The following is a 121,896-nucleotide window of genomic DNA, read 5'->3' on the forward strand; positions in this document are numbered from 1 at the left end:
TCTGAAACTAGAAATATGAAATATAACACTGAGGTCCTATTGTAATTATGCAAAGTGTGGGCCATTAATGGTGGTTTGGAGTCTTGATGGCTCCCATTAACCAGGACAATTGACTGTGGATGGCTCTGTTTGCAGGTAGGCCTTCCTGTGAGTCAGGCTGGGACGAATGAAGGCTTGGGGTCTCACAGGACATGTGACCGTGTCACCTGATACTGGAATCCATCTTAAACCTGGTGCTTTTCCATTGAGAAGGGGGGAGGGGACCCAGAAAGACAAAAGATTCTCACCTTGTGCCAAAGCCATATAAGGGGGTGGAACAGAACAAAGGGGGCCGCCATCATGAGAAATCCCCTAGCTACCACTTGAGCTGGAACAAGGGCTGTACCAGGGGAAAAGATTGTGCCCAGACAAGGAAGGTGTCCAGTCTGTAAAAGAAATGTATTGAAACATCTCTGAGGGTGAGATTTTCTCTGTATTCAGTTTTATTACTGTACGAGACTTAGACTTGCGTGTTTTATTTTATTTTGCTTGGTAATTCACTTTGTTCTGTCTGTTACTAATTGGAACCACTTAAATCCTACTTTCTGTATTTCATACAATCACTTTTTACTTATTAATTAACCCATAGTATGTATTAATACCTGGGGGCGGGGGGGCGCAAATAGCAGTACATATCTCTCGAGCAGATCGAGGGACGTGATCATCCCCCTCTATTCGACATTGGTGAGGCCTCATCTGGAGTACTGTGTCCAGTTTTGGGCCCCACACTACAAGAAGGATGTGGATAAATTGGAGAGAGTCCAGCGAAGGGCAACAAAAATTATTAGGGGTCTGGAACACATGACTTATGAGGAGAGGCTGAGGGAACTCGGATTGTTTAGTCTGCAGAAGAGAAGAATGAGGGGGGATTTGATAGCTGCTTTCAACTACCTGAGAGGTGGTTCCAGAGAGGATGGTTCTAGACTATTCTCAGTGGTAGAAGAGGACAGGACAAGGAGTAATGGTCTCAAGTTGCAGTGGGGGAGGTTTAGGTTGGATATTAGGAAAAACTTTTTCACTAGGAGGGTGGTGAAACAATGGAATGCGTTACCTAGGGAGGTGGTAGAATCTCCTTCCTTAGAAGTTTTTAAGGTCAGGCTTGACAAAGCCCTGGCTGGGATGATTTAATTGGGGATTGGTCCTGCTTTGAGCAGGGGGTTGGACTAGATGACCTCCTCAGGTCCCTTCCAACCCTGATGTTCTATGATTCTATGATCTCTCTATCAGTGTTATGGAAAGCAAACAATTTATGAGTTTACCCTGTATAAGCTTTATACAGGGTAAAACGGATTTATTTGGGGTTTGGACCCCATTGGAAGTTCGGCATCTGAGTGTTAAAGAAGAAACACTTCTTAAATTGTTTTCACTTAAATCTGCAGCTTTGGGGCATGTGGTTCAGACCCTGGGTCTATGTTGGAGCAGACGGGCGTGTCTGGCTCAACAAGACAGGGTGCTGGAGTCTGAAGCTGGCAGGGAAAGCAGAGGCAGAAGTAGTCTTGACCCATCAGTTGGCAACCCCAAGGGGGTTTCTGTGATCCAACTTGTCACGAGATGTTTATAACTCATTAGGAATTGCTAGTTGCCACACATGTTCTTAATAATAATGACTGGATTAGAAATCCTTATCAGTCATGTGAACTGTGATACCATAAAAAAAGTTCCATAAGTATTACATAAACTGAGATATAAAAACAACACATAGTGGGATCAACTGTGGGAAAGTAGATTCTCTTCTTCACAAAGGAATATCTTTGTCCCATACCCTATAAAAGGGAAAAGATAGCTATGCTGAAAGTGGACACGTTGCTATTGCTCCACCAGTTACAGAGGATTTGGTAAACTATGCTTTTTTTCTGAATCCCGTATCGTGCCAATCTACCACATCATACTAATAATCTTTCATTAAATAATTCCAATTGACCCTATCTGACATCTTGTGTTACTAATATTATTGTCATTAAATTAATACACACAGCATGCTGATTATGATTGCTTCTTTCCCATGGGTGCCAGTTATGTGTTGGGTTGACAAGCCAAGTGTTGAGTGTCGTCAGAGTTTGGCTCCATGCATGTGTTCTTTCTGTGGGCTGCACTGGCTCTGGCCAGTTAACCCATACAGCAGGCTCCAATCAAACTGCCCAATGAGACCACAAGTAGCGAAGGAACTCAGTTTTAGTAGCGAAGGAACTCAGTCAGGTTTATTGCCAACGAAGCACGGTCCTAGGTCCCTGGATCAATATCTACAGTTATACCAGTGGGGGCTGCGGAAGTGGTGCAGGCCAAGGGACGTGCTGGCCACTGTTTCCTGCAGTCCCCATTGGCCTGAAGCGGCGAACTGTGGCCAGTGGGAGCCGTGATTGGCCAAACCTGCGGATGCAGCAGGTAAACAAACCGGCCTGGCCCGCCAGCAGCGTTCCCTGAACAAGTGGCTCCCCTATTTGGGAACCACTACACTAGCACATGTATGCCCGTGACAATGGACACAGCTCAGTCAGTGGAGGGAGTTTCCACTGTGCCCAGGCTGGATGAAAGGTTAAGGCGAGGTATCCCAACATTTATTGACTCAGACAAACAATCTGGGATAAATAACTTACATATCACCTTATGTGTTTCATGACATGTTTGTTACCTCCCCTTGTAGTGCCTGATGTTTAATCCTGAGGGAACTTGCGCCACTGCGCAATGCAGAATTTTGCAGAAACTAACATTGTGCACGCAGAATATCCTTTCCCCCACAGAAATGGGCTGCTGTGCTGCTGGCTGTCCCGAGGGGCCACTAGATCCAGCAAAGCCCAGCTCACACATAGAAGACGCTGCCAGGGGGAGGGGGAGGGAGCTAGAGCATTCCTGGCAGCTGCAGTTCCCAGCATGCCCTACGTGCAAGCTGGGATCCAGCATCAGGCTGTTTCTCCCTCTGGATCCCTGGGCTCTGGGGAAGGAGTGAGACTGGTGTCTGGGCAAGGGGGGGGCCCCCGCGGCTGGGCTCGGGGGAGGAAGGGGTTTGGGTGTATTGTCTGTGGTGGGGCACCACAGCAGGGCTAAGTGAGGGAGAGGTTGTAGGTGTCTGGCCCCTCGGCTGGGCTTGTGCGGGGGCAGAAGGTGGCAGAGAAACAGGAATTGGGTTGTCATGGGTTTCTTTAATTCTCTACTCCTGGAGGAATTTTTGTGTGTGCATATTTGCTGACAGGTATTTTGAAATAAATTATCAAAATAATTGAAACTGGCATGATTATCTCGTATCATTTTGACAAATTTGCATAATTTTAAAATTTTATGTGCAGAATTTTTAATTTTTTGGTGCAGAATGCCCCCAGGAGTAATGTTTCAGACAAAATATCCCTATTCACCACCTGTCTTTATACTTTTACTCCTGATGTTTCAGACAAAATATCACTATTCATCATTTTTATCTAACCATTTTATCGTGTGCTAGGATGTTCTTAAGTGGCCAGCTGGAGTGTGTTTACATATTCAGTGTGTTATAGCAATGCTACATGCTGGTGCCGAGTTCATGTACCAGACATTGACTTGCAGGCAAGCTGTTGCTTTTGCTAGGGCCTGACTGTTGCTCAGAGCATAACTTTTGCTGACTTTGGTTCAGGCCTGAGGCCTTGCACCAGACCCATGCTTCAGGTCTCTCTTTCTACTACATTCCTGAACTTTTTGTCTTTTTATGGGGAGGATGTTTACCCATCGTCCCAGAAAAGCATAATGCATGGACTGAAGATGACCCAGTGGGCTGAACACTGTTATATGGACACCTTATTTTATCATTCATCCATTCATGCCCCATCTGTCGCTTGGTCTGCACATTTCCTCGTACGACTGATGGACACATTTTATTTTTTAATTGTGTTTAGTTTTTTATGGTGGGCCTGTTAGGAATGTTAGGCCTGGGACTTTTATTGAGGAAAGTAGTTTTATAATTGAGCCGCGGGGGCACATAAACTAAATGTGTAGTTTATATGGGTGACATATGACAGATCCAGTTGTTTCTTATAGATGCTGTCTTCCAGATAATCTACTGGATGGACAGCAACCTATTTATCAAATATTGCTGTGTTAGGATTTAGTATTAGTAACCAGACACTGAACAAGATGTTTTTGAATTACATGTGCCCCAGTTAGGATGCAGTGCCGCTGACCCCATATTGTGACTATAACTCACCGGGAATTTGTTTACCCAATTTGTAGTTACTATGTAATTTAATTTCTTTACCAATTTGTTGTTTTTTTTTCTTGCCTTCATTTTGTTTCCTGGCATCCATTTTTTGATTTTTTTCTGTGTTTTGGTTAAATAGTTTAGCAATGTTGTGCACATTGTAAATGTACAGCAAAAATACAACAATACAGCAATAATACAGTAATACAGCTATAGTACAGGTGCTTCTATACGGTAGCCAAATTCAAATTAAATGACAGTTTAACCTGGTCCAGCTAGTGGTTTCTAGCTGATTGCCAACTTATTTGTCCATATATGGTAGACTGAGGTGTAGCTGACCAGTGTCTCATTTATAAAACACTTCATTTTGCTTTTCTTGATGCTTGGGGGTTCCTTCACTGTATATTGATATCTTCTGGTGTCTTTGTGGTGTGATATTTTCTGGTGGCTTTGATCTGTTGGATGCAACCTTAAACATCTTAAGTTAGTTAACATAATACAGTTTTTGCTTGTTTGTTTACATTTTTTTTGTTTTCAGTAACCCAAAATACACAGACTAATTTAGTTTGTTTACAATGTAATAGGGACCAAGTCTTTTATAACACAAGCTATACTTTTGAAATTGTTGTATAGACATTTATTTTCACTTGATGTGCATTACTAATATTTTATACTAAATATAATACTTAACTGCTAAAATAGATGCTCAACCTTTTATGAGAAGGTGTATTGCTTTCCCCTCTGAGCACCCTGTTTTAACAAAAAAGTTAGTAACAGAATTTTTACCCAAGCTTTTCAGAGTTAATTTGCTTGTGATACCAATTCCACTTTTGTTAACTGTTTAGAAGCACAAACTTTAACAACCACTACTTCCCTTTAACATAACGTAAAAGAAAAGCTTATACAAAATTAAACCAAAATGAATTTTAAATGCAAGTTTCTGCAAACACTTTGAGGGTATTACATTTTTGTGACACTTTGTTGTGTTTGGGAGCCAAAGGTGGGATAACCACACATAGCAAAATTGTTATATTTTTAACATTTTTGCTATAACATTCTTATAACTATATGTATAAAATACTTGATAAAGGTGCAAACAAGTTTATAAAACCCAAATAGAAGATTGGCATTTTGTTAATATTACCTTTGCCTTAATGTTGAGGTTATGTGTTGGGTTGACAAGCCAAGTTTTGCCAAATAGCAATGGAACATAAACACCTAGGGGCCATATCCTCAAAGGTATTTGGATTCCTAATTCTCATTGAAATCAGTGGCGTTTAGGAGCCCCAATACCTTTGAGAATCTCGGTCCATCAGCTTTATTGAATACATCCAGCCTGATCTGAGGGTGGCATAAAAATAACTAAACTCCCATCAAATGTTCTGTCCCATTATGCACTCAGTAAAAGGTGGGATAAATTCTATACAGGTTGTGCATAACGCGCTGATACTAACTTCTGGTAAGGATCTTAATGCCCCAAATTTATCTCTGACGTAAATCAGTTAACTTCAATGGAATTACGCCAGGGATAAATTTGGCCCAATATCTCTAGGACATTATACCCAATATTTATTTCTGTCATCTGCCAAATCTTAATTAACTGATGTTTTGCAAATCAGTCTGAAGGCGTACAGTGCTATAACTGCTAAATGTCATTCATTAGTATCTTTTAAATACATGCAATATATTTGTAATTGTAAATCAATATAACACCATGTACTCATTAATAAATCATTAATCTTTTGTCAACATCATCATTTAGTAATAATCATCTTGCAATCATTAAAACTAAGACAAAATTATGTAACTCCTTCATTATTGATACTTATATAACTATAGAGGCAGGCACTAAATAAACAATAAACCATGACGCTTAAAGAGCTCTTCCCTTTCCGGCAAAAATACTCTATGGGCCTTATAGAAAGATCATATCGATGTTGTCAAAACCATGTAGAATAAATTAAGCTTTATTTTATTTATTTATTTTTGTTATCAGCAGGAAGTACCATTATTTCTTTAACTTGCGTTTTTTTGTTTGTTCAAATACCCTTTCTTCGCTAGCTATCTTTACTCACACAGGTTACTTCAGAACAGATCGAATAGTATGTGCTCTCTCTATGCTAATACTCTCACTGTTGGAGCACCGGTGGAACCACACCCGTGCTAGAGCAATGGTGGGAGAATATTTTAAAATGTTTATGCAGACAAGAGCTTGCAGGGTACTCATACACTTCTGCAACCTGTGTGCTCTTACATTTGCCATGCAGCATTTGATATTTTTACAGGGAACGTGTAATCACTGTCAGCTATAGTACATGTAAAAACTCTATGCAGGAAACAAACTTGTTTTATCAACACCCACCACAAAAGCTAAAGGGGACATACTGAGACACAACACAGCTCAAGAACCACTACTGCTTATCTACCTGCATCACTAAGGGAGAGAAATAGAAAGATAAATAGTAATTAGATTAATAATAATAGATGATAAATAAAAAGCAATGTATGTATCTCGTTGGTGAGTTTGTTGTAAATCATAACATTAAAAAAATCTTACAAGTTCATCCTGTTTGAATGCTGGATAAGCAACATTTACAAGTCATGAAATTCTGATGAGTTGCATTGTGGTTTTGTACTACAAACTCTGTGCCAATGTTTGAGAACTGAAGTCATCGTCTGCATATCAATTTGCAGCTTGGCTAAAATCCTTTCTCAAAAGCAAAAATTACTAAAAAAACCCACAAATTGTGGCAGAAATAGCAAAGATATAAAAATTTAAGGTATAAAAGTTAGTAATTGAGGTGAAGATTCATCTTTGTAAATGGAAACTAAACCATTACAGAGCCATTGGAAATAACCTCATATTAAAGAAGATATATGAAAGAGATAGGAAGTATTATTTCGTCTGAGAGAACGAGGCTTGTCAGCTCGTGAACCAATAACTCTAGTCTATACTAATATTAACACTCAGCACTTTACATCTCCAACACACTACATGCCCACTGATTGATCCTCACAATATCTCTATAAGGCCAATGTTATTATTCCCATTTTTAAAAAAGAGGAAACTTCAATTCATAGATTAATAGAAACATAGGTTCAATGACTTGTCTCATGTTACCCTCTCTATCCCGAATTCTGCAAACATTTATGCAGATGCTTAACTTCAGACACATAGCTAGTCCCACTGAAGTACTTGAGGAGCGACTGGTCTAGTAAAGGAATCTGGACAGGCACCAACCGAGCATGGACTGAAGGGAAGTATTGTGTTTGGGTTGGAGTTGCACACAAAGCCTTTCAAGCTATGAGAGGAACCTCTGAAAACTTAGTTATATGGAGAAGAATCTGAGCTCTGCTGGGAAAAGGGCCAAATCCTGAAGTCCTTGAGACTCTTGTCTGAATAAGGACTTCAGAATTTGGCCTGTAGAGAACTGTACATTAAGACATTGGTGAGAAAAGTCATGGATATGAGTCCACTTTGCAAGCTTGAATTTTGCTGTTTTTTCAATTAATTCCCACTTTTGTTCAAAAGTCTGGGAACTGTGCATTTGTAAATAAAAATGGATTAGGATAATTTAATACTCCAGTGTCTTCTGACCACTAATTTTCTATCCTAAAAGGAATAACCCACCTTTGGGAACTTAGTGCGTTAAGGCCTAGATCCAAAAATGGACTTATCTGTCTACGCTCCAAATTTAGGTGCATAAATCCCAGTTTTAGGCTCCACTGGGATACCACAAACCCCTGCTCAGTTGCCACCTTCCCTGTCTCCCACACCTCTCAGGTGAGTTCTTTAACTATTTTCTCCCCATTCAGGAAGAAGGGGCAATTGAACCTATGTCTCCCTCATCCCAAGTGTGTGCTCTAACTAATGGGCTAAAAGTTATAAAGTGGGAACCATCACCACCACCTCCTCCTTCTCCTTACCTCCCCCATCTCCATTTTGTGTGGAATTAGGCAGACATCCGTGTGACGTTGCACTCCATATGTTTTATGGAAATATGTTTATAAGTGTGAATATAATGTACTCGGAACATGCTTTATGCTAAAGGTTTCTTGTAAGGTATCATTACAAAGCTTATAATTTACTGAGAGTGTGATCCTATCTGTATGTATGTATCATTCTTGTATCTAAAGCTAGAAATATGAAGTATTACTCTGAAGTCCTTTTGTAATTATGCAAAGTTTGGGCCATTAATGGTGGTTTAGAATCTTGATGGCTCCCATTAACCAGGACAATTGGTTGTAAATGGCTCTGTTTACTTGTAAGCCTTCCTGTGTTCATGTGAGTCAGGCCGGAAAGAATGGAGGCTTGGGGCCTCACAGGATATGTGACCAGGTTACCTCATACTGGAATCCATCTTAAACCTGGTGCTTTTCCATTTAGAAGGAAGGGTGGAAACCCAGAGAGAGACAAAGGATTCCCACCTTGTGCCAAAGCTATAAAAGGGGGTGAAACAGAACAAAGGGGGCTGCCAGTCATGAGAAATCCCATAGAAATCCACCTGAGCTGGAACTAACAAGAACTGTACCGGGGAAAAGATAGGACCCAGACTAAGAAGGAGTCTAGTCTGTGAAAGAAGCTTATTGGAACATCTCTGAGGGTGAGATTTACCTGTATTCAGTTTCTTAATGTATTAGGCTTAGACGTGCATGTTTTTGCTTTATTTTTCTTGGTCACTTACTTTGTTCTGTCTGTTGTTACTTGAAACCACTTAAATCCTACTTTTTATTCTTAATAAAATCACTTTTGTTTATTATTGAACCCAGAGTAAGGAATTAATACCTGGGGGAGCAAACAGCTGTGCATATCTCTCTATCAGTGTTATAGAGGGCAGACAATTTATGAGTTTACCCTGTATAAGCTTTATACAGAGTAAAACGGATTTATTTGGGGTCTCTGTGACCGAACCCATCATAACCCACCTATCTCATTCTTGCAAGAAAATACTTAGGCGCTGAAGCTGCCTGGTTCAGTAGTTGATCACAAGCAGAGAAAGGCATCTCCCTGCAGCCCAGACTTAGGTGCCTATCTCCATGAAAGGGGCAGGGCTTAGGAAACACCTCTCTTGTTGACATCACCCATTGGGTGCTTAGGCAGCTTCTCACTTAGCATGCTGGCTTTTGTGAATGTCATTCTTAAGTACTTAGCGCCCCCTCAGCATTCATTGTATAGGAAGCTAGGTGCCTAACTCAGGCCTTGCGAATCCAATTGTTGTTCCAGTGGTTTTTTAGGCACCTAGAAGTTGGGTGCTGCGACACTGAGCATCACAATGCCTAAGTCCCTTTGTGGATCTGGGCCTAACTAATTAATGACTATGCCACTATCTTAGTCCTGTTTCCTTTTCCACTTAATGCAGCTTTGCCAGAAGCTGGGAACGGGCAACAGAGGATGGATCACTCGATGATTACCTGTTCTGTTCATTCCCTCTGGGGCATCTGGCATTGGCCACTGTCGGAAGACAGGATGCTGGGCTAGATGGACCTTTGGTCTGATCCAGTATGGCCATTCTTATGTTCAACATATAGACTATAGTTTTTTTCTTAGGGAGATGAAGTATAACTTGAGACTCCATTTTGCTTCTTCTCCCCTTCTCCTTGAGGCCTTCCGCTGCAGTGACTTTGCTTCCAGTTCAGAGAGACTGACTTTTCTAGAGCACAACATTAATATAACTCTGAACGCTGCCAAAGGGAAAGGGCCTGTGAGGCTAAGAAGAAAGAAAAAACACTTATTAGGGGCTGAGGGTGCTGCCTCTGTGGCACTCTTAGCCCTGCTAGTCAGAGTGAAAGTTTGAATGGTGCTGCTACTAGACTACAATAGTGGTGCAGAATACAAGCACTTCTGTTTAGTCTTGCTACACTTGCTGCATTGTATTTTGTACTCCTTGCTCACTAACTGATTGTATTCATAAGAACATAAGAAGAGCCATATTGGGTCAGACCAAAGGTCCATCTAGCCCAGTATCCTGTCTTCCGACAGTGGCCAATGCCAGGAGCCCCAGAGGGAATGAACAGAACAGGAATCATCAAGTGATCCATCCCCTGTCACCCATTCCCAGCTTCTGGCAAACAGAGGCTAGGGACACAATCCCTGCCCATCCTGGCTAACAGCCATTGATGGACCTATCCTCCATGAATTTATCTAGTTCTTTTTTGAACCCTGTTATAGTCTTGGCCTTCACAACATCCCCTGGCAAGGAGTTCCACAAGTTGACTGTGCATTGTGTGAAAAAATATTTCCTTTTGTTTGTTTTAAACGTGCTGCGTATTGATTCCTTTAACTTCCCGCAGCTTTCTTTAATCTATCTTCTCTTGGAAAATAACTGTAGTGACAAATTGTGCTTCCCCCACTCCACCCTTGGAGGCAGCTGTGACACTGCATGTCATGTTCTTCACAGATATATTATTATGATATGATTATGATATAATCATTATGTATTTTGTGCAAGGTAAGTGATGTGAGATAGCATTGAAAAGGTTATGATTTACTGAATATGTTTATCCTATTTGTATGCATGTATCATTTTTGTATCTGAAGTTAGGAATATTGACTATGTATCTGTATTACTAATGTGTTTAACCTGGGGAACACCCACTAGGCAAAAGGCTCTCAGTCTAGATGGCTGGCTGGGAAGGGCCCATTCAGGAGCCATTAGGAGAAAACAATAGGCCTTAGAAGAAGTTTATCTCCCACCCGGGGGCCTTCCTGAGGATGCTACAAACAGCCTCCAAGTTATGGCTGCTGTGACACTACAGGGACATGTGACCAGGTCACCCGTTGCTGGACTCCATCTTGGGATATTGGTGTTTTTCCACTGACTGGTGTGGGAACCAAGCTTTGAAACAAAGGGTTCCTCTCATATGTAAAAGCTATTTAAGGCAAGGGAGTGACATCATCATAGTTCTTCACTGACTCCCCCCCAGAGAGACTCCTGAAAACACCTGAGGAACAAAAACTGAACTGGGGGTAGTGCTGGATCCAGGCTAACAGGATTTTTAGCATGTGAATGGAACACCTGGGGATTCCAAGCTGTATGCCAGTGCAGTTTGCCTCTTACGAATCTGCAGCCTGCTTGTATCATCACTTAGAGTGAGGATTTGCTATTCATATCTGATGTATGTAGTATATTAAGCTTAATCTGAGTGTTCAGTTTATTTGCTAGGTAATCTGCTTTTATCTGTTTGCTAGCCCTTATAATCACTTAAAATCTATCTTTTGTAGTTAATAAACTTGTTTTTGTTTTGTCTAAAACCACTATGTGGGAGTCATAACTCAGGGCAGAAAGCTGTTGTATATTCCTCTCCTCATTGAGGAGAATTTAATGAGCTTATGCTTAACAGTTCCCTGTGCAGCGAAGACGGTATAATTTTGGGTTTACTCTTCAGATGGGGGTGCATGCCTGTGTAGCTGGGAAGTTCCTTAGCTGGAGCCTTCCCATGCAGAGCTCATTACAGCATCTGCATGTAACTGCAGCTGGGTGTGTCCCTACCTGCATGTGTGCTGGTGAAAGTGCAGGCCGGTCACAGCAGTATAGTGTAAAGGGAGCCCAGGCTGGTGGGTCAGGGGTGTTCAGTGGTACCCCAGTTCCAGGTGGCACTCCAGGGGAAACCTGTTACAGCATCAAGGACATTTGCAAGACAGCTAGGGAAAGGGCTAGGCTCATGGACCGACAGCTTGAGAAATGACAAAAGGAAGTACTTTGTCATCCAATGTGTAATTAGACTATGGAAATCATTGCCACACAGAGTCATTGAGGCCAAGAATGTAACAAGATTCAGAAAGGGATGGGACATTTATATGGATAACAAGAATACCCATTTATCATAATTAATAGCAACAAATTTTGTAAGGGATATTATATCTTGTGCTTTAGGGTTTAAACCAGTTCTAATTTAGAGACCAAGATGGAAGCAGATTATCCCACTTTTGCCTACTGCGCTGTTTTTAATACCTCCCTCTGAAGCATGATGCCGGCCACTGTCACAGACTGGATAAGACACTACACGGATCTTGGTTTGGGTCTGATCCAAATTGCAATGGTAATTGCTATGTTCCTACATTAAATCTGCCCAGACGAGAAGATTTTATTTAGCACAGTATCTACTTTATTTCTTGTTTTAATTCATGAGTTGAGAGAAAATGGACAGATATGGGCACAAACAGAAGCTGTGTCATTGTAAAAATTGCTTTGCACTCATATTTTATTGTAAAATGAATGTGTTTAGGTACTGGCTCACCATGTTTACAGTTTGACGTGACTAGATCACAGGCGCTTTGGTCTTGTGTAAGTCAATAATTTTTAATCAGAATCAAAAAATGCCTGAAGATTCACTCCCCTCCTCTATAAAGTACTCAGACAATAAGGATTTTGCCCCCATCGGGTCTGTTGTATGTTACAATATAATTTCATACAAAAAGAAAATGTTTAAGGTTAAAATTCAAGCATTCAAAAGTTAGGAAAGTTAGGAGAGAGTGTTCACTGAATGGGTAGCCATTCAATATTTCTTTTTATACTTATCATTTAAGTGTGGCCCTAGATCTTATTTACTGAATATTTTCCATACCTAGCACTGAATACACAATTATTTCCTCATGGGTTTTTCAATGGCACAATCACCGTAGTATCTCAGTGCTTTACAAACATAAATTTATCTTTACAGCACACCTGTGAGGTAAGAGGGTGTTATTGTCTCCATTTTACAGATGGGGAACTGAGCCATGGCCTAAACTGTCAAAAGTGTCTACTGAGTCTGGGTCCCCAACTTGAGATGCCTAAGGCCTGATTTTTCAGAATACTTATAAAGTTCAGTAAAAAAAATGCTGTGGTCAATGCACGGCTCCCATTTAGTTGCAGTTGTGACTGCTCAGGACTTCTGCAAATGAGGCAATTGGCATTTTAATATGAGCACCCAGAGATGACCCACACAGTTATTGACCACCTGTGAAAAATTTGGTTTGAACAACTTGCCCCAACAAAGGCAGAGATAGAGTCCTGTCCTCCGGGGCTGCATTCAACTTTCTGAACTGCAAAACTATCATTTCACTTCCTGTCAGCTCCTGCTTTACACCCCTTCCAGCTTCTGCAATTAAGCAGGTAGGAATCTACAGATAGAGTACCATTCATCTTGTGCACTGAATGCGGGAGAAAATAAGGATCGTATCATACAATGCTTACACACAAAGGGGCTGAATTAAAGTTGTACAGTCAATTTTAATTCCAGAATTTCTGAACCTTTGAATAAAGCAGGTTGACATTTTTTCATCAGAATAGTTTTTTGACACAAAAAGACCTATTGCCCAAAATTAAAATGTTCATAATAGTTTCATTTTACTTATAATTTTCAAGTTTTTCAACCAAAACCCCCACAGAAGCTAATAAATCTTTGGTGAAATATTTGATTTGTTTAAAAAAAACCACCATTTTTTCCCCCAAATAATTACCTGAATCCAATTTTTTTGTTTTTGTTTTTGAAAGCCCGTTTTGGTAGAATTCCTTACCTTTGGCTTACAAAAAATAAAAAAGCAGAACAAATTTACCAAACCTCCCATTTTTTCCTGGAAACTGAACATTTTTACTACATATTTTACTCCATAAAGTTAATGTTAGGATATAGATATTCATGCCTGTCTGTAAAGGCCTATACTCTAAGAATTTAGGTGTATTCTTATCACTTGGCTAATTATAGAGGTATAAAAGAATCAAAATCACTATCTGCTGGTGTAAGGGCCTTCTCTTACTGTGACAGTCTGAGGCCCTGTTCTTAGGCTAAGGCCTTTGGCTAAGCAGCAGAGGCAGCCATAAGCTGGGAAGCGAACGGTCACATCCTCACATTCCAACCTAGTCACATTGAAATAAGGTGCTATTGGGCTGTTAGGCACTATCAGGACAGGATTGTATTCCTATCACCTCCAGAGAAAGGGAAGTGCCTAGAAAATGTAAAAGGAAACTTAGTTTGATAGCATCCTGTCTGGCAAGAACTCACTTATCAATAGCTGGGATGTGAAATCCTCACTTCTGTGTTGTCTTGTCATTGTAGTTCCCACTTTGCTATTGTTTGTCTGTATAATCTCTGTCTGGTTCTGTGATTGTTCCTGTCTGCTGTATAATTAATTTTGCTGGGTGTAAACTAATTAAGGTGGTGGGATATAATTGGTTACATAATCATGTTACAATATGTTAGGATTGGTTAGTTAAATTTCAGGAAAATGATTGGTTAAGGTATAGCTAAGCAGAACTCAAGTTTTACTATATAAACTGTAGTCAATGAGGAAGGGGGTGGGTGGACGGGTGTGGACATGTGGATGAGGATAAGGGAGATGGGAACAGGGAATGGGGGTAAGAAAATTGGAATCATGTTTTACTAAAGGGGGAAATGGGAACAGGGAATGGGAGTAAGGAAGTTGGAATCATGTTTTGCTAAGGGTAGGAATGGGAACAGGGACACAGGTGTAAGGCTCTGTGGTGTCAGAGCTGGGAAGGAGGATACTAAGGAAGAAAACTGGAATCATGCTTGCTGGAAGTTCACCCCAATAAACATCGAATTGTTTGCACCTTTGGACTTCGGGTATTGTTGCTCTCTGTTCATGCGAGAAGGACCAGGGAAGTAAGTGGGTGAAGGAATAAGCCCCCTAACAGTTAAGCGCATACATAATTGTTTAAGAGGCCTGGAAATGCCTTGGGGTACGGATTCTGTTAACTGTTCAGCATAGTTACCACATTGTACAGCTTCACATACACTTGCTGTACACCTACAACTACATCACAATATTAGCAATGCCAAGTGTTCAAAAATCATGACCCCTTGGGAGGCTGGGCTGCAGGGGCCTGGGGTCTCTCTGGGGGAGGTGGAGGGAGCTGGGCAGGGCTGCAGGGAGCTGGGGTCTCCGGGCTGAGCTCAAGAAGGCTGGGGTCTTCCAGGGGCAGATAGGGGGGCTAGGCTGCAGAGGGCAGAGGTCTCCTGGGGGGTTGGAGGCAGGGCAGTAGGGGTCTCCCAGGGATAAATGGGGGTGCAGGGCTGCAGGGGACTGAGGTCTCCCAAGGCAGATGAGGGTGGGCTGCAGGGAGAGGGGGGGTCTTCCAGGGGTAGGGGTCAGGGGTGCTGGAACAATTTGTATAGTGGGGGTGCTGAGAGCCATTCAACCAAACTATAAACCTTGTATAGGATGGAAACCACTTCAAGCTAGGGGGTGCAGCAGCACCCCTAGTTCCAGCACCTATCAATGGGGTGGGGGCTGGTGTCAGAGAGCAGGGGTCTCCCGGGCGTAGATGGGGGTGGGTGGGCCGAGGGTGCAGGGGTCTCCCGGGAGTAGATGGGGTGGTCTGCAGAGGACCAGGGTCTGCCGGGGGTGGATAAGGAGGGGGTGGGCCAAGGAGGCGGGGGTGTCCTGAGGGGCTGGCCTGTAGGGGTCTGGGGTGTCCCGGGGGTTGATGGGGCTCAGGGGTCTGCCGGGGTCGACGGGAGTCAGGGGAACCGCCCGGCCGGCAGAGGGCGCTGCAGCTGGAGCCTCCTGCCCCTGCCTCTCCCCTTGGCGGCGGAGCCGGCTCCTCGGCGCCGCATCATGCGGGCCGGGCCAGCCCTTGCACGGAGCCGCGGCCGCGGCCGAGTGTCTCCTGGGTGGGCGCCGCCATGAGGCGCTGAGCGGCGGCTGCGTGGGGAGGATCGAGCCGGCCGCAGCCCCGAGTCTCCGCCCGGCCTTGTCCCGAGCGAAGCCCCGTCCGCTGCGGCGGCGGGTCCGGCCGGCGGGAGCGCGGGGCCATGTGAAGCGGAGCGGCCGGGAGCCCGCGCCCGGAGCGAGGAGCCGCCGCCGGCCCGGAGGGGCCCCCGCGGGGGGAACATGGCGACGTCTAATCTCTTGAAGGTGCGACCCAGGCCCGCTGCCCGGGCAGGGCCTGGTGGGAGGACGCGGGCGACCCGAGTCCCGTCTGCCGGTGGCGGCGGGGCCTGCGGGCTGCTCCTGGCGGCTCCCAGGGCCCGTCGCTGCGGGGCGGGGGAGGTGGGTGAGCGCGGCGGCCGGGCAGGGGAAATGTGGGGGAGCGAGGGGGCAGCCTGGCGTGGGGGAGGGGGTGTAAGGAGAAAGGGGGGAGCAGAGGAGAAGGGGGGCAGTGCTGAGGGCGGGAGGGACGGCGGCTGTGCGGAGACAGGGACATGAAGGGCTTGTTTCTCAAGTTGTGGTATCCAGTATGTTGTAATATTCTGAGGGGGAGGGTTTATAACAAACCTTCATTTTACACTGTGCTGGTGGCTGTCTGGGCTCGAGAGACACGGGTCTCTCTCCTCTTCCCCACTCCCTCCAGTACTAAAACTTCACACAGTCTAACCTGTCTCCAAATATCACACGCCTCCCCACCCACACCGATCAAATAAGCGTGGGGAAAGTATATGGTAACATATTTTAGACAGCAAAAAGAAAAGGAGGACTTGTGGCACCTTAGAGACTAACAAATTTATTTGAGCATAGCTCACGAAAGCTTATGCTCAAATAAATTGGTTAGTCTCTAAGGTGCCACAAGTCCTCGTTTTCTTTTTGCGGATACAGACTAACACAGCTGCTACTCTGAACCCCGTATTTTAGACAGGACACGGTTTCATCCGTTTCTGCATTAACAGAGAAACTAGAAACACAATGATTTTTAGGATAAACAGAGTTTTAAATGATTGTACAGTGAATAAATATTGTTTGCATTACCACCATGTTCAAAATCTGATGGGTGCAATTTACCCGGAAGGAAAAAAACACTGAACATGTACCACTTATTTAAGCAGCTTTTTTTACATAATCTAGTGTTTCCATAAATTTTTGGTATATGATGATAAACATCTGAACATTGACATATTACTCCGGAGGGCATTCTGTGCACAATATTTTAAAATTCTGCAAGTTTTATTAATAAATATATGCAGGGGCTCCAGCACGGCAGTGGGGAGCACAGGCCAGTGGCTGCATGAAGGTGGGAGATGACCCTGCAGCCCCCAGGGTCACAGACTCAGTGGGGAGGCTGCACCTGACCTTGACATAGCACAAGTCCTGGGCCTGCCCAAAAATACCCTGGGGCCTTGCCCCTCTGTGCCAGGTGCACCAGGTGTGGGGCAGGCAGGCTCAATGAGGCAGGATCTAAGTTTGGGGGGATCCAGGTGTGGGGTGAGAGGATTCTGTGTGGGACAATTTGGGTGTAGGCAGCTCAGTGGGGGGTCTTGGTGTGGGGGGATTGGGATGCACAGAGGCTTGTTGGGGGGTGGTTCTGCGTGAAGAGGCAAGCCCCTCTGCTGGGGCTTCCAGGTGAAGGTGGTTGGGGCTCAGTGGAGGGGTCTGGGTGTGGGGGTCTCAGCAGGGGGCCTGGGTGCTAGGGGAGTGGGGCTTGATGGAGTGGGGGTCTGGGAGCAGCTAGTGGGGTCAGTGGCATGGGGGTTTGGATGTGGGGGCTTGGGCTTATCAGGGTGGGGGTTTGAATACAGGGAGCTCAGTGGGGGGTGGTCTGGGTGCAGGGGTGGGGGGAAAAATAGGAGGTCTGGGTGCAGGGGGCTCCAGATGTAGGGTTGAGCTTCAGTGTGGTGGGGTTTAGGTATGGAGGACTAAGGGGGTTCTGGGTGTACGGGGTGAGACTTGGCGGGGGTGTCTGAGTATGGGAGGTCTGGTATGGGTAGGGGGTTGGGCAAATGGGACAGCAGCTCCCAGCAGCTGAGGAGCGATGGGGGCAGGAAGCAGGAGAGGATGCTGAGCTTCCTGCAGCTGGGGGAGGTTTCTGGGAGTGGGTCTAACACAGCCCCAGCCACTCCTAGCAGGGGAAGAGGAAGTCCAGTTCTCTCCTGTCTCCAGCCCAGCCAGGACTAGCAGCTGATCCTGGCTCAGGGTACGAGCCACTGGCTGCAGTGATTGACCTCTCCACCAGCTGTTCCAGATACCCTAAACAATGTACCTGTGCTGCTAGAGAGTGGTGCGTGACTGCTGTTGCAGCTTCCCTGTCAGAGAGTCATTTTTCTGTGGGGAAGCAAAGAAATCTGCGGGAGACAAGAATTTGTGTGTGCAGAATTCCCCAAGGAGCAATAGCCCTGATCAGTTAAAATTGCAGAGTTCCAAAACCAGTATGTGTTGCTACGAAACAAAATGCCCAAGAGGGGGAAATGGGGATGCAGTATGGTTATTTGAAGGAATCCTATTTCAGAATGCTAGGTCCAAACAGCCTATCTATTTGGCCATGTTTTACTCCATCACTGTGTGTGTTGTGTTGTTACTTATAGTATGTTTAGGGATTTTGGATAGATTGACATTTGCTTTGGGAAAACATTAATTACATGGTTTTATAAACAGATGTAAGAAAGTTTAGCATCTCAGAGTTGATAATATTTCACTTTAAATCTTCTAGAAAATAATTCCTACAGTTGTGGGAGAGTGCAGTATAAGGCCCTGATTTTGTTACTTGCAGAATGGTGATATCTGCAAAACTGGTTTTGAAAAAGTGTTTATAATCACATGTTAAATATACAAAGGTGTAGGCTCACCACAGATAATATAGATATAGATGCCTGGTAGATAACTTGGTGATGTCTATAAAGCTTTTAGATAATTAAGTTAGTAGTAATTGAATGCTAGTTTGCCTTTTTCATCAGAACATCTCAAAGCGCTGTACAAAGACAAATAAATATGAACCCTTTTTACTAAAGGAGAAACTATGATAGAGATCGACTTTCAGGAAACCATACAGCAGTCCAGTGAGAGCTGGGAATAGAAACACTCTTGACTCCCAGTTCTTGAGGCTTAAAAAACTACTACACTTAAAGCATATTAACTCAAAATTCAGGATGACTGGCAGTGTCTCATATCCTTTCAGAATATAAAATGTACCTATACTTCAACCATCTGAAAACTCTACAATACAGAGTTAAACTTAGGCCGGGTCTACACTAGCGAAATTACTCCGGCACAGCTGTACCAATAGAAGATTGCTTATGTAGCCACTCTATGCCAATGGGAGATGTAATAAAATCATCACGATCGGTGGTAGCTATGTTGGTGGGAGAGCGTCTCCTGCTGACCTAGTGCTGTCCAGACCAGCGCTTCTCTTGGTGTTTTTTTTTTCCACAACCCTGAGCTACCTAAGTTATACTGACAAAAGTGCTAATGTAGACATAGCTTAATATTTCACGCCCTTTCTTTTTGGGTGGGGCAGAGGGTTGTGGTATGCGGGAATTGCAGAAGCGCTAGCTTCGTTATCACTCACCTCCACATCCTGGCATTCCACTAGGCGTGTCCAGAAAACACGGGAATACGAGTTTCACCAGATTCTAACACTCTTGTATATTCTTAATTCTCAGTAGAACCCCGTATCCGAACTCGTGTTCATGCATTGTTGTGTATCCTTTCTGTCCTCTCTGCTGCATTGAGGTTTTGGGAAGTTCTGACCATTTGGTGGCCCACATCCGATACTACTGCTATACAAATAAGTAATAACTGAAGGTGTTGTCCCATAGGTAATATTTAGGATTAAAAAGAAAAGGTGTTAACATCTGGCTAGTCTACTTAGAGGAGGGAGAAGGCCAAGTGGTTGAGTGTAGGTCAGATTTAGGTAGCTTCTGTTCACTAAACTGTACCTTTATCCTAGTAAATGCAAGGCCTATGAGTTTCCCTCTCATTCCTTGTGCACTTTCCCCATGGTTCTCTATTTGCTTGGGAAGTGAAGTGAAATGAAATATGACTTCCCCACGGGGGCAGTGGATGCCTTGACAGTTGCTGAGTTGAAACCTGACTGGATGATATCAGTTTGGAATGGATCAGTACAATAATTTGAGCCTCAGATATGCACCTTCATTCCCCCCAAAAATGAAGAATAGTAACATTTTGATATCACATACATTTTTTTTTAAAGGGATGTTGTGTTTTGAAAACAGTTTGCTCAAACAACCTCAACTTTGGTCAACTAGTCCTCCCCTGGACCGTGATGAGGCACCGCAAATTTCACGGCAATCTCAATATGCGTGTGGATTTTAACAAACTGATTTTGATAAGTGCTCTAAACAGTAAGGGCTTGTCTACATTATGTGCTGGATCGATGGGCAGCGATTGATCCAGCGGGGGTTAATTTATCGTGTCTAGTCTAGACGTGATAAATCGACCGGCAAGCACTCTCCCGTCGACTCCGGTACTCCACTAGGACGAGAGGCGCAGGTGGAGTCAATGAGAGAGCGTCAGCTGTCGACTTACCTCAGTGAAGCCACCGCGGTAGGTAGATCTAAGTACGTTGACTTCAGTTACGTTATTCACGTAGCTGAAGTTGCATAACTTAGATCAGTTCCTTCCTCCCCCCGGTATAGGCCAGGCCTAAGATGGTCTCTGCCTTAACTGTAGTAGTGCTACACTCCTCTATAATAGACCTCAGGTTGCAGGGGACAGTTCCTTGTGTCTGTATTTAAATATTTCTAGAGCTCATCGCATAAATCTGGAGCTGTTATGAGACTTACATGAATTATGTGGTTATTTCAGAAGTATATTTGCTACTCTGTAAATGACTGCATTACAGAAGTTAGAAAAGATGCTCAAACTAGTGCAGGGATCTCATACTTGCTTTCTGGAACTCTGAAGTAGAGAGAGGCTTAATACATAACAGGATTTTGATCTCCCAAAGTTCAGGGATTTTAAAATCCATGGTTTTCATTCAGATATCTATATCTATCTATCTATCAATACTGTGGTCTCCTCAGAGCTCTTGGTGGCACTGGGAGCAAGAAAATATGGTCCCTGATTATGCAATTGGATCCATGTGGACAGAACCTTGTATCTATGTAGAGTCTCATTGGAGTGAACGGGGCTGCATGTAGGTGCAAGTAAACCCTTGCAGATTTCGTTAGGGATTGGGGCATAAGCTTAGTCCGGCTTCTGTAGGAAACCTACTCCTTTTTTCCCCCCTTCCCCTGTTTACATCCTGTATCTTATCCCATTTACCTTTTATTTCAACCATTCTTCTCCAACCTCCCATCCCTGGCAACCTGCAATATACCAGCTAGTTTTGATCTCTATAACTCACAGTAAATATTTCCAGCTGCATACTTTGGGTGTCTCGTCTTGGCTATTTCGTAATAGGACTTCCTTAAAATGTCAGCAAGGCATATATGCCAATTGCAGTTGTATAGTGGAGGCCTTCTTGTCGTTAACATTGCCTAATCCTCAATACCCGTTGATAAAGCCCCATTCTTTGGCTTGTCCATAGTTGCTCAATATTCAGTAGTAACTGCATTGCAATCACAGCACCAATTGTGAGAGCTGCCAGACAGTAGAAGTTGGTCAAATTGCATGCTAAATTTGAAGTTGATGTGAGAGTTGGATTTAATCACCCTTTAGGCCACATATTTGACATCCAGGAGCTAGTATATAAGATCAGCACAGTAACATACATGTTAAAGTTAGAGACAAGGCGGGTGAGGTAATATCTTTTATTGGACCAACCTCAGTTGGTGGAAGGAACAAGCTTTTGAGCCTCACACAGCTCTTCCTCAGGTCTGCAGAAGGAAGGAAACTAGAGTGTCCAAGCTAAATACAAGGTGGGATAGATTGTTAAGCAAAAAGGGTTCACACATGTTGTAGGCCAGTGGTTCTCAACCTTTTTTTACCCAAGGACCCCTAAACTTAAATAGACGAATCTGCGGACCCACAATCAGAGGCGATGCATAGAGGCGTCACATGCCCCGCAGATTTCTGCCTTCCATTTGGCCCTGATCCCTGAAGTGCTGATGTAGCAGGGCAGAGCTGTGGTGTGTCTCCTTGGCTAGCTGCTGCCTGCTTGTGGAGTCAGTGGCTGTGAGGCAATCCCTTCTGATGGCTGGGGGAGATCTCTCTTCTGCCGTGATCCTTCAATTTTTGGTTGCACCCCTCTAAACCCAGACAGGCTGGGTGACCTGCTGAAGTGAGTCGGGGTGGAGGTGGCGCTCCCTTCTTCAGTTCCACTGCCTGGGGTTGATACTTGGTTTATTTTGTCAGACCCCCTAAAACCTGCTTGTGGACAACCCCCCCCCCCCCCCCCCAGGTGAGAACCAGTACTGTGCAAGACCACTTAAAATGAATTTGGCAGCTAACACCCCTACAGTTCTAGAACAATGGAAGATTAGTAGATAGCAGGGATGTAGTAAGTAGGGCTGTCAGTTAATCACAGTTAACTCACACGATTAACTAAAAAAAAACTAATTGCGATTAACAATAGAATATCAATTGAAATGTATTAAATATTTTTGGATGTTTTTCTACATTTTCAATATTGATTTCAATTACAACACAGAATACAAAGTGCACAGTGCTCACTTGATATTTATTTTTGATTACAAATATTTGCACTGTAAAAATGATAAAAGAAATAGTATTTTTTAATTCACCTCATACAAGTTCTGAAGTGCAAATTTTTTATCGTGAAAATGCAACTTACAAATGTAGATTTTTATTTTTTTTGGTTACATAACTGCACTCAAAACCAAAACAGTGTAAAACTTTTAGAGCCTACAAGTCCACTCAGTCCTCCTTCTACCAATTACTCAGACAAACAAGTAAACATACGTTGATGGGAGATATTGCTCCCTGCTTCTTACTTACAGTGTCACCTGAAAGTGAGAACAGGCATTCGCATCACACTTTTGTAGTCGGTGTTGCATGGTATTTACATGCCAGATATGCTAAACATTCATATGCTCCTTCCATGCTTTGGCCACCATTCCAGGGGACAAGCTTCCATGCTGATGATGCTTATTAAAAAAAAAAAGCGTCCATTAATTTTGTGACTGTACTCCTTGGGAGGAGAATTGTAAGTCTCCTGCTCTGTTTTATCCACATTCTGCATATATTTCATGTTATAGCAGTCTCAGATGGTGACCCAGCACATGTTCATTTTAAGATCATTTTCACAGCAGATTTGACAAAACGCAAAGAAGGTACCAATATGAGATTTCTAAAAATACTACAGCACTTGACCCAAGGTTTAAGAATCTGAAGTGCCGTCCAAAATCTGAGAGAGATGAGGTATGGAGCATGCTTTCAGAAGTCTTAAAAGAGCAACACTCTGATGTGGAAACTACAGAACCCAAACCACCAAAAAAGAAAATCTCAACCCTCTGCTGGTGGCATCTGACTCAGATGATGAAAATAACATGCGTCAGTCTGCACTGCTTTGGATCGTTATCAAGCAGAACCCATCATCAGCATGGTAGCATGTCCTCTGGCATGGTGGTTGAAGCATGAATCTTTGAATGAATCTTTAAAGCATCTGGAACGTAAATATCTTGCAATGCCAGCTACAACAGTGCCATGCAAATGGCTGTTCTCGCTTTCAGGTGACATTGTAAACAAGCAGCATTATCTCCTGCAAATTGTAACCACCCTTGTTTGTCTGAGTGATTGGCTGACCAAGAAGTAGGACTGAGTGGACTTGTAGGCTCTAAAGTTTTACATTGTTTTATTTTTGAATGCAGTTTTATTTGTAAGTTCAACTTTCATGATAAAGAGCTTGCACTACAGTACTTGTATGAGGTGAATTGAAGAATACAATTATTTTCTTTTTTACAGTGAAAATATTGGTAATCAAAAATAAATATAAAATGATCACTGTACACTTTGTATTCTGTGTTGTAAGTGAAATCAATATATTAGAAAATGTAGGAAACATCCCCAAAAAATAAAAAAAAAATGGTGTTCTATTGTTGTTTAACAGTGTGATTAATCACAATTTTTTTAATTGCTTGACAGCCCTAGTAGTAAGTTGTCCTAATGGGCCATGAAATCAGTCTCTCTTTTAAATCCATGGTTTTTGGTGTTCAGTAGTTACAAATATGTTTCCTTGTCTCTCTCATATCCTGGGACCAACATGGCTACAACAACACTGCATGCAACATTAAAGTTAAGGAAAATGAAGTAAGAAGTGTGAGGGAAAGGTAGTACTAGCTACAAAAATAATTGAGATGCGTGGGTATGCTCTCAGTATAAAGTGTCTCATTTTCTTTTATTGTATTACAGTAGTGCCTAAACCCCAGTTGAGATCAAGGCCCCATTGTGCTAGACGTTCTACAACAAGCAGTAAGAGACAGCCTTGCCCCAAAGAGCCTACTATTCAGTGTAAAACAAAACAAAACAAAAAAACTCACTACATTAAGGAAGAGTTACAGTTGCTTGGTAGTGTGTCGTCCTGTTGCAGAATGTTAAGTTGGGGGAAAACTCAGACTTCCGAGAAGCGGGAAATGCAAGTGAAAGTTGCCTGTGCAAACATTCCTTTTTGTCTTTTAATAGTGTTAGATGGAATCCAATGGGTGAGAGCGAATGGGTTGTAAAAGGAAGTGAAGTATATTTCAGGAACTGTGGGGTTGGCAGAGTAAAGGTATGTCGTCCTTCCTCCCCCCCCAAGATGCATGACAGTTTTATTTTCCATTGGGTCTTCTCATACAAATCACTGTTTTTGTGATTCAGAAATGTAGCTTGTTTGATTAACAACATTGGTTAGTTTACAGTGTTTGTAATAATAATAATGCAAAGATATGCATGGTACTTTATAGACAAACAAGAATGACAGGCCTCCGTTCCAAGGAGCCCAATCTTTCACACGTCTCTTGAGTGATCTTTACTCATGTGAGCAGTCCAGTTAAGTTCAAGACTTGTAGAAATGGGCCCTAAATTATGGAAATTTGTATTTGCAAAGGTGTAACTAGAGCTCTGAAAACACTTAGTCATACATTTTTGTTTGTGTTAACAATGTGTACTGGGGCATTGCTGAAAGAGAGCAGAGTTAAGGTTGCATGGGCAACCTTAACTGCATATCTTGGCCAGATTGAAAAGGGCTAGGATGGAATTGGAGGAGAGGAACTCCACACAGTGAATGTAGACAGCACACTCTGAGCTTAGAGATGGAAGGGAGATGGGGGAGTAGCTGGAGAGGCATGTGGGTTCAAGGGTGTGTGTTTTGTTTTTTAGGGTGGCAGAGACTAGAGCAGGGAAAGCAGACGAGTAAAGGAGAGCATGAGAGTGGGCACAAAGGAATCAGATCACTTGATGTGCTGGGGTCAGTAGGGCAAGTTGGATGAGGTTAGAGGTGGAGAGCAAAGGAGAAAATTGTGTCTGTGATGGTAGAAGGAGATGAGAGTTGTAGGAAGGGAAGGAAAGACAAGCTGAAAAGAGGGTGAAGGTCATATAGTATTTTTGTCAACTTTCTCTTGGGGGAAAAAAAGTGGTGAAAACCTGTGCAGAGAGGGAAGTGAATATATGGTGGAGTCAGAATCCCCATCCTAGAGCAGAATATATTTTTGAAGAAATAGAGGTTATTTTGGTAGATAACTACAACTGTAAGGATTGTTCAGACATTATCTGTATGTATTTAGTACAAAATATAATTTTATGTGTTATACATAGACTTGACAGAGTTTGATTTTTTTTTATAATGTCAAAGGATAATTTTAAGCTATTAATATTTATATAAATTATGGGAGGTGGGGGGGTTAGACAATAATTATTTAATGACCGTAGATACTGAGTATATTCTGCACTATGAAATTAGGTCAAAGTTATAGAAGTCGGTTTTTTAGAAATCGTTTTTAATAGTCGATTGTGTGTGTCCCCACACACAATGTACTGAGTGCATTAACTCGGTGGAGTGCTTCCACAGTACCGAGACTAGCGTCAACTTCCGGAGCGTTGCACTGTGGGTAGCTATCCCACAGTTCCCGCAGTCTCCACCGCCCATTGGAATTCTGGGTTGAGATCCCAATGCCTAATGGGGCAAAAATATTGTCACGGGTGGTTCTGGGTACATGTCGTCAGGCCCTCCCTCCCTCCCTCTGTGAAAGCAATGGCAGACAGTCGTTTCATGCCTTTTTTCCTGAGTTACGTATGCAGACGCCATACCACAGCAAGCATGGAGCCTGCTCAGCTCACTGTCACCGTACGTCTCCTGGGTGCTGGCAGACGCGGTACTACATTGCTACACAGCAGCAGCCCATTGCCTTGTGGCAGCAGATGGTGCAATAGGCCTGATAACCGTTGTCATCATGTCTGAGGTGCTCCTGGCCACCTCGGTAAGGTCGGTCAGGAGCGCCTGGGCAGACATGGGCGCAAGGACGAAAATAGGAGTGACTTGACTAGGTCGTTCTCTTTAGTCCTGCTGGCAGTCCTATTGCACTGTCTTCTGGCGAGCAGCCGGGAGATGAGGATGGCTAGCAGTCCTACTGCACCGTCTGCTGCCTGCCAAAGATGTAAAAGATATAGACCAGATTTGTTTTGTATTCATTTGCTCCCCTTTCCCTCCCTCCCTCCCTCTGTGAAATCAACGTCCGACAGTCATTTTGGTGAGGTCTGTCAGGGACACCTTGAAAAGTTTAATGGAAATTCAGTCCTGCCTGAAATACCAGGGGGAGGGATAGGTCAGTGGGTTGAGCATTGGCCTGCTAAACCCAGGGTTTTGAGTTCAATCCTTGAGGGGGCCATTCTGTGTGACAGTTGTTTTTGTTTCTCCTTGATGTAAAGCCACCCCCTTTGTTGATTTTAATTCCCTGTAAGCCAACCCTGTAAGCCATGTCGTCAGTCGCCCCTCCCTCTGTCAGAGCAATGGCAGACAATCGTTCCGCGCCTTTTTTCTGTGCAGACGCCATACCATGGCAAGCATGGAGCCTGCTCAGATTACTTTGGCAATTAGGAGCACATTAAACACCACGCACGTTATCCAGCAGTATGTGCGGCACCAGAACCTGGCAAACCGAAACCAGGTGAGTAGGCGACGTCAGCGCGGTGACGAAAGTGATGAGGACATGGACACGGACTTCTCTCAAAGCATGGGCCCTGGCAATGTGGGCATCATAGTGCTAATGGGGCAGGTTCATGCAGTGGAACGCCGATTCTGGGCTTGGGAAACAAGCATAGACTGGTGGGACCGCATAGTGTTGCAGGTCTGGGATGATTCTCAGTGGCTGCGAAACTTTTGCATGCGTAAGGGCACTTTCATGGAACTTTGTGACTTGCTTTCCCCTGCCCTGAAGCGCATGAATACCAAGATGAGAGCAGCCCTCACAGTTGAGAAGCGAGTGGCAATAGCCCTGTGGAAGCTTGCAACGCCAGATAGCTACCGGTCAGTCGGGAATCAATTTGGAGTGGGCAAATCTACTGTGGGGGCTGCTGTGATGCAAGTAGCCAACGCAATCAAAGATCTGCTGATATCAAGGGTAGTGACCCTGGAAAATGTGCAGGTCACAATGGATGTCTTTGCTGCAATGGGATTCCCGAACTTGTGGTGGGGCCATAGACGGAACCCATATCCCTATCTTGGCACCGGAGCACCAGGCCGGCGAGTACATAAACCGCAAGGGGTATTTTCCAATAGTGCTGCAAGCACTGGTGGATCACAAGGGACGTTTCACCAACATCAACGTGGGATGGCCGGGAAAGGTACATGACGCTCGTGTCTTCAGGAACTCTGCTCTGTTTAAACAGCTGCAGGTAGGGATTTACTTCCCAGATCAGAAGATAACTGTTGGGAATGTTGAAATGCCTTTTGTTATCCTTGGGGACTCAGCCTACCCCTTAATGCCATGGCTCATGAAGCCATACACAGGCAGCCTGGATAGTAGTCAGGAGCTGTTCAACTAGAGGCTGAGCAAGTGCAGAATGGTGGTAGAATGTGCATTTGGACATTTAAAAGCGTGCTGGCGCAGTTTACTGACTTTGTTAGACCTCAGCGAAAGCAACATTCCCACTGTTATTACTGCTTGCTGTGCACTCCACAATATCTGTGAGAGTAAGGGGGAGACGTTTATGGCGGGGTGGGAGGTTGAGGCAAATAGCCTGGCCGCTGGTTATGTGCAGCCAGACACCAGGGCAGTTAGAAGAGCACAGGAGGGCACGGTGCACATCAGAGAAGCTTTGAAAACCAGTTTCGTGACTGACCAGGCTACGGTGTGAAAGTTCTGTTTGTTTCTCCTTGATGAAACCCCCTGCCCCTTGGTTCACTCTACTTCCTTATAAGCTAACCACCCTCCCATCCTCTCTTCGATCACTGCTTGCAGAGGCAATAAAGTCATTGTTGCTTCACATTCGTGCATTCTTTATTAATTCATCACACAAATAGGTGGATACCTGCCAAGGTAGCCCAGGAGGGGTGGTGGAGGAGGGAAGGACAAGGCCACACAGCACTTTAAAAGTTTACAACTTTAAAACTTATTGAATGCCAGCCTTCTGTTGCTTGGGCAATCCTCTGGGGTGGAGTGGCTGGGTGGCCGGAGGCCGCCCCACTGCGTTCTTGGGCGTTCTGGGTGAGGAGGCTATGGAACTTGGGGAGGAGGGCGGTTGGTTACACAGGGGCTGAAGCAGCGGTCTGTGCTCCTGCTGCCTTTCCTGCAGCTCAACCATACGTTGGAGAATATTAGTTTGATCCTTCAGCAGCCTCAGCATTGAATCCTGCCTCCTCTCATCATGCTGCCACCACCTATCAGCTTCAGCCCTCTCTTCAGCCCACCACCTCTCCTCCTGGTCATTTTGTGCTTTCCTGCACCCTGATATTGTCTGCCTCCACGCGTTCGTCTGTGCTCTGTCAGTGTGGGAGGGCAGCAGGAGGTCAGAGAACATTTCATCACGAGTGCGGTTTTTTGCCTTCTAATCTTCGCTAGCCTCTGGGAAGGAGAAGATCCTGTGATCCTTGAAACACATGCAGCTGGTGGAGAAAAAAAAAGGGACAGTGGTATTTAAAAAGACACATTTTATAGAACAATGGGTACACTCTTTCACGGTAAACCTTGCTGTTAACAATACATACATAGCATATGTGCTTTCATTACAAGGTCGCATTTTGCTTCCCCTTCACCACATGGCTAACCCTTCCCCCTTTCCCCCTGGCTAACAGCGGGGAACATTTCTGTTCAACCACAGGCAAACAGCCCAGCAGGAACGGGCACCTATGAATGTCCCCTTAAGAAAAACACCCTGTTTCAACCAGCTGACCATGAATGATATCATTCTCCTGAGGATAACACAGCGAGATAAAGAACGGATGTTGTTTGAACACCAGCAAACATACACTGCCAATGCTTTGTTCTGCAGTGATTCCCGACTATGTGCTACTGGCCTGGTGTGGTAAAGTGTCCTACCGTGGTGGACGGAATAAGGCTGCCCTCCCCAGAAACCTTTTGCAAAGGCTTTGGGAGTACATCTAGGAGAGCTTTATGGAGGTGTCCCTGGAGGATTTCCGCTCCATCCCCAGACACGTTAACAGACTTTTCCAGTAGCTGTACTGGCGGCGAATGCCAGGGCAAGTTAATCATTAAACACGCTTGCTTTTAAACCATGTATTCTATTTAAAAAGGTACACTCACCAGAGGTCCCTTTTCTGCCTGGCGGGTCTGGGAGGCAGCCGTGGATGGGTTCGGGGGGTACTGGCTCCAGGTCCAGGGTGAGAAACAGTTCCTGGCTGTCAGGAAAACTGGTTTCTCCGCTTCCTTGCTGCGAGCTATCTACAACCTCATCATCTTCCTCGTCCCCAAAACCTGCTTCCATGTTGCTTCCATCTCCATTGAAGGAGTCAAACAACACGGTTGGGGTAGTGGTGGCCGAACCCCCTAAAATGGCATGCAGCTCATCATAGAAGCGACATGTTTGGGGCTCTGACCTGGAGCGGCCGTTTGCCCCTCTGGTCTTCTGTTAGGCTTGCCTCAGCTCCTTAAGTTTCACGTGGCACTGCTTCTGGTCCTTGTTATGACCTCTGTCCTTCATGCCCTGGGAGATTTTGACAAATGTTTTGGCATTTCAAAAACTGGAACGGAGTTCTGATAGCATGGATTCCTCTCCCCATACAGCGATCAAATCCCGTACCTCCCGTTCGGTCCATGCTGGAGCTCTTTTGCGATTCTGGGACTCCATCATGGTCACCTCTGCTGATGAGCTCTGCATTCAACCTGCAGTTTGCCACGCTGACCAAACAGGAAATGAAATTCAAAAGTTCGCGGGCCTTTTCCTGTCTACCTGGCCCGTGCATCTGAGTTGAGAGTGCTGTCCAGAACAGTCACAATAGAGCACTCTGGGATATCTCCTGGAGGCCAATACCGTCTATTTGGGTCCAGAGTACCCCAAATTTGACCCAGCAAGAACGATTTCAGCACTAATCCCCTTGTCAGGGGTGGAGTAAAGAAATCAATTTTAAGAGCCTTTTAAGTAAAAAAAAAAAAAAAAAAAAAAAAAAGGCTTCATCGTGTGGACAGGTGCAGGGTTAAATCGATTTAACACTGCTAAATTCGACCTCAACTCCTAGCGTAGACCAGGGGTGAGATTCAAAAACTTAAAGCTTTAGAACTGTTCAAACACAAGTTGTCAGCATCAAATATCAAAATATAGAAAGTAAATATCTTTATATCAAACTCTAATAGGATCTCAAGTAGCATTTTTCTAACCTTATCTATTTGTAAATTTCATTTATCGATGGAAATATTTCAGATCGATTTGTGTACAGTGAAATAGATTACTCACAGTTATTGATAAAAATGTAATCCTTCCAAGCCTAGTTATACAAATGTTTGTTCTACGGTTATATTTTGTTTGTAAAGTTAGTCAGCTTTGTTACTCTGACAAAAAGCAAGTATGTATTCTCATTCTCATGATGTGTGAACCTTGTCTACCACTGCACTATAGTTTAACTTACCCTGGAAGAATACTTCTCCTTGCATCAGTCTCTACTCATTTATTCTTTTCTGTTATAACCATTTACAGGGCATAGGATTTCGTTAAGAAAAAGGAAACTTATTCATAGAGCATTGTGTAGGAAATATGTAGTGAAGAGAGAGAGTCTAAAATTGGTACATGTTGTGCCTGGTATTCAGTGCCTCTTCAGACAGCGGATATTGGTATTGTTGAAATGCAATTATTGTGTTTTAATGTAGTATGTGAATGCTGGGAGGAAAGGAAAGTCAAAATTTCATTAGCAAGATTCCTTAAATGTATCACAGTGAAAGATTCTTACTTATTTTTTAAATTTACCTTTTTTCTCTGTCTTGTGGATAAGATCACCTGGATTTGTCTCAGATGGATGCTTTCTGTGGTAGCACAATCGCCAGGTGGGAAAAGAATGACAAATACATAGGGCCCTTCGTTTTCAGTTTTTATTTTATTTAACTTTTTCCTAAGAATTTATCAGTGTTTATTACCACAGCAACAAAAACAGATGAAAATCAGTGCAAAAATGTTAATAATTTTTCTGGGTAAATATCGCGGTCTATTTTGGTGGACAATGGGAAAAATTAGTAGATTAACACTTTGAATTCAGTTTATCAATGTAGTTTGCTGCAGAACTAAAACAGAACTCAAAACATGCCACTTCTAAGTTTAAGAGAAAAATATATCTCTGATCCCCAGATAAATCTTTATTTGAATAAACAGTTTACTGTTGTAGACTTAGAACTATTAGCCTGTAAATATTTACATTTAATAATTGGGCCACACTGTTTGCAGCACATACATTCAATTTTAGCTTTTTCTCCTGTTTTTGTTTTTTAAAACTTTCGAATACTTCCTTGTGTTCTGAAATGTATTCTGATACAGACTTTTGTTTTCTTTCCATTTTAGTGTGTCAAATCGTTAAACCATTGTCTGTTAGAAACTTGAGATGTGTACTTGGTGGGCGAGAGATTTATCAGTACGTTCAGATGCGGACATACTTAGAGCTTGCATGCGTGCCTGTTTATTGCAGTATGTTCTAGACCGGGTTCCCAAACTTGGTTTGTGGCTTGTTCAGGGTAAGTCCCTGGTGGGCCGTGAGACACTCTGTTTACCTGAGCGTTCGCAGGTATGGCCACTCGCAGCTTCCAGTGGCTGCGGTTCGCTGTTCCTGCCCAATGGGAGCTGTGAGTGGCCATACCTGAAAACGCTTAAGTAAACAAAGCGTCTCACAGCCCGCCAAGGGCTTACCCTGAACAAGCCACGAACCAAGTATGAGAACCCCTGGTCTAGACTAATACATAGCCTTACTTCAACAGGCAGTTTTGCATGTACACACAGACTTAATATATTACTGTAATATATATATAGCTCATGCAATGTATTGTATTTTCCTAATAAAACAAGTTATTTTTTATATATTTGAATGATACACAAGTAGGGTGAAAATGGGAAAAAACTGAATAATACTTTTTGTAAAACCCAGGAATTTTTCAGTAAAAATCGGTTTAACTGAAAATGAAGGAGCTTACAAATAAGTCCTCTCTGTGGTCTGGCCAGTCCAGGGGGGAGTTGATTTAAATCACCAGTCAGGAAGACTCAATTTAATCATGGATTTCTACATAAAAATGGAGCATGAGCTTTCATGAGCTACAGCTCACTTCATCGGATGCATACTGTGGAAAATACAGAAGATGTTCTTATACATACAAACCATGAAAAAATGGATGTTTATCACTACAAAAGGTTTTCTCTCCCCCCACCCCATTCTCCTGCTGGTAATAGCTTATCTAAAGTGATCACTCTCCTTACAATGTGTATGATAATCAAGTTGGGCCATTTCCAGCACAAATCCAGGGTTTAACAAAAACGTCTGAGGAACGGCGGGAGGGGGGGTAGGAAAAAACAAGGGGAAATAGGTTACCTTGCATAATGACTTAGCCACTCCCAGTCTCTATTCAAGCCTAAGTTAATTAAAGCCTACTCCAATTTGCAAATGAATTCCAATTCAACAGTCTCTCGCTGGAGTCTGGTTTTGAAGTTTTTCTGTTGTAATATCGCAACTTTCATGTCTGTAATCGCGTGACCAGAGAGATTGAAGTGTTCTCTGACTGGTTTATGAATGTTGTAATTCTTGACATCTGATTTGTGTCCATTTATTCTTTTATGTAGAGACTATCCAGTTTGACCAGTGTACGTGGCAGAGGGGCATTGCTGGCACATGATGGCATATATCGCATTGGTAGATGTGCAGGTGAACAAGCCTCTGATAGTGTGGCTGATGTTATTAGGCCCTATGATGGTGTCCCCTGAATAGATATGTGGGCACAGTTGGCAACGGGCTTTGTTGCAAGGATAGGTCCTGGGTTAGTGGTTCTTTTGTGTGGTATGTGGTTGCTGGTGAGTATTTGCTTCAGATTGGGGGGCTGTCTGTAGGCAAGGACTGGCCTGTCTCCCAAGATTTGTGAGAGTGTTGGGTCATCCTTCAGGATAGGTTGTAGATCCTTAATAATACATTGGAGGGGTTTTAGTTGGGGGCTGAAGGTGACGGCTAGTGGCTGCCGGCAGAGACAGCATGTGGAATTAGGGGAGTTGAGGGAGAGGAGCCCCTGCCCCGGTAAGCAGCGGCCCTGAGTGCACCGCCCACCTCTCCCCACCCCCCACACCCAAACTCCTGCTGCTGGGTGGCTGCCCAAGCTGCTGAGGTGGCTCCTGGGCCAGCTGCATGGGGCTGCTGCAGAAGTCACGGAGGGCACAGAATGTCATGGAATCTGTGACAAACACAGAGCCTTAAGGATGAGGACTGAGGTCAGATAAAGAATGATGGCTTTAGTGAAAAGCTTTCACCCACAGGTGATGCAGTGTTTTTGTTACTCTTTTTTTTTGTATGAGTTCATCCAAGAGCATAGTGATTGTCTTGTTTCACTCATGTAGTTGTTGTTGGGGCATTTAATGTGTTGGATGACGTACACCACATTTTGTGATAGGCATGTATAGGACAGATATGCAGATATATCACTGGGTTCTGCTTTGAGTTGCTGGGAAGCTTGCTTCTGATGATGAACTTGTAGAGGTTGGGGAGTTGTCTATAGGCCAGAAGAGGTGATTCAGGAAGGATTTCTTTGCGGATGTGGTCCTCATTGAGTTTGGGTTGTAATTGTAATTGTTCGATGATGCCCCATATGGGTTCCATTGTGGGGTTGTAAGTGACAATTCATGGGTCCTACACATACCAAATCCTGGTAGATTGAACACAGGTTTACTTACTACCCATGTTTCTTGCACAAACTTTACATTAGGCTTTTTTCCCCAATTCAAATATGGGTTTCTTAACTGCATTATTAAATTATGTACATTCCAGCTAAGGATCGTTAAGACCATGTTATTTAAGATGTATTATTGCTTTCATTTGAAATCATGTGAATGTGATCTATTGAGAGGTTGTCTATTTTTAGATATGTTTCTGCTGATTTTGCTATGATTTTAATTGTTTCAGGTTTTTTCCCATCTGCAAGATTCAGTTAATTATTTCTATAATGAACACTATAAACTGCTCTTTATTTACAAGCAGTACATCATCTCCCATTCCTCTCATATTCTCCTCCCTGACCAGAGATGTGTTCTGCTGCCCATCTCTTCCTTGAGTATTTTTCTTCCTATTTTCTGCAGTGTGTACCTTTTGGTAACCTCTGCTTACGACACACAAAAAAATAATTCTAAATGTATTTCTCTAGCTTGTTCTGCTACTGCACATCCTTTATATTCTGCACTATGCTTTCCCCTCATGATTGCTGCATTTAGGTTCTGTCCCTTCTACACAGTTCTCATAGGAATGATTTCCTCCACATTTATTACACTTTATTGTTCCCTTACAAGTGGCTGCCCAATGTCCAAAACTTTGACAATTATAGCAACTTATTGGGGGAGAGGGTATTAATATATGGTCACTTTGGGAAGGCAAAGTGAGCATCTCTCAAATAAAAACAACGAGGAGTCCTTGTGGCACCTTAGAGACTAACAAATTTATTTGTGCACAAGCTTTTGTGGGCTAGAACCCACTTCATCGGATGCATGGAGTGAAAATACAGGAGCAGGTGTAAATACATGAAAGGATAGGGGGTTGCTTTACCGAGTGTGAGGTCAGTCTAACGAGTTAAATCAATTAACAGCAGGATTCCAAGGAAGGAAAAATCTCTTCTGAAGTGGTAAGAGAGTGGCCCATTACAGACAGTTGACAAGAAGGTGTGAGTAACAATAGGGAGAAATTCGTATTGGGGAAATTAAGCTTAGGTTTTGTAATGACCCAGCCACTCCCTGTCTCTATTCAGGTCTAATCTGATCGTATCCAGTTTGCAAATTAATTCCAGTTCTGCAGCTTCACGTTGGAGTCTGTTTTTGAAGGTTTTTTGTTGGAGAATTGCCACTTCTAGGTCTGTTATTGAGTGACCAGAGAGATTGAAGTGTTCTCCTACTGGTTTTTGAATGTTATGATTCCTGATGTCAGATTTGTGTTCATTTATTCTTTTGCATAGAGACTGTCTGTTTTGGCCAATGTACATGGCAGAGGGGCATTGCTGACACATGATGTCAAATATCACATTGGTAGATGTGCAGGTGAACAAGCCTGTGACGGTGTGACTGATGTGGTTAGGTCCTATGATGATGTCCCCTGAATAGATATGTGGACAGAGTTGGCACTGGGGTTTGTAGCAGGATTGGGTTCCTGGGTTGGTGTTTTTGTTGTGTGGTGTGTAGTTGCTGGTGAGTATTTGCTTCAGGTTGGGGGGCTGTCTGTAAGCAAGAACTGGCCTGTCTCCCAAGGTCGGTGAGAGTGAGGGATCGTCCTTCAGGATAGTTGTAGATCGGGGTGGGCAAACTACGGCCCATGGGCCAGATCCGGCCACTCAGGGCTTTGGATCCGTCCTGCAGGATTGTCCCTGCTGCGGGCTCCGCACCGCTTCAGGAAGTGGCCACACCATGTCTCTACAGCCCCTGGGAGTGGTGGTGGTGGGGCAGAGAGCTCCGCATGCTACTCTTGCCTGTGGGTACCTCCCCCAAAGCTTCCATTGGTCAGGAACGGGGTACCGCGGCCAATGGGAGCTTCGGGGGAGGTACCCACAGGCGAGGGAAACTCGCTGAGCCCTCTGCGCCTCCCCCACTCCCAGGGGCCATGCAGAGGCGTGGTGCCGGCCGCTTCCCGGAGCGGTGCGGGACTGGGGCAGGCAGGCAGGGAGGGAGACTGCCCTGGCCTCGGTGCATGCCGCTGCCACCCCGGAGCCGCTCTAGGTAACCGGCGCTGGTCTGGAGCCTGAACCCCTTCTGCACCCTGCCCCCCAACTCCCTGCCCTAAGCCCCCTGCCTGCACCTTGCACCCCTCCTGCACATCAACCCCCGACTTGAGCCCCCTCATACATCCCGCACCCCTCTTCTGCCCCAACCCCTTGCCCTGGGCCCCTTCCTGCACGCTGCCCCCCCCCACACACACACACCCCGCACTCCGCCCCCAACCCCTTGCCCCGGCCATGCAAGCAACTTCCCCACCCAGATGTGGCCCTCAGGCCAAAAAGTTTGCCCACCCCTGTTGTAGATCCTTGATGATGCGCTAGGGAGGTTTTAGTGGGGGCTGTAGGTGATGGTTAGTGGCTTTGTGTTACTTTCTTTTTTTGGGCCTGTCTTGTAGTAGGTGACTTCTTGGTACCCTTCTGGCTCTGTCAATCTGTTTCTTCTTCACCAAGTGGGTATTGTAGTTTTAGGAATGCTTGATAGAGATTCTGTAGGTGTTTGCTCTGACTGAGGGATCAAAGCAAATGCCGTTGTATCTTAGAGCTTCGCTGTAGACAATGGATCGTGTGATGTGGTCTGGATGAAAGCTGCATGCATGTAGGTAAGTATAGCAGTCAGTAGGTTTCCGGTATAGGGTGGTGTTTGTGACCATCACTTATTAGCACTGTAGTGTCTAGGAAGTGGACCTCTTGTGTGGACTGGTCAAGGCTGAGGTTGATGGTAGGGTGGAAATCGTTGAAATCTTGGTGGAATTCCTCAAGGGCCTCCTTCCCATGGGTCCAGATGATGAAGATGTCATCAGTGTAGCGCAAGTAGAGTAGGGGTGTGAGGGGACGAGAGCTGAGGAAGTGTTGTTCTAAGTCAGCCATAAAGATGTTGGCATACTGTGGGGTCATGCGGGTACCCATAGCAGTCCCGCTGACTTGAAAGTATAAATTGTCCCCAAATCTGAAATAGTTTTGTGTGAGGACAAAGTCACAAAGTTCAGCCACCAGGTTTGCCATGATGGTATCGAGGATGCTATTCCTGATGGCTTGTAGTCCATCTTCGTGTGGAATGTTTGTGTAGAGAGCTTCTACATCCATAGTGGCTAGGATGGTTTTTTCTGGAAGATCACTGATGGATTGTAGTTTCCTCAGGAAGTCAGTGGTGTCTCGAAGGTAGCTGTGAGTGCTGGTAGCGTAGGGCCTGAGGAGAGAGTCTACATAGCCAGATAATCCTGCTGTCAGGGTGTCAGTGCCTGAGATGATGGGACGTCCAGAATTCCCAGGTTTATGGATTTTGGGTAGCAGGTAGAATACCTCTATCCTTTCATGTATTTATATCTGCTGCTGTATTTTCACTCCATGCGTCTGGTGAAGAGGGTTCTAGCCCACGAAAGCTTATGCCCAAATAAATTTGTTAGTCTCTAAGTTGCCACAAGGACTCCTCATTGTTTTTGCTGATACAGACTAACATGGCTACCACTCTGAAATCTCTCAAATAAATAATTATTTGGCCCTTACACAAGAAATAATCTCTCAGTGCTAACAGTTTTGCCCTGTCTCTAATGTTTCTGGGGGGCTGGAAAGTGGGGAAGATTACTGAGGAGATTGTGACAGTGCCACTCTGGCACATGTGAACTTTTTTTTAACCCCCTTCAGTCTTAGCCCTAGGTATGGTATGGAGACTCTGCTGGGCTTGTTGGTCTATCATTTCCTTCTGGTGATGAACAGAGATCAAATGTCTCTGTTAACTTAGGTCCATCACTTGCTTTTGATCCTGTCATCGACCATAGTTGATTGTGTTAACTGTAGAATCTGCCAGGGATAGCCAGAGTAGCACTTGAGTGGCTTGGTTCTTTTCTTTTTGAGAAGAACCAGAGGATAGTATTGTGTGATGGATCATCTGTTTGGAGAACTCTGTCATGGGTGGACTTGTAGGCTTTTATTTTGTCATCTTTCCTTGTTTTGTGTCAAGCTGCTGAGGTGATGTCAGTTTAGGCTGCATTTTCATGAGCATGCTGGATGCTCAGCTCTGTCTTCATCTCATTGGACCTGCATAGTAATGTCATTAGCCATTCCTCATAATATGATCTGAAATCAAATAAAATTCGTCTGCAGATACTTACATGTTAGATGGAAGTAAAGCTGTTTAAGTGAGGAAACAACCAGAATTAACTTCTCCAGTCACGTCTACACCTAAAATTTAGGTCAACTTAGGTCAGGGGTGTAAAAAAATTCACACCTGTGAGAGACGTTAAGCTGACCGAAGTTCCAGTATAGACACTACTAGGCCGAAGGAAGAATTCTTCCATTGACCTAGCTACTGCCTCAGGTGACAGTGGGTTAACTAAGGTTATGGAAAAACCGTTTCCATATGTGTAGCATCTACACTATATTGCACAGCTGTAGCACCATAGCTGTGCCATTGTAGAGTCTGTAGTGTACACAAACTCTCCTTCTTTGAAAGGGTGTATTCGTCTGTGAATATGACTCCCAAATCCCAGAATTCCAGTTGGTTCTGGTAGGAATTCCACAATGCAGTGCAAGAAAAAACCCAGAATGCATAGGCTAGTGGTGGAACATTGCACCATGGGAAAATCTGCTCAGAATGCTGTGCGGTTATTTTGAAAAAGCACAGAGCTGTCTGGACACTAATTAACATGGGAAGCAGTCTAAGCGGGCATCAACAAAGTGGCGTGGGTGCATATTTTGGTATAGTTATATTGGAAAAACATATACTGAAGAAACTTTCCTGTATAGACAAGACCAGACTTTTTGGGTTGGTGAATTCTTCTCAGGTAGCCCAGCACTTGTCTCGGCTGCTGTTCAGAGCTTGCCCAAGCAGTATTTAGAGTAAATTTGAAATAATTATTCGTTTCACAGCTGTATATTCTTCTGGATAGCAAGAGTAAAAATAGCCAGCCTTGACATTTTCACTTTGCTAATGCTTGTGAAATCTGGGATCTGCAGTAAAGGCATTGGAACTGTCAGTCTGCTGATTCAGGTAGCCTGTACTGGATGGATTCAGAACTGGAAGATTATTTTAGCAACTGTGAAGGCTAGAAACTTTATATAAATATAAGCTTACATCTGTCAGAAATTGTTGGCTTAGTGACCTGATCACCAAGGAACATACTGTGCTTACCATTGGTAAGTGGCTTTTCCAGGGCTTATTCTGCGGGAGGCTGGGAGCAGACTCACCGTTTCAGTCTTCCATTGCTGGGGGCAGGAAAGAGGGAGCAGAGGGGAGTGTCTGCTTCTGTACCCATACACTCTCCGCAGCAAAGAACAGTGTTATATTGATAGTGTCTTTCCTCAGAGCCATCAGTGAAAATTACAAAGCTCTCTTCTGTTTTACTAGTACTCGGAATCATAGGCCTAATACTGTATTCCTCAGGCAAAACCCTTAATTCTCTCCAGTTGTAGTTCTGTCGTCATGTGGAGTACAGAATTGGGCTCTTAAATGGCAATGAAACTCAACACATTTTTGTAAACATCATTCTTTTGCTCTGGAAATTTGTGGCTAGTGAAGATATGGAAGACACAGGGGAAGAAGATCAAAAATAGGCTGGTGAAGAGGAAGAGTGAGAAGGCCTCCCTACCTTTTTGCAGCAGGCAGGAAATGGTAGTAGGGGAGGGGAAGGTTTTTCCGTCTCCTTCTCAGTATCATTGTGGTGTGTGTATGGGAGGACATGAAATGGATCAGATACCGAAAGGTAAAGGGCCATGCCAGCCAGATGTACTCTGGAGCAGAATGAATCTAAGGCTTCAGCAAGGTCCTGGCATTCTGTACCACTTGGGTAATTGGAAGTTCTGCAGTAGCTGTCTGTAAATTAAAAAAAAAAAAAATTGAAGAATATATATGTGACAACAAATGATACAATCAATGTAATAGCCACCCCTTACATTTAAATAAATTTCTTTATAATTTGTATTGTTCACACTTTCTTTTGCAGACTTCAGTATTAACACTTTAGCTGCATTGTAGAAATAATCTGGCTATTTCTCCTGAAATTAACATTAGAGACATAATTTTTTTAAAAAAGTTGTTGTTACATTATTATTTTCCACTTCAGTGAATGAATATGAGGTAGTTCTTAACTCTTAGAGCTTCTGTTTCAGGCTGTCTGTAGATTCAGGCAGATAATACTGCAGTCTTCAGGTCACACTTTCATGATTTTCACAACACTGAGAACTGGAAATACTTATTTTAAATGAAAGGCTGGAGTACCATTCTGCCATTTCTGGAGTTCCATTCTTCATCAAAGAGTACAGGGAGCCCTGGTTAAGGGCTATGAGACTCAAGTACTCAAAAGCAGGGTCCAGAGCCATTGCTTTGGTGGGAAGCCCAGTGCTTCTCCTTGTCTCCTGCCCTACTTTCTAGCGGTTGGGAAAGGAAGACAATGCTAGGCTTCTCTGTAAGGTACTGTACTGTGCTTCCAGGTAGAGGGAGTCTCTTTCCTATTGGATTGCAACTGCAGCTGTTTCTCTGTAGTGTGCTTTACATGGATCTGTGCTTGACAACCACTTGAAAAGTTCAGCTGCTACTTATCATTTGCGTACTTAGCCTAGGCAATATATTCCTTATGTTTAAAACCACGGTGTACACACTACAGCTTACCTCGGTATAAATCGTGTTGCTTGGGTGTGAATAAACTACCCTCCCCCCCCGCGAGTGATGTCAATTATACCAGTCTAAGCGCCGGTGTGGATAGCGCTTCTCCCACTGACATAGCTACTGCCTCTCCCGGGGGCTGGAGTAATTAAGTCGATGGGAGAGCGCTCTGCCATCGACGTAGAGCGTCTGCACTGGCGGTGCTGCAGCAGCACGCCTGCATCAGTGGAACTGCACAGCTGTTGCCATGTCTCTAGAAAGCAGGATTCTCGTTTTTGCTCTAGGTTTGGTGTTGATTTAATCTCCTTTCCTATGGACCAGCATGGCAGTTAAGATCTATTTTGGCCTTTATGCTAACTTGCCCTAGAGGTGACAGCTGAGGATTGGTGACAGGGAGGTTGTGGAGGACCATTGTATCTGGAATTGCCTCACCTTGTTGTGCCAGGTTTTGAGGACATGGTTCAAGGTTGATTTTATTCATTCAGGTGTTTTCTGGAGGGGGAGTGTAGGGAGATGTTTTGGGCAGAAAGCCCTTTTTGTTGATGAGTTAATTCTAATTGTATGTTACATTTAAAACTGCATTTCATTTTATATATGCTTAAAACTTACAAGATAATCGTAAATCAGATAAATAAATGTAACATGTTTAAATCGTAGTTATATTTCACCATACTTAGCAAAAGAGACTATTCTTATTTATACAGCAAGGTGCAAAGCAGCTGCATTTGTTTATTTTCAAACAAGTCTGAACAGTTGTATTTTCCTGCTTTAAAAAACGAAGTGTATTCCTATCCCTCTCAATTCTTAATGGCTGAACAGGGTTGTCTCCACTTACAAAAAAAACACCTTTGGACTAATATCAAACTTGTGAAGTTTCAGCCCAAAACTAAATCTTTTCAGGAAGTTCTAAGTGCAAGCACAAGTTTATGATGTCTGGCATGGAAAATCCTACTCTATTAAACAATTGGTCTGTCAAATCTGTTATCTTGCTGTGAGAGCAGTAGATCAGGACCAGAAATGCTAACAGAAGTTGAAATCTTGCCATAGGAACAAGAAGATATTAAGCAGGCTACCTGTGATTGCCCAACAGACTTAAGAAAACTGATCCGAAGTAGGGAGAACCAGGCAGTTCATGATTTTCAAAGATACTATGTGGTATTCAAGAAGAGTGTTATCCCTACTTCAGACTAGGATGAGGCATTTGATCATTCCAAAAATAATTGGACAATTGATCTGTCAAGCATGGGTCAAATTATTGTCAGATGTCAAAAACGGTGAAATATTTTGAAGTGCTAATTTATTAGAACAGTAACAAAAAGGTCTCCAATGGCCTTAGTCGCAGACAGATACTTATGCGTAATTACAAGAATAACTAGTTAAGTAACTTGTTTTAACTCAGAAAAATGTGAAACAATGAATTTCTAAAAGATGAAAGAAAAAATGAACTGTTACAAAATAAAAGAAATTAAATTAAACAGAAATGGAATAATACATAGCAACAATAAAAGAAAAGTAATTTTAAAATGCACTTATGCTAAGTAGGCAACAGGCCAACTCATTATGCATCTTACTTTTCATTATATTTTTCTTTTTTGATTTCAGCTGCTTCATCTATATCATTGTTGTCATCAAATTCATCCATACCTCCTCCTTCCTTTTCATAAGATCAATATTGATTCATCTGCCATTTTCTTTTCTAATCTTAAATTGTGATACACAGTCACTAGCTTCTCAGCACTAGAGGTCTTCCGTCCATTTCTGGATTTTGAATGGATGATTCCCCAAATTGAACAACGTTCTTCCATACATGAAGTAGTACAGATAGTGTTAAAAGAATTTCTGCCACTAGAGCTAGAGTGCAAAATGGACCCCAGCCTTTCAATCATGATGAAGTAGCAAGCTGTCTTGATTCAGCTGCTGGGATTGTACTCCATATTGTTCTACGACTGAACGAGCTGCTTCTCATTTTATAATTTGCTACTTCCATCAGAATTTTGTTTGCTTGGAGATCTTTTAAAATTTGCATCAGTCACTACAAAGTCACAAACTGAATCAAATTCATCAACAGAAAGGTCTTGGTCCTGGGAGCGTGGGTCAAGAAGGTAGGCAACATTACATGGAGGTATTTTTTCAGTGCTATTATTTTGGTATTATCTTTTTCTCTTACACTTTTGTAAGTGGACTGTTCAGTATTCTCACAAATGTTTCTTAACCTTTAGGATCTTATTCTCGGCATCAGACAATGTAGAACGATCATTTTTCTATATTCTGAATGGGTTGAGTTTCGCATCCAAAAGATATCATCATCAAGAATGTCCGTGCGGTTTACTCAGGAGCAACACCCAGCCACCCCTTTTGGAACAGCAGCTGGTTGCAAGAAGGCTGTTAGTATCTGAAGATTTTTGACACATTTAGTAGATGCCCCTTAAATATGACAGGGCTTACTTAGTGTAGATGAATTGAGTGCTGTACTAAATAATGCTAAAAAATGACTGCTGGTACTTTGGCTTTTTAAAAAAAAAGTCAAGAGAGAAAAAACACTGACTTGATGAGAAAGTTGTCAGATATTGAACATAGCTAATGGAAAGCTGCATCACGTGGGTTGCACGTCTGTAACATAAAAGATGTGGTTACTCATTATCAGTAAAACCCAAGCAGCTTTCATATTAGCATTATTGTCAGTCACAACCAAAATAACCTTCCATGGACCCAATTTGTTGTTTTTAAACTGGTCAGCAATATATTGGGCTGTGTGGTGGTGCTCAGTTGTGCATTGGAATGGGTAAAATACTGATTGTGACATTATTATGAAGTTGAAAACACCCTCATTGCGTATAGTGCTCCAGCCATCAGACATCATGGATGTGAGGAGCTTGACCAATAAGAATGCCAAATTTTTTTTTTTTTGGTCCACTTTGGCATTCAGAAAACATTCTGCAAGCCATACTTTGTAAACTGTGTGCAGCTTGTGAAAAAATTCTAGAATATAAGGATTTTAATCTATATGAAATGGTGGGTGTATTGCTGGCATAAATACCAGTGGTCAAGTTTATGTTTCTGGTCACGGGACATTCCATGCAAAAATCTCTTGATCCCAATTTGATGGATATCTGAAGGCTTTTCAGGAGTAAGGCGTTTTCAGTGCTGAAGCAGATGGAGTAGTAAAATTCTTATTAGAAGAAATGGAATTAGCTTCACTTTCATTGTCGTTCATATCACTGTCTTCAGCAAAAGACTCCATGCTTCACGCTGCTGCTGCCAAAGATGAAATTAGAGAAGAATGCAAAGAAGAAAACAAATTTTGATCCAGACTGGTTTTCCCGTTCTTTCTGTTTGAGTGCAATAATCTAGTTTTGACAATAGGTCGACAAACATCACAAAAATGCAACAAGTGTTTCTCCATTCTGTCTGTGTCACGCTTTCAGAAGAACAGAACTTGCACTTGACTTGAACAGTTTTGCCGTACAAATTATTTTGGCTTTCCTTGACTTTATAATTTATTATGTCACTGTTAATGTCTCACTACTTCTGGAATGCTCTCTAGATTATGAAGTGTATCTCATATTTCAATTATCAGTATCCACTCATATTGATTTCTAACTTCTGGTATTCCAGAAAATTCCAGCGCATCAAAATGTTTTTTGGGCATGTTGCCCCCCTCTGCAGGACCTTTACAGACTCCCAGATCACATGGAGGGAGAGGTAGACAGGCGACTCGCTTTCTGCAGCAAATTCAGTAGATTCTTAAGCAGCCTCAGGGGGAGGAACAGAGCAGAAAAGGAGGAGCCTTTATATTCAATGCAAAGCACAGAAGAAAAATAAGGCATACATGGAATCACAAAAATATTTCCAAAATTCGCACACTTGTCACCGCATTGATGGCCTAGTACAAATATTGTATGTATATCTTTATTTGTATACTAGAAGATTGCAGCCAATCAAGATGCTCAACTTTCAGTTGATTCTCCTTTTGTCCGAAAGGTGACATTAGTATATAAGAGAGACAAGATGGGTCAGGTAATATTTTTTCATTGAACCACCCACTTTGTCTCGCTAACGTCCTGGGACCAGCACGGCTACAACACCACTGCATACATTCACATATAGTAAAGTGAATGATCAAGATATTTAAGTAGATATGCTAACAGATGGTACCACCATGCTGTCATAAAGTAGGCTGCTGCCTACATCAGGGCATTCTTGCTGGAATACTTGACAATATTTGATCATGGTCAAATAGGCAGTCAGTTGATATTATTTGACTGGTCAATTGGATCAGCTTACTAAGCCTACTTCAGACTTTCCAAAAGAGTTAAAATTTTATTAGTGGAATTTTGTAGGTTATATTTAAATAAGTTGTAAATGATTGTATCTAATTATGATTATAGACTAAGAAATAGGTTGATAGCACCGGTCATTATTTAAGTGAGTATTTTGGGACATCGGAGAGTTCAACCAAGACTCCATGTCTTCAGCAATTTCCAGGCCACAGAATTTGCTACAGAAGCCAAGTTTGTATTCTTAAAAGAATGTTTTCTATCCCATAAAATTATTTTTTCTGGAAAAAGTGGGGGGCTCTGCTCAGGCAAGATTACAACATGTACAGTAAATATCCTTTATTGTTTTTTATATCCTTATCATTTATCCCTCTCCCCCCGTCTGTATTTTTGCTAGGGTTCAGTGCATATATAGGAGTTGGATTTTTAAAAGCACCTGAGGTGGTGTAAGAGTTCAGGGTCCCACTGACTTTCAGTGGGACTTATGCTCCTAAATCCCTTAGATGCTTTTGAAAATCCAGATCCTCCAGCATAATGTGGTCATTTGGACTGGACTGCTCACAGATTCTGGCTGCCATGTTGATATGCCTGCCCCTGGAGAATAACCCTGATGGAAGGAGGTTCCTTTGGTATAGAGGCTCCTCCACTTCCTTGTTCTCTCCCCCTTTCCTTGCTGCCAGCGTAGTGTGTAGTCTTAAGGTAGTCTTAAGCAAACAAATACCATAAGAAGCTTGCTGCCTGGACAGCTTCGTTTAAGAGTGAGCTTGTAGAAGCCTAAAGGACAATAACTGGTTAAATGTGAGGGTAGGAAACCATCCTATGGGAACAAAATGTTCCTTTTTTCAAATGAGATTGCAGTGCAGCAAGGACACCCAATCTAAGGAGAAGCGTTCATTACAATATCTGGAAAGATTAAATGTTTTATGAAAGGATAAATGTGCTTGGACAAGCAGAATGGTAAATAGTCAATCTTAATCTTTGCTAAAGAATTTTTGAGCTGGAAGCTCAAAAGAACGGTCATTTCCACTAAATGTTTTAATCTTGGGAATAGTCTGATTCTGAGGTTCTCAAACTTCATTGCACCGCAACCCTCTTCTGACAAGAAAAATTGCTACATGACCCCAGGAAGTGGGACCGAAGCCTGAGCCCTGCCCGAGGCAGGGGGGCCAAAGTCTGAGGGCTTTAGCACTGGCCAGGGGGCCTGTAACCTGAGCTTTGCCACCCAGGGCTGAAGCCGAAGCTTGAGCCCCGCTGCCCAGGGCTCAAGCCCTGGGGCTTCAGCACTGGATGGTGGGGCTTGGGCTTTGCCCACTTTGGGGTCCCAACCCACAGTTTGAGAACTGCTGGTCTGGTTCTTAGAGAAAATGCCATTCTGCATTTTAGCCTTGGTATATGTACTTCATGATAAACAAAGAGATGGCTTTGCAAATAGTATCATGTGCAGCTTATCAGGAAATCTAGATTTCTCTGGCTACTTGGGTCTCTAAGGAACATAGGGGTGATTGCCAGTCTATGAAAATACAATGTATACGAATTTTTGACAGTGAAAGTGATGTAAGCTCCTTAGGGCTGGGGCTGTCTCTGTATGTGTTCATATAGGGCCCCGCACAATGGAGTTCCAATTCTGACGGGGGCCTCTGGACACTACTACAATAACATTAGACAAAATTTAGTTAAATCTAGAGTTAGTTACAACTATTTTTCACAGACTCCCTAACGTGTGCCTTACAAGAACTTTAGACTTTTTTTAAAAAGTTAGAAAATTGGGGAACTTCAGAATTAAAGTTGCATTTCATGAAGAAGTGCTTCCCTGCATTTATTCACTGGGGAAGCAAGGGTTCGTATGCACATGGATGGTCTGAATGTGTATTTCCTCTAAAGAGTGTTGAAATTAAAAACGAACATTAGGAAACAATACAGGGCTTTTAGAGTTCAGGTTGTACTTCTTAAATAAGACAGTTTGATGTATAGCTTTTTCTAAAAATCATGTATTACATTTTATAGAACATTCTGGGATCACAGCATAATAAACTAGCAGCCATATCTCAAGTGACATATAGAACAAAGTTTATAGTTCAGAATAATTAAAATAAATATGAAACATTCACAACTGGCCATTCTAATATACTAGAATGCATGACCATCATGTGCTCCAAAGACAGTACAGAATCTGTAGGTGTACATGGCATTTTACAAAAAAAAGTCAATCGCTGCCTTGAAAAACTTAGTTAAACTTGAATATTGTAGATATGACCATTCAAATGGAAGGAAATGTGAAAAATCTGTGATGAGATCATAATATTTATTGCACTATAATCCATTGAGGACTGTAATTCTTAGAAGTAATTTTAAATCACAAAATTAAGTTTCTTTTAGGGATTAAACATATGTATTAAGTGTAAATTACTATTTGTAAAAATCTTAAATAGGAAACCTACAGATTTGGAAAATTTTATAACTGTTCTTTTACATCTATTCTGTGAAGTAGGTCATACCTCACAACTCTTAGAATTAAACAAATTTTTGTTTGTTAATTTTACTCAATATTGAGTCTTAATTTGTCTATTTAGCTTCTGGATTTAGTAATCCTTAAATTGAAGTAAAAAGAAATACTAGAAAATGTGGAAGCTCTCAAACTGTCCTAATTGACTTAGAGGTTCATTTTTACTTGATCTGCATTTAAATTATGCTTTTTGTTTCTTCTTTAAAGAATAAAGGTTCACTTCAGTTTGAAGACAAATGGGATTTCATGCGCCCCATTGTTCTGAAGCTGTTACGCCAGGAATCTGTCACAAAACAGCAGTGGTTTGATCTGTTTTCGTAAGTGGTTTGTTTTTTTTTATTAAACTTCCAGTTCTTGGGTAACAGAATGGAAATAAAACTATAATATTGCTTATAACGTAGAAGTCAGATATAGGAGGGCCATGTAGAAATGGATGCATTCACAAGATAAAAGAGAGAACAAAAAATACTAGTTAATTCCATTTCATTAAATAGTAACACTGACGTGTCTGCTTCTCTTGAGTACGGTTTTGTAGAGTTGGTGTTTTACTGAGACACAGGCCTCCACAGATAGAATACAGAAAACAGCACAGCTTTCTTACTGTTTTTACAATTTTGTTCTACCTCAGCTGAAGATGATAGGCGTATTTTGTAACCTCTCGCAAACCTTTCACTCTAATTGGAAATGGGGACTAGATATTTTGTAGTGCTTTGACAGTAAAGTCTGCATATGTGATCAATCACTTCATACAGTATTACTCTGACAATAAATGCATATGACTTACAAGTGGTTTAGCTTGAAGCTGATTGTTGCGTGCCCTTCAAAAATAAAATTATAATGCAATTTTAGTGATATGATTGGAGTAATTGTGTGCTTTTAAACATAACCTTTATGATTTTTTTCCTGACACTGATTGCAGAATTATACTTTTAGCTCTTTTTTTTTATTCCAGTTTTACTACAGTACAAGGAGTAGATAGTAAACCTTTCATTGTATAAATCAGGCCATCTCTGCTCTGTCAGCTGAAGTTAAAAATGACTTACGATAGATCAAAAATTAAGATTGAGCTTGGGGAGGCCCTGTTTTAATTGCAAAGTTCTAAAAGTTGTTGGTTCCAGCACGGATATCTTACACCAGCTCCTGTAATGGAACATAGGCATCTTCTGACATTCCAGCTACTGGTTCCTTTCTGACCCTGATCAGAGAACAGTGTGGTCTCATATGGATGAGGAGTATTCAGAGATCTAGCCCTTGTCTGCATGGGAAAGTTGCACTGGTTTAACTTTAATATGCTTTTAAGCTGATATAGTTAAACCATGCTTAGACATTCTTAAGCTGAAAAACATCACTTCTCTAAAGAAATGAGTGTGTTTACAGAAGAGTTTGCATCAGTATCACTATATTGATGTAAATCCACTCCTTAGATTATGCAATACAACTTTCCCATGTAGACAAGGCCGTAGTATCCCAAAAGGTAGTAATGAATCAAAGTGATGCTTGACACAGCATGTTTTAGGTGACCCATGATGATGAAACTGAAGGCATAATTTACCTGCAGTATCTTTATTATTAGTGATGAGAGGGAAGGAGCCCAGCTTGACTCTTAACGGCCAGGTTGTTTTCTGGACTGGCAGTGTGTGTGGCGAGGGAATTATGTTCATGTGGATGGAATTAGTGATGCAATAGTGCCATTTTTGGTTCCTTTTCCTGAGGAGAGCCACACTTTTAAAAGCCACCCATATCATGGAACGTTTCTTGACTAAACTGACAAAAGTGCCTCTTGAGGTCCCTGATTTACCTGTAAGCTCAAGTTTCTTACAAGGAAGGTCAATTTCCAGGCAGTAGTGATTCAGCTTACTGAACAAGTAAGCTTCAAGCTGTAGTGCAGTGATTCAGAAATTTTTTACAGTTGGGACCACATCTTAACAGAGTGTTTCATGTAAAGCTCTCATCTTGCTTAGGATTGGTCAGTGTCAGTGTGGCAATGACAGCAATTGCTTCTAGGTAAAAGTAAAGTTAGAAAAGTATTTAGATGTTTTTAATTTAGTAAGTGTTCCTGGCCCTTTTGAAAGAAAATAAGCCTCCATTTGTTCTTCATTTTACTCTCCCTTTCCTCCCATCTGTTCTTTTCCCCTTATCTCCTACCAGGTGCCTGGACATGCTTCTGTAACCTGGTCCTTTTCTCTCTTACTGTCTGGTTCTTTTCTCCCATTATGTGTTTCCCTACCCCCAGTTCTGTTCTCCCATAATCCTTGCATGTGTTAATGATCTCCCTGCTACCCCCAGTTCCATCCAACTCACAGCTGTCCTTTCCCTGATTCCTTGAATGTATTGCTTGGCTACTTGTTTACCTTCTCCTTTGCTTCCCTGGATGTTCTCTTTCTAAAGAGAGGAGGCACGAGTCTTATTGGCAGCTCTTGGGTTCAAGTGGTGGCTGTAATCCCTAAGCATATTCTCCTCATATACAGGATGGCTTCTAGTGGAGGCTTGCTCCTTTTCTGTTTCCAGCTGCTTCTGTAGATGTCAAGGCTCTTTGCAATAACTGGAACTGAGGCTCTTTGCTCACTGGAAATGAGGCCCCAGCACCCTGATTGGTCAGCAGTAACGTGAGCCACAGTTTTGAGAACTGTTGATTTAGAGAGAGATCCATTTTGTACCATTTCTAGACTCCTTCAGAAGGTGATGATAATCCCACCTTAATCAGTCAGTCACTCTGCTGATGTTTTCCCATGTCTGCATGCCACTCCTGTTAGTCCTCCTTCAGATGTTTCATGTTAAAAAACCAACTAAAACTTCCTTAAAAGCGATCCAGCTGTTTATTTTGGTACTAAGTGAGTATGTTTTGCTGTTTCCAAAAGAATCATATTTAAAATGTCTGAGTCAATCTGTTAGACTGCAGCATATTGGTGCTTTAAAGCTTGTAACGACTACTTCTCGTCAAGTCTGCTACATTAGCAAGCTTCTAATCTGTGGCCATCGAGGAGATTTGCAAGATAGTCATACGGAGTTCTTTGAACGCATTCACTAAATGGTATGGTATTGCTTAGATTTGGCCTCTAGATATGAATTAAGACTTGACCTGTCAGTGTTATAAAGCCCCTTCCCAAGAGAGGTTTGACCAAACATTTCTTAAAATATTTCCCAAATAAAATGAAACTACATCCTCTTCCTGTTTTGAGAGGTATCCTATTTCTCTCTACATAAAATCTCTTGGTTAGAGCCCCAAAATTGCCTATAGAGCCCAAAAATTGCCTATTTTCCAATTCAGTGACAAGATTGCTTTTTGCTCTCTGCAGTGCCTACCACAGTGGGTCATGAATCCTGATTGGGGCCTTTAGGACTAAAGTAATACAAATAATTAGTACTAGCTTATGATTCTGCTTGTTGGGACTAGTAGCTTTAGAACAAATTAGCAGTTTTAGAAGTTGGTGTTCCCACCTTGGTTTGCAAAGGAACAGACTCAAGTATCAAGAGTGTTGATACTTACGTGGTGAATATCTTCAGAAAGTAATAAGTGAATGAGTAAATCTTTTTCTTGTCTGAGTACAGTAGAACTTCAGAGTTATGAACACCTCGGGAATGGAGGTTATTCGTAATTCTAAAATTGTAACTCTGAACACAACGTTGTGATCGTTCTTTCAAAAGTTTTCAGCTGAATGTTGATTTAATACAACTTTGAAACTTTACTATGCAGAGGGAAAATGCTGCTTTTAACCATCTTAATTTAAATGAAACAAGCACAGAAACAGTTTCCTTACCTTGTTGATTTTTTTAAAACTTCCCTTTATTTATTTAGTAGTTTAATACATATTGTACAGTAGAGTATTTGCTTTATTCGTCTCTGCTGCCTGATTGCGTACTTCCAGTTCCAAATGAGGTGTGTGGTTGTCTGGTCAGTTCGTAACCCTGGTGTTCGTAACTCTGAGGATCTACTGTACCATTTTATTTATTTTTTTTTCATTAAAACAACTGAAATGGTGGAAATTTGAAAGTTCATGTATAGCGTGGATTAGTTCTGCCTTTAAATGTTTAGTTTTGATAACTTAAGTAGGAACATTTTGGAGAAGGCACTGTAGGAAAATATATCAAGTTCAAAATGCATATTGAATCTTGCAACCAGCTCCACACAGGTGGATGATGGAATCCCATTAAAGGCACTGGGTTTCCATGTAGGCATACGTGTCTGCCCTTGTTGATCCAATTGCAGGACTAGGACCTTAGTGTTCATAATGGTGCAGCTGTTTATCTGTGCATACCAAATGATAGTTTTTCACTATGTCAAGACGCTGTGGAGACCATCTTACTTGTTGGGAGTGGCAGACAACCTTTTAGTTGAGGACAGAGGGTCAGGAGATGTAGGCTCATTTCCTGGATCTGCCACAGAGTTACAGCATGATCTTGGCCAAGTCATTTAAACCTGCTGGGTCTCCACTTTCATCCGTCACTTTTATCCGTAAGTGGGGCTATTTCACTACCTCAGAGTGATGCTTTATGAACATGAGTGATGCCTCTATGGTATATCCACATGGAAGGTGAAGGACAAAGTAGTACTGCAGTTCCTGACTTTATACTGCTTGACTGCCAAATTTCAGTGTTACATCTAATATTATTAAGGCATCATTTTGGGTTTATGAATTTCATTTTTCAGGGTTTATTTTTAGAAATTTTTGCATTTTATGTAGATGTCAATAATTGGGAAGGTTGGGTGCTTTCTCTTTTTATATGCTGTAATGAATAATATATATTAAAAACATTACTCATCATATACAGTAATGAGTAATCTCTCTGTATTGTTTCCTAGTGCACTTTAGCATACTACTGTTTCAAAAGTGCTATGTTAAAGCATACTAGGGAATCTTTAGTGCTTACCAGAAAGCCTACACTAACCAGTAAGCATACAACACTGTTAGTGCTTCAGAAATCACGCCTCCATAGACTGAATTACTGCTCCGTGTAGAAAAGCCCTCAAATACAAGTACCCATTTCTGGTGTGCTTTGGATCAACACCTATTATTTATTTGTTTGTTGTTTTATTTTTTTTTATTAGGGGTATTTATCAGATAAACCTAAAATTACATGTCAAAATAGTTTATGAATGGCTTTCTAGAAAAGAGGAGGGCATGTGCCCTCATTCATAAACAGTCACTGTATTGGTGGGATTTCCTATTTAGTGTGTGGAATGTACACACGCTTCCTTTGGGGAACTACTTCAGTATAACTGTTTAGACTTTGTACATTTCTGCATTAAATTGTAAGTGTAGTTCTTACTGAAAGATGTACACACTGTTTTCTAGGGATGTGCATGCAGTTTGCCTGTGGGATGACAAAGGTCCAGCAAAAATCCATCAAGCTTTGAAAGAAGACATCCTTGATTTTATTAAACAAGCACAGGCAGTAAGTTCTCAACCTTCAACAATTTACACTGTCCTTTAAAAAATAAAATTATAACTGTAAACCTCTTTGGATCCCAAACATGACTTGTTCCAGTAATTTCTAACACAATGGAAAATTGCCTTTTAGGCATTGGTGGACCTTGTTTTGAATGTCACAACTGTACTAAAAACTTTTTAATAACTGATTCATTTTATTCTGAGTGTTTACTTTGGCCAGAAAGATTAAGTACTTCTCAGTCTGTTCTTGAGAATAAAGAGGTAATGGTTGTTATATACTGTGAAGGAGATTTGGCCATTATTGGATGAACAAAAATATTTATCAGGGAGTCTCCTTGGAAGTATTCCTTCACTCGCTTGCCTCTTTGACTTATAAATAAAAGCACTTACTGCTGAAACTTTGACTTGAGGCAAAGTTAAGCATCGAAGTGGTCTCTTTTTTGTATGATTAGAGAAAGAGCTGGAAAAGGAACAATAAACCCCCTTTTCTAGTTCCACTTTTTATTGCCTAGAAAATTCATTTCTGGGGATGTGATCTGCAAGCTGTCTAGCTTGCTACAGAAATAGCTAGAATATTCTAAATTTAGCCATCAGTAAAGAGACCTTTAATCTGATCTCTGATCTTTTTTGATAGGCATTAAAGATACTTTAAATATTTTTCAAAAATTACTAATATTTGTTTGACTGTTAGCTGTCAGATTGATAAAGCCAGAATTTGTGTTATATAAGAAAATGTCTGGAAATAAAGATTAACTCTTAAAAGCAAGGAAGTTATTTAATTGTTTTAGCTGGCTTCAATACTACACTAGCATATTCATGGTTTTGGTTAAGAAATGGTCAAATGTATAGTCTTCTGACAGAATACTAGTGAGGTACCAGCTTTACAAGCTCCACAGGCTATTTGTATTTCAGTAGCTTTAGTCTACTGTTGACTTGACACCTGGTTTTGGGAGTTTATTCTAAATTAAAATACATATGAAATAGTGTTGTAGTGTGCTCATAAGAGTTTTTGTAGAGAGTGAAAGATGTGCAAAGACAAAAATTTGGAAAAGTAAAATAAATCTAAAATGTGTTCCTAGAAATTTAGAAAGGGTCTTTTACTCAAACAAAGCCCTTTCTTTTCTAGGCCCAGATACAGCAGACTTATCCCTATCTGGCAAAGCTCTTACACATGCTGATGTCCCTTTGACTTTATTGGTACTTAAGTACTTGATTACGTTCTTCGTTGAATTGGGGCCATAGGCATGATCTGTAACGGTTGCTGTTTTCGTAAGCTTATGTTTATGCAGTGTCTAGCCCAGGGGTCTCAAACATGCCGATGCAGCCCGCCCGAGTTACTTCCTGTGGCCGCCAAACTCCCCTCACCCCTGCCCCTGCTCCCCCCTCCCCCAGTTATTTTCTGTGGCCGCTAAGCTCTCTGCCTCGCTCCCCCGTGCGCTGCTCCCTGCTCCCCTACCTACCTCCAGGCAGTTCCTGCCGCCAAACAGCTGTTTGGCTGCTTAGCGGTTTCTGGGAGGGAGGGGAGAAGAGGCGGGGATTTGGGGAAGGGGTTGGAATAGGGGCGGGGAGGGGGCAGAGTTGGGGTGGGGACTTGGGGGAAGGAGTTTGAATGGGGACAGGGAAGGGGTGGGAAGAGGCGGAGCAGGGGTGGAGTGGGGGCGTAGCCCAGTGCAGGGGCAGGCTTTAACAGAAGTAAATCTAGCTAAGTGCGTGTTTTGTCCTTTGAGTGAGGTGCATTACTGAGTGTGTATATTTTATTAAAACCGCCTGGAAATGACTTCATCGAAAAAAAGAACACTCATGGAAGAAAAGAGAGTTTTCCAAGACAAATGGGAGAATTTATATTTTTTCCACAGAGGTAAGAGATAAAATTCAATGCCTTATTTGTCAGCAAACGATTGCTGTTCCCAAGGAGTATAATGTGCGTCAGCACTACGACACGATGCACCGTGAAAAATATGATGCATTCACCGGAAAAATCCGAGAGGAGAAAGTTCAGCAACTTAAAGCAGTATTTGCCAAGCAAAGAAATTTCTTTTCAGGGATTAATAAGACTAGCGAAGATTCAGTAAGAGTAAGTTTTGTGGTAAGCGAAATGATAGCTAAATCATTGCAACCTTTTACAGAAGGCCTATTCGTAAAAGAATGTCTTATGAAGGCCAGCGAAATTTTATATCCTGATAGGAAGAAAGTTTTTGAAGGCATAAGCTTGTCTGCCAGTACAGTTGCCTGCAGGATAACGGATATAGCAGATAATGTGCAAAAACAATGGATTCAAATGGCAAAAGACTTCGAAGCATTTTCAATTGCTTTTGATGAGAGTACAGATGTATCAGATACCTCACAGAATGCAGTGTTCAATAGAGGTGTGGATTGCAATTTGAATATAACTGAAGAATTGCTAGACTTAATGCCACTGAAGGGTACCACAATGGGACGTGACATATTTCAAGGACTGGAAGAGTGCATTGAAAAAGTGGCGCTGCCGTGGAACAAACTCGTATCTTTGGCTACGGATGGTGCGCCATCAATGTGCTGTGAAAACGTTGGCGTGGTTGGATTATTGAAGACCAAACGGAGCAGCCTCAATATACCAGGAATTAGCTTCACCAGTATACATTGTATTTTGTACCAAGAAGCCCTGTGTAGTAAAAGTCTACAAATGAAGGAAGTTATGGATGTAGTTGTTAAAACTGTTAATTTTATACGTGCACGAGGGCTCAATCACAGACAGTTCACTTCTTTTCTAGCAAGTATGGACAGTGAATATGGGGAACTTCTGTATCACACTCAAGTTAGATGGCTGAGTTGTGGAAATGTTTGGAAGCATTTTTTTCCACTTAGTGGAGATTGATTCCTTCATGAAAACGAAAAACAAGGAGGTTCCACAGCTTGCTGATTCCACTTTCATCTGCAACCTTGCTTTTCTAACAGATGTAACTGATCACCTGAATGCGCTGAACTTGAAGCTTCTGGGTAGAAAACAGGTGATAACACAGATGTATGACAGTGTTAAGTCATTCAAAGTCAAGCTTACTTTGTGGGGGAAACAACTGACTGCTAACAGTTTGGTCCATTTCTCGACTCTGAATTCCTTAGGAAAAGTTGAACCCAAATCCTTGAAAGAATATGCAAATACTTCTAACTTACACAAACAGTTTGATGTGCAGTTTAAAGATTTCAAGGCACTTGAACCACATTTTCAACTTTTTTCCACACCATTTGCTGTTGAAATTGACAATGTTGCAGAGGAAATGCAGATGGAATTAGTAGAGCTTCAGTGTGATACCATTTTGAAGCAGAAGTATACAGATGTTGGAATTCCAGAATTCTACAGGTTTCTTCCACAAGAAAGATTTCCCATGTTATTCTCTGCTTCCACAAAGATAATGGCAATGTTTGGAAGTACATATATATGTGAACAGTTTTTCTCTTCCATGAAGATTAACAAATCTGTGTTAAGGTCAAGGCTCACTGATGAACGTTTGAAAGCAACACTGAGATTGGTTTTGTCTCAGGATATCAAACCTAATATTGATGCAAAACGTTGCCAGCTAAGTGGCCAAAAATGAAATGGCTGTCAAAATTAGCCCTAACTTTTCACATTACAGTTAAAGAAGTTAATAAAAAAAGTTAATAAATTAACTTTTAATAGCATACTATATTTTAATACTACTGTATTACTCTGCATTTTTTTCTGCCTACGTCCAGGCGCTTCCTGCTGCCAAAGAGCTGCTGGTGGCGCTTAGTGCTTTCCAGGAGGGAGGGGGGAGGAGCGGGGAGCCCACGTGCTCAGGGGAGGAGATTGGAGAAGAGGAGGGGCAGGGCAGGGCCTCATGGAAGGGGTGGAGTGGGAGCGGGGCCCGGGGGAAGCAAGAGGGTGGTGTCAGTGATGCGGCCCTCAAGCCAATGCACTAGTCCTCATGTGGCCCTCGTGGTCATTTGAGTTTGAGACCCCTGGTCTAGCCCCTTATGCCTAAATTGATTGTCCTAGTGCAGCATAAATGGTAAAAGTTCAGGTGTCTAAAGCCAGATCAGTAGATCACGGTAGAATTCGACTTTCTACTGCATGTAAGGTAGAAAATAGTCCTTGTGAAACTTTCCTGTGTAGACTGGCTATACTGATATGTCCCCCATGTGGACATTTATTCTGGTGTAAGAATAAATAAAACCAAGAAAAGCCAAACCTCTTCACAGGCAACATAACCTAACCTAAAAAAGCCATTCTTATACCAGAGTGGTTACATGGGGGATTATATCATTTTAAATTCAAATCTTAGGTTATAACAAAAATACTTGTACCATGTAGATAAAGCCATATGTTGTTTATGTAAAAACTTATTTACAAATGAGCTGCTCTTTTCTTCCAGAGAGTACTGAGTCATCAAGATGATACAGCTTTACTAAAAGCATACATAGTAGAATGGCGTAAATTCTTTACACAGTGTGATATCTTGCCCAAACCATTTTGTCAACTAGAAATTACTTTAATGGGTAAGCAGGGCAGCAACAAGAAATCCAATGTAGAAGACAGTATTGTTCGAAAGGTAAGTGACACTTTCTGATCAGAGTTTTTGTAACAGAACATAAAAGATTTAGTGTTTTTTATAGTATCGATGCATTCCACAGCTGAAAGATGAAATTGCACTAACCTCACAGTATTGGAGGAGTATCACTTTGCTTAAATCACCTTGCAACTTTTACTCCTCTTCCCATAATTTTCCTCTGCCACTTACCGAATATTGCCCTAACTCTGACAATTTCCTTCCTCTGTTCAGAGCAGCTCCCTGTGTTTTAAAATAGTTGTAGATCTCTGTAAAACGATTTATTTAACAAAAAATACTTCTGATCTTGCTCCCTTTGCAGTCTGAGATACAGGAGGTCAATGAGCTTACATTTACTGGACCATTAAGGAGTAGTAATGACATGTTACAGATGAAGCTCTAGTCAGTACTTAGCAAGGAGCCGGACAGCTGTAACTAAGGGCACTTAATGGGGCTATTCAAGGGCAATCCCTCGTGCTCCATGTAGAACACTTCCCCACCCTTTGGGAAGGAATGGAATTTATACTTTTAAATAGCATGGAATTTGCTGTGACAATCAGATACAAAAACTGCACAGAATTACAAAAGGGAGCTTTTTTGTTGCTCAAGATAATGCTGATCATGTTTTCTAAGCATCTATTAACTTGTTTCCCTGGAATTCCTATTGATTTTTTTAATGCAATTTAAAAAGTGTGCTGAGGTAAATAGCTAAAAATATTGAAAAACAGTCTTTGCTGAAAAGAAACACATCTTCCTCATCTCCATTACTGATAAATCTCTGAGCCAATATTATTGTTACTTTGAAAATTGTAAGTTGGAAGACTGCTTTTTGGAATGCTTGAATTATGATCATGCATTTTAGAGCTCTAAAAAATGAACCATTTTGTTTTGAGTAGCAGCCCAAAAATTTCACTATCCTGTGGCTTTTAAATTAAATTTTGTTTGGACATGTTTTGCTAAAGTCTCAGATAAGTGGTATACCTACTGTATATCTTACTGTTATTATAAATCCTTTAGAGTTGGTTGTTAAGACAGTGTGATGAGCTCACGTTGAGAATCCCTAGCTTTGCTGGCTTCCAGGTGTTAAAAAATGAGTATTTATTCATTCTGAGTGTGAGATTCCTCTCCAGTTCCAAGAGGTGACCGTCACAGTGTCATGGTAAAGTTCACAAGTTGTTCTTGACTAAATTCTTCTACATCAAAATACAAAGTTAAGTATTAAAGTTAAGTACAAAGTTGAGTATCACCTACCTACTCTGAAGTGAAATTTTAAAAGAAAAGCAACTGTAATGTATACATTTACTCTCTATTTTGACATCTTAATTTTAAATTTCCTTTTAAATATGAAAGGAGAGCTAAACAAAAGAAACACAACTTAAGAAAATTCTTTATTTTAATGACACTCAAAAATTAGCTGTTGTCTTCTGAGCATTAATTCAGTTCCAACATGTCCGAGTCTAGCATGTTTAAGAACACTGATGTTAAATCAGGGCAGAGTGTGGTTTCATGGAGAGGCTCAGTGTGTCTTATGTTCCTTAACTTTTCCAAACACTCATCTGCATTTCATTAGATACCCACTATAATAAATTATATGATGCACAGAAGTGGAAATTTTTATCTTTACTAAACTTGTCAAAAAAACTAGGCTCCTAGAAATCACTATTGGAATCACTGAAAGATAAGACTGTTCACAATCATCCTTCAGAAACAAAGTTAATTCAATACATTTTACACTGATGACAGTGAAAAACAAAACTGGACTCTCAAGTAAGTAGTTGGTGCACTTAAAAGCTTGAGACCATAGCAATTAATATAGAGCACAGAGATACTAGACATTAACAAAGTCAGAGCTTAAAATATGATACTTTAGGTATTCTGTGTGGCAGAAAGAAGAGAACCAGGATTTATAAGGAAAGGTTATTACAGACATTTTAACTTTAAAATGACCAATATGTCATTTACATACATGCTTCTTAGTTGTAGAATTTTTGAACGGCTGGCAGTGCTTGGCTCTGTATAAATATGGCTTCCACCAGGGAGCTTTCAGTGTTGTTCAGATGCAACACATTGGTCTGACTTTGAGGTGTGTTACCAAAATCTTAAGAGGTCTTGGTGCTTACCAGAACCAGCTGAAGAGACAGTCATCCAATAAAAGTAATGAGACCCTTATCTAGCAGTAACTCTTTTTAGATGAAAGAAAAGGAGTACTTGTGGCACCTTAGAGACTAACCAATTTATTTGAGCATGAGCTTTCGTGAGCTACAGCTCACTTCATCCGATGAAGTGAGCTGTAGCTCACGAAAGCTCATGCTCAAATAAATTGGTTAGTCTCTAAGGTGCCACAAGTACTCCTTTTCTTTTTGCGAATACAGACTAACACGGCTGTTACTCTGAAACCTGTCTTTTTAGATGGGGACTACAGCATTGACTGAAACTGCTAATTGCAATATCTGTGTAACTCACTGATTATTTTTACGTTGTACTCACAGAAACAAGTGATCACATGGCATTGGATGCTAATAGCTTAATGTGTTATGAAAATCTAAGGCAATCAACAATTATTTACTTTTTTTACATACCCTTTGCTCACTTACTAATGGCTATTTTATCTTAATTTTTCTACGTAAGCCTTTGAGTCTGCCAGCTGCTGGACCACTATTTGACATTAGCTCCAAAGTTAACTGCTTTGTATTGGGAAACCTGTTACGTCCTTCAGTGTGTCAGTGCGCACTTAGGGAACTTCTGGTGCACATCAGCAGGGTTCACATAGACAATTAGTGCATGGCATGGTTGAGTTCTCCAGATTTACGCCCCAGCTTGCTGTGCAGTAAGTGCTCATGTAGACATGCCCTTAATTTGAAGTTCTGCCCATCCCTTTCTAACTGACTTTTTTTCTTTCTTGTTATTTAGCTCATGCTAGATACTTGGAATGAGTCCATATTTTCAAATATAAAGAATCGACTTCAGGACAGTGCAATGAAGCTGGTCCATGCTGAAAGACTAGGAGAAGCTTTTGACTCTCAACTTGTTATTGGAGTTAGAGAATCATATGGTATGTCTTATACAGTGTGATCTCAGCTGCATGTTCCTTTCTAGTTCACAGACTTTCATAACATGCCTTCAACTAGATGTTGACAAAGGAGGTATGGTTGGAATGATCATTATAATGTTTTTGTATTGATTATCAGTGGGGTAAATGCACTTGCCAATGACAAGTAATAAACTTTTCACTGGCAGATGAGCCTGCTCACCAATTTCTGCAAAATTGAAACGTACATTTTAAAAATAATAGTTTTATCCCTTAACGTTGCAAAGAGACCCTTCTGAATATGACACCTGGCAGTGTAGTCCCAGTCCTAGAGGTTGGGCTCCAGCCTGAGCCTAAAAGTCTACATAGCAATGTAGAATTGGCTGGCATGGGTCAGCTGCAGGTTTTTCTTTGCTGTGTAGACATACCTCAGTATCTTCAAAAGAAAAATTTTGCAAGAGAAATAATTGTTTTTTAGTCACGTTCAAAGCACTGAAAACTAGAATAAGATCTAAGTTTTTCTCTTTACAGTTAACCTTTGTTCTAATCCTGAAGATAAACTTCAGATTTATCGGGATAACTTTGAGAAGGCATATTTGGATTCAACAGAGAGATTTTATAGAACACAAGCCCCTTCTTATTTACAACAAAATGGAGTACAGAATTATATGAAATATGTAAGTATAAAGTAGGGCTGTCAAGCGACTAAAAAAATTAATCGTGATTAATCACGTGATTAAACAATAATAAAATACCATTTATTTAAATATTTTTGGGTGTTTTCTGCATTTTCAAATATATTCATTTCAATTACAACAAAGTGTACAGTGCTCACTTTATATTTATTTTTATTACAAATATTTGCACGGTAAAAAACAAAATAAATAGTATTTGTCAGTTCAGCTAATTCAAGTACTATAGTGTAATCTCTTTATCATGAAAGTTGAACTTACAAATGTAGAATTATGTGCAAAAAAATAACTGCATTCAAAAACAAAACCATGTAAAACTTTAGCGCCTACAAGCCCACTGAGTCTTATTTCTTGTTCTGCCAATCGCCCAGACAAACAAGTTTTGTTTGTATTTAAAGGAGATAATGCTACCTGCTTCTTTTGCACAATGCTATCTGAAAATGAGAACAGGTGTTCTCATGGCACTGTTGTCGCCAGTGTCACAAGATATTTATGTGCCAAATGCGCTAACGAGTCATATGTCCCTTCATGCTTCAACCACTGTTCCAGAGGACATTCGTCCATGCTGATGACAGGTTCTGTTCGATAACAATCCAAAGCAGAGCAGACAGATGCATGTTCATTTTCATCATCTGAGTCAGACGCCACCAGCAGAAGGTTGATTTTCTTTTTTGGTTGTTCGGGTTTTGTAGTTTCCACATCTGTGTGTTGCTCTTTTAAGACTTCTGTAAGCATGCTCCATACCTCACCCCTCTCAGATTTTTGACGGCACTTCAGATTCTTAAACCTTGGATCGAGTGCTGTAGTTATTTTTAGAAATCTCACATAGGTACCTTCTTTGCATTTTGTCAGATCTGCTGTTAAATGTTATTAAAACGAACATGTGCTGGGTCATCATCTGAGACTGCTATAACATGAAATATATGACATAATGCAGGTAAAACAGAACAGGAGACATACAATTCTTCCCCAAGGAGTTCCGTCACAAATTTAATTCACACATTATTTTTTTAAATGAGCATCATCAACTGGAAGCATGTCCTCTGGAATGGTGGCCGAAGCATGAAGGGGCATACGAATGTTTAGCATACCTGGCACGTAAATACCTTGCAACGCTGGCTACAAAAGTGCCAAGCGAATGCCTGTTCTCACTTTCATGCGAGCTTGTAAGAAGCAGGCAGCAGTATCTCCCATCAATGTAAACAAACTTGTTTGTCTTAGCGATTGGCTGAACAAGAAGTAGGACTGAGTGGACTTGTAGGCTCTAAAGGTTTGTATTGTTTTGTTTTTGAGTTAAGTAACAAAAGAAACCTACATTTGTAAGTTGCACTTCCACAATAAAGAGATTGCACAACAGTAGGAGGTGAACTGAAAAATACTGTTTCTTTTGTTTATCGTTTTTACCATGCAAATATTTGTAATAAATATAAAGTGAGCACTGTACACTTAGTATTCTGCATTGTAATAGAAATCAATATATTTGAAAATGTAGAAAAACATCAAAAATATTTAATAAATTTCAATTGGTATTCTATTGTTTAACAGTGCGATTAATCATGATTAATTTTTTTGAGTTAATCGTGTGAGTTAACTGCGATTAATCAACAGCCCTAGTATAAAGATCGTCATGTGATAACTGTTCTGTTGTTGTTAGTACTTAAAATGATTGCTGTTCTGCTTCTGCACAGGCAGATGCTAAATTAAAGGAAGAAGAGAAAAGAGCATTAAGGTATCTAGAGACAAGGCGCGAATGTAACTCTGTAGAAGCGGTAAGTTTAAAAACTTAGTTGTATATGTAGTAAAATCATGTGCAGTATTTCAATAGTAGTAAAGGTTTCTGATGTCAGTTTTGATCATAATTTGTCTTGCATTATTTTATTCTGACTGTAATTGCAGTCAGAAGATCTGACCTGCTAGAAGCCTTTTTTTTTTTTAAATCCACTATTAGGTTTACTTATTTAAAAAAAATTAAAAAAAAAAAATCAGTAGGCCCTACTTCAAAGGTCTCCAAAATGTGGGGTGTGCCCCCCTAGGAGGGCGTGGAGAAACATTCTGGAGGGCATTGTGTGCCTGGGCCAGCCCCCACAGAGGGCTGGGGGAGAGCGCGACCCAGCTCTGCTTCTGGCCCTCACCCCGCCTGCCAGCCGGCCCCACACCTCAGCCAAGACTCCTCTCCCAGCCCCACTCCGAGCTGTGGCCACAGTCTCAGTCTCCGTACCCCTGTCTGTGGCCCCCCACCCAGAGCCACGGCCTCACTTCCAGCCCTGGAGTGGGGGGGCGTGGACAAAGGTAAGGGGGAGCGTGAAGTAAAAAGTTTGAGGACCACTGCCCTACTTTGTAGTTTGGAATCTTACTAAACATTCTGTGGAAAATACAGTAAAAGGACATAGTTTTTAACTTCTAACCCTCCTGTTTTAGATTCAGTAGGGATTGGGTTTGCCTTTTTTTAAATGTAAGCTAGTACAATTTATGTGGATTAGAGTGACTTGGGAAGTAGGTAGGCAATCATAGGAGGTAAAAGGTTATTCAGTGCCATTTTACAATATCTGGAAAAGTTCACTGTTTATCACATGAAAATCCCCAAACACTTCACAACTAATAAAATGACTAAATTTCCTCCCTCCATAACTGAAGTGTAACCGTCTCTGGTGTGAAGTACATCAACAGTTTACCAATGCTCACCAAACAGCCTAAGAAGGAAAGTGAAAAAATACTTTATCAGGTTGAAACTTCAGGGAGAGATTTAAGTGCAGCAAGAAGCAATTTGTAATTGCCTGTGCTGAAATTTGTTCAGCACACAAGGCTATTTTAAACAAACGCCCTAGAATCTGTGGTGGTCAGGATTTGTTTGGTTGCATTCTGCATTACATCATAAGTGGGGCATCCCTTGCTAAGGTGAATGGTAAGCAGTATATAAAATTGTCTCATCTGCCAAACCCTTGAGTGTAGAAGTAATTTCTGTGCTAGAATTGTCATTAGGCCCTTGTTCAAAGCAAACTAAGTCAGGTCAGGTAGGGTACACTGGAGTGAGAACTATTCTTGGCTGATGGAAGTGTACTTGGAAACTAAGCAGGGTAGTTACTGTTCCAGAACTGATACTGCCTTGTGAGGAAGAGGCCACAGAAATATTAAACTATTTTATGAGAGAAACTACTATATTTCCCATTCTACATGCTTTAAAGAAAAACATCTATGAACTGAAGTATAGACTTTGTTTCATAGTGTCATAACTTCTGCATTAAGTACAGCCTATGAGCATGAAACATTTCACTGAGCTGTAGTGCATGAGGAAAGGCTAGTATTTATATTGAACATGAACTTGAGAGAGACAACAAACTGGCGCTCAAAGGATTGTAATAAGCTAACTATATTTCTTAATACATTTCAGCTTATGGAGTGCTGTGTGAATGCTCTAGTGACATCATTTAAAGAAACTATTTTAGCTGAATGCCAAGGCATGATCAAACGAAATGAAACAGAAAGTAAGTGAAGCTTAAAAAATATTGCAGCATGATCTCACGGTCAGCTAGGTTTAAAAAACTAATTTGTTGATAAATGTATTTGATTACCATTTTGTGACTGAGGCAGCTACATGTTTCTTAGAATGAAAAATTTATTTCATATGGGGCCGTTTCATTCCACAAAAAGCATATGTTGCTATGCACCATCGTAGGGTAATACGTTTTTAAATGTGTTTATACTCTGTACCTTCAATACACCCGTTTGACTGGCTGGATAACTCTTCTTTTCGTGAAAGGCCAGTTGTGGCTAAGGATTTTTTTACACCCATTTATTATCCTTTCTTTTGCAACAGCCTGCTTTCTCCAATTTTAATCAACTTTGGGGCTCTTCTTCAGAGCATCCAACCTCTTGAACTTGAGTAATTTTAAAAATAAAAAGCCTCTCTCTGGGAGTCTCCCTCCTTCACCAAGATACTGCTTTTGAAGGCAGGGAAAGAGTTGGATGTTTTTAATTACTATTTCTGGTCCAGGACCAACATTTGGAAGAATGTACTGGTCGGTGAATAAAGTACCTCTGCATGTCTTTCACCTGTTTTCACAGCCAATATCTCAAGACCTAAGAGAGCTAAAGATTAATGCTCTATGACCTTTAAAAGATGGTTTGAAGTGTTTGCTTCTAGAGATTTTGAGAGAGTGGTGTGATTCAAGTAGGAAAGATTTGTGAAGGTGCTGATCTGCTGGCCATTCAAGATAGCAGCTATTAAAATGTCAGAAATGAAGTAGGGAAATTGACAAAGAAAACCGGAAATCAGTGTAGCTATTTTTAAAAGCACAGGATCCTGCAACCAAATTGTTGAATTTTCATAACTGTATGAAGTTTTCGTTTCTATACACATGAGAACTGGGGTTTCCAGCTTTCAGATAGTCTTAAGATCAAATATGTTCTGAAATGCCAGGTCTAGAAGTGAATGTTTGTTTTATACTACATCAGACTGATCCCTCTGTCTAGCAATACTTTATTGGTACTAGTCCAGGACTGAATATAGCAAAGTACCAAACCTTTTCACCAGAGGCAACGTGTGTGTGTTGGGGCGGGAGGGGATGTGGGGTCAAGTCTCGTCTCTTCTCCCCCTCCTCCCCTTTGCTGCTTGGCTTGTACTGAGCATGCTTATGGGATTGAACATGCTCACTAGCGCTGCTGAAGCTGGCTGCCCTCACTACTGCCTCCTCCCAAATCAGCAGACACTGGTCGTGTCTGCTTGTTACAGTATAGCTTTCAGTCCCCAAAGGAGTACAGAAGGTTTATTTGAACCCAAAGCTATAGAGGTACTTCAAATAAGATGCTTTCCTTAGAAACTTTGCTATTTACTCACATGCATCTCTGTTCCTTTTTCCATGCTAGAGACACACAGTGGGTGAGGTCCAGTAAAAGATGTTATCTCACTCACTTTGTCTCTCTGATAGCCCCTGACCAACACGGCTACAACAACATCTTTCCATTGCGTTCTTTATGCCCTCTCTTGAATTGATCTAGACGGCCACTACCTTTGCTTTCAGATCCCTCTTCAAAACTCACCTCTGCCCTATTGACTATTAGAAATCAGCCACTTGATGGCTGGGTTAAGGAGGTAGATGGAAATAGCTGAATCTTAAATTAAAAGATACAAGCACGCCTGTAACACATTCTTCCCCCTTTCATATTTCATTTGTCATTTTTTACTGTAAGCCGGGAGAGCGAATAGGCAGACTGAAGACCAAATCTGGACCTCCAGGCACTTTTGAGTGGACTTTAAAGGTCAAACGGGCTGAAGCTGAGCTGGGGCTGGAGTCTTGCAGAGTGGTGCCCGCTCCCCAGCACAGTGCTGCCCCAGCAAGGGGTGGGTACTGGGCCAGGCTGTGTGGCGCAGTGTGTCCCAGGAAACTGCTGGTGCAGCCACAGCGCCATCCTCCACCGGCTGGCAGCAACTCAGGGGTGGGCCATGTGAGCGAACGAACCGGTGCTGACATTCAGGCTCAGTGAGTGGGGCAAGCAGGGAGCTGGGCCCCCTCCCCCCCCCCCCGGCCCACCAGGTAAGCAGAGCTGCCAAGTGCCTCTTGGCCAGGCCACCTGCTCCACTGCAGGGCCTCAGAGCCTGGCCAGGAGCAGTGACAGAGCCAGGCCCCAACTCCCGGTGTTGGGGGAAGTCCGCAGGGAGGTGCTGACTGACAGGCTGGTGTTGCGTCCCTCACTCAAGAGTGAGACTGCAGGTACCCCCTCCTGAGCCCCCCAAATAACCCCTCCCAGTACGTGTGTGCACACACACGAGCAGTATCCTCTTTTTTGGGAACTTGAAATATGGTAACCCTAAGCTGGGCAGGGGATAATCGAGGGGGTAGGGGAGACGAGGTATAGGAGTTATATACTTATACATCATTTTATTTGTCAAACCAAAGTTGTTAATCTTTGTAAACTCAAAACAAATTAAAAACTTGAAACAGTTGTCTGAAAGTGTTCTAGTACTAATATTTGCATCTCTTTGACATTTTATCTATGTACTTTCTCAAAGTCTCAGATGTAATTTATTACATCTTTCCTGGAGGTTATTTTTAGGAAAAAAGTAGAGAGAGATTGGAGATACATTTCTTACTCTCCTTGTGGATGCAGTGAGGAGGAAGAACTAGAGGGGATATTGATTCAGAAAAAAGGGGCTAAAGAATCCTTGGCCTCAGATGTTTTTTGGGACAAGCAGCAGGACCAAAACAATACAACCCTGCTTGTATATCCGTACCCAATCTTGCATCCCTGGTCAGTTTCACACCTACATGAATGTAGGCTTCTAATTCTGAGATCCATTGTTACTAGGAAAGTTGAGGTAACTGTAGAAAATGAGTGTGATTGAATGTCAGAAGGTGGGAGGAGGGGTTCTAGTTGTACCCCAAACTATTTCGTGAACAAGATGACACACAAATGGGATGTGGGCTGAGAACTGCTTATGATATGAGATACATTTACTTTGAACTTGGTTGCATATGTGTATGTACAAGTAATCTAGCAAAAAGGAAAATAAATCAAACACTGATAGAAGGGGAGGATAATACATATATGTTGACTTCTTCCTGGTTGCCAGTGATTTTTTATTATAGTTTTTTTACTGGTGAATATAGAAAAGTTTTTATTCTCTAACATTCTACTAAGCATTTTTATGAACTTCTCAAAGAGAAGAATCCTTTCCTTGTGGAGTTCACATTTTGAAGAAGTTTCAGTAATATTAATATAAAGTCATTTGAGGGGATGTATCGTTAATGAGATAGCTTACTCTACTATTTTTTGTGATTTTTTATGTCCCATTTGAGATATTAGTGTGAAAGAACATACACAATTTTTACTTAAAGCATTGTCTGGTTGTTACATGTGGAGTGACTAGTGGTTTCATCAGTATTTTGTGTTTTTCAGAGTTGCATCTAATGTTTTCACTGATGGATAAAGTTCCTAATGGAATAGAGCCCATGTTAAAAGACTTGGAAGAGCATATTGTTAGTGCTGGACTAGCAGATATGGTAGCAGCTGCTGAAACTATTACTACTGTAAGTGTATGCTCTTGAGGGGAAAAAAAAATTTCAGTAGTCAGCAAGAACCTCTTGCAAAGGAAAACAAAAAATGCCTCCTTCCCCCTCCTCCGCCCCCCATAGTGGGATTACTGTGTATGTTACATGCATGTGTAAAAATATATTTTTAAAATTTAATAGATATGTCAACAAACACTTTGACTTTCTCTTTGTTTAAGGAGATCAGAATTTAAAACAGCCCTAAAAGGAATTTTATGCAATTATACCTGAATCTTCTTGCGTGTTTGAACTTTCATATGTTTTAATATATGGATCCAGTATTTGTAATTTAAAGAAAATGCGCAGATGATAAATTAAGAGGGAGCACATAGCAATCCCTATAGTTAGATGTATTAGCAATTTAATTTTATAAATGACTTTTTCAATTGCTTACAACTTTTTGAACCTTCTACCTTTTGAGATTAAAATTTAGCATGCTTGTTCTGAACTCAGGAATGGTTGTTTTTTTTTCTGGACATTTCTCAAAAATGTTTGTTTCTCAAGAAAGAGGAGAAAATATATTTTTCCGTTAAAGATTTTTTTCATATCCTAGATGGTGGGGTTGTTTTTTAATAGCTGTAGCCACATGGGAGAGATGTGATAGACATATAATACTAGGTACCACATCCCTACCTCTGGTGCATAGATATCCCTCTTGTTAGTCCAGTGAAAACTGATTTAATTTGGCGTTTATAAGGATTTTTAATACTCACTGTACACCTACACATTTTTAAGTAGGAAATTTCGTATCAAAGACTGCATTAAAAGAATGTAAAAATTGCAAGCCAAAGCACTGAAGTTAGGGAAATACAGTTAACGTTGCCTACTTGTGCCTTACCTATCCATGTGTATTATGATAGTCTCTAATTTCTGATGGTCTTTAATTATGTGATCACATATTCTTATTCTTCGAGGAGTGTCCCTGGGGGTGCTCCACTTTAGGTGTCTTGATGCCCTGCGCTTGTCATTGGAAATTTGTGGTAGCAGTGCCCGGTTGGGCCATGCACGCGCTGTCTCGTGCCGTTCCGGGCGGTTACATAGCGGTCGGTGCATGGCTAACAGTCCCTCAGTTCCTTCTCTACCGCCTTCGGCTTGAGTCGAAGTGATCAGCAGTGGCCCTCTCTTACCTTAGATAAGATTAGCTTTTAGATAGGTCATAGCTTATGATTGTTAGTATACGCAGTAGTTCGATATTCTACCCTTTATACTTATTTTATTTTACTTCTTAAAAAAAAAATTTTTTTTTCTTCCTTATCTACCTTTATACCCCTCAATAGAAAGATAAGTTTATCCTCCCTAGGATTACTACCATCCCTTTTTGTTGGGGGATAGACTTTCTCAGGCATGCCCTGACCACTGGGCTTCAAATGTTGCCTGACTTGAAGACTGTCGGTCCTGGTTTCTGACAGTCACGCACAGTGCATCCGCTGCATGTACCAGCGCCAGCCCGTCCATCAGTAACACCCATTACTCAGAAGTGCCCACGCTGTTGGAATCTGACAGCCAGGGCAAGAAAAGCTAGGGATCTCCAACTTAAATTCCTTATGATAGAGAAATCACTCAGGTTGGCCTCAAACCCCTAGTTCAGGATACCTCCGGGCCAATGGTCGCCAGCGACAGCCTCTGACAGAGGTTCTGCCCCAGCAGCGTCTATGAAGAAGATTTTACCTAAGAAGGCTACCAAAAAGTAATCCCAGAATTCTCCGCACAGGGAATCAGCCAAGAAAAAGCAATCCCTGCCCCAAAAATGTACCCCAGTACTGATGGCACTGAATGCATCGGACCATGAGACCCTCCGGTACTGAGAGTCCTTAGAAAGTGAAAGACCCTATGAGGGCAAGCTGGAATGGAGGTTCGCAGAGCAAAGTGAAACCCTCCACCTCGGCACCCACAGAGCTGAAAAGAAGCTTGGCACCGACCGACATAGTGGCGCCACCTGTGGTGCCTATGTGGCACTGCTCGAGATCTTTGGCACCGGTGGCTACAGTTCACACTCCTGGGCCATCAGCAACGCCGTCCCCAGTGCCAAAGCTAACGGTTCTGCAAAAGTTCATGAGACATGTGGATCTATTAGTCTCCTCTACACCAGAGTCCCAGATCGGTACTGAGCCATTTGAATACTCCACCTAGATCAGCTCCACCTCTGTCTAGTGATGATGAGGATGAAGTCACATATACTCCTTGTCACTCCTTACCCAAACCTGGACTGTCTCATCTATCAGAACACCACTCATCTGCAGAGTTATGTGCCTGGTATGTGCACTGCCCCCCATGCTATTCCTACCTAACTGGCCCTACTGGGATCCGTCAGCAATATATAGGGCCCAACACTGCAGGTCTCCTAACCCACCAAGCTTGAGAGCCGCACAGTCCCCATTGCCAACTGTCCCAGAACCCTCAGAAACACAAGAGGAAGTGACTGAGGAAACCGAGGACATATCTGACCAGGAAACCTCGCCACCTGCACACCTCTCATCTTTGTCATCAGATGAAACCATAATGCCACCACCTCCAAGCTCTGGGATGATTTCAAGGCCTTTCAGGACCTCTTCAAAAGGGTGGCAGAATCCTTAGATATTTCATTAGAACAGATTACCTGAATCTCAACAGAAGTTACTGGACATACTCCAGTCATCCCCATCAGCAAAGAGAACATTACCGATCAACGATGCTGTTATGGAGCCTGCAAAATACATCTGGCAGACGCCTGTCACGGCATCATGCAAGAGATCGGACAAAAAATATTATTTGCCATCTAAAGGAGCTGAGTATTTACACACCCCACACCAAACTCAGTAGTGGTTGAGGCAGTAAATGAGAGGGGGAAAACAACTCCACTCCAGAACAACCCCATATGATAAAGACTGGAAAAGATTGGACCTCTTTGGCCGCAAGGCCTATTCCTCCACGACACTTCAGTTTCTCATAGCTAATTATGCAGCCCTACTGACAAAATGCACACACAATATCTTTTCAAAAATGTCATAATTCATTGATAGTCTGCCTGATGATAAAAAAAAGAACAATTTAAAGTTAATATCGCTGAAGGACATCTCATTGCCAGAACAGCTTTATAGGCCTCTCTTGACTCTACAGACATGGCTGCATGGTCCATTGCGGCTTCTGTGATTATTCACCATGCATCCTGGCCCCATCACTCAAGGTTCCCGAGGGATGTCCAGGCTACGGTCGAAGACTTTCCCTTCGAAGACGCAAAATTATTTATGGCCAAAACGGATGAGTCTCTCCACACCCTGAAAGACACAAGGGCAACTTTGAAATCGCCGGGTATCTACATGCCTGCAAATAAAAAGAAAGAGGGCAGGTATTATAACCAGAGAGTCCTATCACCACCATGTACACAACATAGAAAGTATGACCAGCACTGCAAACAACAGCAAACCAGACGCTGACAGACCCAAAACCAACCTTTGACGTCCCAACAATCCAACACTAGAGAGCAGTTTTGAAGGTTTGAAGGTGTGCTTGCGAGCAGAGACAACCACACATTTTAACACTAGAAACAGAGACTATCTCCCGACCATTCGGAGATAGATTGTCACATCGATGACCTTCCTCATTGCCATCACGTCCGCCAGGTGGGTGAGAGAATTAGGTGCCTTAATGGAACATCCCCCATACACAACATTCTTTAAAGATAAAGTCACTTTATGACCACACCCCAAGTTCCTACCCAAAGTCGCCTCCCTCTTTCATTTGAATCAACCCATTTACTTACCTGTGGTTGTTTTCCAAAACCCCATGCGGATAGGAGAGAGGCATCAGTCCCACACTGGACGTCCGAAGAGCATTAGCTTTCTGCACTGAAAGAACAAAAGTATTCAGAAAATCACCAAGACTATTTGTCTCCATAACAGAATGCTCAATGGGTCAAAGCATCTCAACACAGAGACTATCCAAATGGACATCAGCATGCATCTGCTTTTTCCACCAAAAGAGCAACCTACAAGCCCCAGTGGGAGTCTGCACACACTGTACCAGAGCACAGGCAACATCTGTGGCCTTTCCTAATAATGTCCCCGTCACTGACACTTGCAGAGCAGCAACCTGGACATCAGCCCATACATTCACAAAGTTCTGTGCTGTAGAGCAACAGTCAGCATCAGACATTCACTTTCGACTCTCAGTGTTATCCAGCATCAATAATGCAACTCCGGAGCCCCTCCCTTCCACTGAGGGGCACTGCTCAACAGTCACCTAAAGTAGAGCATCCAGAGGAACGCTCCTTGAAGAAGAGAAGTGCAGTACCTGAGGTTCTTCATGATGGTTGTCCCTGTGAGCGCTCCACTACCCTCCCTACTCCCCTCTTCTTCGGAGTTTCATGTAGATTCTCTGTGGTAGAGAAGGAACTGAGGGACAGTTAGCCGCATACTGCTATGTAACCGCCCGGAGTGGCACAAGATGGTACCGGCACGGTGCAGTCGGGCACTGCTACCACAAGTCTCCAATTGCAAGCACAGGGCATCAAGACTTTAAAGTGGAGAACCTGCAGTGAAAACCATCTCAAAGAACCTCAGTTACTGCACAAGGTGAGTAACCTCTTTTTTTTCCCCCCTGGAGATTGGCTTTTGTTTTCATTTGTTTTGTTATTTTGCTGCTTTAATTTTAGGATTCTGAGAAATATGTAGAGCAGTTGCTTACATTATTTAATCGATTTAGTAAGCTGGTTAAAGAAGCTTTTCAAGATGACCCGAGGTTTCTTACTGCAAGAGATAAGGTATATGTTTTAATTTAACTGATCTTTGTCTTCATTTATTTTAAATTGTTGAAATCCATAATAAATTATGCCTCTAAAATCCCATTGCCCATTTGTTGATGAGTCCTGAAGTCTGTTCTTATGCTAATAAACTTGGTGAATAAAAAGCTGGTTAGAATCTTTTTAAGGTAATTGGTAACCTGATTTTTATTCTTTGTATTGTGGTAGTGCCCAAAGCACCCAGTCAGGACTGGAGCTGATAGTTTTGTTTAATGGTACAGCACCTATGAAGATGCTGACTGTGCTGAGGAGCTTATAGTCTAAGTGTCTGATTCAGCAAGGTAGTTCTGCTCCAGGTTGTACGTATAATTCTGAATAGTCCTCTGACTTCAGTGGAACCCCACACATACTTAAAGTTCGGCATGTGCTGAAGTATCTTGCTGAATCGGGGCTTAAGAAAAAGCTGCGTTTCAGTACGTTAGCATTAGCCTAGTTCTAAGACATTCTTAGTGTTGAATCGATCTTTAATTCATCGATACTATACATTTCCAGGGCCTGTCAGTGACCTAAAAGGATTGGGGAAATCACGGACAAGCTCTGGAAATGTGTAGCACTGGTGAATTAAAATCAATTGATTTAATACAAAAAAAGCCTTAGCCTGCTTCTAAGACAAACATATTGAAAAGCAGTCTACAAACATATTGGACGAGTAAAGGACCTGGGTTAGAGTCGTACAGACACTTACTATAGTAATTTTAAAAAAAGGGAGATGGGAGTGGTTTCATATTTGAATACATTATTAAAAAATTGAATGAAGTGTTTTATACTGATGTTTTAACTATTCATTTTAGGCATATAAGGCAGTTGTGAATGATGCTACAATATTTAAACTTGAATTGCCATTGAAGCAGAAAGGGTAAGCCATTTAAATGCCAATGTGAATCAAGTATGTCAAATTTAAATTTGAACAGGCAAGTTCAATAATGTTTTTTAATGTTTTAAGAACACTATGTAATGTCATACTGCAGTTTACTTTGAGTGCTTTTGGGATCAACAGAAATGAAAAAAAAAGGCCTTTTTGGGCTTTGTACCTTTTTTCATACTCTGAGGAACTTTTTCACATGACAGCAGATCAGTGATATAAATAAAAAATGTAGCCTATCAAACTGGCTTTTACTTGTAGTATTTTGTTGCTGAAATATTTTTACATTGTTTATAATGACTTGGAGTTGGGGTTTATATAAGTTGATGTAGTCCAGGACTGTTTAGGGATAGTGATTTTTTTTTTAAATAATACCCCTCTTTATTAAAATGGCGTTTTTATTAATTATGTAAAGTTGCTGTTGAGCTGTGTAATGCAGAAATCCTTGTCTCTCCATATACTGTTACTGGACTGCCACTATCCAGACTGATGGATAGTCCTCTTTCAAAAGTCATACTTAGAGCTGACAGTGAGTGCCAAGCATTTTCATTCCCCTCAGCTAGGGTACAACTTTTATTTCCCTCTACTGTTTTACTTTCTGAATCAGGCAGGAAGGAGGAGGCCATTGTCAGCTTCTGTCCTATTGCACCTTATTTTATACACATCTGTTACTTTCTTTTTCTCTGAGATAATGATGACAAACTCAGGAGGAAGTGGGATGAAAGAAAAGACATAGGTGCACCGTGTGTAGGGAGCCTAGTGCAGGAGTTGTTTACCAGAATTTTTGTGACCTGTGAACAGACTGTGAATTTCCACAGCAAGGCAGCAGTTTCGAGTTATAATTTGAAGGAGAGAACTTTAGTCAAAGAGACCACGAGATTGTCACTAGGTCCAGAAGGACCTTGTATCAATCAAGGTATGGTCTTGAGGTAGAAATGTCAAAGGCAGAAAGAAAATCCTTGTGTCCAGGCAATAGGAACCCTCAGGAAGTAAGCATTCAAACTGAGAATGGAAAACTTGGTAAGCTATAGAGACACTTTTTTGGCCAGGAGTCTCATTTGGAAAGATGAAATTGCGCATTCTCTGTCCTGTGGAATGTCAGCATAGGATTATATACAAATCCTGAGTATGCTGTGACAATCTGCATCTAAATTCTGTAGCAGTCTCCTATATAGGGCCTTACCAAATTCATGGTCCATTTTGTTCAATTTCACAGCCATAGGATTTTAAAAATCGTAACTTTAATGATTTCAGATATTTAAATTTCACGGTGTTGTAATTGTAGGAGTCCTGACCCAAAAAGGAGTTGTGTGGGGGTTGCAAGGTTATTGTAGGGAGGGTTGCGGTACTGCTATTGTTCTGTGCTGTTGCTGGCAGCGACACTGCCGTCAGAGCTGGGCAGCTGGAGAGCAGCAGCTGCTGGGCAACTGGAGAACTGTAAGTAAGGATGGCATGATATGGTATTGCCACCCTTACTTCTGCGCTGCTGCCTTCAGAGCTAGGACCTTGGTCAGCAGCCACCACTCTCTGGCCGCCCAGCTCTGAAGACATCAATGCAGAAGTAAGGGTGACATGGTATGGTATTGCCACGCTTACTTCTGTACTGCTGCTGGCTGGACGCTCAGCCAACAGCCATTGCTCTCCGGCCACCCAGCTCTGAAGGCAGCGCAGAAGCATGGTTGGCAATACTGTGGCCTCCCCTTAAAATAAACTTGTGGCACCCCCCACACACAACTCCCTTTTGGGTCAGGACCCCCAATTTGAGAAACGCTGGTGTCCCTCATGAAATCTATATCGTACAAGCCAGTGTTTCTCAAACAGGGGTCCGTAGACCTCTGGTAGTCTGTGAAGGTACTCCGGGGGTCCGCCAGTCCCACTGATCAACTCCTCCCCCTCTCTCCCAGTGCCTCTTGCACACCAGGGAATGGCTGTTCAGTGGCATGCAGGAGGCGCTGGGAGGGAAGTGGAGGAGCAGGGACAGTATGTTCTCGGGGGAGAGAGCAGGAAGAGGAGTGGCAGGGATGGAGTGGGGGCAGAAAAAGGTGGGGCCTTGGGGTAAGAGGTGGAGTGGGGATGGGGCCTGGGGCTGAGCAAGGGGCTTGGGGGGTCTATGAAAAAATTTAAATCAAAATGGGGGTCCTTGGGTTACTAAAGTTTGAGAACTGCTGGTATAGGGTAAAAGCACACAAAAGACCAGATTTTACGGGGGAGGCCAGATTTCACAGTCCATGACGCGTTTTTTCGTGGCTGTGTATTTGGTAGGGCCCTACTCATATAAAATGAATCTGCTTATAATAACCATATGATAGCTGTATCCAGTAAAAATGGGTCCTTCTTATAGTTTACTATTATGGGTAGAGGCTGTATTTTTCTTTTAATTCTGGTTTTAAAATTGTGAAGTAATTCACTATCTATTTTAATTTGAAAAACTGAAAACTTTTTGTATTCAAAGAAGTCAGGGCTTTTGTGTAATGATTAAGTTTATGTAGAAGTCAATGTGATTCCTCTAAAACTTAAACATTCATACCATGTTGATATTCCTAGTCAGTTGTATCTTCAGTACCTGGTATATCTTGTCAGGGAGTCTCTTAATTGTAAATAGTGTTTACACACAGCACTGATTGGTTGGGTCTCTGACAGCTATTGATTGACAAACTTGTCAGCTCACGTGGTCTGAAAACCACTTATTTGCAACAGTCAGAATTGAAAATTAAGAGCCCTGATCACTTGGGCAAAAACACTTTAGTTCTAATGTTTAAAACGTTGCATTTTTAAGGGCAGAGGATAGTTATTGTTACTTTTAGCAAATAGAATGCTAAAACATAGTTCCTGACAATGGAGTATAGTGTGTTGTCACAGATCTGGTTGAGCGCCCCTTGCTGGACAGTTACCAGACTCTGTGAGGGAGGATCCAAGTGCTGAATCCCACTGCTTGTTGGGACTGGGTAGAGTTCATGGGTCCCCCACAGTCCTTGGCACCCCAGTACTTCTGGTTAGCTGGGGCAGCCATGAGAGGCTTGGCCCCCTGCAGAGAGGATATTAGTATTGCAGTGCCTTTGTCAAGTGAGCAGTTTCTCTTGCCGGATGAGGTAAAATCTCTCTTCTTCACACCTGCTGAAGAGAGGTGAGCTGTGCTTCCTCATCTGTCTCCACTCTGGTTCAATGATTCATCTTGATTGAAACCCTGAAGCCACAGATTAAGGGGAAATCCGTTTTCTCTGCATTTCCCTAAGCAGTTGCTTTATACTCAGCTGGGGCTTTTCTCACATCTGCTGGATATCATGAGTTTGAGGGAGTGCTCTTTATCATTTCTCCCAGCAGGATTTTGAATCCATAAAACCTTGAACTGTATCTTTTTCTCTGGTTCTGGCATGATTTTTGACCACCAAAATAGTCGACACTGATTTTCTTCCCTGGTAAAGGTAAATTGTGAGCTCAGCTTCCGGGCCATTGTGTCTGGCCTTGGTGAGTTTGCATCTGTGCCCTCTGGGGTTACGCGGTTACAATATTTCCCACTAACTACTCAAAAAGAATATTTTCTCCAGTATTCCCACAGCCAGCAGCATCCCAGAACATTCCTTGGTGTCCATATGGACTTGGGCTACAGGCAGGGCAGTCGTTCATCACAGGAACTTTTACCCACATCTGTTTTCCTGTCAGTGCCTTATATGGAAAATTTCACATGGGATTTGACCAGGGTGTATGCAGCACCAGTGTCATTTTTTTTCTATCATAGACTGGGGTAAGCTGTAGTCAGTAAAAGAGATTGCTATGCCCCCTAAATTATTGAAGGAACCAACCTGACAGAAGCCTGGAGCCCAGTTTTCTCCAGGTTCGGCATGCTGTTTGTACATACAAAGGTAATGTAAAGAGAATTCTACTAGGTTTTCACTCACCAAAGTCCAATTTCTTAACACAGTTTCCAAACAAAGATTCCTGATTAAGTCTGTTGTCCCTCCCTAGAACCTGCATCTAGTTCTTTCACAGCTTAGCCTTTCTACCACACCCTCTTCCACCATTTGAACCACTAACATTGGTGGCCCATAGTTTTCCTAGAGATCATAATATTAACGTGAATGGTAGAAAAAGTCACTGTTTTGTCATATTCTTCCTATTCAGAATTCTTTTGCATGTCATTCATTCCATGAATTTGTCCAAGTTTTCTACCTTTTGGTCTGTTTTACCTTAACCAGGATGTTTTCCTGCCTAGTTTGTGCCCTCAACCTTGAGCAGACAAAATAAAGCTTTGATACCTGTTGAATGCTTCTACGGCCCAAAAAACAGCTGATCCCATCATTCAGAAAATCCCGAGAAACTATTCCAAAGCCAAGGCTTCAAGGCTTACAGTAACTTAAAGGTTCTATACTTTAATTTCTGAGACCTTCAAAAGGCCATCAGACAACCCTGTACTACAAGTTGCTTTTTGTCCTAAAAGCACTGAGTTGTCTGAAGTGTTCCATAAGACTGCTATCTTGTGGCTCTTGCATACTTTGTGGGGCCCTACAAATATATAATATTGTAGTTCTGCTGATTCAGCTTGTAGCGGTGGGATTTCAGGTCTGCTGTCTCTGAACCACCTTCCAGGGTTTGCGTTCAGTACTTTTTTGGTGTGTCTGTGACAATAGTGGCTTGCTCTCGTGCTTCTATGAAATGCATTTCTCCTCATTGTTAATTGGGACCCATCAAACTGCGCTAGTAGCAGGAAGACACAGAAAATGCATCCCTTATTTGATCATTCTTTTCTGGAACTCTAACCAGTATGTGGACACCCACCTTTCAGATGTTTATGCAAATTACTGTTTGAAATTAAACCTAGCTAATTGCATTCTGAAATTTCCAAACGGCAATAGTTGAAGAGATGTATGGAAACACTGGGTCATCTTTTGGTTACTGTTAGACTGAATGGGGTGGGGGTAAGGGCAATGAAAGAGGGAATTACCTTTCATTTTGGAACAGTTTAGTTGAGATAGGATCTCTTACCTGGTCATTTATTCCCTTTCCTTTAATCGTAGTTTCTTGTTAACCTGGTATAGCAGGTTTCTCTTCACAGTTTTATGGAGTTTTCATTTCATGTTGCTTTTAGGGTTGGGTTGAAAACACAGCCTGAGTCCAAATGCCCTGAACTGCTTGCTAATTACTGTGACATGCTGTTAAGAAAAACACCACTAAGCAAAAAATTAACCTCTGAAGAAATTGAAGCAAAGCTTAAAGAAGTGGTATGTGCATGCTCTCAACTTTTTTAATTAAGATAAGAAATAATTTTTGCTGTTTTATTTTTGTAGACAGTTTTTCAGGATTTCATCTTAAAAAATATTGTTATACTAGAATATTAATCGTTGAAACTGAAACCTCCAGAGAGAATATTTATATGTCCATATGCTGTCACAGGACAGCAACTTCAATGTGCTAGTTTACAATTTACATATTGTGTATTACACTAATACAAGTTTCATGCATGATGCATATATAATAGACAAGAATCTGAAAATATAGACAGGAAATTAAAGTTTAAATACAAAGCAGAGCTGATGCACCATTGAAGGGCCTGTTCCTCAGTGATTTCGTTGAAGAAATTGGTGATTATGATACTGTAGCAATTTTACAACTGGTGACTAGCTTGTAACATGATTCTTTTGTAAGGAAATCTGAAGTAGCCTTGCACTAGTTTTATTTTATGGTGATATGTGGGACCAGTTTTGAAAAAAAACTGTAAATGAAGTGGTTTGATTTGGCATGGAAATAAATAATCATTGAAATCTATTTTTAACAGCTTTTAGTACTTAAATATGTACAGAATAAGGATGTTTTCATGCGATACCACAAAGCTCATTTGACAAGACGTCTGATACTAGATATATCAGCTGATAGTGAAATTGAAGAGAATATGGTGGAATGGCTGAGAGTAAGTATCCTGAAAACTTGTTTCATTTCTTAGTTCTTGCTGATGATGATCAGTTTTTATTCTTCAATTTAAATGTTTCTCCTGTCATGTGTGACTTTTCTATTTTAAATTATACCAATTTTGGATATTTTATGCCTCTGTATTAGGGCTGTTGATTAATCGCACTGTTAAACAGTCGAATACCACTTGAAATTTATTAAATATTTTGGATGTTTTTCTATATTTTCAAATATATTGATTTCAGTTACAACACAAAATACAAAGTTTACAGTGCTCGCTTTATATTGTGATTTTTATTACAAATATTTGCACTTACAAGTAATAAAGAAATAGTATTTTTCAATTTACCTCATACAAGTGCTGTAGTGCAATCTCTACCGTGAAAATAGGGTTTATAAATGTAGATTTTTTTTGTTAGTTACATAACTGCACTCAAAAAAATAAAATGTAAAACTTTAGAGCCTACCAGTCCACTCAGTCCTACTTCTTGTTCAGCCAATCGCTAAGACAAACAAGTTTGTTTACATTTACGGGAGATAATGCTGCCCATTTCTTATTTACAATGTCACCTGAAAGTCATAACAGGCATTCACGCGGCACTTTTGTTGCCAGCTTTACAAGATATTTACATGCCAGATATGCTAAACATTGATCCGTATGCCCCTTTGTGCTTCAACCACCATTCCAGAGGACATGCTTTCACACTGATGAGACTCGTTTAAAAAAATCATACGTTAATTAAATTTGTGAATGAACTCCTTGGGGGAGAATTGTGTGTCTCCTGCTCTGTTACACCTGCATTCTGCCATATATTTCATTTTTTAGCTGTCTCAGATGATGACCCAGCACTTGTTGTTTGTTTCAAGAACGCTTTCACTGCTGATTTGACAAAATACAAAGTACCAATGTGAGATTTCTAAAGATAGCTACAGCACTCCACCCAAGGTTTAAGAATCTGAAGTGCCATCCAAAATCTGAGATGGACGAGGTGTGGCGCATGCTTTCAGAAGTCTTAAAAGAACAACACTCCGATGCGGAAAGTACAGAACCCGAACCACAAAAAAAAAAAACCCCAACCTTCTGCTGGTGGCATCTGACTCAGATGATGAAAGTGAACATGCATTGGTACACACTGCTTTGGATCATTGTCAAGCAGAACCCATCATCAGCATGGAAGCCTGTCATTTGGAATGGTGGTTGAAGCATAAAGGGACATATGACTATTTAGCACATCTGGCACTTAAATATCTTGCGACACCGACTACAACAATGCCATACGAATGCTTGTTCTTACTTTCAGGTGACATCATAAACAAGAAGCGGGCAGCACTATCTCCATAAGGTAAACAAGCTTGTTTGTCTGAGCAATTGGCTGAACAAGAAGTAGGACTGAGTGTACTTGTAGGCGCTAAAGTTTTACATGGTTTTGTTTTTGAATGCAGTTATCTTTTTGTACATAATTCTACATTTGTAAGTTCAACTTTCATGATAAGGAGATTGCAGTACAGTACTTGTATGAGGTGAATTGAAATACTATTACTTTTTGTTTTTTACAGTGCAAATATGTGTAATAAAAAATATAAAGTGAGCACTGTACACTTTGTATTCTGTGTTGTAATTGAAATTCATATATTTGAAAATGTAGAAAGCATCCCAAAATATTTAAATAAATGATGTTCTATTATTGTTTAACAGTGCAATTAGTTGCGCACTTAAGTTTTTTTTTGATCATTTGACAGCCCTACTCTGTATAAATTCCAGCATTTTGCAGATGTAGAACAGGACCTATGAATATTTAAAAAATATCTTCTCTCTCCAATAAAGAAACTTTTTTTTTCTTTTTAAACACCCACACACAAAAAACAGAGTAGCTACTGGTTACATTTTAATTTATTATGAAAAGGAGACTAATGTTTTATGAATTGTCATTTTAGTATAACGGATGTAAAGGGTTATGTGGAGCAAAATGAGTTGTGGCTTAACATGGGGGAAAAAAGCCCAAACAGAACTGTTTTACTTTACGAAAGGATACAGTTTTTGTGTTCATGAAGACTTTTTTATATTGGAAGCATATGCAGTCTAAGGGCTAATCCTGAATCCCACTGCATAATGGAAATTGTCTACATAGAAGTCCATACAATAGGCCATACGTGGGATTTGGCATTCTGTAAAATCCTGTGCGTATGTTCTTATAACATTGGGTGATACAGTTAGGCAAACCATGTGACTTGAAACTGTCAGCAGATTAGTTCCTGCCCTATCAAAAGAACAGCCCTAGAACTAGATGCGCAAAAGTTGTGAAGCCATCAGGTATTTACACCTCCAGATGATCAGATACAGTGCTAACTGGTTGTTGAGGTATCCAAATAACAGATTTGTGAGCACGTTCATGGAAATTGCATGTAAGTTAACTATACATTTTTGCATGTTTATTTGCACACCTTAAACTTTTTGGTTTAAGCCCCTTCAGCTTATAGGATCCATCAGCCTCTTAATGTTTTTACCTTTTTTTATGTTGATTCTTGAAAGTAATTGCATTTTCTTTCGGCCCTGATATGATATACTTGTGATATATACAGAAAGATTACAACTTGCTATCGCAAAATGCCACAATCTGGTTTTTTTACTGAAGTCATTTATTTTAAAATTAGTTATTGTAAACCTGAAGACTGATGTATGTAAGCTTTTATCTTAAAGATTGTGGTGTCTTGGTGTAATTTGTCATCTGTTTATACAGGAAGTAGGTATGCCAGCAGATTATGTAAACAAATTGGCTAGGATGTTCCAGGATATCAAAGTATCTGAAGACTTGAACCAGGCCTTCAAAGAAATGCACAAAAATAATAAATTGGCTCTACCAGGTATTGTTCTCAAATGTGTTTTGATATTTGTTTTACTCATGTTAAAGAATAGTTCTTTTAAAACTTGGAATTTCTATCATTTTTAGACTTCAGTTTGACCATAGGCTGTCATTTAGAACACATCTTACTTTGAGGTCAAAAACAGTTATCGTGCTCCTTTGCTATCTGGTTTGGTGGTATATTTTCAGATTAATATATTTTAATACTGTCTGGTTTTTATAGCTGATTCTGTGAATATTAAAATTTTAAATGCTGGTGCCTGGTCTCGAAGTTCTGAAAAAGTGTTTGTATCGCTACCCACGGAATTAGAAGACCTCATCCCAGAGGTAGAAGAGTTCTACAAAAAGAATCACAGTGGCAGAAAACTGCACTGGCATCATCTTATGTCCAATGGAATTGTAAGTATATTGAGTTCACTATTAATTTTTTATGTATAAAATCTGTATCTGTCTACAGTAATAAACAATATGTTTGGACTTAAAAAAACAACTGATGAACAAAAAAACCTAATGAACAAAAATATTTTTTTTTCTGTGTTCAGATAACATTTAAGAATGAGGTTGGCCAGTATGACTTAGAGGTAACAACGTTTCAGCTGGCTGTGCTGTTTGCATGGAACCAAAGACCCAGAGAGAAAATCAGCTTTGAAAATCTTAAACTGGCAACTGAGCTCCCTGATGCAGAACTTAGGAGGACTTTATGGGTATTTTCCCTTTCTGTTGAAACAGATTTCTTCTTTACCTTTATTTAATACTTAAATATCCACCTGAATATTCTTTGAAAGTACTAACTGTGGCAGTGCTTTTGAAATTGAAGAGGGAAAACCTTTCCTAACTAGCCTTTTAATTGCAATGGCGCTTTTTTGTGCTTTGCATTAATATGTATAGCCTTTACCTGTAGGCATTCTTTCCTGTCAAGATTGCCCAACTTAAACTTTTAGAGGTAGCTAAATCTTTCTGGCCAAATGTTGCTTAGAGAATGCAATTGTAATAGTTTGTTTTTGTTGTAGGACTCGTCAAGTTTTAGGAGTTCAGCTGTTACTACTTAAATGTACTTTATTTAAAAGTGACTTAATTTTTTGGGGAACACTCCTGTAATCCACTCAGATCAGCAGAAACTCTAGAAGAAGAAATCTTGAATGGATCAGATTTACCACTGGCCATTTCTGTGGCTGTGAGTTCATGCACTTCAGCTCTTCTGAATGATACTGTTTATATTAAAACATTTCAAAAAGAGAGGTGTGGTAAATAATGTATCACAACAGTGTTTAATAAATCATTGACTTGATGCTGATTAGATTATTATGAGTGCCAACAGCATACGTGAGCTTTTTACAATCAAATAAGACTACACAGTCCCTGTAGCAATGAGTGTATGGTACAGCTCTCTGTTACACAGTTAAATCCTAAAGGTTGGTTGGTTCTGTTTTAAGAGTCTGTTGTTTTATTTTTATGGTCTCTTCCCCTCTCTCCTTTCTCTGTAGTCTCTTGTAGCATTTCCAAAGCTGAAACGTCAGGTTTTATTGTATGAACCTCAAGTCAGTTCGCCCAAAGACTTTACAGAAGGAACCCTCTTCTCAGTGAACCAGGAGTTCAGTTTAATGTAAGATATTCTTTGAAAATGAAAATATATAATGTTTTAATACTGAAGGATTTCTCTTGCAATAAGCTGATTTCTTAATCACTTCGCAATAAGATGCAAAATTGAGGTTTTGATGACTTGTTACTAATGAGTCCATGGCACTTCAAGCAGGAATAAGTGTGTTAGCATCAATCTTCTACTCAGATTCTGTTCTATCTACATTTACCCTATGGTGTCAGAAACAATAGGAATGATATTTTGACTTCTTGTTCTAAATTGTTTAATGTTTTGTGCACTGTTAAAAAGTGACTCATCTGCTGTATCTTACGATAGAGGTGACCATATTGCTGTGGGAAGTGTAAAAATCTCATATTGGTGCTTTGGGATCCTTCAGAATGAAAGATGCTTTAGAAATAAGACATTAACATCTAATATACATTTGCTTCAGGGCACTTTATTTAGAAGATATTAGCTCTTTTTATCATGAATAACTATCAATAGGGCTGGCAGTTTGCGGTGGGGATCAGATTCTGTGACTCTCTCCTATTTGCTGCTTGGCCTTGTTAGAGGGGGGATATAGTGACAACTGCTGCTTAGTTCCCAGTAGCTGCTGAGTCCCCTCCAAAGGGCTGGAGATGTCCCTGCTTCCTTCTTGGAACATATGCTGGGGGAACGGATGACAGAACACCATGATACCGAGGAAGCAGTATGGAAAAATGTTGGGGGTGAAAATTGAATAATTCTGTCACCATGATTATCATATTTATCATAATTTATCTGATTTTTCCACGTTTCTCTGATAGACAACCAGCCTCTATGAGGAACAAGAAAGTAGCCCAACTTCCTAATTTTACTTTTGTATAAGCTCCTTGTCCAGAACCCTGAACTTATATTGTACGTGAAGTATTTTTGTCTGTAAAACTGCATAATACCACAGTTCAGCAATCTAGCCTGTCAGTTTAACATCTGTTGTGTATATTTTTCATCTGTTGATGCATTAAACTAACCTACACTTGTTTTGGGGGATGGGGTTTTCAATTGTGTATTGACTGCCAGCCGACCATTTCCAACCATTGCTGCAGTACTGTTATACTGTGCTTTTGCTGTGAGTCTAATGTGAATTCCTTCTTAATGTAAAATGGGTATGTTTTGGCTTATTTTCATATATAATTGACTTTTTCAGAAAAAATGCTAAAGTTCAGAAAAGGGGTAAGATAAACTTGATTGGTCGGTTGCAGCTCACTACAGAGAGAATGCGAGAAGAGGAGAATGAAGGAATTGTCCAGCTAAGGATATTACGAACCCAGGTAAGTAAAGTTTAACAGAGCAATATAAAACAGTCACATTTCCTTTGGTGAACTACTACTACCATATGCCACCTCTGTTTCTGAGATGTTCTTCCATGAAAAGCTTATTAAACTGGATAAAAATAGCTTTAAGCTCAACCTCACGAAGTCTGCAGAGCACAAGGAGTCTGTTATGTTGCTTTACCACTATTGTTTAAAAGTACTTATTTTTTCTGTTCTGCACCACTTGAAAAAGGCTGTTTTCAAACTGTATTTCCTTTCAGTTTTATTTATTTAGACCAGCGGGTCTCAAACTGGGGGTTGGGACCCCAAAGTGGGTTGCAACTCCATTTTAATGGGGTCATGAGGGCTGGAGTTAGACTTGCTGGGGTCAGGCTGAATCCTGGGGCTGTAGCCTGAGCCAAAGAGGTTCAGCCCTGGGTGGCCAGGCTCGGGTTTCACCCCCAGGCGGGGGAAGCCTGTAGTCCTTGGGCTTTGCTTCCACCCCCGGCGCTCTGGGACAGTGGGGCTCGGGTGGGCTCAGGCTTTGGTCCCCTCTCCTGGGGTCATGTTGTAATTTTTTTTGTCAGAAGGGGGTCGCGGCGCAGGGAAGTTTGAGAATCTCAGATTTAGATGCTCATCAGTGTAATTAGAGTGTGGGGGGAATTCAAAATGAGGGTTGTTTTTGAAGAGGGTTTACAAAGCATGAATTTTTTTTGAGGGAAAGTTTCATAAATGTGTTCAACCTGGGAACTGTGTACTCCGCAGCATTGCTCCCAAATATAAGTTTTCATTTAAAAATACCCAGTCTCTAGCCCTTACGGTTGTGAAGAAAGCCTTAAGAAATTGAGACAACTGTGATCTTGTCCCCTGAAGTCAGCCTGAAACAATAGCTCTGAGGGGTGTTTGCTGCCCAACCTCAATTCATCTCCGTTAGCTGTTAACTCGGAAACAAAAGACTGTTTTATAAATGGCAGTGTGGTTAATTTCTCTGCTGGTCATTATAGCAGAATCCTCAAGCTAATGTACTTCATTGCTGGATGCAGTGGCAAATATTGAGGTGGAGTGCAGTGGGGAGCTAGCTTCTATCAAGGGTCAGTGGGGGGTACAAAGTGGGAAATTCAACCTACCCTCCACTCCCCTTCAAATCTAGTGTCTCGTCTCCTCCCCAAAAGAGGGAGACTCATACCCGACCCCATTATCAAATGCCTTGGCTGCTTCCTGGGTGTCAAAAAGCAACACTTCCAATTATAGTTAGGTGCCAATAGCCCATCTGTCCCCTGCTTACCTGCTGAAATCACCTGCTTACCCCAATGGCATCTATACTGTAGTTATGTATTTTCAATGTAAAAATCTGCAGATTTTTGAAAATAACTAGATTTGATAGCCTTGCTTTAGAACTGTTACCAACTTCTCACTTAAGCCTTTGAAGACTATATTAGAGAATGACTAGATGAGTTAGAAAATTAGCCTTAGATATCTAACTTTTCACCTGTGCAATTTGTTTGTATGCAGAACCAATCAGTAGTAAATGAAAGCTGTTACCCATCTGATGGCTATCTGGTAACCTCTGTGAAAGGTGTCTGGTGGTCTAATTTATGGTCCAGTTCCCAGCAAGCAGGTGTCCAAATCATAGAAAAAACAACTGTAGCTGATTTTTCTTGCAAGGGCTCTGAGCAGGGATGTCAAAAACTAACTGACTTCTGGAAGCAAAATTAATTTCTTGCTTCTAAAGGGTTTCAGTCAGATCAAATCTGAGATTCGGTGGTGGGATAGTATGGGGGTGGGATGCTTAGTTTTGACTTAGAGGCTCAATTTGAGCCCTGGTGAGTGCCTATTTGTATTTGTTTACAGATAATATTGACCTTCTGTTCTGGTGTAACAACAAACTGTCATCTGTAAATGGCAGAGAGCAATGCAATGGGAGAGGACACTTTGTAGTGGGGACAGTGGGATACTGAGTCTCACTCCAGCCAGGACAGAAGTTCCTGACAAAGATGAAGAAACAGTGTATCATGGTTTTAATTTTTCTTTGACTGTTCTGTACACAGAATAGGTGAGAGCATCGTTCTTGTGAAAGACATATCAGCCTTTAAATACAAAGGAGTGACATGCTTTCTTCGAGAAGCTTTAACATCCCTTATTTCATTTAATTTCTAGTGAAGATTTAAAAGTACTTCACAAACTTAATAAAAAATGGAGTTCTGTAAAAATACATACTCATCTGGAAAGTCTCCAAGCTGATAACCCTCAATGGAGTCAATAAAACTATCATACACCACGCCTTGCAGTGGACTCTCAGCATTTCACAATTAACTTCAACTTGCAGTTTCTTTCTGATCATGGTCAGGGATTAGATTCCCCAGGTCACTGCAGCCAGCTCTCTAGCAAACTGTGCCACCTGGGTCCACTTGACATTTTGGCTCGTCTTTCAACAGAAATCTTGATTTATGCATGGTCATGGCTAAGCTAATGGAAACTCGTTTTGAGCTCCTTGATGCCTGAGAGCTTGTTTTTCAATGGAAAGATAATTTTTCTAATGACAATTACTTTAGCACACAGAGCAAGTGAATGCCTTAGTGGCTGACCCATGTTGTATACCAACCACAAAGTAAGGTAGCACGATGAATGCCTTCTAAATTCCTTCAAAAGTTGGTGACTGAAATCCATCATAGCTCTTAGTCATCCTCTCAGCAGTTAACTGTATACTCTCTATCCACCAACCTCTTCATGAAATGTATTCAGTAGCTGTTTAGGTGAATTAAGAAGGATGGTTGTAGGATGTGACTTTCAGTTCTTTCCAAACTAGCCGACAAATGATTATTCAAAGTAGAGATCTGTGTAGCATACTAACTTCAAAGATCTCTACAGTGCAGATCATTCCAAAGTAGTCTGTTGGTTAGGGGCATTCTGTTGTAAGCCCAAAGAAAACCAGCCCTTTTTAATGTTTTGCTCTTAGAGGTTATTAAAAACATAGCGTGTGCCCTTTTTTCTTCGGTGAGTGACTGAAGGCATTTGGTCCATCAATAACTGATATGGACAGTAAAATCATTACTATTCCCATCTTAGATATTTGCTGAGCAAAACATATAGTTTTAAACCAAACTTCATAGGAACATAGAGATTGCCATACTGGATCAAACTTATAGTCTGTCTAGTTCACTGTCCTGTTTCTGACAGTGGCCAGTGCCAGATGCTTCAAAGGAATGTTAAGATCCCTGCAGTAGGTGAATGTGGAGTATTCTGCTCTCCACATTAGATCTTACCTTGGTCTCTAATAGTTTAAAGGTGGGCTTAAACCCTGAAGCATGAAATTTAATATTCCTTCCAAAATCTTTGTTGATATTACCTATTACAATCTTTGATGTTGTTATCCATATAAATTTCCAATCTCTTTGAATTTTGCTAAGTTCTTGGCTTCTGGAACTTCGAGTGGTACTGAATTCTACAGTCTAATTATTCATTGTGTGGAACAAGTATTTTCTTTGATCAGTTTGTAATTTTTTTCCACCTTTTAGTTTCCTTGAATATCAACATGTTCTTGTGTTCCCAAACAACCTTCTGTATACCATTCATTATTTTTTCCAGCTGTTAAAGGCTATTCATCTCACCCATTTAATTCACATAGTTACTGCATTTCACACTGGTTAAATATGCATGTATGTGGAGTGATTTCCTCATGGGAAGATTCTGCCCTCATTTACTCTTATGCAGATCCACTGAAGTCAGTAGGATTGACTGGGCATGAACAAAAGCAGAAGTTAGCTCTAGGTTGCTTTTACTAAGGCCAACTATATATATTTTCTTTAGGATCTAGTGTTATAACTTAACAGGCTAAATTTCCTATTAGCAACATATTGAGGAAAAAAAAACATTTAATTGGTGTTCATCAAACTGAATTGCTCTCTTTCCTTTCCCACAGCCTCTCAATTAACCCTGTGTATTCATTTTGCCACTTGTACCCGATATTTCCAAAAACACTTTTCTTTTTTATCCCCCCCTACTAGGAGGCTATTATCCAAATAATGAAAATGCGGAAGAAAATTACTAATGCTCAGCTTCAGACTGAACTGGTAGAAATATTGAAAAACATGTTCTTGCCACAAAAGAAAATGATAAAAGAGCAAATTGAATGGCTTATAGAGCACAAATATATCAGAAGAGATGAATCGGATATCAACACCTTCATATACATGGCATAATTTGAAGAATCTGTAAGATGCCGAGAACACAAATTGAAGGGTGCTTGGGCAGACAGCTGCAACAGTTTTTGTGCTGGAGAAGGACTCATTTAAACTTTCATTACATATTAAAATCCCTGCCTTATCTTACAAGAGGACTATATTTTGCCAATCTCATTCAGCTAGCATGGTGGCATTCCCTTCATGTTGCACACTTTAACAGCATGCTGTTTTGTGGGAAACTTGCATTCATGAAGAGCCCATTGTGAGCTTTTTAAAGTAGATTTGATTTACACCCACCAAGAAGAATACAGGTTTGGGTTTTTAGATGAACAGTACTTGCACACAGAAAAAGACCTTTGAATACTCATGCACTGAGGAACTGCTATTAAGTTTGTTTTTGTTTTTAAATGCAATTAGGACTAGAAGTAGCACTTTCACTTTGTGTTTTGGATCAACAGAATAAATGTAGTGTCCACCTTTGGTGATCCTTTTTATGTATAACATTTGAGAGAGACACAGATGCATCACGACAGATATGTATTTGTTACAGTAACAACCTGTTGGCTCAAGCAGTGCTTCAATATAGTAACTGGATTTTAATATTGACATAGAAGTGACATAAAAATATTTCCAACTTGTGGATGTTGTTTTTCCTTAAGCAGGAGATCATTGTTTTATATCGTTTGCTGTAAACATATGGATATACATTGCTTATCTTATCTGAGCAGATGGTTTATTGCAATCCTTTTGAAAAGGTGAATCTTTCTTCTCCATAACTGTTTTATGGCCCAGTCTGTTATAGTGAACAGAAATATTAAGTGTATTCCCTTGTACATTTAATATTTGTATTCCATATGTTTGAATATAACTACATACATCTGAAGGCATTAAAAAGTAACTGATCCATAAGTCCCTTATGAGAAAATAACCCTTTGCAATTTCTGTACACACACAGTAGCATCATATCCAGGTATCCAATGGCTTTATGTTTGAGGGTTTAGACTCTTAATTGCCTAAAAGTCAATCTCCTTTAAAATAAATAAATACATAAAGCAGCAGCTGCCTATTGATCTGAAGTGAGCAGGAGATGAAGAATGTAGCTAAAGGAGACCTACAAAGGTTTAAGGAAGAAAAAATACCCAGTTTTAGTGTGTGAAGAGAAATTGTTAAAATTCCTGATGTGTATTTGGCAAATTTTAAATATTACTTCTGCCTTCAGCCATGTTAAGTAACCTCTTGGTAATACCTAACTCCCTCTCAAATGTTCCAGTGCTTATTGGGCTGATGACATCAGTATCGCTGGAGCAGAGAATCTGCCTTGGGGAGGGTGGGGGTGTGTGGAAGGTAAGTCAGCTTTTACTCAGTGTCATGTGAATACTCTTAGTTAGATGCTATCAGACAGCCTTGCAAAAACTGCCCTGAAAATTTACCAACCCAGGCACAACATCTACTTGTTTGCTTTTGATAATCGATAATGGAGAATTATCGATATCACCCTTTCCATAGGTGAGTGGGGAATTGAATTTTGCATGATCGCTGTAATGAGTAAAATAAGAGCATCTTACAAAAAAACAAATTGTGGGGATGGTCTTTTACTGCCTTAAGCCGACTGTGAGCTTGTCAACACTTAAAATGCTGCTGCGGCACAGCTGCACTGCTGCAGCACTTCAGCGTAGACACTACCTACACCATCGAGAGGGATTCTGCTGTTGGTGTAGGTAATCCACCTCCCCGAGAGGCAGTAACTAGGTCAACAGAAGAATTTTTCTGTCTACAGTGTGGGGGGGATAGGTTGGTGTAATGTCTCAGAGGTGTGGATTTTTCACACACCTGAGAGATGTAGCTGTGCTGATGTGAACTAGTGTAGACCAAGGCTGTGTCTCCTACCACTGAAGAATGTGCCAGTGTGAGTTCCTTAGAACAGTGCATATTTGACTTCTTGCTGCATAAGACATCTTCAGCTGCAGGAGGGCTTCATGGACGTGCAAGAGAGCGAGAAAAACTGATATGTGGCAATATAAAACTCGGATTGAAATCTCACTGCATACATTTATATGCCTTTATTGATGCTTATAAATGAGTGGATACTGTGAAAACATATTTCACCTTCAAGGTAGCATGGAAACATGAGATTTTTAGCCCTAAAATGTTACTATTCAGAATTAAAAGTAAATGGTGCTCTCTGTATTTTGCCAGTAACACACATGCCAACATTTTAAATTTAGAAAACGAAAATTAGTTTTGTTCTAAGAATAGAAATCTTTTTGTATGGTGCCACAAGATTTTCAGCATTTGTAACTTGATATTAAGAGTAATGCTCATTTGGGAATAATTGGGAAATGGCGAACAAGCCAGAATTTTAAAATAATTCTATTATGATGATCTGAGCACTTATTTTGAATATGTAACAGTTTACAACATTAAATCAGAGAATAATAGCCATGAAGTATTGTCACACACAGGCAAGTTAAATGTAAAAGTGGGCAATACTAATTTCTAAGCCCTAACCAAAATCTAGGAGACAGCTTTGAGATTGACTTTCATAAACAATTATGTCCCAGTTCACTTTGCATCCAGACAGCAACAAACTCTTAAATGCTAGTTATTTATATTTCTCCCTTCCCCTCCCACTCGCATATACTAAAATTATAACCTGTAACTTATCTAAACATACCTCATTATCTGGATGAGGGGAATTTATAATTAACAGCACGTCTACAACATTGTTACATTTTCCTTAGGTTTATATTTGAAAATAGATGTTATGTTAAGAAGCAAACAAACAAACCTTAAATCTGAGAATCACACTAGCAATTTCCTGAAGATGCAGAATCACATTTAGCATTCTTCATCAGGTTACCTTCACGAACATGCATTTAAAGCTAATATTATGAGGCATAGGTAGATACTTTCGGTAAAGTGTTTTGGGGATGGGAGGAGTTCTGATCTAAATAAAAATGAGATTCTTCACTTGCAATATGGCAACAATGCACTTTTAAAGCTGAAGTTTAGCAATGACTATATATCTCCAAAGACCTAGCTTAAAGAGGTGCTGCATCTGAAACACATGGTGCCACTCATGGTGTCACAGTGAATAGGTATGGAGTAAAACTGACTACAGAAGCGAAAATACAGTTTGTCACATTCTTAATGTCTCATTGAATTAAGAAACATTGTTAAATCCTTCTCTGTCCCAATAACTTAATGAAGATCTCAGTTTTAATTCTGAAGTCTTTCCACTGTTAGTGTCCATAGTTTCTGTTTAGTAATCTAATTCTCTTGCACTTGTTTTGAGCATAATACAATTACATTTCAAAAACAAAACAAATGGTGGCTTTCTTGTTTTCACATTTTCTTAAATGTGTAATATGTTCTGAATAGTCAGCATGTAAGATGCATATTTTAAAAACACAATGGGGTGAAAGATATGATAGTTTTTACAGAAAGATTTGCTGTCTTAGAGTCAAACAGTTTTCTATTTTCATCTAAATGACTGGGATGCTATCTTTGTAAATTCTTCGAGGTCATATGAAATATTCTTTGTGAAATAATACATGAAAGCTTTCCTGTCATATACACTATATGTAGTCTGGTGTGTTGAGCAAGCTTGAGTTCCTAGGTTGTAATATCAATCTACATATGGTATTTACAATTTTGAATGTGTGCCACTACATACTGAGATAATAATGCTGTACAATTTTGAATGGTAGCAGTTTCTTTATGGCAGTCCGGCTGAACTATTTTGATGTACTGCTTAATTTTTGAATTTTATTTTTTAAGTTGTATAATTTATTTTCTTGCAAAATAAAAATGTAATATAAAAGACTATTCATTTTAGCAAGATATGTTGGTGTCCTCCCCTGCAAATTTTTTAATGAGCATAGTACTCTTTCCTAATTATTATATTAGAAATACCACCGTGTGTGAAATCTACCTATTCTAAATTCCAGTGTATATTATGAGGTGAGCAGAGGACCAAAATATATAATGAAACAAGTTTTCAGTCCTCCTTTCTCACCTATGTAATTTGATTTAAGTGTGTGGGTGTATGTACATAGAGATGGATCTTTTGCTGTCGTTTTTTATGCTGTATGTTAAATTCCTTTTTAAAGGTGAAATGCAAATCTAAAATGAAAGGTAACTTAAGCCAAGAAATGTGGGCTGAATACCCTCAGTACCAGTGTTGCTCAGGAGTATACAGCACACAAATGGTGTGGTTCTTTTAAAAATTTATATATGTCCATGAAATTCTCTGGCACATCTTTGTTAAATACCTCCCAGAATAAATCACTTTGTGAAATCACTGATACCATTAGTTCCCCTGATTGCATAGTACTAGAACTATCTATCAGTGATGTCACCAAATTATGCAAGCTGATAGAACTTTCAGGAAGCTGATACTGTATAAACAATCCAAGATGAAGGAAAACTTTCAGCCAAGTTATTGATGCTGCTGTGACTTTCTGCTTTGACTGTTCTTGCCTTCTTTTTATTATGTTACAATTCTTATATTTCAGCTTTTTTGTATTTAAGGTGCACAGAGTAAATTTAGAATGTTTTGTGCCTTCTGATATATGCAAAGATTATTCTTTCTATGGAATAAATACTATTTTTGAATGAATATTCAGTGCTCATGGCAGTTTTCAGACTGGCAACCCTTGCATACAAGGCTTCCGTATACTATACTGCCAATGTTTCTCAATCCTGTTCACAAGAACTCAATGCAAAAGGTAAGTACAATCAGTTGCCAAGTCCCACAAATCCTTGGGAGGGCGCTTCCGCTACCACCTGCAGCAAGGAAAGTAGTTGGGATGATGGTCTTTGTGAAATGTGTCCACAAGAAATAAATAAGAGAAGCAACTCTTACAGAAATTCATTGTGTAGTATTGGGTGGTAACTTCTTCAGGTTCTACCATCTTATGTTAGACTTGAACCAATGACTTAAAGGTGAAAGGCTTTTTATCTATTTTAGTCTTCTGATCTATTTAGTTCCCTACTATGTTCAATTATGATTGTATCCATTAACATGTCTCCTGTTTATATTTGTGTGTGTGTGTTGTGGGAGTCGGGGGCGGGAATTTCCTCTGGTGTGGCTGAAAGAGAATCTTTTGTTGTTTTATAGCTATCTTTTGTCATGTGACCTTTCCATTTCTCCTGGTGTCCTGCCTTCATTTCATACTTGGTAGTTCTAGCTTCTGAAATCTCCCATGTAACATCAGTTGGACAATGTGAGCCAGATCCTGGGACATAATCTGGAGAGTACACATCACAAACTGAGGGGGCAGGGTATTACTCTCCGCTGATCCTGGGCCTGCTCTGTGCAAGGCCAATCTCCAGAGATAAGTGTAGCGTCTGCTCCAACTTATACCAGCTTTTAACAGCCCTGAGGGAGCCATAACCCTCGAAGCAGATAGTGTAGGAGACACTGTGCCACCAAATGATGCATAGGAGTTGTATTCCCTTGCCTCGTTTTGCTGGCTTGATTGGTCAGAGTCTGTCATTAGTGCTGTGGAGCCCCGGATCTGACCCTTTGACTTCCATTCCATTTACTTTCATGGTTCGATGCTGCATTCAAAAATAGTGTTGCCAGTGATCATGGATACCTTAATATGTGAAATATTTAAAATATCCCGTATTAAATGTTACATAACAGTTTATAAAGTGCTTTTGTACCTTTTATGCAGAAAGTAATCATATACAAGTAAAATAATTATTCTCTTACTTGCAATGATATTTTGATGTCTTGTCTTCTCTGCTTTCATTTTTAGAAGGTTTGGGGAATACTCTGATGCATATCATACTCACTGAATAGTCTTCAGGTGGACTATTTCACCCTTTTTGCCTTCTAATTTTATTCCTTGAGTTACTCATTGTACTAGTACTAGTAGTAATCATAGGAAAATGACATTTGCACCGCTCAAATCCCAGTGTAAACTAGTCTTTTACGTGAGAAATCTGTCTTGTTGCTTAAGTCTTTGGTTTACAACCAGTGGAGTGCTCAGATAACTTTTTTTTTTTTTTTTTTTAAATATAATGATGTCTTGTGTTTTATCTTCTGGGCCACAGAATTGCTATCCATTCTGCAGAAAACACTGATATATTATCTGATACCCTTGCTCACCTCTTGGCCAGGTACAGCATGCTTACTCATTGTATCCTGACTCATGTTTTTTCAGACTAGCAGGGCAAAAATCATTCTAGTGTGGGCAAGAGACACAATCATCCATAATGTTTGTGACTTTGTTTAAAATACATTCAAGTGAGAGAAACATTTTATAATTCTATCATGCTTTTCATGAGTGCAGTCAACATTGCTAAAGGAACCTGCACTGCAGGAATAAATGTGAAATCAAGGAGACCTGGAAACTTGACTTTGTTCTTAATTAGTCTATCTGTGCTTGTTTTCAGAATTTAGCATTAGAAAAGACATCCATGTCCAACCAAGCACCTTCTTTAATTTTATTTCTTTTTGTTACACTTAATCTTTAAATCTGTTTTCAGATTTAAGATTTTTAGCTGTTTTGAGCCAAGCTTTGAGCTCTGTTCCCTGTGTTATTTGTTCATATATAGTTAGTTGCTGAGCTGTATGGCTCTGGATCAGAGAAATGGAATTTTTTTAAGAGAGTAAGAGAGAGCTGCTTGGCAGTAATTGTCATGCCTGACTGCTTGTAAGAGGTTGGGGGCCATCATCTACCAAAAAGCAAGGAGCCAAATGAATTGCGATCTTGCCCCTGTCTCTGTAAGCTTCCCTCAGTCCCTCTAGTTTAGAGACCTGCTAGAGCTACTCACAGAAAGAGAGGTAGTAGCCAATGTAAACAAAGACCAAAAAAAAAAAGGAAAATGGCACTCTACATCAGAGGGAACACTCAGGATGTATGTAGAGTGGGAGAAGAAGAAAAAGAAATGTTGCCTTTATTGGTGAGTGATATTTTTTTCCCCCTAGTCATATGACAATCTCCTCTCCCATCCTATAACCAGCATTCTGGATTGTGACTGGAGGGTTATAGGGGGGTGAAATTGCTCAATTAGGGCAAACTACAAAGAATGGGGCTGACAGTCCCCCAAACTGGTGGTTATTCCTGTGACATTGCACTCTATATGATTTTATTAAAATATGCTAATGAGTATGAATATAATGTAACTGGAATATGCTTCATGCAAAAGGTCTCTTGTAAGGTATTACAAAGCTTATAGTCTACTGCCTGTGGTCATCCTATTTGTATAAATGTATCATTCTTGTATCTGAAACTAGAAATATGAAGTATAACTCTGAGGTCCTATTGTAGTTATGCCAAGTGTGGGCCATTAATGGCGGTCGACGGAAGCGATCTGTGTAGAAGACTGGACAGACTGGACAGTCTTGAAACAACAGACTGGACTTCTGCATTGCTTCCGTCGACATGCACGGGCTGAAATTGTAGAAAAGCAGCATCACTTGCCCCATAACCTCAGCCATGCTGAACACAACGCCATCAGGAACAATTCTGACATCATAATCAAAAAGGCTGACAAAGGAGGTGCTGTTGTCATCATGAATAAGTTGGAATATGAACAAGAGGCTGCTAGGCAGCTCTCTAACTCTACATTCTACTTGCCATTATCTTCTGATCCCACTGAGGATTACCAAAAGAAACTACACCATCTGCTCAAGAAACTCCCTGAAAAAGCACAGGAACAGATCTGTACAGGCACATGCCTAGAACCCTGAGCAGGGGTATTCTGTCTTCTTCCCAAGATCCATAGACCTGGGAATCCTGGATGCCCCATCATCTCAGTCATTGGCACCCTGACAGCAGGATTGTCTGGCTATGTGGACTCTCTCCTCAAGCCCTACGCTACCAGCACTCCCTGCTATCTTCGAGACACCACTGACTTCCTGAGGAAACTACAATCTATCGGTGATCTTCCAGAAAACACCTTTCTGGCCACTATGAATGGAGAATCCTTCTACACCAACATTCCACACAAAGATGGACTACAAGCTATCAGGAACAGTATCCCCGATAATGTCACGGCAAACCTGGTGGCTGACCTTTGTAACTTTGTCCTCACCCACAACTATTTCACATTTGGGGACAATATATACCTTCAAGTCAGCGGCACTGCTATGGGTACCTGCATGGCCCCACAGAATGCCAACGTTTTTATGGCTGACTTAGAACAACGCTTCCTTAGCTCTCATCCCCTAATGCCCCTATTCTATTTGTGCTACACTGATGACCTCTTCATCATCTGGACCCATGGGAAGGAGGCCCCTGAGGAATTCCACCATGATTTCAACAACTTCCATTCCACCATCAACCTCAACCTAGAACAGTCAACACAAACGGTCCATTTCCTGGACCACTACTGTGCTAATACGCGATGGTCACATAAACGCCACTCTATACCTGAAACCTACTGACTGCTATACTTAAATACATGCGTCCAGCTTCCATCCAGGACACACCACATGATCCATTGTCTACAGCCAAGCTCTAAGATACAATTGCATTTGCTCCAATCCCTCAGACAGAGACAAACACCTACAAGATCTCTATCAAGCATTCTTACAACTACAGTACCCACCTGCTGAAGTGAAAAAACAGATTGACAGAGCCAGAAGAGTACCCAGAATTCACCTACTACAGGACAGGCCCACAAAGAAAACAAGGGAAGCCACTAGCTGTCACCTTCAGCCCCCAACTAAAACCTCTCCAGCACGTCATCAAAGATTTACAACATATCCTGAAAAATGATCCCTCACTCTCACAGATCTTGGGAGACAGCCCCACCCTCGCTTACAGACAGCCCCACAACCTGAAGCAAATACTCACCAACAACCACACATCACCCAACTAAACCACTAACCCAGGAACCTATCCTTGCAACAAAGCCCGACGCCAACTCTGTCCACATATTTAGTCAAGTGACACCATCATAGCACCTAATCACATTAGCCACACCTTCAGGGGCTTGTTCACCTGCACATCTACCAATGTGATATATGCCATCATGTGCCAGCAATGCCCCTCTGCCATGTACACTGGTCAAACTGGACAGTCTCTACGCAAAAGAATAAATGAACACAAATCTGACATCAGGAATCATAACATTCAAAAACCAGTAGAACACTTCAAGCTCTGTGGCCACTCAGTAAAAGATTTAAGGGTGGCAATTTTGCAACAGAAAAGCTTCAAAAACAGACTCCAAGGAGAAACTGCTGAGCTTGAATTAATATGCAAACTAGATACCATTAACTTGGGTTTGAATAGAGACTGGGAGTGACTGGTTCATTACACATATTGAATGTATTTCCTTAAGTATCCTCACACCTTCTTGTCAACTGTCTAAATGGGCCATCTTGATTATCACTACAAAAGTTTTTTTTCTCCTGTTGATAAAGCTCATCTTAACTAATTAGCCCCTCAGTTTGTATGATAACTTCCAACTTATCTGTATGTGTGTGTGTGTGTATGTATATATATCTTACTATATGTTCCATTCTGTGCATCCGATGAAGTGGGCTGTAGCCCACGAAAGCTTGTGCTCTAATACATTTGTTAGTCTCTAAGGTGCCACAAGTACTTCTGTTCTTTTTGTGGATACAGACTAACACGGCTCCTACTCAGAAATCTGTTTTACTTGTAAGTCTTCCTGTATACCTGTGGGCTGGCAGGTGGGTAATGAAGTCTTACAGTGACATGATCATGTCACCTGAACTGGAATCCATCTTAAACCTGGTGCTTTTCTATTGAGAAGAGGGGTGGCAACCCAGAGGGACAAATGATTCCCGCCTTATGCAAAAGATATATAAGTGGATAGAACAGAACAAAGGGGGCGGCCATCATGAGAGATCCCCTAGCTACCACTTGAGCTGGAACAAGGGCTGTACCAAGGGAAAGGATTGTGCCCAGACTAGGAAGGTGTCCAGTCTGTGAAAGAAACTTATTGAAACATCTCTGAGGATGAGATTTTACCTGTAGTCAATTTTATTACTGTACTAGACTTAGACTTGCGTGTTTTATTTTATTTTTGCTTGGTAATTCACTTTGTTCCATCTGTTACTACTTGGAACCACTTAAATCCTACTTTCTGTATTTAATAAAATCACGTTTTGCTTATTCATTAACCCAGGGTATGTATTAATACCGGGGTGGGGGGGAACAGCTGTGCATATCTCTCTATCAGTGTTATAGAGGCCGAACAATTTATAAGCTTTATACAGGGTACAACTGATTTATTTGGGGTTTGGACCCATTGGGAGTTGAGCATCTGAGTGTTAAAGACAGGAACACTTCCCAAGCTGCTTTCAATTAAGCCTACAGCTGTTAAGGGACATGGTTCAGACCTGGGTGTGGATTTGCAGCAGGCTAATGGGTCTGGCTCAAACCAGGCAGAGCACTGAAGTCTTAAGCTGCCAGGGCAGGAAAGCAGGAGCAGAAGTAGTCTTGGCACATCAGGTGGCAGCCCCCAAGGGAGTTTCTGTGATCCAACCTGTCACAATTCCAATACTTGGATTTACCAAGCCAGAAACAAAAGAGCTTTTATGATGCTTTATTAGTTACTCAGAAGCCAAAAATACAGTTCCCTTAAAGCAGTCCAGCCTTGGGCTTCCACCCAGACAGCCAAGTCAGATATGACGATGGTTGAAAATTTTGTTCATCATATAAAAAGTTCTACCAATCCCAAAGGATTGGACACCTCACAGGTTAATGAATATTTCAGATCTTACCCAAATGGCATACCTGGCATACATCAAAAGAAATTAACAGCCAGAGGAGTTAATTCCACAAAGAAATCTGCCAGCAGACCAAGGGATGCAATCATTCCCCTCTATTCGACGTTGGTGAGGCCTCATCTGGAGTACTGTGTCCAGTTTTGGGCCCCATACTACAAGAAAATACAAGATGTGGAAAAAAATCAGAAAGCGTCCAGCGGAAGACAAAAAAATTAGGGGACTGGAACACATGATTTATGAGGAGAGGCTGAGGGAACTGGGATTGTTTAGTCTGCGGAAGAGAAGAATGAGTGGGGATTTGATAGCTGCTTTCAACTACCTGAGAGGTGGTTCCAGAGAGGATGGTTCTAGACTATTCTCAGTGGTAGAAGAGGACAGGACAAGGAGTAATGGTCTCAAGTTGCAGTGCGGGAGGTTTAGGTTGGATATTAGGAAAAACTTTTTCACTAGGAGGGTGGTGAAACACTGGAATGCGTTACCTAGGGAGGTGGTAGAATCTCCTTCCTTAGAAGTTTTTAAGGTCAGGCTTGACAAAGCCCTGGCTGGGATGATTTAATTGGGGATTGGTCCTGCTTTGAGCAGGGGGTTGGACTAGATGACCTCCTGAGGTCCCTTCCAACCCTGATATTCTATGAAATACATGCATACAGCCAATTCTAATTCACTAAAGTAAAATTTATTTTAAAAAAGAGAGTATTGGTTAAAAGATCAGTATACATACAGACTTGAATATAATGCTTAGGTCAGTTTCAGAGTAGAGATGGTGGTCTTCAGAGTTGCATAGAGTTTTTTCAGAATTAGTCCATAGGTTATAGTCCAAATATTCAATATCAGGGCAGTCCGGATGGCACTGGAGATCTGTCTTACAACTCAAACTTCCCCTGAATAAAGCTTAAGCGGATATGAGATGAAAGGATTAGGTCCCAAGAGTTTTTATAGAGATTTTTGCAGCCTCTTGACCATGCAGTCCTGGGATGAACAATAGTGTTTTTTGAAGTAACCTATTTCCTAAACATCACCAGTCATTAACTGCATGGATTAATATAAGGTAATTATCAATTGAGCAGTTCGTAGACCGTTTACTACAAACTTCATCTAAATGTTAATATTCCCTTTTGATCTGTGAATCAATAGCTATAGTAATAGACAGGAACTGTCTGTTTACATGGCTAACATTTAGCAAGATATAAGTAAATGCATACAATTAGTAGTACCTCTAATTCTCTAATAATACAGGTTTGCATTTCAAAGCTCTAGTCCATTTGACATGGTTATGTTAACTATTTCTAAGAAATAGCCCTAATTATCATTTTATACACTTCTCTAAAAAGTCTTCAAAGGTTAAATTAGGGTCAGTTAGTCTGCAAGTTGCTTAACCTTTTTTGGCCCTGTATCATATGGATAGTTAGTGCAGTACCTGAGGAGGGAAGGTCTTACCATATGGTGCTACTTGCAGGACCCTCTATTCAAAAGAGGTATTCTGGGATTTGCAGAGGTCCGGCTGATAGTATTGTATGAAGGTGTGAGGAGATCAGCAGGTTGCTGCCTTAAATCCTTCATAGGTTTTATTTAGGTGTGGCAGGTGAGAGGATGGGGGGTGTCCTGATAGATTGAGAATATATGATGAGAGAGAAATAGTGACCCTGTCCTGGGAATGCAGAAACCAAGTGTTGGGAATGCTCTAATAAGATTGTGGTTGTTCATAGCTTTTTCTTCACTGGGAGGTGATACACTGACAATCAGGAATTTTGTAAGAGCCTGGGGCTGAAGAAAACCTGAAGGGCAAGGTAGTAAATTAAAAGTGGTTGTCCTCAAGAACACATTATAGGAAATGGCAGGGATGTGGTGGCATGCTGAGCAGGGAAGCGGTGACTGATCTCAGCAGGGCTTGTTACCCCAAGGATTTCTCTCAGCTAGGGTGGTCTCAAGAATACCAAGGTGACATGGCCCATTTGTCCGATAAGTGATTGACACAAGCAGTATCTCTAAAAACAAACACTTTATTGACACAACACAGCACAACACTGTCACAATAGACGAAGAGCACCCCAAATTGAAGTTACATATAATTGGGAGTGATGCTGAGTGGTGGTGCCCTGCTTCTGATGACCAGTCTTCCACGGGTCACTGGCAGCAGTTCTCTCGAGTCAAGTCTTCATGGGGCCTCTTCTCTTTTCTTTCTGCTCTCCTACAAACACTCACTGACTGACTGATTCTTATATCACTCTTGTTTTTCTCACTTTTGCTTATATTTTTCTGTCAGGACCCTTGGTGCATGTACCAGCATTGCAACACAGTATCTAAATGCACCCAATCTTGTGATTAACTGCCTCACCAGTGCTTTTTATTTTCCCACCAGTTTTTGTTGCTACATGTTCTCTTACCTTCAGCTAATGGTGGAATGGTACCTCAGTGATGTGCTTACTTAACACACAATGGTGGCAAGATTTATAATAGGAGTAACTCGTTCTCTGCTATCAGTCCCCTCCTTGATGATTCATAGAATCATAGGTTTCAGAGTAACAGCCGTGTTAGTCTGTATTCGCAAAAAGAAAAGGAGTACTTGTGGCATCTTAGAGACTAACCAATTTATTGGAAACGAAAGCTCATGCTCAAATAAATTGGTTAGTCTCTAAGGTGCCACAAGTACTCCTTTTCTTTTTTCATAGAATCATAGAATATCAGGGTTGGAAGGGACCTCAGGAGGTCATGTAGTCCAACCCCCTGCTCAAAGCAGGACCAATCCCCAATTTTTGCCCCAGATCCCTAAATGGCCCCCTCAAGGATTGAACTCACAACCCTGGGTTTAGCAGGCCAATGCTCAAAACACTGAGCTATCCCTCCCCACCCCAACCATATATATACATACACAGACATTATATATATATATATATATATATATATATATATATATATATATATATGGTTGTCATATATATACATACATATATATATATATATATATATATGGTTGTCATATATATACATACACAGACACTCAATTATCACCATTTAGTAAGGTCAGTGGATATTTGGCTTTGTCCAACATTAGCTCCAGGCTCCCTTAGGGACTGAGCAGGTGTGGCTTCTTGTTGGCACAATACCTTATTACCCCTGATTTTGCCTCACTAGGACGATGTAACCATTTCAATTCTTTTTAAAGTGCATATGCTGCAGTTGCTTAATCCAGCATGCCACAATAACAGGACCACTACCAATATCTGAAACGCTAAAAACATTGCAATGGGATGCAGAATTGCATTAAAGCACTGTGGGAGACTATTTACCATTTATGTTTTGTAATCCCTTTTACTTTCTTTACAATTTGTTTAATTTTATTAACTGTGTGGTGTACAGTTGTCATAACCCTGCGTGCATTAGTTTGAGGTTTTTTGCAAACAGTTTTACAAATTTGTATAATTTAACCCTTATCTTTAGATACGCTAAAATTTACATTTAATTACAACAATTATATTACATAAATGTAGATTTATTAGTAATATAACACTTGTAAGGCATGTATGAAAGGAGAGAGAAATTTAAATTATGGATGATCAAGCCCTTGACAAATAGGCTGTCCTACTATGCACATTAAAATGACTTAGAGAACTATATGCCATATACATTTTTTTCATAAAATCTGGAGGCACTGTTAAATGAAAATGTAATTTTCAGCCTTCATACTGAAAGAGCATTTGTATGCCATTACGACGACCATATATTAATGTGTAAGTGCTCAGTTCAGTTCTTTTTCCTTTTTAATTTCAACCTTTAGCATTCAGTGTTCTGCCTGCTTGTTTGTGGAACTTTGCCAGTGCTTTTCCTTTTTTCTAGCATTATTACAAAGTTCAATAACCTTTTGTTGAATAGTCCAAATAACACAAAAGTTTTTACTTTCCAATACCTTCCTGCATAAAATGCAGTTATAACCAGTTTTCCTATATACACAACTACAGACCCATTATATGAGAGAAGATTTAATTGATAGTGGCATTTTCCTTTAAATTAAAAAAAAAGAAACAGAAGGCTGTACAGCATTACTGTTGCAAATGTTTGCTGGAATACACAATGAATTACCACACTGCTTTGCCCTACTTGTGGGTCAATGTTTAACAAAACAGAGCTCTGGTTGGCAGTGTTGTGGGCCCATTCTAGCAATATGGTGTCATTTTCTCCCCTTACCCGTTTAGAAGCATACAACGCTACAAATGCACATGAGGGATTTTCTGAGTGTTTGGTGGCAGTAAGTGTGGTGGGTTTAGAAGGTATTATCCCTGAGCCATTTATTAATCCATAATTGCCCTGGTTGATTTACTTCCCACCATATGATTCACTGCTCGCTCTTTTGGGACCAGCTGGTTGAGGAAAATCATGAGGGATGATAGCACCTGGGTTTGCAAGAGGGGCAAAGGAGATAAATCACTCGTAAGTAATGTCTGCAACTATATTTCAGTCACATGTGAGTCCCAGGGTAACTTCAATGTACCAATTCCCTACAGCCTTTCCAATAGCACTGGGAAATGAATATACACAGCTGACATACACATTCAGAAGTCATATTGATGCTTTAGAGCCCTCTACTGGAATGTACATTGTTTAGGGCACTAGACCACCTGGCTCTCAAAGGTCTTATGTGGAAGACAGCAGGGCTTAGTCATTTTAGGAGCCAAGGTTTGTACATGAGTGTAAATTTTGCTTGTTTCATTTTCTCAGAACTGACAATGAAGTAGCAGCTTGGTGGCAACATGCAGGAGTAACCCAAAGGACCAGGATAGCAGTCTCAGTAAATTGTCCATCACTTTCTCCAAGGGGTTAGAGAAAGGAAGGAATTGCACTAAACTTACAAAGGTAGTCCTGATGATAATTCCTATGTTCAATGCCATTTTCATAACATCTATTATTGTTCTGTTTTGTATTTAAAATGAGAAAATAAAGGTTATTTTGTGTACAAAACCTATAGCTATTGATTTATTTTACATTTTTCATTCCTTTTCCATTTTTGCCATAACAAGTATAACAAATAATTGATCCACCCATTACCTACTTTTTTAGACACACCTCTAACATACTTCAGACATGTTACATAGGTACTGTTCAACCTCCAGTATGGGTGGATGAGTGTCAGAGAGGGAGAAGTAGACCAGGAGAGTGAATTTGTGGGCAAATTGAGCAAAATATAAACACGATGCTTTTAGAAAGATTGGGGTTTACTGCCTGTACTACTACATATTAAATGCTGAAAATCTGGTCCTTGCTGTAAAATATTTAAGTAGACCTATTCCTAGGCCTGAAAATCTTAGTCTAACAGACAACGATCATATACAGAATGCTGCAGAATGTTTCCTCAGCAACATGAGCTGCAGCAAGCAAATGTTATCCATCTGCTGCTCTGTACCCTGGCTTCCCATAGAATATCAAGTCAAGTTCAAGGTGCTCATTGGTCTGGGCCCAGCATATCTAAAAGATCAACTGAAGCTCTAGGATGAAGACTGATAGTTCCATTCTGCCAGAGGAGTAGAGTTGTTTATTTGAGACCAAATTACCAATGTCAGGCAGGGTTATTAATACAGTATAGGCAAAAGGTTCTATATGATACCAGTATCCAAAGAGCAGTCCCATGCAGCCAGATTACATTTCCCTTAGGAAGATGATGTGTTCCCCAAAGCTATGCCCCTAAAGCCATCCTTTTATACCCTACTTGTTTACCAGAAAAATGTACCGAACATGTCATTTTATTAGTCAGCTTTTTGCCTTGTTTGTTCTGGTACCATGCTGTGCCCCGTGCATTCCACATTACGATGCACCCTTCTCTTTGTTTTGAGTACACATATTCCAGCTACTAGGGGGGATAAAGGCACCTCCTAGGTTTGTGTGAGCAACTCCTTTTGTGTTAGTTATGAAGAAATAATCATCTATCCCAGTACTGACAATTTTCCTCTCTATTCAATCCGAGGCTGGCTTCAACTGATACAAGTTGTTATGAGATTCTTAGCATAAGTGTTCAGAATTATAATAAAGGTGCAGGCCACTCTAGATTGTATAGCTACTAATGCTTAATATGTATACTTAAATGAATACATAATATATATGTATACTAGCCAGTATATGTTAGTCAACAAGCTGTGTGTTGCCTTGATTGTTAGTCAGGGTGGCACCTTTGCCAAATTAATACATGAAGCAATGGTGAGGCCTTTATATGTGATTTAAAGCATTTTAACAGACTACATAGGCGACAATACTAAATAGTAATTGTTATAGTAAGGTTGTAGGTTATAATTTCATGTATATAGTTATGAGGCTGAAAACGTATCCTCCTGGCTTAAAGCAAGCCCATGTAAAAACTCTCCAAGAACAGAGAGGCAGTTCACACCTCATCAGGACATGGGTGGGACAACCCAGCCCAGCCTCACAGGAAACAATGGCCACTGGCTTAGGCAGAAGCAGAAGAACCTGTTAGACCCTCGAGGGAGTCACCCCCTTCCTTTGGGCAATTTGGGACTGCGATGAGGCAGTGCTCACCTGAGTCTGAAGGGGTTGTGGGCAAAGCCAAGAGGAAAGAAAGGACATGATAAAAGGGAGAGATATTTTGCCATGCTCTCTCTCTTCCACCTACATATACAGATACCACCACCAAGCGACTGAAACGCTAATCAAAGGGGAGAGCCTGACTGAAAAGTAACCAGCCAGCCTGTAGTGAGAAGCATCTAAGTTTTTAAGGACATTGAAAGAGTTAAGATCAGCTTAGAATGCGTTTTGCTTTTATTTCATTTGACCAAATCTGACTTGTTGTGCTTTGACGTAAATCACTAAAAACGATCTTTATAGTTAATAAATCTATTTGTTTGTTCTACCTGAAGCAGTGCATTTGGTTTGCAGTGTGTCAGAGACTCCCCTTGGGATAACAAGCCTGGTACCTATCAATTTATTTGTTAAATTGATGAATTTATAAGCTTGCAGTGTTCAGTGGGCATAACTGGACACAGCAAGACAGCGGTTCCTAGGGTTGTTTCTGGGACTGGAGATATTGGCTAGTGTAATTCGGTTGCAAGTAGCTGGGAGAAGCTTACATGCCAGAGGCTGTGCATGAGCAGGCCGGGAGTGGGGGTTCACAAAGCAGAGCAGGGTAAGGCTGGCTCCCAGAGTCAAGGATTGGGGTGACCTAGCAGATCACTTGTTTTGAAAAACTGGGATAGGCAGTGTGTCCCACAGTACTATGTACATGAGGAGTAAAACAAAAATTTGGAGTAGTGACACCACAAGTGAGGTTTCCATTTATAGTTTTTTGTGATTATTTACTATGCAGTACTGTCCATTTATTATAGGTTATCCATACAGCTTTTTGTCTCCACTTGGTAAGCTTTACTGGACAAGAGACAGGAGCAGCTAGCTTCTTTGTCTCTGTGCTGAGGTGAGCCATTGTGACCACATAATGGAGTGGCAATGTCAAAAACATCACACCGGCACATGTATCGATTCCCCTAATAAAACAACAAGCCGCATGTGGTTTTCTCCAGGTTTGTGTTGCTGTGTGGAACACTAACAGTTGCAATAGATCCAGTCGTTCCTTGTAGATGTTGTCTTCCAGGTAACCTACTGAATGGACCATAATCAATCTGTCAAATACTGCTGGGTCAGGATCCAGTACTGGTAGTGATACAATATCACTATACATTTCTTTTGCAGTGAAAGGACTGTTTTGAATAGCACATGCCTCAGTTGGGATGCGGTGTCACTGTTCCCAAATTATTAATTGTGCTAAAAGGAATTTGCCTGCAGAATTTAACACATTGTTGATTTACTATAGATTTTGTTATGTACTAAGGAGAATACCATTCAGTTAACAGCTCATCTCTGATAAGGTCAGGCAGTTGTCCTTTTTCAGTGTTCCCTAATGAATTGATTATGGTGGTTAGCCAGTCATTTCCATAAGCAGTACACGTACTCTCCCTACCAGTATGATTTTCTCTTGCCCTTAGGTTGTTTACGGCAATGCATTCATTAATTTGTACTTGTATTTGGTTAAACAGTTGAGCAATGTCATGCATATTATCGCCTGTATACAGTTCCTCAGTAGCCAGGCCTTCGGTGCCATAAATTATGGGGTTCGAGACACTTTCTGCCACCCGATGAACAGAATAGCTAATGTGCCTTTTTATATTTTCCATATCAGCCCTGTTCCAAATGGACATTCCAGATCCAAATAGTCTTGAAATTGAGCCTAAGCTTTGAAGTTTTCTAGTTTGGAAGATTCCAGAGGCCAGGACAGTCTCTTGCCTGGCTGCTGGGTTGTGTGCATGTTCCTGATAAGAAGCTATTATATTGATTAACAAAGAATTATACGGAAGTGATGCATTTGATTTTACACAGTAGCCAAATTCAGCCATATTTCAATGAGAGATTTAAAACTACAGATATATGCATAAACTGTATGTTATTTATCAAAGTTCCAGGTACCAATGTGACAGTTCAGTCACTGAGTGGCTCTGGATCTACCTGGGGACACTGTGGGGAAATTGGGGACAACCAATTTCTGTTGGTGCCCTGGTACTATGTGGTTTGTTTATGGTAGGACGAAGCTTGGATCACTACCATTAAAATTAACTTTTGGTTTCCAGTTCCAGGTCCCTGTTTTACAACACATTGATCTATACCAGTGTCGCTTTCAGCCAGATTGATAATTTTGATAGATGCATCTCCAGAATTTAAATTTGGATTATTAAAATTTTTTCTTTCTTTCCAATTCCCATCTGTATAGACTTTATTTCCCATGAATACAATCCCTATGGTTTCAGCATAGGTTAGGCAAGAGTCATTAATTTGCTGGTGACTTCACTCTGTGTTCACAAGTCCTTTATCTTGGGATGCATCTTGGTAAACTGGCTGTTACCACTGAAGAAAGAGATCTCGGAGTCATTGTGGATAGTTCTCTGAAAACATCCACTCATTGTGCAGTGGCAGTCAAAAAAGTGAACAGAATGTTGGGAATCATTAAGAAAGGGATAGATAAGACAACAGAAAATATCATAATGCCTCTGTATAAATCCATGGTACGCCCACATCTTGAATACTGTGTGCATATGTGGTCGTCCCATCTCAAAAAAGATATATTAGAATTGGAAAAGGTCCAGAAAAGGTCAAAAAAAATGATTAGGGGTATGGAACAGCAGCCATATGAGGAGAGATTAATAAGACTGGGACTTTTCATCTTAGAAAAGAGCCAACTAAGGGGGGATATGATAGAGGTCTATAAAAACATAGCTGTGTGGAGAAAGTTAAATTAAGGAAGTGTTATTTACTCCTCATAACACAAGAATTAGGAGTCACCAAATTAAATTAATAGGCAGTGGGTTTAAAACAAACGAAAGTATTTTTTCACACAGAAAACCTGTGGAACTCCTTGCCAGAGGATGTTGTGAAGGCCAAGGCTATAACAAGGTTAAAAAAAGAACTAGATAAGTTCATGGAGGATAGGTCCATCAGTGGCTATTAGCCGAGATGGACAGGGATGGGGTCCCTAGCCTCTGTTTTCCAGAAGCTGGAAATGAGCGACGGGATGGATCACTTGATGATTGCCTGTTCTGTTCATTCCTTCTGGGGCACCTGGTATTGGGCACTGTCGGAAGGCAGGATACTGGGCTAGATGGACCTTTGGTCTGACCCAGTATGGCCATTCTTACGTTATGTTCTTATATGTTGCTTGGCATTGCAGAGTTACTTCATCCCCTTCATTCTTGTGGATTACCTGAACTGGCATCTTCACTGTCAGGTGCTATTGCAAGTTTATGTCCATTTTCAACATGAATTGCAATGGAGCATGTTCATGATGATGTGATTAACACAAAGTAGCTTTTGTGGGGAGAAAGTTAAGATGGTTAGCATGATACATTTTATTCACTTTTCTTTTATTTCCAGTAACTTGAATTTTATATATGCATTTTTTAATATACAAGGGGTCAAGGCATCAGTGACATAGGCTATGCTCTGGTACTGCATAAACCAGAAGCATAACTTGGACCCCAACTTTCCTGTCATTTTCTGCTACCTCTTTGTCAAAATAGGCTTTTGCCTTTCCCAGTTTTTTCCCCACACAAAGATGCACATATTTGATATGTTCCTGTACCTTGTGCATAAATGCATCCATCTTAATTCCCTCTTCAGCACTAGCTTTCCACAAGCAATGTTCTGGAGTTCCCATTTCCCTACCTGTCATTACTTTGAAAGAGGTATTTTGATATGAGGCTTTCTTTTTCCCCCCTCATCATAAAAATAAAGGGAAGGGTAACCACCTTTCTGTATACAGAACTATAAAATCACTCCTGAAAAGGGGTAAGAAGCTAAGATAACCTCACTGGCACCTGACCAAAATGACCAATGAGGAGACAAGATACTTTCAAAGCTGAGCGGGGGCGGACGGGGGGGGGGGGACAAAGGGTCTCTCTGTGTGATGCTTTTGCCGGGAACAGATCAGGAATGCAGCTCAGAACTCCTGTAAAAAGTTAGTAAGTAATCTAGCTGGAAATGCATTAGATTCCTTTTGTTTAATGGCTGGTAAAATAGCTGTGCTGAATGGAATGTATATTCCTGTTTTTGTGTCTTTTTGTAACTTAAGGTTTTGCCTAGAGGGATTCTCTATGTTTTGAATCTGATTACCCGGTAAGGTATTTACCATCCTGATTTTACAGAGGTGATTCTTTTACCTTTTCTTTAATTAAAATTCTTTGTTTAAGAACCTGATTGTTTTTTCATTGTTCTTAAGATCCAAGGGTTTGGGTCTGTGTTCACCTATGCAAATTGGTGAGGATTTTTATCAAGCCTTCCCCAAGAAAGGGGGTGTAGGGCTTGGGGGGATATTTTGGGGAGAAGACTTCTCCAAGTGGGCTCTTTCCCTGTTCTTTGTTTAACATGCTTGGTGGTGGCAGCATAGGATTCAAGGACAAGGCAAAGTTTGTACCTTGGGGAAGTTTTTAACCTAAGCTGGTAAGAATAAGCTTAGGGGGTCTTTCATGCAGGTCTCTACATCTGTATCCTAGAGTTCAGAGTGGGGAAGGAACCTTGACATGGTGGTAGTGGTGGGACCATTTTGAGATTTTTTTTTTTTAGATCATTTTGAACCAGAAGCACAGCAGGATTTTAAAAGGGTTTTGTAAAAGGGGACAGCAGCAAGTATAACAAAGGGTTCTTCCTTTTGTGAGCTGGAGTTTTCTCTACCTAAAGGCAGGGAAGTTAACCTCCTGCAGGGAAATTCACAAGTTTTTCACAGACCTGAAGAGGTTGGTTTTTTGGTTTTTTTTTTTAGCTAAAAGCAGCTAGAGGATTTTTCTGTAGGCTGAGAATAGCTATCACAGAACATAGGTATCAGGTTACAACACAACTAAATTTCACAAGCCAGTTTTTTTTTTTTTAACTCTCAGGTGTAAAGTTAGTTAAAAACAGAGAGGCTAAGATGACAGAACCCAAGGCAGAAAAAGCCAAAGAGGCTGCCCACAGGAGAGCTATGGAGGTAAAGGAAAAAGAATGGAAGCATGCACTGGAGATGGAAAAGGCAAAGGCTCAGCAGAATATACCAACAAACCCTAGCAATCATTTTCCAGTTACCACCTCACATCCCAGGAAGTTCCCCACCTACAAGGCAGGCAATGATACCGAGGACTTCTTAGAAAACTTCGAAAGGGCCTGCCTTGGGTACAGCATCTCTACAGACCAGTACATGGTAGAGCTGAGGCCGCAGCTCAGTGGACCCTTAGCAGAGGTGGCGGCTGAAATGCCTAAGGAACAAGTATGAACGGTTTAAAACCAAGGCGAGAGTCAGAATGGGGCTAACACCCGAGCATTCCCGTCAGCGGTTCAGAGCCCTAAGGTGGAAACCAGACGTGTCATTTACCCGACATGCCTACCACATCATGAAACATTGGGATGCCTGGATATCAGGAGCAAGTGTTAAATCTCCAGAAGAGTTGCCCTTCCTAATGCAAATGGAACAGTTCTTAGAGGGTGTTCCTGAGGAAATAGAAAGATACATCCTAGATGGGAAGCCCACAACTGTAATCGAGATGGGGGAGATTGGAGCCAAATGGGTGGAGGTGGCAGAAAAGAAAAGAAAACTAGTAGCAGTTGAGGCAAATATCAGAAGGGGCAAACCGGAACAAAACGGGTGGAGGGAGGAGAGAGGAACAATCCTGGTCGCAGTTGGAGTGGAGAGCAGAAGGGACAACCTCCGACCTCACCCTACTACCGGGGACAGCCCAAGGCCCCAACTACACACCAAGGAACACTCCAGACACCTTATCGTCCTGCCACACTTCTCCAGCAACCCACCTCGCCCCAGTGATATGTCAACTGGATGATGTTTTAAATGTAACGAGCTGGGGCATGTAAAGGCCAACTGCCCCAAGAACCCCAACAGATTACAGTTCATTGCACCGGAATTACACCAGAGGCCCTCAGGCCCAGATGCCCCACAGATACCCTCGGAGTGGAGGGAATCTGTGAGTGTGGGCGGAAAGAAGGTCACCACGTGGAGGGACACCAGAGCGCAAGTGTTGGCTATCCATGCTTCCTTAGTGGACCCCAGTTTAATCGACCCAGAGATCCAAGTAACAATTCAACCCTTCAAGTCCAGCTCTTTCGATTTGCCTATAGCCAAGTTGCCTGTCCAGTACAAGGGCTGGTCAGAAACGTGGACTTTTACAGTCTATGATGATTAGCCCATCCCCATGCTGTTGGGGGAAGACTTGGCCAATCATGTGAAGCTAGCCATGAGGGTGGGAATGGTCACCCGCAGGCAGGCTAAGCAAGCTGTCATGCCTAGCTCTGTTTCGGAAACTTCTACCAGGACCCGGTCAGAGGTAATGGAACCGCACCCCATGCCAACGTCTGCATCGGCAGTAGCAGATCCAGTCCCAGAGACCCAGACAGAGCCAGTCCCAGAACCGGAACCAGCAGAACAACCAGCACCAGAACCATTGCCAGCACTGAATCCAGTACTTTCAACCACAAGACCAGAGGGCCCCACCGAACCTGCACTGGCAGCAGCAGATAACCCTACACAAGAGGCTCAGCCGGAGCCTGAACCCCAACGTAGTGCACCAGCGGAAAGCGGTTCACAGTCAACGGAAACAGCCCAATCCCCTACATCTCTTCCAGAGGGACCAAGCCCAGATCTACAATCCAATGAGGAATTGATGTCTCCAGCCTCAAGGGAACAGTTCCAGACCAAACAGGAAGCAGATGAAAGCCTCCAAAGAGCTTGGATGGCAGCACAGAGCAACCCACCGCCTCTCAGCTCTTCTAATCAATCCAGGTTTGTTGTAAAAAGAGGACTTTTATACAAGGAAACTCTTTCTGGTGGACACCAGGAAGACTGGCATCCTCAGAGACAGTTGGTAGTTCCAACTAAGTACCGGGAAAAGCTATTAAGCTTAGCCCACGATCATCCTAGTGGCCATGCCGGGGTGAACAGAACCGAAGACCATTTGGGAAAGTTGTTCCACTGGGAGGGAATGGGCAAGGATGTTTCTACCTATGTCCGGTCTTGTGAGGTGTGCCAAAGAGTGGGAAAACCCCAAGACCAGGTCAAAGCCCGTCTCCAGCCACTCCCCATCATTGAGGTTTCCTTTCAGCGAGTAGCTGTGGATATTCTGGGTCCTTTTCCAAAAAAGACACCCAGAGGAAAGCAGTACATACTGACTTTCATGGATTTTGCCACCCAATAGCCAGAAGCAGTAGCTCTAAGCAACACCAGGGCTAAAAGTGTGTGCCAGGCACTAACAGACATTTTTGCCAGGCTGGTTGGCCCTCCAACATCCTCATAGATGCAGGAACTAATTTCCTGGCAGGAACTATGGAAAGCCTTTGGGAAGCTCACTTGGTAAATCACTTGGTTACCACTCCTTATCACCATCAAACAAATGGCATGGTGGAGAAGTTTAATGGAACTTTGGGGGCCATGATACGTAAATTCGTAAATGAGCACTCCAATGATTGGGACCTAGTGTTGCAGCAGTTGCTCTTTGCCTACAGAGCTGTACCACATCCCAGTTTAGGGTTTTCATCATTTGAACTTGTATGTGGCCACGAGGTTAAGGGGCCATTACAGTTGGTGAAGCAGCAATGGGAGGGGTTTACACCTTCTCCAGGAACTAACATTCTGGACTTTTATAGCCAACCTACAAAACACCCTCCAAACCTCTTTAGCCCTTGCTAAAGAAAACCTACTGGATGCTTAAAAAGAGCAAAAAGCCTGGTATGATAAACATGCCAGAGAGCGTTCCTTCAAAATAGGGAACCAGGTCATGGTTTTAAAGGCGCTCCAGGCCCATAAAATGGAAGCGTCGTGGGAAGGACCATTCACGGTCCAAGCGTGCCTGGGAGCTGTTAATTATCTCATAGCATTCCCCACCTCAAACCAAAAGCCTAAGGTGTACCATATTAATTCTCTAAAGCCCTTTTATTCCAGAGAATTAAAGGTTTGTCAGTTTACAGCCCATGGAGGAGATGACGCTGAGTGGCCTGAAGGTGTCTGCTATGAAGGGAAAAGTGCTGGTGGCGTAGAAGAGGTAAACATCTTCATGACCCTTGGACGTATGCAGCGACAGCCGATCAAGGAGCTGTGCACTAGTTATGCGCCGACGTTCTCAGCCACCCCAGGACTGACTGAATGGGCATACCACTCCATTGACACAGGTAATGCTCACCCAATTAAAGTCCAACCTTACTGGGTGTCTCCTCAAGCTAAAACTGCTATAGAACGGGAGATCCAGGATATGCTACAGATGGGTGTAATCCGCCCCTCTGGCAGTGCATGGGCATCTCCAGTGGTTCTAGTTTCCAAGCCAGATGGGGAGATACTGCATTTAGCTTACAGTAGTCCATGCAAAAACGTAACTCTCCAAGACAACTATCCAATGCCACGCATAGATGAGCTATTGGAGAAACTGGGACGGGCCCAGTTCATCTCTACCTTGGACTTAACCAAGGGGTACTGGCAGGTACCGCTAGATGACTCTGCCAAGGAAAGGTCAGCCTTCACCACACATGTTGGGCTGTATGAATTTAATGTGCTCCCTTTTGCGCTGCGGAATGTACCCGCCACCTTCCAAAGACTTGTAGATGGTCTCCTAGCAGGATTGGGAGACTATGCAGTTACCTACCTTGACGATGTGGCCATATTTTCTGATTCCTGATCAAAACACCTGGAACATCTACAAAAAGTCTTCAAGCGCATAAGGGAGGCAGGACTAACTGTTAAGGCTAAGACGTGACAAATAGGCCTAAACAGAGTGACTTGCCTTGGACACCAGGTGGGTCAAGGAACTATCAACCCCCTACAGGCCAAAGTGCATGCTATCCAAAAGTGGCCTGTCCCAAAGTCAAAGAAACAGGTCCAATCCTTCTTAGGCTTGGCCGGATATTACAGGCAATTTGTACCGCAATACAGCCAAATTGCCGCCCCACTGACAGACCTAACTAACACCCAAATGCTGTTCAGTGGACCGAAGAGTGTCAGAAGGCCTTTAACCAGCTTAAAGTGACACTCATGTCTGACCTTGTGCAAAGGGCCCCAGCCTTTGATAAACTGTTCCTAGTAACCACAGATGCATCCGAGCATGGTGTGGGAACAGTTTTAATGCAGGAAGGACCTGATCAAGAATTCCATCCTGTTGTGTTTCTCAGCAAGAAGCTGTCTGAGAGGGAAAGCAACTGGTCAGTCAGTGAAAAAAGAATGTTACGCCATTGTCTATGCTCTGGAAAAGCTACCCCCATACATTTGGGGACGGCGTTTCCACCTGCAAACCGACCATGCTGCGCTACAGTGGCTTCATACCGCCACGGGAAATAACAAACTTATTCGGTGGGTTTAGCTCTCCAAGATTTTGATTTCGACATACAATACATCTCAGGAACTTCTAACGAAGTGGCTGATGCACTCTCCCTTGAAAGCTTCCCAGAATCAACTGGTTAAAAATCGTCCTTGAGATGTGGAAAATATTGTTAGTCTTTATACACTTGGTAGTATATTTAGAGGTACATGTGTCTTATTAACTCTGTTTTCTCCTGGAGCTCCAGGAAGAAATCATAGCCACTGTTTCACCCTATCTGTGATTTGGGGGGTGTATCATAAATATAAAGGGAAGGGTAACCACCTTTCTGTATACAGAACTATAAAATCACTCCTGGCCAAAGGCAAAACCCTTTCAACAGTAAAGGGTTAAGAAGCTAAGATAACCTTGCTGGCACCTGACCAAAATGACCAATGAGGAGACAAGATACTTTCAAAGCTGAGCGGGGGGGACGACAAAGGGTCTCTCTGTGTGATGCTTTTGCCGGGAACAGATCAGGAATGCAGCTCAGAACTCCTGTGAAAAGTTAGTAAGTAATCTAGCTGGAAATGCATTAGATTACTTTTGTTTAATGGCTGGTAAAATAGCTGTGCTGAATGGAATGTATATTCCTGTTTTTGTGTCTTTTTATAACTTAAGGTTTTGCCTAGAGGGATTCTCTATGTTTTGAATCTGATTACCTGGTAAGGAATTTACCATCCTGATTTTACAGAGGTGATTCTTTTACTTTTTCTTCAATTAAAATTCTTCGTTTAAGAACTTGATTGTTTTTTCATTGTTCTTAAGATCCAAGGGTTTGGGTCTGTGTTCATCTATGCAGATTGGTGAGGATTTTTATCAAGCCTTCCCCAGGAAAGGGGGTGTAGGGCTTGGGGGGATATTTTGGGGAGAAGACTTTTCCAAGTGGGCTCTTTCCCTGTTCTTTGTTTAACACGCTTGGTGATGGCAGCATAGGATTCAAGGACACTGCAAAGTTTGTACCTTGGGGAAGTTTTTAACCTAAGCTGGTAAGAATAAGCTTAGGGGGTCTTTCATGCAGATCTCCACATCTGTACCCTAGAGTTCAGAGTGGGGAACGAACCTTGACACCCCCCATTTACTTTCACACACTTTTTAAACATTAATTTGATGGTTCTGTTTGTTCTTTCCTCTTGGCAAGAGGATTGAGGGAGATAAAGAATGGAATTTTTGTTTAATACCTAAGGACAATAGACAATTTTTAGAACCTAGCCTGTAAAGTGAGTTCCTTGACCTGATTCCAGTTTCTTTGGTAAGCCACAACATGAGAATACCTGTTCTACCATTACACAAGCTCTTGTGCATTGGAAAAGCCTCTGTCCATTTGAAGGATGGATCCACAAGTACCAACATATATTTATTTCCTTTTGGTGTTGTGGGTAGTGGCCCTACAATATCTATTGGTAACCTTGACCATGCTCCTGATGTTCATTGTGGTCTGAGAGGAGCATTATTTTTACCACTGATTAGGTTGATTTGTGCACAGGCTAGACAATTGTTACAGTACTCCCTTTCATCATTTTTTATACCTTGCCACCAACCCAAGTTTTCCAATCTTTGCATGGTTTTATCAGCTTCTCGATATCCTCCTGAGGGAATATCATGCACATAGTAAAATAAATCTTTCCAAATTTTCTCCAGCACCACCCAGATGGATGACTTGGTTGTATGGTATATGAGCAAATTACCTTCTGCTGTAGGGGTTAATCTTTACAGTTTTAAAGGTGAATCTTGTGGCAATTCTCCCCCCCCACACACACACACACTCTTCCTGCACTAGCCTTAATGCTTTAGATAACACTGCAGCATGCACAAATTGGGTATGGGGTTCATGGCACAGTTTGCAGAGACAGTAGTGCTCACAGGGTTATGAGAAAAGGTCCATTTGTCCCCCACTTAAGCACCTTGCTCTGCAAGCTGATCTGCCATGGAGCTTTCCTTATGAAAAGGAGCTGTTTTGCTTTGACTCTTATACTTGAGAACATAAGGAGGGAAGGAAGCAGCAGAGGGCAGGTGACACTATCAAGTAGAGAAATGTGAGTCAAAGGGGACCCATCAAAAGAGACAAAATTATGAGAATACCAGAATGGAAAAAGTTCCGTAAGCACATTACAGACCCATGCAGAGTCAAAGTGAATAGTAAAGGTATTGTAGAAAATGCAAAGTGTTCCAATGCATATGCCACAACAGCAAGTTTGATATGGGGGGTGCAAGAAAAGGAGAGGGAAGGAGGAGTGCTGGATGGGGGAGAGGACGTACAAACCAAAACTTGCATGTGGGTTGCCATGATTAAAAGCTAGAACTGTCTGTAAAAATACCCACTAAAGAAGAAATGTCAACTGACGGAGGTAAAGGTTGGAAAAACAGGTGGTTGAGGTAATGTGGCCGGCAAAGAACAATTATGAGGAAGGCCACTGCACAGAAGCGCATGTGGGAGAAGGAATGGGGTAGGTGAGTGTCAGACATTGATGTTCTTATCTTGTAGCAACAAAGATCAATGTGCTAATAGTGTGTTGGAGCCTGTCTGTCTTTTACCTTACCAGAAAGAAGAAAGTTGGTAGATTTATGTGGAGAATGAAGAATAATTGAGGAAAGGCCAATTAGAAATGTGATATGCTTAATAGCCCAAATGTGCTCACACAAGGAATATTTGAGCACAACCAGAGACAGCATTTTAGAGGCATATGCAATTGATCTGCATTTATTCTGGATTTCTTATGCGAGCACAGCAGATATAGCCACTTTGCAAATTGTCACTTCCAAGTGGAACGTTTTAGCAGGAATGACTAAAGTGGAAGCACTAATCAGTTTGCTTAAAGAGCCATAACCACCTGTGTGTGGTCCTGTGTACATTGCCAAGTGACATCTTTTTTTAAAAGGTGATACAAAGTGGTGTAATGGAGACATATTCTGGGATGAAATCTTTGTGATAGCCAACAAGTCCTGAAAAGAAGCAGAGAGATTTAGTTCTATCTTCTGCTGAGCTGCTGTATGTCCCCATCTTTTGATAAAGTAATGCCTAAAACGACATCATTTGAGTGAACAGCTGCTTTGTTCAGTTACGTTTGAGACCAGATTGATGGATGAACTTTCGAGCTGTTACAACAAGGTTAGATGTTCCTCCAACGTGGCTATAGCAAGACAAAGGTCATCAACATACTGGAAAAGAGCAGAGGGTTTAGAAAATGACAACACACTTCATTTGCCTGTGAAAAATGAAAGGGGGACTGTGGACACCCTGGGGTAAATAGGTCCAAGTGACCTGTTGACCATCAAATGTAAAAGCAAATTTGTACTGAGGTTTGGGTTCCATTGGTATTAACAAAAAAACATTTGAAATATGGAGGGTAGGAAACCATTGGAAGTCTGGGGTAAAAGATTTAATTAGATAAAGGGTGGTGGCCACTATGGGCAAGCAAGCTGATGATACTTGATTAAGCTTGTGGTAATATATAGAGAGTTGCAACAACCAGTTTGATGACTGGTCATATTGGTGAATTGTTAGTAGAGATGCAATAGCATAGTACTCCTGGCTGTAATGGAAGCAATGGTTTCTGCAATATAAGACTTGGTCCCATCCGGGCATGTTGAGGGGATGGATCAGGTCATTATAGTTACAACTGTTCACACAGTCATGTTTATGTTGAGCACAGGCTGCAGCATTTGATTCCATCAAAGGCAGCAACATGCTTTGCAAGGGTTGGGTGCTGTAAACAAGTGACAAGTTATATTGTTCAGGGTTTTTTTTCCACTGCAATAGCATGCGAGTCAGGGCTAGTTTAGGCTTGAAATTAGATGAAGGTTTCTAACCGTCAGAGGAGTGAAGTTCTGGAACACCTTCCAAAGTGGGGGCAAAAAAACCTAACTGACTTCAAGACTGAGCTTGATAAGTTTATGGAGGGAAGGGTGTGAGGAGGCTGCCTATGATGGCATGTAGCCAATCTGTGACTGCTAGCAGCAAATATCTCCAGTGGCTGGTGATGGTTCACTATAGAGGGAGGGCTCTGAGTTACTACAGAGAATTCTTTCCCAGGTGGCTGGCTGGGGGTTTTGCCCAAATGCTCAAGGTCTGTCTGCCATATTTGGGGTTGGGAAGGAATTTTCCCCTGAGTCAGATTGGCGGGGGGTGGGAGGAGGTTCACCTTCCTCTGCAGCATGAGGCATGGGTCACATGCAGGTTTAAACTAGTGTAAATGGTGGATTCCCTGGAACTTAGTCTTTAAAACATGATTTGGGGACTTCAGTAACTCAGCCAGAGGTTAGGGGCCTATTGTAGGAGTGGGTGGGTGAGGTTCTGTGGCCTGCAGTGTGCTGGTGGTCAGACTGGATGATCATGATGGTTCCCTCTGGCCTTAAAGTCTGAGTCTACAACAATGATGTTGCTGTTAAAAAGTGGTACAATGGTTTAAGCAGAGTCAGGATGAGCTCCACCCTGATATCTGGTGGTGAGGTGTGGCAAGTTGTGGAAAAGAACTTCAGAGGCTGATCTCATTTGCATAGGCACACCCACCCCGCCTAGAATGAGGCCATAGCTGCCCAAATGGTCACTTTGGCTGCTGTGGGATCCCCAGTGTCTCTGTTATTGGGGCAGGAAGAATAAATTGTTATTACCCTGATTATGGGAATCAAGGACAGTGGAACTGTACTTGGCCTTTTGTATGATGGAGGGACTCACCATCAACTAAGTAGCACTCGCTAGGCAAGGAACATGGGTTCCAAAACTCAGTGAATTGAGAGAGGCTTGAGACAGGTACTAGTACCTGGTGGTGTGGGCCCCTTTGTGAGGGCCTGAAACACCAATTGCACCTCTGTCTCTCTCCACTGTGGAATGTTACTTTGGCCTTATGGTATACCAGCACTAAGGCTCCCACTACTACAAGCTGAAATCACTAAAGAGCTAAAATTACTAAGAGCTGAAATAACTGAGCACTGTGTTAAGTAGTGGGGAGCCTGAAGATCTAGAGTGCAGTGGTGCTGTTCGTGGATGGGCTGGCGGAGCCGTTCCTGAGACGGCGAGCGGAGCGGAGCCCTGTGGGGCAGTCAGCTTCAGGTCACGTAAGGTGCCCCTTACCTCTTTCCCCCCACACATGCACATTTTTACCCAGACTGGGGAGTAACACTCTGCAGATGAACTTTTGAACTCTGGGGCTGGACTTTTTGGATTGCTGGACTCAAGAGACGTTTAGGTTGTGGGACTCAAGAACCTGAGGGAAAGGACGTGGCCCAATTTGCTGGGGTGGGTCTTTGCTCATGGTTTGGTTAATGAACACTAGTTGTGGTGTTTTCCCAATTTAATGCTGATGTCGTTTACCTCATGTTATTAAAGATTCTCTGCTACACCGAGACTCTATGCTTGCGAGAGGAGAAGTATTGCCTCTTTGAGGCACCCAGGGGTGTGTGTAAGATCTTCCCAGGTTACTGGGTGGGGGCTCAAGCCAGTTTTGCATTTGCTTTGATGAGAGGGAACCCCTGTGTACTGAACCCCGCCTTTGCTGCTATCAACTCAGCCTGGCAGAAGGATTACAATGGTAATGCACAAATGGTTAGTAAGATCAGTAATGCAGTCATATTGTGCCATAAAATCAGACCCCAGTGTATGTTGGGGATCCAGCAAACACGTGAGACCAAAGACATAATTTCTATTTAACACAATATTACGAGA

At 41.4% G+C, this 121,896-nt stretch overlaps 1 protein-coding gene across 6 annotated transcripts; it reads left to right on the plus strand.

Moving 5' to 3' along the window:
• Positions 1-15,788: 15,788 nt before the first annotated feature.
• On the plus strand, positions 15,789-105,247 carry CUL5 (cullin 5). 6 transcript variants are annotated; one of them, XM_077808840.1, is made up of 20 exons: positions 42,600-42,826; positions 42,944-43,108; positions 47,712-47,821; positions 52,799-52,898; positions 57,265-57,441; positions 60,349-60,490; positions 60,998-61,143; positions 62,847-62,927; positions 64,547-64,640; positions 68,053-68,183; positions 72,835-72,942; positions 73,773-73,837; positions 78,927-79,059; positions 79,614-79,745; positions 82,483-82,606; positions 82,829-83,004; positions 83,148-83,309; positions 84,090-84,208; positions 85,371-85,494; positions 105,091-105,247. In XM_077808840.1, the coding sequence occupies exons 2-20, from the start codon at positions 43,037-43,039 to the stop codon at positions 105,094-105,096; spliced, it is 2,202 nt and encodes a 733-aa protein (XP_077664966.1). In that variant the 5' UTR covers positions 42,600-42,826; positions 42,944-43,036; the 3' UTR covers positions 105,097-105,247. The 6 variants fall into 6 exon arrangements, with proteins under 6 accessions (XP_077664944.1, XP_077664974.1, XP_077664966.1 ...); XM_077808811.1 differs by lacking the exon at positions 105,091-105,247 and adding an exon at positions 89,481-91,129 and having other exon boundaries at positions 42,614-42,826; XM_077808818.1 differs by lacking the exons at positions 42,600-42,826; positions 42,944-43,108; positions 105,091-105,247 and adding exons at positions 15,789-16,061; positions 89,481-91,129.
• The last annotated feature ends 16,649 nt before the right edge of the window (positions 105,248-121,896 follow it).

Source organism: Eretmochelys imbricata, chromosome 1 (genome assembly GCF_965152235.1).
Source record: "Eretmochelys imbricata isolate rEreImb1 chromosome 1, rEreImb1.hap1, whole genome shotgun sequence".
Classification (NCBI taxonomy): domain Eukaryota; kingdom Metazoa; phylum Chordata; order Testudines; family Cheloniidae; genus Eretmochelys; species Eretmochelys imbricata.

Bases quoted from the DNA above. Each gene is read 5' to 3' on its own strand.
- CUL5 (XM_077808811.1), top strand. From the start codon at position 43,037: ATGTCCGTGCGGTTTACTCAGGAGCAACACCCAGCCACCCCTTTTGGA. The intron at 73,838-78,926 runs GTAAGCCATTTA...TGTTGCTTTTAG, and splicing joins TTGCCATTGAAGCAGAAAGG to GGTTGGGTTGAAAACACAGC. The intron at 79,060-79,613 runs GTATGTGCATGC...TATTTTTAACAG, and splicing joins AAGCAAAGCTTAAAGAAGTG to CTTTTAGTACTTAAATATGT.